General features: G+C 54.1%; 1 protein-coding gene across 3 annotated transcripts; it reads right to left on the bottom strand.

The window, feature by feature from the left end:
• Positions 1–50,706: 50,706 nt before the first annotated feature.
• RYK (receptor like tyrosine kinase) lies at positions 50,707–138,853 on the bottom strand. 3 transcript variants are annotated; one of them, XM_061575182.1, is made up of 16 exons: positions 138,757–138,853; positions 137,809–138,042; positions 103,937–104,058; positions 86,112–86,211; positions 80,458–80,628; positions 80,191–80,229; positions 79,435–79,600; positions 78,728–78,828; positions 76,346–76,471; positions 74,856–74,942; positions 73,812–73,881; positions 61,452–61,584; positions 58,936–59,045; positions 57,979–58,138; positions 54,651–54,787; positions 50,707–51,355 (listed from the first exon to the last, which is right to left on the bottom strand). In XM_061575182.1, the coding sequence occupies exons 2-16, from the start codon at positions 137,918–137,920 to the stop codon at positions 51,244–51,246; spliced, it is 1,746 nt and encodes a 581-aa protein (XP_061431166.1). In that variant the 5' UTR covers positions 137,921–138,042; positions 138,757–138,853; the 3' UTR covers positions 50,707–51,243. The 3 variants fall into 3 exon arrangements, with proteins under 3 accessions (XP_061431166.1, XP_061431168.1, XP_061431167.1); XM_061575184.1 differs by having other exon boundaries at positions 138,777–138,826; XM_061575183.1 differs by lacking the exon at positions 138,757–138,853 and adding an exon at positions 138,416–138,438.
• Between the last annotated feature and the right edge of the window lie 5,326 nt (positions 138,854–144,179).

Here is a 144,179-nt window from a genome sequence, read left to right as displayed (position 1 = left end):
CCGGGCTGCCGTGACCCAGCCACCCCTCCCCTCGGCAGACCCGCCCGCTCCCTGCCCCCCAATCTCCCTCCCTAACGCCCCCCCCCCCCCAATCTCCCACCTCCCCTATCTCCCTGCCACCTCCTTACCTCCATCCCTAACGCCCACTCCCTCCAGCCTTCCTTCCCTCCCTCTCCCCCACCTCCCTCCCACCTCCCTCCCACCTCCCTCCCACCTCCCTCCCCACTCCCTCCCACCTCCCTCCCACCTCCCTCCCACCTCCCTCACACCTCCCTCCCCCACTCCTCCCACCTCCCTCACACCTCCCTCCCACCCTCCCACCTCCCCACTCCCCACCTCCCCACTCCCCACCTCCCTCCCACCTCCCTCCCACCTCCCTCCCACCTCCCTCCCACCTCCCTCACACCTCCCTCCCACCTTCCTTTCTACCTTCCCCCATTTCCTTCTCCCCCCCCCCTCCATCTCCCTACCAATCTCCCACCCCTCCCGCTCACCTCTCACCTCTCACCCTCTCAAACGCCCCCCTCCCCTTTCCCCCCGTCCCCACCCCGCCCCCCCCCCCCCCTGCGCCTCCCCCGCGTCCCCACCCCACCCCCTAACTCCCACTCTACCCCCCCAACTCCCACCCCCCCCAACTCCCACCCCACCCCCCCAACTCCCACCCCCCCCAACTCCCACCCCACCCCCACAACTCCCACCCCCCCAACTCCCACCCCCCCAACTCCCACCCCACCCCACCCCACCCCCCCCCAACTCCCACCCCCCCAACTCCCACCCCCCCAACTCCCACCCCCCCAACTCCCACCCCACCCCCCCCAACTCCCACCCCACCCCACCCCCCTAACTCCCACGCCACCTGTCCCCCGCCCTAATTCCTCACCACCTCCACCCCCCATCTGACCCCCCCCTCAACCCCCACCTTCGACTCTCTCCATTCACTCCCTCCCCGTCGGCAAGTGCAGAAGATCGGAATCATCATCAGCAGTAGCATCATCATCAACATCATCATCAACATCATCATCAGCGGCATCATCAGCAGCATCAGCAGCAGCGGCATCATCAGCAGCAGCATCATCAACATCATCATCAGCATCATCATCAGCAGCATCATCAGCAACATCATCAACATCATCATCAGCATCATCATCAGCGGCATCATCAGCAGCATCATCATCCACACCATCAGCAGCAGCATCATCATCAGCAGCATCAACATCATCAGTAGCAGCATCATCAGCAGCAGCATCATCATCAGTATCATCATCATCAGCAGCAGCATCAGCAGCAGCATTATCAACATCAGCATCATCATCAGCAGCATCATCATGGACATCATCAGCAGCAGCATCGTCAGCAGCATCATCATCATCAGCAGCATCGTCAGCTGTGGATGGAGTTGAACCAGGTGAGATTGTGGTTCGGATCCGTGCAGCTGTTGCCGTGTTCCAGGTGCGACAGGTGAGGTTGGGGTCACGGCGAACCGATGTGTCGGTGTGGGGCGTGTGGACAACACGTGTGTGTGTGTGTACACGTGTGTGTGTGTGTACACGGGTGTGTTTGTGTGTACACGTGTGTGTGTGTGTACACGTGTGTGTGTGTACACGGGTGTGTGTGTGTACACGGGTGTGTGTGTGTACACGGTGTGTCTGTGTGTACACGTGTGTGTGTGTGTACACGTGTGTGTGTGTGTACACGGGTGTAGGTGTGTACACGGGTGTGTGTGTGTACACGGGTGTGTGTGTGTACACGGGTGTGTGTGTGTGTGTACACGTGTGTGTGTGTACACGTGTGTGTGTGTGTACACGGGTGTGTGTGTGTACACGGGTGTGTTTGTGTGTACACGTGTGTGTGTGTACACGGGTGTGTTTGTGTGTACACGTGTGTGTGTGTGTACACGGGTGTGTGTGTGTGTACACGGGTGTGTGTGTGTGTACACGGGTGTGTGTGTGTACACGGGTGTGTTTGTGTGTACACGTGTTTGTGTGTACACGTGTGTGTGTGTACACGGGTGTGTGTGTGTGTGTACACGGGTGTGTGTGTGTACACGGGTGTGTGTGTGTACACGGGTGTGTTTGTGTGTACACGTGTGTGTGTGTGTACACGTGTGTGTACCAAGAGGTAGTCGCTAACAGCACTTGCCCCAAAAGTCTGTTGAGGCTATACGGGGAATCTTTGTTTTTGTAAATGAGTGTGTACATACGGCTCCGGTTTGGCAGCGGGAGGTCTCAGTCCGAATCAGTCGAGTGCATTATCTTTTAATCGGTTGCGTAACGCTGTGTGGAAGCTACCTGGTCTGTCGCTCCGCACGAAGCTTCAGGTCTTCTCAGGCCACAGTCATTCCCTCCCTTCTCTACGCTTGCGAAACGTGGACCCCCCTAAGGGAGCATCTTCGCCGGTTAAACACATTTAGGCTGACCTGCCTACGATCCATCCTGGGTTTAACCAGGCTGGATTGTGTGAGGAGCTCACAAATCCTTGATAAGATCTGAACAAAGTCCCATCGGTGAGCTCCTCCGGCAGGCAAGGCTGCGTTGGCTGGGTCATGTAGCCCACGTGCCCAGCCACTGCATGCCTAAACAGCTTTTGCTCGGCCGGATCGAGGGGGCTAAACGGGCGCGGCACGGGCTAGAGAAGCGATGGAGTGATGTGGTACAGGAGGACGTGGAGCTGAGTGGACTTGCCGATGACTGGTACCAGCGGTGTCAAGATCGGCCTCTGTGGAGGAGGCTCGTGAAGGACGCTGCTGGGCAGTTGGAGGCAGTCGCCCTCCAGCAACAACGGTGGGCGGAGGAGCGACGCTCACAACAACGAGCGGAGCGCCGGGTGACTAAAGCACAGCAATTTGGCACAGTAGGGGGCACAGGTGGTGCATCAGCCAGTCATCTCGGTCGTCTCAGTCAGTCGACCCGTGGCACCTGCTGGGTCTGCCCCGTGACCTCCTGCCAGCGGGGGTTCGACACTTCACGTGGCCTCAAGGTGCACATGGCCTGGCACAAGCGTCGTGGTGACGTCACCGCCACTTAGTGGCGAATGGCGGTTGTTGTTGTGTCTTTGTGTGTTTATATATGAGGGAGCGGTGGTGTAGTGGTTAGCGCTACGCTGCGCTACAAACCCGGCTGGCCGGGTTCGATTCCCGCTCACGGTCAACAGCGGTGACGATTATCTGAACCGGTCCTGGGCCTCCCCTAGGTCGACTCAGCCTCAAAAGAGTACCTGGTGCGGTGTGTAAACATCGCCACTGGGGAGACAAAGGCTATACTGGGGATCTTTGTCGTTGTACATATGAATGTGTATCTGTCTGTGTATATGTGTGTATGTGTAAACACGTGTGTGTCTGTGTAAACATGTGTGTGTCTCTTTATGCGTGTGTGTGTCTGTCTGTGTGCATGTGTGTGTGTCTGTCTGTGTGCATGTGTGTGTGTTTGTGTGTATATATATGTGTGTGTGTGTATGTGTGTGTGTATGTCTGTGTGTGTCTGTCTGTATGTATGTGTGTCTCTTTATGTATGTGTGTGTGTCTGTGTGTGTCTCTCTTTATGTGTGTGTGTCTGTCTGTGTGTGCGTGTCTGTCTGTGTATATATGTGTGTGTGTCTGTCTGTGTCTCTCTCTGTCTGTGTGTATGTATGTGTATATATGTGTGTGTGTCTGTCTGTGTCTCTCTCTGTCTGTGTGTATGTATGTGTATATATGTGTGTGTGTCTGTGTGTGTGTGTCAATGATGCCGGGATGCTAACTGGGCCAATCGATGTTCGTTATGAACATCATTATTAGTATCATTATAATGAAAAATACGCTGATTATAATCATCATCATTATTTTCATCAGAATTATTCTAATTATCAACATTATCATCATTGATAATTGTTTTCTTACCCTTTTATCTGGCAACAAAACTGACAGCTTTTTTTACAAGGAGTCATGTTTGCATAGACCACAATACCTGCGGTCGGAATGCAAACAAAAAACACAACTCTGATAATGAAATGCACTGTCCTTGAAATTGATTGGTCCACACCCGAGACAGCTTTTCTTAGAGCCTAGTCTCACATGGGTTGGACCATCTGGTCAAGGACAGTGCACATTATCAGAGTTATGTTTTTTGTTTGCATTATGACTGCAGGTATTGTGGTCTATGCAAACATGACTCCTTGTAAAAAGGTGTCAGTTTTGTTGCCAGATAGAAGGGTAAAAAAACCAATTATCATCATCATCACCAACATTATTGTCATCAGCGTTATTGTTACGCTCGTAAAATCCAGGAGTCTCAAGACTCGTTTGCTGTGAGGGTCCCGCGGAGCTTGCGAGGCCGCTTCTGCTGGCAGGTGGAGTCGGTGTGGTTATCGATGTCTCAACACCGGCGATGTGGTTATCGATGCCTCAACGCTGGCGATGTGGTTATCGATGTCTCAACGCCGGCGATGTGGTTATCGATGCCTCAACGCCGGCGATGTGGTTATCGATGTCTCAACGCCGGCGATGTGGTTATCGATGTCTCAACGCCGGCGATGTGGTTATCGATGTCTCAACGCCGGCGATGTGGTTATCGATGCCTCAACGCCGGCGATGTGGTTATCGATGTCTCAACGCCGGCGATGTGGTTATCGATGTCTCAACGCCGGCGATGTGGTTATCGATGTCTCAACACCGGCGATGTGGTTATCGATGTCTCAACGCCGGCGATGTGGTTATCGATGTCTCAACGCCGGCGATGTGGTTATCGATGTCTCAACACCGGCGATGTGGTTATCGATGTCTCAACACCGGCGATGTGGTTATCGATGTCTCAACGCCGGCGGTGTGCGGCCCAAAGATGCGCGACACAGACATCGTGCGGTGTCTCGTGCTCGCATCGGGGAGGTCACCGGAGAATTGCAGAGGACACCAGGAGAGAATACAAACTCCACTCACTCACTCACTCACACTACACTCACTCACACTACACTCACTCACACTACACTCACTCACACACACTACACTCACTCACACTACACTCACTCACACACACTACACTCACTCACATACACTCACTCACACACACTACACTCACTCACACTACACTCACTCACTCACACTACACTCACTCACTCACACTACACTCACTCACACACACTACACTCACTCACATACACTCACTCACACACACTACACTCACTCACACTACACTCACTCACACTACACTCACTCACACACACTACACTCACTCACATACACTCACTCACACACACTACACTCACTCACACTACACTCACTCACACTACACTCACTCACACACACTACACTCACACACTCACACACACTCACACACTCACTCACTCACACTCACTCACTCACTCACACTCACTCACTCACACTACACTCACTCACACTCACTCACTCACTCTCACTCACTCATTCACACTCACTCACTCACACTACACTCACATAAACTCACACTCACTCACACCTCACTCACTCACTCACACTACACTCACTCACTCACACCTCACTCACACACTCACTCACTCACACTACACTCACTCACTCACACCTCACTCACACACTCACTCACTCACACTCACTCACTGTGTAGAACAGGGGGAGATCATACAAACTCCACTCACTCACTCACACTCTGCAGAACGGGGGGAGATCATACAAACTCCACTCACTCACACTCTGTAGAACAAGGGGAGATCATACAAACTTCACTCACTCACTCTGTAGAACAGGGGGAGATCATGCAAACTCCACTCACTCACACTCTGTAGAACAGAAGTAGATCACACAAACTCCACTCACTCACTCTGTAGAACAGGGGGAGATCATACAAACTCCACTTACTCACTCACTCTGTAGAACAGGGGGAGATCATACAAACTCCACTCACTCTCACTCTGTAGAACAGGGGGATATCATACAAACTCCACTCACACTCTGTAGAACAGGGGGAGATCATACAAACTCCACTCACTCTGTAGAACAGGGGGAGATCACACAAACTCCACTCACTCTGTAGAACAGGGGGAGATCATGCAAACTCCACTCACTCACACTCTGTAGAACAGAGGTAGATCATGCAAACTCCACTCACTCACTCACTCTGTAGAACAGGGGGAGATCATCTTCTTGGTTCTTTCGGTAAAGTCACGTAGAAGGGAAGTAATAAAATAATAAAAATAAAACATAATAAAATAAAATAATTCTCACGACGTTTCGGCCACAACGCAAGCAGCCGTCCTCAGGTGAAGAATGAGACACTGCCAAGCTAGGAGCTTATATATAAGCTGCGTTGGAGGTGGAAGAAGAGCGCCTTAACAAAAGAATGTGCATATGAAGAGGAATTTAGCATATTCATGGGAAATGCGTAGGAGGTGGGCGGGGGGGTTTCAAAGTCATATTATGCCCATTCATTATGCAGGATCAACAGCACCAAGGGGGGGTGCAGGGATTAGCAGTAACAAAGGAAAGGAATGTTAATGATATGTAGCTGCAGTTACTCAACAACCACGTAGAAAACTAAAGTATAAACTACATAAAAAACTAAAGTATAAATTGCATAGCACCATCAGTATACTTACTATACTCTACAATAAGCTGAGTTACTAACAGCAAGTAATACATTACAATTCTACGTCGTAAAAATTATATAATATGCTTCCATCTAAACTTTATTCTATTGCATCACACGAGCATATACCGTACTATATACTGCCAACATTCTCACTCTGTATAACAGGGGGAGATCATACAAACTCCACTCACTCTGTAGAACAGGGGGAGATCATACAAACTCCACTCACTCTCACTCTGTAGAACAGGGGGAGATCATACAAACTCCACTCACTCTCACTCTGTAGAACAGGGGGAGATCATACAAACTCCACTCACACTCTGTAGAACAGGGGGAGATCATACAAACTCCACTCACTCTGTAGAACAGGGGGAGATCACACAAACTCCACTCTCTCTCTCTCTGTAGACCAGGTAGAGATCATACAAACTCCACTCACTCACTCTGTAGAACAGGGGGAGATCATACAAACTCCACTCACTCACTCTGTAGAACAGGGGGAGATCACACAAACTCCACTCACTCTGTAGAACAGGGGGAGGTCATACAAACTCCACTCACTCACTCTGTAGGACAGGGGGAGATCATGCAAACTCCACTCACTCACTCTGTAGAACAGGGGTAGATCACCCAAACTCCACTCACTCTGTAGACTAGGTAGAGATCACACAAACTCCACTCACTCTGTAGAACAGGGGGAGATCACACAAACTCCACTTACTCTGTAGAACAGGGGGAGATCACACAAACTCCACTCACTCACACACTCTGTAGAACAGGGGGAGATCATACAAACTCCACTCACTCTCATACTGTAGACCAGGTAGAGATCATACAAACTCCACTCACTCACTCACTCTTAAGAACAGCTGCAGAATAAATAAACGGCACTCATTCTGCACGACTACCGGATTATAAGACGCAATCCCAGCGTTTTGCTTCGGACTCGGGAGTGGGGGGGGGGAGGGGCATGTGCGTCTTACAATCCGGACAACGCGGCATTGGGGCTTCAGTGTTAATCCCGTTCAGCACCCCCAAAGGCGTGGACAGCTCTCGCGTAACTTCGGGGTTAAGAGGCGCGAATGTAATAGGAGCTCGCAAACAGACCCGATAAACGAAACAATGTTTTTCCTTGACCAGGCAAGGCGCCCATTAAGCTGCACAGCTGTTTTTCAGCAGCGACCTGAGCCTCACAAACGACAGCCCCACGAAGTCCGCTCAGGGTCGCGTGGACATTTATAGCGGGCAGCCAAACGCCCCTAATACCCCTGATGTCGATTCTAAAGGTGTAGGGGGAACACCTGGTAGACCTGGAAAAAAATACACGTGACCACGGGGATAGAGAGAGAGACGCAAACTTCAAATATACAGCAGCAGCATCGTCAGGGTCGGGATCGACCCCACGACCTCCTGCACACCAGGCGAGGTAGTCAACATCTCACCGTTCTCTCCCTAAGCCTCCCCATAGTCCCCCTAGCCCCCCCCCAGCCCCCAACCCTCCCTAACCTCCCCAGCCCCCCCCCCCTCACCAAGCCCTCCCCAGCCCCCCCCCTAAGCCCCCCGTGGAGCTAATTGGTCATCAGGGATTAGCCTCGCGCGCGCGCGTCACTGGCCGCTGCTCCTGACGGCAACTTGCGGTCGGGTTAGAGGCCGCGTCACCATCGTCACCATCGCCACGGTTACCATCGTTATCATCGTTACCGTCACCACAGTTGCCATCGCTGCAGTTACCATCGTTATCACCGCGTAGTTACCGTCGTTACCATTACCGCGGTTACCATCGTTACCATCACTACAGTTACCAGCGCCACCGTTATCATAGTTACCGTCACCACAGTTACCATCGCTGTAGTTATCATCGTTACCGTAACCACAGTTACTATCGCCGTGGTTACCATCGTTGCCGTCACCATAGTTACCATCACCACAGTGACCGTCATTGCTATTACCACTGTTACCACAATCACTGTTACCAGCATAAAAGTTACCATCATTACCATTACCACAGTAACCATAATCACTGTTGCCATTACCACAGTTAACATCGTTATCATCACCAAAGTAACCACAATCACTGTTACATCATCACCATATTTGCCATCGTTTATATTTGCCACTGTAATTGTGGTTTCAAGTTGTTGTTGTTGTGGTGGTTGCTGTAGTTGTTGTTGGGTTGGCTATTGTTGTTGTGGTGGCTGTTGATGTTGTTGTGGTGGTTGTTGTTATTGTGATGGTGGCTGTTGTTGTGGTGGTTGTTGTTATTGTGGTGCCTGTTGTTGTTGTGGTGGTTGCTATAGTTGTTGTAGTGTTGTTGTTGTGGTGGTGGTGGTGGCTATTGTTGTTGTTGTGGTGGTGGCTATTGTTGTTGTTGTGTTGACTATTGTTGTTGTTGTTGTGGTGGTGGCTGTTGTTGTGGTGGTTGGGGCAAGTAGGGAGCGGTGGTGCAGCAATTAGCGCTACACCGGTGACGATTATCTGAACCGGTCCTGGGCCTCCCCTAGGTCGACTCAGCCTCAAATGAGTACCTGGTGCGGTTTGTAGTAAACATCGCCACTGGGGAGACAAAAGCAACAAAGATAAAGATCCCCCGTGTAGCCTTCACAGACTGTTGGGGCAAGTGCTGTTAGCGAGCACCTATGCAGGCCGGCACGACACACGAGGGGGTGGGTGGCCAGCACCACGCCCGGCCGCCTTTGTCTCCCCGGTGGCGATGTTTACTACACACCGCTACACCAGCTACTCATTTGAGGCTGAGTCGACCCCGAGGGGGCCCAGCGCCGCTTCAAAACCTCGCCACTGATGTGGGCCGTGAACCGGAACGGGACTCGGGTGAACGCCCGTGGGGTGTTGGCGCTGGTGCGCTAACCGCTGCGCCACCGCTCCCCCAACAAGAGCGCCACAGACGCGGGGACAGGCTGCGAGACGGTGGTCGTCGTCGTCGTCGTTATAATTAGCAGCCAGGCGATGGCTGCGCCCCCTGTGGATGTCACCATCCTCCCCTCTCCTCCTCCCTCGAGAGAGAGAGAGGAGAGGGGAGGGAGGAGAGGGAGGAGAGGGGAGGGGAGGGAGGAGAGGGGAGGGGAGGGAGGAGAGGGGAGGGGAGGGAGGAGAGGGGAGGGAGGAGAGGGAGGAGAGGGAGGGGAGGGAGGGGAGGGAGGAGAGGGAGGGGAGGGAGGAGGGAGGGAGGGAGGAGAGGGGAGGGAGGAGGAAAAACACAAAAAGAGAGAGGAGAAGAGAGCTCTCAATTCCGGTTCAGTGATTCTGCACTTGCTCTATTACTATAGTACTACACCGCCTTAAACTTTTACGAACGACTGGGTGATTAAGGTTCGCGATTTGTCGTATTAGGAGGAGAGCGAGGGGAGGAGGGAGGGAGGAGATGGGGGTGTGGAGGAGGGAGAGGGGAGGAGGGAGGGAGGAGACGGGGTGGGGGGTGGAGGAGAGGGAGGGGGGAGGGAGGGAGGGAGGAGACTGGGGGGGGGGGGGGGGAGAGTGGGGGACATGGAGTAGGAAGAGAGGGGGGGTAAGAAGAAGGAGCAGAGCGTAAAATATTTCATTCAAACAGGGTGGTGGGGGGGACACATGCAGCAAATCATTGAAACAAATTAAACCGAAATGATGAACGAAGCCAAGTGCCGACGACACGGGGCATCTGCTCGTTTCCTCTGCATCGTCAACAGCCTGAAGCACAGAGGCAGCAGCGAGGGCATCGCGGCCCCACTCGGCACCACCACCACGCCGCCTCCAAGCCCGTGCCCATCGCAATCAGTTGCGTGCAACTGATTGCGCGTGTGTGTGTGCACCTCGCCACTGATGTTGGCCGTGAGCTCGAACGGAACTCGGGTCGCCGCGAGTCGGTTACTGGCGCAGTACGCTTCTGCAACCGCTTGCGAGCGGTTGCGTGCAACTCGGTTGCAACTCGGTTGCACGCAACTGCATCTCTCACACGCGGACGTTTCTGTAACCGGTTACTAGCGGTTGCATGCAACTCGGTTGCGCGCAACTGTATAGCTCACACGCGGAGGTTTCTGCAACCGGTTGTGAAAGGCAAGTTTGCACCTGAGCCGTCGGCCGTGCAACCCGGTTGCTTGCCACCGAGTCCCTTGACGTCTGTCCAACCGGTTGCGCGTTGCACGGCAACGCGTTGCACGCGATTGGTCGTTGGGGATCTGAATCGATGCGATTGGTCAAGATCCACGTTGCACGGCCACTGGCCGCTGCAGGCGATGGTCGAGATGGGTTGCGTCACCGACCCGGGATATTCTAATGTGGCCACACACACACACGCACACACACACGCACACACAGACACACACACACGCACAACAACAACAACCGCCATTCGCCACTAAGTGGCGGTGACGTCACCACGACGCTTGTGCCAGGCCAAGTGCACCTTGAGGCCACGTGAAGTGTCGAACGCCCGCTGGCAGGTCACGAGGCAGACCCAGCAGGTACCACGGGTCGACTGACCGAGATGACCGAGATGACTGGCTGATGCGCCACCTGTGCCCCCTACTGTACCAACTTGCTGTGCTTTAGCCTCACACAGAGACCCATAGACTCACACAGAGACCCATAGAACGCACACACAAACCCAGACTCATGTAAGAGCCCATAGACTTACACAGAAAGCCATAGACTCATGTAAGATACCAATAGATTCACACAGAAAGCCATAGACTCGTGTAAGAGGCCCATAGACTCATACAGAGCCCACAGACTCATACCTACAATCATCACTCAGGAATGTCTGTCCTTAACGCTCGTGACGTCACTCCACATCGACCAGCCCCCCTCATTAATAATCATGAGCAGGTGACGTCCTCCAAATGGACCCCCCCTCCCCCACCATTCATAACACTGGTCAACACACTTTTTCTGGCATAAGGTATTCCAACTGTTTTAAGGTAATTTTGGGGTGCTGATTCCAAATCTGGCATCAGTTTTTGTCTTTCACATCAGGTTTTTGAGATATGAAATATTGCATTTTCAATAAAAACTGCGGAAGAAAAATATTAAATAAATGTGGATATCTACATAAAATGATGTTATAAACACACTATCCTAAAATTACAGCACCATATTTTAACAATAAAGCAGTCACTGACTCGCAACAACTGCAATCATAAGTGACAGAGTTAATTTCGGGTAAAATCAATGAAAATGGGGTATGCCGATAGCATAAAAATGAGATGTGATAGAGCAAATCTGAGATCAGATTTGGAATCGGCACCCTGAAATTAGTCTAAAACAGCTGCAAAAGTCCAGGCCAGAAAAACATGTTTTTTTTGTGTTGACCAGTGTAATAATTAGCGGGTGACGTCACTCCACATGGGGGGGCCGAGGCGCCTCCTCCCCCCTCCTCGGGGTCAACTCACAGCCCTCACCACAAAGGCAGAACCCTCAGGTCACGTGATCTCCGTGACGCTGTTGAGACATCAATGTAAAAAGGACATCATGATGAACGAGGGGATTATGAGCTTTAAATGAAATAGGTCTGTGTCACCGCGCCCTTACAGATTGCACACTAATGCATGCAATGAATACACCACGTCGCGGGCTGCTTGTCGCTTGCAAGTTTCAGATTTACTGCAATACACCCGTCCTTGGATGGGCAAAAGGCGAATGTAATATATACACAGACTCACACAGAGACCCATAGACTCACACAGACACATAGACTCACACAGAGACCCATAGACTCACACAGACACATAGACTCACACAGACACATAGACTTACACAGCGACCCATAGACTCACACAGACACATAGACTCGCTAAGAGACCCATAAACTCACACAGAGACCATAGACTCACACAGACACACATAGACTCACACAGACACACATAGACTCACACAGAGACCCATAGACTCACACAGAGACCCATAGACTCACACAGAGACCCATAGACTCACACAGAGACCCAGAGACTCACACAGAGACCCATACACTCACACAGAGACCCATAGACTCGCACAGACACATAAACTCGCTAAGAGACCCATAGACTCACGCAGAGACCCATAGACTCACACAGAGACCCATAGACTCACACAGAGACCCATACACTCACACAGAGACCTATAGACTCACACAGAGACCCATAGACTCACACAGAGACCCATAGACTCACACAGAGACCCATAGACTCACACAGAGACCCATACACTCACACAGAGACCTATAGACTCACACAGAGACCCATAGACTCACACAGAGACCCATAGACTCACACAGAGACCCATAGACTCACACAGAGAACCATAGACTCACACAGAGTACCATAGACTCACATAGAGACCCACAGACTCACACAGAGACCCATAGACTCACGTAGACACCCATAGACTCACACAGAGACCCACAGACTCACACAGACTCACATAGACTCACACAGAGACCCACAGACTCACACAGAGACCCATAGACTCACGCAGAGACCCATAGACTCACACAGAGACCCATAGACTCACACAGAGACCCATACACTCACACAGAGACCTATAGACTCACACAGAGACCCATAGACTCACACAGAGACCCATAGACTCACACAGAGACCCATAGACTCACACAGAGAACCATAGACTCACACAGAGTACCGTAGACTCACGCAGACACCCATAGACTCACACAGACACCCATAGACTCACATAGAGACCCACAGACTCACACAGAGACCCATAGACTCACGTAGACACCCATAGACTCACACAGAGACCCACAGACTCACACAGACTCACATAGACTCACACAGAGACCCACAGACTCACACAGAGACCCATAGACTCACGCAGACACCCATAGACTCACACAGACTCACATAGACTCACACAGAGACCCACAGACTCACACAGAGACCCATAGACTCACGCAGACACCCACAGACTCACACACACTCACATAGGGGGGAGGAGAGGGGGAGGAGGGGGTGGATGGAGGGGGGGAGGGGGGAGGAGGTGAGGGGGGAGGAAGGGGAGTAGGTGGAGGAGGAGGAGGTAATCCGAGCTGTGATCTGGGCACGCGGCCGCTAATGGGGGGCCGAGCATCGGCGCTGCTGTTCGCGAGCACGCAATGTATGTGCCGTGTGTGTGTGGAACTTCTTTCGCACCGTACGTAAGCCAACCGTGCTAATCGCTGGTGCAGTGTTGAGTCTATGGGCAGTGTTAGATTTATGGGTAGTGTTGAGTCTATGGGTAATGTTGAGTTAATGGGTAATGTTGAGTCAATGGGTAGTGTTGAGTCTATGGGCGGTGTTGCGTCTATGGGCAGTGTTGAGTCTATGGGCAGTGTTAGTCTATGGGCAGTGTTGAGTCTATGTACAGTGTTGAGTCTATGGGCAGTGTTAGTCTATTGACAGTGTTGAGTCTATGTGCAGTGTTGAGTCTATGGGTAGTGTTGAGTCTATGGGCAGTGTTAATCTATGGGCAGTGTTGAGTCTATGGACAGTGTTGAGTCTATGGGCAGTGTTGAGTCTATGGGCAGTGTTGAGTCTATGGGCAGTGTTAGTCTATGGGCAGTGTTGAGTCTATGGGCAGTATTAGTCTATGGGCAGTGTAGAGTCTATGGGCAGTGTTGAGTCTATGGCAGTGTTGAGTCTATGGGCAGTGTTAGTCTATGGGCAGTGTGAGTCTATGGGCAGTGTTAGTATATGGCACTGTTAGTCTATGGGCAGTGTTAGTATATGGGCAGTGTTAGTCTATGGGCAGTGTTAGTCTATGGGCAGTGTTTAGTCCATGGGCAGTGTTAGTCTATGGACAGTATTAGTCTATGGGCAGTGTTGAGTCTATGGGCAGTGTTTAGTCTATGGGCAGTGTTTAGTCTATCTGCAGTGTTTAGTCTATGGGCAGTGTTGAGTCTATGGGCAGTGTTGAGTCTATGGGCAGTGTTAGTCTATGGGCAGTGTTAGTCTATGGGCAGTGTTGAGTCTATGGGCAGTGTTGAGTCTATGGGCAGTGTTTAGTCTATGGGCAGTGTTTAGTCTATGGGCAGTGTTAGTCTATGGGCAGTGTGAGTCTATGGGCAGTGTTAGTCTATGGGGAGTGTTGAATCTGTGGGCAGTGTTAGTTTATGGGCAGTGTTAGTCCATGGGCAGTGTTAGTCTATGGGCAGTGTGAGTCTATGGGCAGTGTTAGTCTCTATGGGCAGTGTTAGTATATGGGCAGTGTTAGTCTATGGACAGTGTTAGTCTATGGGTAGTGTTGAGTCTATGGGCAGTGTTTAGTCTATGGGTAGTGTTGAGTCTATGGGGAGTGTTGAGTCTATGGGCAGTGTTAGTATATGGGCAGTGTTCTTCTATGGGCAGTGTTATTCTATGGGTAGTGTTGAGTCTATGGGCAGTGTTGAGTCTATGGTGCATTGTTGAGTCTATGGGTAGTGTTAGTCTATGGGAGTGTTGAGTCTATGGGCAGTGTTGAGTCTATGGGCAGTGTTAGACTATGGGCAGTGTTGAGTCTATGGGCAGTGTTGAGTCTATGGGCAGTGTGAGTCTATGGGCAGTGTGAGTCTATGGGCAGTGTTGAGTATATGGGCAGTGTTGAGTCTATGGGCAGTGTTAGTCTATGGGCACTGTTAGTCTATGGGCAGTGTTGAGTCTATGGGCAGTGTTGAGTCTACGGGCCGTGTTAGTCTATGGGTAGTGTTGAGTCTATGGGCAGTGTTGAGTCTGTGGGCAGTGTTAGTCTATGGGCAGTGCTAGTCTATGGGTAGTGTTAGTCTATGGTGCAGTGCTGAGTCTATGGTGCAGTGTTGAGTCTATGGGCAGTGTTGAGTCTATGGGCAGTGTTGAGTCTGTGGGCAGTGTTGAGTCTATGGACAGTGTTGAGTCTGTGGGCAGTGTTAGTCTATGGGCAGTGTTGAGTCTATGGGCAGCGTTGAGTCTATGGGCAGTGTTGAGTCTGTGGGCAGTGTTAGGCTATGGGCAGTGTTAGTCTTTGGGCAGTGTTGAGTCTATGGGCAGTGTTGAGTCTATGGGCAGTGTTGGGTCTATGGGCAGTGTTAGTCTAGTCGTAGTGTTAGTCTATGGTGCAGTGTTGAGTCTATGGGTAGTGTTGAGTCTGTGGGCAGTGTTAGTCTATGGGCAGTGTTGAGTCTACGGGCAGTGTTGAGTCTATGGGTAGTTAGTTTAACACGTAGGCTTTTGCGACCAGTATTATTCATAATAAAGGTTTGTGGGTCAGATCGCGTTATTTATAAATGTGTAGCCAACCCTCCACCACCCGACACGGCCAATCAGTAAAACAAGTGTCACGTTGACAAAAGACAAAATAGTTCACTACTTTAGCCCACCGGTGTGTTGAAGAGTGGATCCACAACATTTACAATATTTGAGTAGTACGACGTTTCGCTGGTAATTACATAAACCAGCATTATCGGGCGATTTGCCAGAATGGTTAAGCCCTCACTGGCTCCCGGTCTTAAATAGAGCAGCAGCAGGGTGACGTCATCATCAGTTAACCCAATCAGGTGCAGAGATTAGAGGCGAGTGGGGGGTATTGTAATGATATCATAGATTAGTAATCAGTTAATTGTTATGATTAGCAATCAGTTGTAGATTAGTAATGTGTATTATCTACTAGCATAAGTACCCGGCGTTGCCCGGGTGAAAAATATATTTCTTAATAACCTTACATATATACACTGATGGGCTGCTACCCCTGCCCCTCCCCCCCCCCCAGCCACGATCTCCTCGGCCGCTGTGCAGTAATATGTACGGCCTATAGTGTGGTGGGGTGTCGAGGCCTAGTACCGTGCAGAGCCTCCGGCCTCGCCTAAATTGCCCACCCGGCTGAGGCTGGGTACCGGGGCCGTTACCCCCCCCCCCCCCCGCGCTACAATAATACTGTCTAATCGCTATAATTTAATTATCTACCGACCCTATAATAGTAATTGCACACATTGGGGTGGCGGGGGAGTGAAGAGGACGTGAAACTTTGATGAATTTACCTCAGAGTGGCGTGGTGGGTGTCGAGGCCTAGTACCGTGCAGAGCCTCCGGCCTCGCCTAAATTGCCCACCCGGCTGAGGCTGGGTACGGGTGCCGTTCCCCCCCCCCCCCCCCCGCGCTACAATAATACTGTCTAATCGCTATATTTTTATAATCTACCGACCCTATAATAGTAATTGCACACATTGTGGTGGAGGGGGGAGTGAAGAGGACGTGAAACTTTGATGAATTTACCTCAGAGTCGCGTGTTAATGCGTGCGCCTATTTTTAACGGGAATTAAAAATGGCGTCCACCCCGCGGCGAATGCGTCGCTACCCGTTGCCAGGGGCAACCGCCGGACCAATCGTGTCTCGCAAATCCCTGACATTTCGTCCAATGAAACTGCGTATGGTCCGATACACAGACACACACACAGACAGACAGATAGACAGACAGATTTGCGATTTTATATATATAGATGGGTAGTGTTAGTCTATGGGGAGTGTTGAGTCTGTGGGCAGTGTTAGTCTATGGGTAGTGTGAGTCTATGGGCAGTGTTGAGTCTATGGGCAGTGTTAGTCTATGGTGCAGTGTTAGTCTATGGGCAGTGTTAGTCTATGGGCAGTGTTGAGTCTATGGGCAGTGTTAGTCTATGGGTAGTGTGAGTCTATGGGCAGTGTTGAGTCTATGGGCAGTGTTAGTCTATGGTGCAGTGTTAGTCTATGGGCAGTGTTAGTCTATGGGCAGTGTTGAGTCTATGGGCAGTGTTAGTCTATGGGCAGTGTTAGTCTATGGGCAGTGTTGAGTCTATGGGCAGTGTTAGTCTATGGGCAGTGTTGAGTATATGGGCAGTGTTAGTCTATGGGCAGTGTTAGTCTATGGGCAGTGTTGAGTCTATGGGCAGTGTCAGTCTACGGGCAGTGTTGAGTCTACGGGCAGTGTTGAGTCTATGTGAATGTTGAGTCTACGGGCAGTGTTGAGTCTATGGGTAGTCAGTTTAACAGGGAGGCTTTAGCGACCAGTATTATTCATAATAAAGGTTTGTGGGTCAGATCGCGTTATTTATAAATGTGTCGCCAACCCTCCACCACCCGACACGGCCAATCAGTAAAACATGTGTCACGTTGACAAAAGACAAAATAGTTCACTACTTTAGCCCACCGGTGTGTGGAAGAGTGGATCCACAACATTTGCAATATTTGAGTAGTACGACGTTTCGCTGGTAATTACATCAACCAGCATCATCGGGCGATTTGCCAGAATGGTTAAGCCCTCACTGGCTCCCGGTCTTAAATAGAGCAGCAGCAGGGTGACGTCATCATCAGTTAACCCAATCAGGTGCAGAGATCAGAGGCGGAGAGGGGGGGTAATGTAATGATATCATAGATTAGTAATCAGTTAATTGTTATGATTAGTAATCAGTTGTAGATTAGTAATGTGTATTATCTATGGAGAGTGTTAGTCTATGGGGAGTGTTGAGTCTATGGGTAGTGTTAGTCTATGGGCAGTGTTGAGTCTATGGGCAGTGTTAGTCTATTGGCAGTGTTGAGTCTATGGGCAGTGTTGAGTCTATGGGCAGTGTTGAGTCTATGGGCAGTGTGGAGTCTATGGGCAGTGTTGAGTCTATGGGCAGTGTTGAGTCTATGGGCAGTGTTGAGTCTATGGGCAGTGTTGAGTCTATGGGCAGTGTTGAGTCTATGGGCCATATGTATGGGCTGCTGTGATCGAGCACCCATTGGGGCTGCTGGCACGCGTGATGCTCGTGGGGGTCGAGGGGGAGGGCGCTGGTGGGGGTGGGGGGGTTGGTAGGTGATGTGACCCCGAGCACAGAGATACAAAGATAAAGATCCCCCGGGTAGCTTACAGTGTCGGGGCAAGTGCTGTTAACACACACGGGAACATGTAAAGACAAAGATCCCCCGTGTAGCCCTGACAGGCTGTTGGGGCAAGTACTGTTAGCGAGGAGCACCTATGAAGAACGGCACGGCACACGAGGGGGTGGGTGGCCAGCACCATGCCTGGCCGCCTTTGTCTCCCCATTTGCTGATGTTTACTACACACCGAACTTGCTTACCCAGATTTAAGGCTGAGTCGACCTAGGGAGGAGGACCGGGAGCGGTTCTCATATTCGCCGCTGTTATTGGTCGTGAGCGGGAATCGAACTCGGGTCTCCATTCACCAGGAAGCCGGCGGTGCCAGGCTAGGTCCACTTTGACGCTGTCCGTTGTCTCTGTTGTATCTGCAGGGTGTGTGTCTGTGTGTTGCAGGGAGACACACAGACACAATGTGTGTGTGTGTGTTGCAGGGAGACACACAGACACAAGTTGTGTGTGTGTGTGTGTTGCAGGGAGACAGACAAAGACAAGGAGACAAAGACAGCCTCAGACGTGGAGTCACAGCGAGCGAGAGTCACTGTCACTGAGACACACAGAGACACACAGACCCACAGAGACCCACAGAGACACACAGAGACACACAGAGACACAGAGACACACTGAGACACACAGAGACACACAGAGACACACAGAGACTCAGAGACACACAGAGACTCACAGAGACACACAGACCCACAGAGACCCACAGAGACACACAGAGATACACTGAGACACAGAGACACACTGAGATACACAGAGACACACAGAGACACACAGAGACACACAGAGACTCAGAGACACACAGAGACTCACAGAGACTCAGAGACACACAGAGACTCACAGAGACACACAGAGATACACTGAGACACAGAGACACACTGAGACACACAGAGACACACAGAGACACACAGAGACTCAGAGACACACAGAGACTCACAGAGACACACAGACCCACAGAGACCCACAGAGACACACAGAGATACACTGAGACACAGAGACACACAGAGACACACAGAGACACACAGAGACTCAGAGACACACAGAGACTCACAGAGACACACAGAGACCCATAGAGACTCATAGAGACACACAGAGGTACACTGAGACACAGAGACACACAGAGACACAGAGACACACAGAGACACACAGACACAGAGACACACTGAGATACACTGAGACACACAGAGACACACACACTGAGACACAGAGAGACACACTGAGACACAGAGACATAGGGACAGAGTGAGACACACACACACTGAGACATTGAGACACTGAGACCCAGAGACAGAGTGAGACACACACACACTGAGACACTGAAACACAGAGAGACACACACACACTGAGACACAGAGACACACACACACTGAGACAGAGAGACACACACACTGAGACACAGAGACACACACACACACTGAAACACTGAGACACAGAGAGACACACTGAGACACACAGACACTGAGACACAGAGACACAGAGAGATACACACACTGAGACACTGAGACACAGAGACACAGAGCGAGACACACACACACTGATACACTGAGACACAGAGAGACACACACACACACTGAGACACTGAGACACAGAGACACACACTGAGACACAGAGAGACACACACACACTGAGACACTGAGACACAGAGACACACACTGAGACACAGAGAGACACACACACACACTGAGACACTGAACACAGAGACACACACTGAGACACAGAGAGACACACACACACACACTGAGACACTGAGACACAGAGACACACACTGAAGACACAGAGAGACACACACACACTGAGACACTGAGACACAGAGACACACACTGAGACACAGAGAGACACACACACACACTGAGACACTGAGACACAGAGACACACACTGAGACACAGAGAGACACACACACACTGAGACACTGAGACACAGAGACACACACTGAGACAGAGAGACACACACACACTGAGACACTGAGACACAGAGACACACACTGAGACACAGAGAGACACACACACACACTGAGACACTGAGACACAGAGACACACACTGAGACACAGAGAGACACACACACACTGAGACACTGAGACACAGAGAGACACACACACACACTGAGACACTGAGACACAGAGACACACACTGAGACACAGAGAGACACACACACTGAGACACTGAGACACAGAGACACACACTGAGACACAGAGAGACACACACACTGAGACACTGAGACACAGAGAGACACACACACTGAGACACAGAGAGACACACACACTGAGACACTGAGACACAGAGACACACACTGAGACACAGAGAGACACACACACTGAGACACTGAGACACAGAGAGACACACACACTGAGACACTGAGACACAGAGACGCAGCCATGCCCCTGGAGCGCCACCCTCTCATCTCCGCTCGCAACCAAGACCCCGGCGATGGCGATGAGGAGGAGAGATTCCTGAAATCGCTCGAGCCCAACACCTCCTCCACCTCCTCCTCCTCCTCGACATTGCTGCCTCACCATTGCCTCTGCCCCGTGGCCAAACGTCTGGGCCAGGAGGTTCCTCGTCCCTCAGCCTCTTGCTCCTCTGGTCGTGGTGATGGTGGCGGTGATGGCGGCGGTGGCGATGGTGGCGGTGGTGGCAGCGATGATGGCGGTGGTGGCGATGATGGCGGTGGTGGCAGCGATGATGGCAGTGGACACCGCACCAAAGCTGACAACGACAAGGATGATGACGACGATGACGGCGACGATCGTGGTGGTGGTGAGCAACAAGAGGAGGAGGAGGAAGAGACAGAACGTGGAGCAGCGTCCGGAGGGCCGGCCACGTGCCAGCACCAGCGCTGCTCTCTGCCCGTGGTGGACGCAGGCCCTGGTGTGCCGGGCCGCCGGGGCCTCGGCGGGGCGAGCGGGGAGGGCCCCAGTGGGGGGCCGTTCGAGTCCAGGGTCGGGCGGCGAGGCGGTGGTGGTGGTGGTGGTGGTGGAGGAGGAGGAGGAGGAGAAGGAGGTGGTGGTGGAGGTGGTGGTGGTGGAGGTGGTGGTGGAGGAGGAGGCGGTGGTGGAGGAGGTGGTGGTGGAGTTGGTAGAGGAGGAGGTGGTGGAGAAGGAGGTGGTGGTGGAGGAGTTGGTGGTGGAGTTGGTAGAGGAGGAGGTGGTGGAGAAGGAGGTGGTGGTGGAGGAGTTGGTGGTGGTAGTGGAGGTGGTAGAAGAGGAGGTGGTGGTGGAGGAGGAGGAGGTAGAGAAGGAGGTGGTGGAGGTGGTGGAGGAGATGGAGGAGGTGGTGGAGGTGGTGGTGGTGGAGGTGGAGGAGGAGGTGTTGCGGGGTGGTTCATGGCCATGTGGACAAGCGTCTTGCGCCTTCTCCACGTTCTGCTCTGGAGACCTCCACCTCTGGATCCTCTGGGCGCTGCTGGTGGTGGCGATGGGCAGAAGCCACCAGCGGTGGTGGCGGTGACACCTGGTGGTGGTGGTGGTGGCCACAGCGCCGCACGGAAGCCCAAGGTGGAGGCCGCGGAGTTGCTGTGGGCTTCCCTCCACCGATCGCTCCACAAGTTCAACGTGGCGGACGCGGCGGTCGTGGTGGCGGTGCGCGCCGCCCTGTTCGACGCCCTCGCCTCGCTGGGAATCTCCAAGCATCTCCTCTTCCCCATCCTCCCCGCCCAGGGAGCGGCCGACAGCGGGGCCAGCTGTGATGGCGAGCGGCACGAGGAGGAGGCGGGCGAGGAGGAGGAGGAGGGCACGGTGCGGGTCTACGCCGAGGACCTCTCCGAGTCCGTGCTGCAGGAGGCCTTCATGCTCTTGTCGTGCGGCGGCCGCAGCTTCTCGCCGCGGGCGGCCCTCAGCATCTCGGGCCCCGAGTCCCTGGCGATGCAGGGCTCCGGCTGCAGCCTGCCAAAGATCACCGTGCGGCGTGCTTCATCATCCTCCTCCTCCTCGTCGTCGTCGCCCGACATCACCCGCCACCACTCCGAGGGCGACTCCACTCCGGCCACCTCGCGGCCTCCCAGCCCCTCCCCGGCCCCCAGGGCCCCCGTGGCCCTCGGGGCCCCCGTGGCCCTCGGGGCCCCCGTGGCCCTGGCGGCCCCCGGGGTCGTGGCCGCGGCCCTGGCGGCTGCTGCCGGGGTGGCGTCCTCCGTGCCCACGGCCCACGGGGCCTCCGCGCTGGGGCCCGGCCTCAGGGCCGTGGCCAACGTGGGGACGGAGCCGGCGGCCGCCGGTGGGGCCGCTGCCGTCGCCCGGAGCGTCCAGGGGCCTGGGGGGCTGGAGGCGTTCGGGCGGCTGTCCGCGATGCTGTGCGACAGCTGCACTCACGCCGTCGGCTCGGCCCTCCTGGAGGCCGGGGGGCTGGTCGCCGCCTTGGGGACGCCGGGCCTGCTGTTTGGGGCCACTGACGAGGCGGCCGCCACCACCGCTGGTCGTGGTGGCGATGACGACGACGATGACGATGGTGGCAGTGGTGGCGGCCTATTCAGTTTGGAAAAGGTCCTCCAGGGAGCAGCTTGTGTTGCCGGTGCGGTGGGCATCGGTGGGACGCATGGGGAGGAGAAAGAGGTGGGCGAGAAGGAGGGGAAGGAACAGGGAGAGGATGAAGATGATGAGGAGGAGGAGGAAGGACACGGGACCAGAAGAGACCTCCTGGACGACCTCCCCGTGGCACTGGCGGTGGACACGTGGAGGCGGAGGGTGGCGTGTGAGCTACTCGCACAGGGGATCGAACTCATGTTCGCCGAGGACGGAGGGGGCCCCGGGTCGCTGGGGCAGCTGCTGGGCACCGTGGGGGAGCGGGCCGCGCGGGCCGCGGAGACAGGCCCCGATTGGCCCACGGGGCAGGAGGTGCCCGGCGTGGCGAGGGAGGTGGTGCGGGTCATCGTGGAGAGCTGGGACGGCGGGGAGCGCGGCTCTGGTGGCATCCAAGAGCCGGAGGAGGAAACTCGTGGCCATCACCGACGACTCCTCCACCTCCGAAAACACCATCACCTCCACCGCTCAATCCACCACCATCACCTCCAGCAGTCAACCCACCCCCACCACCTCCACCGCTCAATCCACCACCACCACCTCCACCGCTCAATCCACCACCACCACCTCCACCGCTCAATCCACCCCCATCGTCTCCGGCTCCATCACAACTCAATGCACCACCATCCCATTCACCACCGCCGCCGCCGCCATCCTCACCCAGGTGGTGAGCCTCCTGCGGGAGGAGCTGGCGGAGTTGAGGGTCCCGGCTGCGGCGATGTGGCCCCCACCCCTGGGGGGCGGGGGGACCCTGGCGGGGGGGGAGGGGGCTGCCAGGGGGGCCACCAGCGGGGGCTTGCGAAGGGGAGGCAGGGAGGGGACGCAGGGAGGGGCCCACTCAGGGTCCCATACCACCACAACCACCACCACCACCACTCACCCAGAGCTCACCACCACCACTCACCCAGAGCTCACCAACACAACCACTCCTCACCCAGAGCTCACCACCACCACCACTCACCCAGAGCTCACCACCACCACTCACCCAGAGCTCACCACCACCACCACTCACCCAGAGCTCACCACCACCACTCACCCAGAGCTCACCACCACCACCACTCACCCAGAGCTCACAACCACCACCACTCACCCAGAGCTCACCACCACCACCACTCACCCAGAGCTCACAACCACCACCACTCACCCAGAGCTCCTCACCACCACCACCACCACTCACCCAGAGCTCACCACCACCACCACTCACCAGAGCTCACCACCACCACTCACCCAGAGCTCACCACCACCACTCACCCAGAGCTCACCACCACCACCACCACTTCTCACCCAGAGCTCACCACCACCACCACTCACCCAGAGCTCACCACCACCACCACCACTTCTCACGCAGAGCTCACCACCACCACCACTCACCCAGAGCTCACCACCACCACCACTCACCCAGAGCTCACCACCACCACTCACCCAGAGCTCACCACCACTCCTAACCCAGAGCTCACCACCACCACCACCACTCCCCACCCAGAGCTCACCACCACCACCACTCACCCAGAGCTCACCACCACCACCACCACTCACCCAGAGCTCACCACCACTCACCCAGAGCTCACCACCACCACCACTTCTCACCCAGAGCTCACCACCACCACCACTCACCCAGAGCTCACCACCACCACCACTCACCCAGAGCTCACCAGCACCACCACTCACCCAGAGCTCACCACCACCACCACCACTCCTCACCCAGAGCTCACCACCACCACCACTCACCCAGAGCTCACCACCACTCCTAACCCAGAGCTCACCACCACCACCACTCCCCACCCAGAGCTCACCACCACCACCACCACTCACCCAGAGCTCACCACCACCACCACTCACCCAGAGCTCCTCACCACCACCACCACCACTCACCCAGAGCTCACCACCACCACCACCACTCACCCAGAGCTCACCACCACCACCACCACTCACCCAGAGCTCACCACCACAACTCACCCAGAGCTCACCACCACCACCACTCATCCAGAGCTCACCACCACCACCACTCCTCACCCAGAGCTCACCACCACTCACCCAGAGCTCACCACCACCACCCCTCACCCAGAGCTCACCACCACCACCACTCACCCAGAGCTCACCACCACCACCACCACCCCTCACCCAGAGCTCACCACCACCACCACCACCACCACTCACCCAGAGCTCCTCACCACCACCACTCACCCAGAGCTCACCACCACCACCACCACCACCACTCACCCAGAGCTCACCACCACCACTCACCCAGAGCTCACCACCACCACCCACTCACCCAGAGCTCACCACCACTCACCCAGAGCTCACCACCACCACTCCTCACCCAGAGCTCACCACCACCACCACTCCTCACCCAGAGCTCACCACCACCACCACTCCTCACCCAGAGCTCACCACCACCACCACTCACCCAGAGCTCACCACCACCACCACCACTCCTCACTCAGAGCTCACCACCACCACTCACCCAGAGCTCACCACCACCACTCCTCACCCAGAGCTCACCACCACCACCACTCCTCACTCAGAGCTCACCACCACCACCATCACTCACCCAGAGCTCACCACCACCACCACCACTCACCCAGAGCTCACCACCACCACCACCACCACTCACCCAGAGCTCACCACCACCACCACTCCTCACCCAGAGCTCACCACCACCACCACCACCAATCACCCAGAGCTCACCACCACCACCACCACTCACCCAGAGCTCACCACCACCACCACTCACCCAGAGATCACCACCACCACCACTCCTCACCCAGAGCTCACCACCACCATCACCACTCCTCACTCAGAGCTCACCACCACCACCACCACTCACCCAGAGCTCACCACCACCACCACTCACCCAGAGATCACCACCACCACCACTCCTCACCCAGAGCTCACCACCACCACCACCACTCCTCACTCAGAGCTCACCACCACCACCACTCACCCAGAGCTCACCACCACCACTCACCCAGAGCTCACCACCACCACCACTCCTCACCCAGAGCTCACCACCACCACCATCCTCTGTGGTAGTGGTGGCGGTGTTGATTGTGGTAGTGGTGGATATGGCATTATTGGCAGTGGTGCCATTGCCAGTGCTGGTGTTGCTGCGAGTGATGGTGTTGGTGGTGCTAGTGGTGGTGCCAGTGGTGGTAGTGGTGGTGGTGCCAGTGGTGGTGCAAGTGTTGGTGGTGGCGGTGTTGGTGGTGGCGCTGTTGGTGGTGTTGGTGGTGTTAGTGGTCGCGCTGTTGGTGGTGTTGGTGGTGTTAGTGGTGGCGCTGTTGGTGGTGGCGGTGTTGGTGGTGTTGGTGGTGGTGTTTCCAGTGGTGGTGGTAGTGGTGGTTTTGGTGGTGGCGGCGGTGCCGGTGGTGTTGCTGCTGGAGATGATGCCAGTGTTGGTGGTGGTGTTGGTGGCGGTGTTGGTGGTGGCGCTGTTGGTGGTGGCAGTGGTGGTTATGGTGGTGTTGGTGGTGGCAGTGGTGGTTATGGTGGTGGTGGTGGCGGTGGTGGTGGCGGTGTTGGTGGTGTTGGTGGTCATGTTTCCGGTGTTGGTGGCAGTGGTGGTTTTGGTGGTTTTGGTGGTGGTGGTGTTGCTGCTGCTGCCGCTGGGGCGGCCCCCGTAGTGGACAAGCCCGGCAGCTGGCGCAGGCAGCGCCCCATCACGCGGTCGGGAGGTTCGCGCCACCGTCACAGGGGCACCGCCAGCGGGCACGGCGGGAGAGGGGGCGACCCCCACAATCCACGGGGGCTCCGGGGGGCACAGGGCAGTGGGACGGCGGTGGGGAGACACGGTGGGGTGGAGGGACAGGGCGCTACTGACAGACGGGTCGGTGCAGACAGACAACAGCATCGTGCAGAGAGACAGACTGGGTCAGACGGACAGAGCGGCATGATTAAGCAGTGTCGTGTAGACACACAGACTGGTACAGACACACAGACTGGTACAGACACACAGACTGACACAGACACACAGACTGTCACAGACACACAGACCGGTACAGACACACAGATCGGCACAGACACACAGACTGACACAGACACACAGACCGGTACGGACACACAGACTGTCACAGACACACAGACTGGTACAGACACACAGACTGGCACAGACACACAGACCGGTACAGACACACAGACTGACACAGACACACAGACTGCCACAGACACACAGACTGGTACAGACACACAGACTGGTACAGACACACAGACTGCCACAGACACACAGACTGGTACAGACACACAGACTGGTACAGACACACAGACCACTACAGACACACAGACCGCCACAGACACACAGACTGGTACAGACACACAGACTGGTACAGACACACAGACTAGTACAGACACACAGACTGTCACAGGCACACAGACTGGTACAGACACACAGACTGGTACAGACACACAGACCACTACAGACACACAGACTGCCACAGACACACAGACTGGTACAGACACACAGACTGGTACAGACACACAGACTGACACAGACACACAGACTGGTATAGACACACAGACCGCCACAGACACACAGACTGGTATAGACACACAAACTGTCACAGACACACAGACTGCCACAGACACACAGACTGTCACAGACACACAAACCGTCACAGACACACAGACTGGTACAGACACACAGACTGGTACAGACACACAGACTGGTACAGACACACAGACTGGTACAGACACACAGACTGTCACAGACACACAAACCGTCACAGACACACAGACTGTCACAGACACAAAGACTGATACAGACACACAGACTGACACAGACACGCAGACTGGTACAGACACACAGACTGGTACAGACACACAGACTGGTACAGACACACAGACCACCACAGACACACAGACCGTCACATACACACAGACTGGTACAGACACACAGACTGACACAGACACACAGACTGTCACAGACACACAGACTGCCACAGACACACAGACTGCCACAGACACACAGACTGCCACAGGCACACAGACTGGTACAGACACACAGACTGGTACAGACACACAGACTGTCACAGACACACAGACTGACACAGACACACAGACTGCCACAGACACACAGACTGCCACAGACACACAGACTGCCACAGACACACAGACTGCCACAGGCACACAGACTGGTACAGACACACAGACTGGTACAGACACACAGACTGACACAGACACACAGACTGACACAGACACACAGACTGCCACAGACACACAGACTGCCACAGACACACAGACTGATACAGACACACAGACTGATACAGACACACAGACTGGTACAGACACACAGACTCGTACAGACACACAGACTGTCACAGACACACAGACTGGCACAGACACACAGACTGGCACAGACACACAGACTGGTATAGACACACAGACTGGTATAGACACACAGACTGCCACAGACACACAGACTGACACAGACACACAGACTGTCACAGACAAACAGACTGCCACAGACACACAGACTGCCACAGACACACAGACTGTCACAGACACACAGACCGCCACAGACGGTGATGCCACCCCATCCCCTGCCCACCAGGGGTCCCGGGCTCCCTGCGCCCCCCACGGCGTGTTCCCCTCATCCCCGCAGATGCCCCCCGCGGGCGGCAGAGCGAGGCCACGTGGCCGCAAGCGCCGCTCCTTCCTCGCCGAGGAAGGGGGCGGCCAGGACCTCGCCGGAGACTTCTACCGATTCATGGCGGCCGGGGTGGAGGGGGGCGGTGGTGGTGGTGGTGGTGGTGGCGCAGGTGCCACCACCGAGTTGCTGGACTTCTACGCGGGGCAGTTCTCGCGTGAGATCGTCCGCCAGGGGCTCAGCCAGGGGACCTCCCAGGCGCCCCTAGACCCACTCATGGAGCAGTTCTGCCAATTTATGTCGTGCAACTTCGGCGCCGGGGTCAGGGAGCAGGTGTTCGGGGAGGTGGTGAGGTACGGGCGCGCAGGGGGAGGCGGTGGTGCCGATGGCGGTGGGGGTGGCGGTGGTGGTGGTGGAGGAGGAGGTGATGGTGGTGGAGCAGGAGGAGGAGGTGGTGGTGGTGGAGGGAGGGGTGATGGGGGGAGCACAGCCAAAGGGGGGAGGCGAGGGAAAGGAAGAGGAGGAAAGACGGGGGCAGCGGGGTTATCATCAGGAGCAGCATCATTATCAGCAGCAGCATCAGCAGGATCATCAGTAGCAGCAGCAGGATCAGCATCATTATCAGCAGCAGCATCAGCAGGATCATCAGCAGCAGGAGCTGGATCAGCAGAAGCAGGATCATCATCAGGTGAAGAATCATCAGCAATATCATCAGTAGCAGCCGCAGGATCAGCATCATCAGCAGCAGCAGGAGCTGGATCAGCAGATGTAGGATCATCATCAGGTGAAGAATCATCAGCAGGATTATCAGAAAATGTATCAGTAGCAAGAACACTTTCATCAGCATCATCATCAGCAGCAGACCCAGCATCAGCTGCACCAGTAACAACTCACATGAGTCTCGAGTCCAAGGAAGCAGAACTGGTCCGGGAGTCCAACTCAACCCTTAGCACCGACCCCGCTCATCCCACCTCCACCACCTCCAGCCCTGCTAGCAGCCAGTAGCGATGCACGCCGCTGTATGTGCGTCTGTGCATGTCCCCGTGTCTGTGTGCACGTGTTAGTGGGGAGCGGTGGCGCAACGGTTCGCACACTGCGCGACGAACTTGATGACCCGAGTTCGATTACCGCTCTCGACCAATATTGTGGCGTCTGTTTGGAACCAGTCCTGGGCCTCCCCTAGGTTGATGCAGCCTCAAATGAGTACCTGGTGTGGTGCGTAAAACATCCGCTGTGCCGACCAACATAAGTACACGCTAACAGCACTTGACCCACCGGTCCGTATTGGGTATATGGGGAACTTTTGTCTTTGTGTGTATGTGTCCTGTATTCTTTACAATGGTGTATCGTATTGATGATGATCATAATATAAACAGTACAGTACTACTCTGCGTGCAGCAGACATACAACAGGAACCGGTCTATAAAGATGTCTGCGGTCAAAGTAAAAAATGAATGTAGAATAACGCGTGTCCGACACGGTTACTGTGTGTGTGTGTGTTCGTGTGTGTGTGTTCGTGTGTGTGTGTGTTCGTGTGTTCGTGTGTTTGTGTGTGTGTTCGTGTGTGTGTGTGTTCGTGTGTGTGTGTTCGTGTGTGTGTGTTCGTGTGTGTTCGTGTGTTCGTGTGTGTTCGTGTGTGTGTTCGTGTGTGTGTGTGTTCGTGTGTGTGTTCGTGTGTGTGTGTGTTGGTGTGTGTGAGCACTTGCCCCACTTATGGGGAGCGATGGTGTAGCGCTGCACTACCAACCTGACGACCCGAGTTCGATTCCCGCTCACGGCCAACACCAGTGGTCCTGGGCCTCCCCTAGGTCGACTCAGCCTCAAATGAGGACCCGGTGTGGTGTGTAGTAAACATCGGCAATGGAGAGACTGATACTAAAAAACTAAACTATTTTATGTTAGGTAAGGGGCCGTCCATAAATGACGTCACGCACCTAGGGTGGGGGGGGGGGTGTCAGACATTTGTGACGAGGGGGGGGGGGTGAGAAATGTGACGTCACATCAAAATGCGCAACTTTAAATAAATACAGACAACACGTTCTACTTAATAAAATAGACTTTTTAATAAATGTTTTCTCCTACAACATCAGAGTGCAGCGCCGCATTAAATACGCATTACAATGACAATAGTTTAAAGCGATTTGAAGCATGTTTTATTTTTTTTTGGGGGGGGGGGCAGAGCTTTGTGACGTCATATTTGAGGGGGGGGGGGGTCTGACTTTTTGTGACGCCGTGTGACGAGAGGGGGGGGGGGCGGTCAAAAATCGTCCAAAATCGCGTGACGTCATTTATGGACGGCCCCTTGGCGGATGATCACGGGGACGAGGCAAGGCAGCGGTGCTTCAGGCCAGCAATGGAGGCAGACATCGGGGGGTGAAGGTCCATTGTTGTTGTGGGCGGTGCGTTGTGGCAAAGACCCCCAGATGCCGCAGCACGTGCACCACTGGAGATCATCACGACGAGGGCTCAAGCGGAAGGAGTCTGCGTGGACTTTGAGTGTGCGGAAGGCCGGAGAGTTGACGTATCGGTGGTGATCACTGGTGGAGCCAGTGGGGGGTGGGGGGGTGGCACGTGCCCCCCCCCCCCCAATGATCCGATCGAAATCCCTCATTTCGATAGGATCATTGGGGTTTATTCGTAATACATCGGCATTTTGTGACCTCCACTGCCACTGTGTAGCATGTTAGTACGCGCCAGGGACTCTATGAGATGATAGGACCTCTTACTTGATACAGCAATCGTGCCGTGAAGGTTCCACCTGAAGGCGGAAGCTTGTGTTGCCTCCGAAACGTCGTGATTTTTATTTTACTTTTATTAATTTAAATTTTTTACCTACGTGACTTTACCGAAAAAACCTAAGAATATGATAGGACAATAGTCTGAGTCCATAATTGGCAATAAGTAACGGCAAGGCAGTTATAAGTGACTCAGAATTGTGCGCAGTTGCGTCTACAGTCCACGACTTCCCTGAAGGCATTCACCTTCAGCGAGCGCGATGCCGATCACACGACGCGGTTCGAATTCGACCCTCGATCGATGGCTGCGCCATCGCCGCACACGCGTCGAACAAAAAGCAAGGGACAAGTCCTTCCTACTGGTAGGAAACCACCTGGTTCCACCAGCCCACAGGGGATTATTGTGTCCGTCCGTCCGTTGTGCATGCAAAAATGGGAGGGGTGGGGCTGGGTGGAGAGGGGAGGGTAGGGAGGGTGGGGAGGGTGGGGAGGGGCTGGGTGGGGAGGGTTGAGTGGGGAGGGGCTGGGTGGGGAGGGAGGGGCTGGGTGGGGAGGGTGGGAGGGGCTGGGTGGGGAGGGTGGGGAGGGGCTGGGTGGGGAGGGTGGGGCTGGGTGGGGGTGGGGCTAAGTGGGGAGGGGCTGGTCACCCCGATGGGATCGGTCATTCTGTTCACGGGAGCAGTGATTTGTGTTTGGTTCAAGGTTCTGTGGCTCCAGGAGATGCGAGTGTTGGGAACTCAAGTTTCTCCGGATAATTCTAAACAAAATGAGATTCATCTTCTTGGTTCTTTCGGTAAAGTCACGTAGAAGAGAAATAATAAAATCATAAAAATAAAACATTCTAAAATAATTCTCACGTTTCGGCCACAACGCAAGCAGCCATCCTCAGGTGAAGACCAGGTCTGTCAGGGGAGACAGCGTCTGAATGTCTTCACCTGAGGACGGCTGCTTGCATTGTGGCCGAAACGTCGTGAGAATTATTTTATTATGTTTTATTTTAATTGTATTATTTCCCTTCTACGTGACTTTACCGAAAGAACCAAGAAGATGAATCCCTGCAGTCACGAAAGCTTTAAATCGAAATGAGACTCGTGTTGCATGGCCCACCCCTGGCAGGGACTTGGGTACTGGCGGCAATGTAGCTCGATCGACACAAGTTTTGTGGACTGATGGAAAGAATCATGTGCAAGGGGGTTCATACAGGACAAGGGCAGGACGGGAAGTGCGCCCAATAACCCGACTAATAGAGACTCTGCTACAAAGACCTGTTCTATGTGTGGTGGTCATGATTGACACACACGCGCCACAACCAGGGGGAGGGGTAGAACCGGTCCGAACCGGTCGGGCCAACGGCGGTTGGAACCCCTCTGAGGGGAGGGGGCTGGCAGGAGCTACGATCCCCCAGAGCCCCGCCCCCCAGGGAGAGAGAGTATATATGGCGGGTCCCTGAGAGCGCGAGTCAGTCCGTCTCAAGCCGAAGTCAGAAGCCGCTTGGAGATCAAGAAGACCCTGGACCCCAAGCCGCCGACGTCCTTCTAAGGGCCGGGGCTCAGTGCGGTGCCAGTGGTCGTGGGGCTAGGACCCTGAGGTTCCCTCGGCCTGATGTCCTTGTGAGGACCAGGTCCGGACGGGCCAGTGGTCAGGGACCCACCGGGTCAGCGGTGGGTCAGCCTCCCCTAGGTCTAGCCAGCCGGAGGGCTAGAGTAGACAGAGTTGTAGGTACGATAGCCCGGAGGCTGTACCTCCCCAGGTTGTGGGTGAAAGGGCCCATTACCCCTTTGTGTTAGGGATTAGTGTAAACTGTTTGGTGAAATAAAGCGTGTTGCCTCTAAGAAGACTCCGTCTCCCTCCAAGAACATTACATATGTAACATAGATTTGTGGCGTAGAAAATCGCAATCGATGCTAAATATGGGCAGCTATTATCAGATTTGTTGAGAATTTCATGATTTTTTGTTGTACTTACTATTCACATTTTTCTATTCATCTGTTCTTGCCCTATCACCTGTTCACGGGGGTAGGTTATCTGATCCTTATGACGGTAGCCCGGGTACCAAATAATACAAAATGGCCAAGGCAATTAAATATTCTATTTCTGGGACACTTTTTTCCAGGGGTGAACTTAACTCCGCGACTGGGGTACCAATCAATCCGAAATGTCGAAACTCAGCGAGGACGATTGCGCTGAAACCCTGAACGCTCGCGGTACGCACCGTGGTGGTGCATCGTAGTGCACAGCTCGTCGAGATGAGTCGATTGCCGCATCGCCGACCATCAACACAGACTAAAAATGACTTTATCACGGACATTATGGAACCCCGGGGTACCGCCATGAGGTTGATTTGGTGAACCAAAAAGCGTGGGGAGGCTCACGCAGAAAAGTGACCGAGTTCAGTACTGTGTTTAAGGCACCACAATCAACTGAAGAGACACCGGGGACTGATCACCCTCGATGAGCTCCGTACTCGTAAAGCGAGTAGCTAGTAAGCTGCGATAAGGAGGCCAGTCCTACAAGTAAACTTGGGTCCAGATGCTGGGTCGTCTCGTTTTGGTGTTGTACCAGCGAGGTCTAGTGACCTCTGTCGTGAGAGATGCTTACGGGGTTCTAATGATTGTTTTTACTAAGTAGGAGTGCTGTGAGGTTCAGGGTTGGTGAGTGTAGCCAATATGGCGTAATGTAATTAATCGCACTATAATGAGTTATCAATCTGTAGTGTGGTGTTTGTTCCCACGGACTTCATCTTTTTCTCTCTCCTGTGTCACTTTATTCGCAGCATCCCACACGGGTGCTCCTCACGTTCAACACCACGCACTCCTGTCGCGAACTCTTGAACTCTTCCTCTCTTCCTCTGCTAGCCTGCTCCTTCGAGCTTACTTTCTCTCGCTCCGCTAGCCTGTTACTCCCCACTCTGCTAACCTGTCACGGACTCTCTCTCTCTCTGTATACTCCGCTAGCTTCTCACCCCGCTAACCTATCACACTCAGACTAAAGATTCTGCGAGCCTCTCCACCGCTAACCTGTCCTCACCCGCACCTCCAACCTCGCCCGTGCCCCCAGCGGGGGATCAGCCAACACCGCTGGGGAGGACGAGGTGTGGGGGGCGACGTCCCGGACTTGTTGTGAATTCTTTTCACTTCCTCATTTCCAACGAACCCAACACGTTGCTTCACACGTTCCACTTTTACCCCCCTCCTCATGAAGTGTCCCATTAAGCTGGCGTCCTTCCAGCATCTCTCGCCCGTGCTCTCCCCCTTATCGCCTCTATCTCTCGCCTCCGTGGCGCCTGTCCCGCGTTTGCATTGGCCGCCAGCCAATCACTGCCTCTTTCCCTAATTGCTGGCCTCTCTGTCTGCTGTCTCCCAGGCCACACGCTCGCACCTGCTCATCCTGACCTGACCTCACTGTTTGCAACCCCCGCACATGAATGCAACTGCTGTTTGCAAACCCTGCGCGCGTTACGTCACTACAAATGGAGTTAATGATGACCATGTATTGGACCCATACACTCACAGGACTACATAGTACAGCATGCTCACCAGTGGAGAAATCAATTCACGGTACAGGGCATCTATTCAGATTCGGATGCTGTCCAGGTAACACACAGATTTACAGCTCCGCTAAAACCGCTTTGGAAAACTGTTTAATAATTACCGTTATTGTTATTCTAATATAAATTAACAGATTAAGTAATGTTAATTAGCTACCGATTGTTTATTACGTCAAAATGTAGCTTTATATAACTGTTTAATAATTACTGTCATTCTAATATGAATTAACTGATAGGTATTAAGTAATGTTAACTAGCTGCTGATTAATGATAGTAAATACATTGAAGATTAACCTTCTGATAACACTATGTAACACAATGTTTATTCCTGGGTAGTGTTATTTCGTAATTGCTTATGCCTAAAAAGTATAGAAAACGGCGATTATTCCCCACAAACTTTGCTTTTGTGACCAGGACAGTGATATTTAGAAAATTACCTATTTTCAATGAGAAAACGGGCGAATCTGTGTATTATCATTCACATGAAGTCAGAAAATAACAACATATGAATCAAAATTTACATATTTATACTAAAGTAATACAAAAATGACTACAAAAGATTTATAAGTGAGTAGTGTTTCGAGCAGGGGCGGTTTCTTCATTAGGGCGATTGGGCGACGCACCACCAATGTCATTGAACCACAGAGTCACTCTAGCCGTCAATGTCAGCCTCTGGATATAGTCCAATCAGCGTCATGTCACGTTCTGTGGAGTACCGCCTCTTTTGGGGCGATTTCACTCCGGCTGAGAATCGCCCCGAGTGGCCCCATAGACTTACATTCAAAGATGTTTTTTTTCGAACGGGGGCGCTCCAATGCATTCTCTATGGCCTCCGGGAGGGCAAGCCCTAACGTGCTTACGTCATCATACGTGCTAACGTCATCATACGTAAGCACGTTTCATCCAACAATTTAATTTATCGCCACCTAGTGGAATCTTCTTCTTGGTTCTTTCGGTAAAGTCACGTAGAAGGGAAGTAATAAAATAATAAAAATAAAACATAATAAAATTATTCTCACGACGTTTCGGCCACAACGCAAGTTATTCTCACGACGTTTCGGCCACAACGTTCCACTCACTGGCATGGTGCAGTGTGCAGAGTAATGTATGGTGTCGTAATTGTATAGTAAATATATAGCAGTGTGATACACATTAGGGTGGGTAGAATAATACATAGTGTTATATTAAAATGGATAACTGCAGCAGCAGCAGCAACTGCAGCAGCAACTGCAGCTCCCTTTGATGCTGTTAATCCTGCATATGCAGTACTAATCACATTCCTGCATTTCCCATAAATATGCTAAATTCCTCTTGATATGCAAATTCCTTTGTCAAGGCGCCCAGCTTATATATATGCTCCAAGCTCGTGTGCTGTTTCATTCAGACTCTGTCGCCTCGACGGACCTGGTTTTCACCTGAGGACGGCTGCTTGCGTTGTGGCCGAAACGTCGTGAGAATAATTTTATTATGTTTTATTTTTATTATTTTATTACTTCCCTTCTACGTGACTTTACCGAAAGAACCAAGAAGATGAATCCCTGCAGTCACGAAAGTTTTAAATCAAAATCTAGTGGAATCTTTAATAAAATAAACTTGAGTGGTTTGTTTTAATAGTGAGTATAGAAACAAACAAGATGTATTGTAAGAGTCACTTTATTTTTCATTAATATTAAAGAAGTGAAGTTGCCTTTACATGCTTAAGCTGTTAATTTATCCATTGCATGGGTGGACCATTTCCTTATCAATCATCCAGACATTTGCCCCCCCTGAGAGATTTTGCAGGAGCCGCCACTGGTTTCGAGATTTATGATTATACTGTAATTCACTTTCACGAATCAGCCCCCAAATGTAGTCTCCCATCAGGTTCTCGTTATACTGTCCTTGGTAGCGGTGTTCAAAGTCCAGTATATCCTGGTGGAAGCGCTCGCCTTGCTCCTCCGACTACGCTCCCATGTTCTCCTTGAAATTATCAAAATGAGCATCAAGGATATGGACTTTGAGGGACATCCTACAGCCCATTGTGCAGTAGTTCTTCACCAGTCTCAACCAGCTCCACATAGTTCGACCTTGTGGTTGCCCAGGAAGCCACGAACCACTGCGACAAAGCTGTCCCAAGCCGCGTTCTCCTTACTAGTGAGCTTCTTGGGGAATTCATTGCACTCCAAGATCTTCTTTATCTGTGGTGCGACGAAGACACCGGCTTTGACCTTTGCCTCAGACAGCTTAGGGAAGAAGGCTTGAAGGTACTTGAAGGCTGCCGACGCCTTATCTACAGCTCTGACAAATTGTTTCATGAGGCCCAATTTGATGTGCAGTGGTGGCATCAGCACCTTCCGGGGGTCCACCAGTGGCTCCCACTTGACGTTGTTTCCTCCCCACAGAGAACTCGGTCCGCTGTGGCCAGTCCCGCCTGTGGTAGTGCGCCTTGGTGTCCCTGCTGTCCCAAAAGCAAAGATAGCAGGGAAACTTGGTAAAACCGCTTTGGAGACCCATCAGGAATGCCACCATTTTGAAGTCTCCGATGACCTCCCAGCCGTACTCATCATACTTCAAGGCGTCCAGCAAGGTCTTGATGCTGTTGTAATCCTCTTTGATGTGCACCGAGTGAGCCAGGGGAAGAGACGGGTACTTGTTACCATTATGGAGCAGCACGGCTTTGAGGCTCCTGGATGAGCTGTCAATGAAGAGGCGTCACTCATTCTGGTTACAGGCGATTCTGATTGCCTCGAACAGACTGGTCACATTGTGGCAGAAGCAGAGACCATCCTGACGGGTGAAGAAGCTGCAAAAAGGTTGGTGATGCTTCCTCTGATCTGCGACTTGCACACTTTCATCCACCAAGTTCCACTGCTTGAGCCTAGACGTTAAAAGCTCGGCATTGGACTTGGTGAGCCCAAGATCTCTGATCAAGTCGTTGAGGTCTTGTTGGTTGGGGTAATATGGGTTTCTCTCCTCAGCTTCACCTCTGAAATTGTCATCTGGATCTACGACGTCTTTCTCGCTCTCTGACTTGCTGCTCTCTTTTAAAGACGGCTGCTCTCTCTCCGGAGGAGTGGGTACGGGGAGCTCATGGCAGTGTGGCACTGGGGCGATGGATGAAGGAAGGTCTGGATACGTGATAGCAGGTGCATTCTTGCCAGTCCAACGTTTGGAAGGGTCCACCATGCAGAAGTAGCAGTTGCTTGAGTGGTCAGTGGGTTCCCGCCAAATTATTGGGATCGCAAACTTCATGGCTCTCTTTTCCTCTCTGTATCCTACAAAAATATTGATTTCACCCATGACTAATGTGTAAGAAATTCTCGCAACATTTTTCACGTGATATATTTTTTCAATAACATTGAAAATTGTAAAACAATTGAAAAAATTCACGAATTTTATAACGTAAATTTCCGAGCAACAATTGTCCATCTTACCTTCCAGAGTTTTTTTGCATTGCTCGTAGGTGAAATGAGGTGCCCAGGGTTTGTCTTGATCCCTCGGCAGGCATGCTGAAATATGCCTTGTAGGCCTCACACATCTTAGCAGATGCTTCCACAGAGTACTTTTTCACTCTTGTCTTGATAAATTGGCCGCAGACATAGCAAAATGCGTCTGCCGGATGCTTGCAGCCTCTTGATGCCATCTCAAAAACATGCAGATATGTATCCACATAGGCAGCTGGAACTAAACTGAACTGGTGGGCTTAAGGCCCCTGTATTTATACTACTATTTATATTACTGGAAAGTTCTAAAATGTTTCAGAAGTTACTCCAAGTTTACTCAGCACTGAATCTATTTGGAATTTTCTGGAAAATAGGTCAATTTCTAAATATCACTGTCCTGGTCACAAAAGCAAAGTTTGTGGGGAATAACAGCCATTTTCTGTACTTTTGAGGCATAAGCAATTAGGAAATAACACTTACTACCCAGGAACAAAAAATGAATAAAAACATTGTTTGTGTAATTAAAGACAGTTGATAATTGGTTGTTTACCCTTCTATCTGGCAACAAAACTGACACCTTTTAACAAGGAGTCATGTTTGCATAGACCGCAATACCTGCAGTCATAATACAAACAAAAGAAATAACTCTGATAATGTGCACTGTCCTTGAAGTTGATTGGTCCACACCCGAGACAGCTTTCCTTAGAGCCTAGTCTCACATGGGTTGGACCAGATGACGCCAAAAGGCGTCATCTGGTGAGACTAGGCTCTAAGGAAAGCTGTCTCGGGTGTGGACCAATCAACTTCAAGGACAGTGCACATTATCAGAGTTATGTCTTTTGTTTGTATTATGACTGCAGGTATTGCGGTCTATGCAAACATGACTCCTTGTAAAAAGGTGTCAGTTTTGTTGCCAGATAGAAGGGTAAACAACCAATTATCATATTTTTACTGGCAAATGAGGTTCCCATAGTGTAGATAATTAAAGACAATTTTAATAATGTAACAAATAATGATTCGGGCATGGGTGTAGAATATGAACACTTGCACTGAATCCCAACCGGCAGCAATGGAGCAGTGAGGTCGTGTGTGACCGTGGTGTCGATTGCTGTGCATCTGTAATAAGAGCCTATGTCGGATTCACGTGGTGATCGGCTTTGCCGGTCCCGCTTTACAGCCAATGGGGGGAGAGCCTGGGAGCATGGCCTCGGCGTGATCACGGGATGTCAGCAAGGTGATTGGTTTCGCGGGTCTTGGCCTCAGCCAATGGGAAGACAAGTCAGGGGTGTGGTCCCGGGAGATGATGGGGGATCTGGAACATTCGGCGCAGGCTATTGAGGATTGGCTGGAGTGTACCACGTGACCCAGGCATTAAATAAGGGGAGAGAGGAGAGACACGGGGTCAGACACGGAACGAAGAGAGAGAGAGGGGCCACGCGCGAGTGGGGCTCCGGGTGCCACGTGGCGGTGTGTCTCTGCTGGCTGTCTGCCCGCTTCCCGTTGCCTGCCAGTAACAGGGAGTGTTTGTGAACTGCAAGAAGTGAAATAAAAGGACCGATTCCACAAGCTGTCTCCAGCATGTTATTACATTGGTGTCAGAAGTTCTTCTGGGACCGTTTGGACGATCTTCAAGATGTCCAAGCACCTCAGAAAGAAGAACCCACCTGACCCTCCATCGGAGGAAGTTGTGGAGACGGACGACGACGATCTGCTAGGAGCTACGGCTCCTCTGCCTCAGACGGCCGCTCTCCTCGACGCCGCTCATTGCCCACAGGAGGAAGAGGCAACCACCTCAAGGGCAGACGAAGGCGGCTGATGGCGGAGCAGATCGAGTCGCTCCGCGCGATTCTGCTCAATCTGGTGACGGCGGTCGCGTCCTCTACTGGGCCTGGGTCGGCCGCCTGCGGTTCAGCTCGATGCCGAGGACCAGGATCTTCGGCGGGAAACGACGTCCGCCATTGCTCCTGCCACGCGGGGGGAGGCCTCCATCTTGGGCGGGGCGGCGGCGACGGAGCCTTTCGACGCCATCTTGCGCGAGGCTGCCACCACGCGGCCGCCGGACGCCATTTTGTCGGAGACGCGCAGAACGCGGGAAGCGCAAGTGGAGACGCTCGCGGCGTCTGCCTGCCACTGCGGACATCGGCTTCCACAAATTAAAGAATTTATCGCTGGGGGTGATTTGAGTGCTTTTACGTGGCGCTTTGAGTCGGCCTTCAGATCCGTGCGATGGACGGAGGCGGAGGCGCTGGAAGCGCTGCCCACGCTGCTGGACGATGTTTCCCTGGCGGTCTTCCGATCCATCACGGCGTCCAAGAAGAAGACGCTTCGTGATGCTTTCGCAGAAATGGCGGAGTTTTACGACCCGCCGACGGCAGCCACGAGAAAAGTTATGTCACGTCGTCGAGGATTGAGGAGGCGCCTTTGGCTTACCGGAGGGTGCTGGTGGCGTTGGCCATGGCCGCTTACCCCGACGCGACGGCCGATCACCTCGATCCTCTCATCCTTTCCCGTATGCTGGAGCTGTCCCAGGAACTCGACATCTCGCTGCCGGTGTGCGGCCACGAACCGCTTACATCGCGATGGGTGGCGCGCTGCTTGGACGCTAAATTTAACATCAAGCGCTGGGATCAGATGGCGGCATGGACGGAGAGATGGGACGACGAGGGGTCGTAGAGTGACCGCCTGAGAGCAGTCTGGTTCGAGTAACGCTCAGTCTTGCAACTCGGCTTGCGACACGGTGTTGCGACGGGGCTCGCAAGAGAGCTGGGGCAGATCGTGCCTCGAGGAGAGATGGGACGACGAGGGGTCGTAGAGTGACCGCCTGAGAGCAGTCTGTTCAAGTCGTGCTCAGTCTCGCGACTCGGCTTGCGACGCGGCGTTGCGACGGGGCTCGCAAGGGAGCTGGGGCGCGTCGTGCCTCGAGAAGTGATGGAACGAGGAGGGGTCGTTCGAGTCGCAAAAGTCTGAGTTCAACCTGGGTCGAGGCTGGGTTTCAGCCGTGCTCCGGCTGGCGGAGCGTCGTGAGGGAGCAAACACCGATGCCGATAGCAGGTGTCGCTTCTCGCAGAACGAAGTTAAGTGCGAGTGAAGCTGGCAGCTGCACGAACAAAGGAAAGCGCGGAGAAGAGAGAGTGACGAGTGACGACAAGCAATCAACCTGTAAAAGGGCGGAAATCGCCAAGCGTCGACCAAGCGAGCATCGAAAAGGACGAGCAGCAGCGGATGAGCAACAAAGGCCATCGTTCATTGCCAGAGCGCTCCAAGCCGGTGAGCGCGCACAGCCGCGTTGTCCAGCGCTCGAGCCAACACCGCCTGAAGGGCGAGTGTCCGTGTGAAGTTGGCAGCGATCAAGGAGAGCGCGACAGCAGCAGCACGACCCGGGCGTCACCGAGCGTCGTGCCAACTCGTCGTCCAGCAGTGGAGAGAGAGAGAGCGCCCAAGCAGAGACACGTCCGAGCGAGGGAGCAGCAGGGGCTCGCTGCGGCCACGCCAAGCGAGAGGAACCTCTGGCCGCTGTTTGTATATTCCCTCCCACACCCCACAAGCTAACGACACAACTCCCGGCTCTAAGGAAAATTTAATTAATTTTACAAGGGACAACGCACACACAACACGCACACGAATAAGACTTTCAAAAAAAGTTATCTTTGCGTTTCAAAAAGGGTTGCCATTTCAAGGTGGTGCATTCAATATCAACTGATCGTGCAAAGCAGTTGCTGCCGTCGAGTTACATGAATAAGAAAGGTTTTAGTCATTTATTTTCGTTAATTGCATAATCTTGCCCATGGATTTATTGATGTATGCTTTCGCCTTTGCATACTAGAGAGTCATGTGTTTGTTTAGAATTAAAATTGCTTAACACCAACTGTTCGAGTGCTTCTTTCCAAGTCCATGCAAAACTGTCTTATTCCTAAGAACTGTATCCTGTGATGAGATATGAAGTTGGAGACCTAATATAACATAACACACACTAAGATAACCAGTACATGTTTAATCAATGATAATCGTGTTATTCCGATTGATACAACTCTGGATAAACGAAAAAGCCTAATTATCATAACTGCTCACATTAACATAATCGCAAGCATCTGCATAAATTACTACGATTATCTCCGTGATTATCATAATTTATGCATATAATTACACACACTATCATAATTTATGCGATTTGCGCATTTTTCGGAAAATTATTAAAATTTATTATTTTTTATCAAAATTTCATAATCCAACATATACAACACCGCCACGCGATTGTTCACAGGAACGGTGGATCGCGGACTTGTGTGGGGAAAATTAATCTTTATCAAACGCGCAGAGGACTGCTTTGCATTCGTTGTTATTACAGTACGCTGACGTTTTCAGTAAAAATGAGTTGGATCTCGGCCGTACGTCGCTTTTGTCGCACCATATTGACACCGGTGCGACACCTCCGATTTGTATGCATCCGCATCGCATGAGCCCTGCAGAAAGGGAACACGTGCGCGGCGCGGTAGACGAGATGTTGGCGGTGGATATTATTTCGCCGTCCAACAGTCCGTGGGGCGCGCCGGTGGTACTGGTTAAGATAAAGGATGGTGGGACGAGATTTTGCGTAGATTTCCGCCGGTTGAATAAGATATCCGTGGCGGACGCATACCCTTTACCACGAATGGATGACTCATTGGACGCTTTGTCAGGGGCAAAATTCTTCTCCACCCTCGATGTGTCATCCGGCTTTTGGCAGCTCCCCCTCGATGACGCGTCGAAACCCAAGACGGCATTCCATACGCCACAAGGCCTCTTTGAGTTTAACCGCTTACCCATGGGCTTAAATGCGGCTCCGGCGACGTTCCAACGCCTGATAGAACTAGTACTGGCGGGACTACAGTGGGAAACATGCCTCATATTTAGACGATATTATCGTTTTTAGCCGCACGTTCGAGGAACACCTCCAACGCCTGGAGACTGTCTTTCAGAGGATGCGGTCGGCTGACCTAAAGTTTAAACCAAAGAAATGCCACCTTTTGCAACACTCCGTCCGTTACTTGGGTCATATCGTCAGTTCGGACGGCGTGTCCACTGACCCTCAGAAAACGCGATGTGTCCGAGAGTGGCCTACACCCACTTCAGTGGGCGACGTTCGGCGCTTTATTGGGTTTGCGTCCTATCGCCGATGTGTTAAGAACTTTGCCACACTGGCTAAACCACTGCATATTCTGACGGGCAAAAATCAAAGGTTTAAATGGGGTCCGGAGGAGGAACGCTCTTTTCACTCGCTCCGGGATCACCTCGCCACGGCGCCTACGCTCGACTACCCAGACTTTTCCCAGCTGTTCATCCTTGACACGGATGCTAGCGATATCGGCATCGGGGCCGTTTTATCGCAACGTAAAGACGGAGTTGAAAGAGTGGTTGCATACGGCAGCAGGATTCTGTCCCCGGCAGAAACACGATATTGCGTGACAAGGCGGGAACTTTTGGCGATCGTGCATCTTGTTCGCCTGTACCGGCCGTACCTATATGGAAGGAAATTCCTCGTTCGCACTGATCACGCGGCTTTGCAATACTCGTTGAAATTGGACCAACCATCAGGCCAATTGGCTCGGTGGTTGGAATCGTTGCAGGAATTTTCCTTCGATATCACGTACCGCAAGGGTGCTCGCCACGCCAACGCGGACGCGCTCTCCAGGTTACCACCCATTCCCCCGTGCACTTGTCTGACGGGTAGGCACCGCTGCGGGGCGCCACTTACCTCGCCCTGTCCGGTTATGGGGGCGATGTCAAACGAGGACGGCCAGGATGTGCCAGTGGATACTGATGATACCCTGCGGCTGCCACACTCGGTTTGGCTACGCGAGCAGGAGGCCGATGCCTCTCTGGCTCCGCTGCGGAAATTGATCGGGAAACCGAGAGCTCAATTGGCGGGATGGAAGTGGCGGATGTTCCGGGGCCAGGCGGGACTATTAATGTGTACCGATGGATTGTCTGACCGACCACGCCTGGTCGTGCCTACATCCCTTCGCCATGACCTGCTTAGCGCTCTGCACGCTGACAAACTAATGCACCTCGGCGTGCAGAAGACTGGCCGCAATGCAGGATTTCTTTTGGCCCGGCATGATGGCAGATGTCAACGACTTTGTCCGGTCATGCCATGATTGTGCGAAGAGGAAACCGCCTTGGAAACATTATGTGCCGCCATTACGTTCCATTGAGGTATCCCGTATAAACGAATTAGTTGCTCTGGACATCCTCTCGGGCCGTTCCCTCCATCGGCTAGGGGCAACAAATACCTTCTTGTCGGAGTAGAATATTTTTCTCGATGGCCTATGGCCTGGCCTCTGCCTGACCAGACGGCCACGTCCATCACCGATGCTTTCGTGAATGGTTATGTCATGGATAAAGGAGCACCCGAGAGGCTGCTCACAGATCAGGGACGTAACTTCTCCTCCAAATTGCTCAAGGATGTTTGCGATGCGCTGGGCACAAAGAAAATCCGCACTTCCCCTTACCATCCGCAAACGGACGGCATTGTGGAACGATTTAACCGCACCCTTTCGGCTATGCTTTGTCACACGGTGAGTGAAAAGCAGACCGATTGGGACTTGCACATACCGGGCGTCTTAGCGGCATACCGCATGGTTCCGCATGCGTCCACGGGATATTCGCCATTTTTTTTATGTATGGTCGTGAGAACGTACCAGCCATTGATGTACAACTGGGCACGCCGAGGAAACAGCCATCCCTTTCCTTGCCTGATCACGTACGGGACTCGCTTGAACGGGTTACAGAGGCGCGAGAGGCCGCCAGATGTGCGACGGCCCGTACGCAGGAAAGGAATGAGAGGTGTGCGCGTCGATCGCGTACCCACATGCCCTGGTCGGTGGGCGATCTGGCATGGCTCCACTGCCCTCAGGTGCCGGTGGACACATCCCCTAAATTGCACAGGCCTTGGCGGGGGCCTGTGACGTTGGTGGACATTCGGAACCCACAGAGTGTTCGCGTCCAGTACGGAAAACGTCGGTGGTACGTCCATTCGTCGCGACTCAAACCCTACGTTGACCCGCGTGCCGACACCTCATCTCCACTTGTTGACCTGCCGGGGTCTGCTGTGCCGAATATGCAGCTTGCCTCGCCCGTTGATCCCCAGCGGGACTGTGTTGTGCCACCCGCAGATGAACAGGTTTTGAGGGCTGATGAGACCCCCGCCGTCCCTCCTCCAACGGGACCTGACCTGGACACGACCGAAATCGGAAATCCTCCTTCTTCTTCATGCCAACCACCTCCTGTTGATCCGGCGGCAAGGCGACCGTGGGCAGGAAGCGGAGAGGGTCCCGCATCGCGTACGCGGTCGAAATCTCTTCCGTTTCGATAGCATTGATTGCCTTGCAGTCTCTTCCGTTGTTACCGCGCTGCAGGGACACCCTAATGTATGTCCGTTTATTCATGGGTGAATTATATCTTTGTTCGGCGCATAGACGCCCATTTCGCCCCTTCATGGTTAATGCGTCTTTGACGCCCTAATAAGCAATTTTATGGAATCGGCTTGTCACCCTTTTCCCTGGCAAATGAGGTTCCCATAGTGTAGATAATTAAAGACAATTTTAATAATGTAACAAATAATGATTCGGGCATGGGTGTAGAATATGAACACTTGCACTGAATCCCAACCGGCAGCAATGGAGCAGTGAGGTCGTGTGTGACCGTGGTGTCGATTGCTGTGCATCTGTAATAAGAGCCTATGTCGGATTCACGTGGTGATCGGCTTTGCCGGTCCCGCTTTACAGCTAATGGGGGGAGAGCCTGGGAGCATGGCCTCATCGTGATCACGGGATGTCAGCAAGGTGATTGGTTTCGCGGGTCTTAGCCTCAGCCAATGGGAAGACAAGTCAGGGGTGTGGTCCCGGGAGTTGATGGGGGATCTGGAACATTCGGCGCAGGCTATTGAGGATTGGCTGGAGTGTACCACGTGACCCAGGCATTAAATAAGGGGAGAGAGGAGAGACAAGGGGTCAGACACGGAACGAAGAGAGAGAGGGGCCACGCGCGAGTGGGGCTCCGGGTGCCACGTGGCGGTGTGTCTCTGCTGGCTGTCTACCCGCTTCCCGTTGCCTGCCAGTAACGGGGAGTGTTTGTGAACTGTAAGAAGTGAAATAAAAGGACCGATTCCACAAGCCGTCTCCAGCGTGTTATTACACATCTGGTCATAATGACCGGTGCACAAATGCTCATCAGAAGACCACTGGGAAATAACACAGCCCTCTGGGAAATAACACAGCCCTCTGGGAAATAACACAGCCCTCTGGGAAATAACACAGCCCTCTGGGAAACAACACAGCCCTCTGGGAAACAACACAGCCCTCTGGGAAATAACACAGCCCTCTGGGAAATAACACAGCCCTCTGGTGTACTTGGGTCGTGGGGTCACTCGATCCTCAAGAGGGAAGGACACAAAGCAGGGAATCCACTCATCGCCTCCGACTCGTCTGCCGTTGCTGTCGTTACTTACCGGCCTGTCCCCCCCCTCGTTACGGTCACCGGGAGGAGAGCAATGGGGTGGAGCGGTTTACATCTGCGTCAGCCACACGATAGGAAAAGCGTTCCGCCTGCACGCGACACTGCAGATGCTGCTCTGCGTCTACGGAATGAATAAAGCGCCGAGATGACGACGAGGAGGAAGAAGAGGAAGAGATCGAAGGTTTGTCGTCGTGTTTTTTTTATTTTGCATCTCATTTTTTTTTTGTACAAACGACGCCGAGGTAAAAGCTCTGCGTACGCGCGCGCGAGACGGGCACATGGAGACACGTAGAGAGTCAGAGAGAGACACAGAGAGAGAGACACAGAGATAGACACAGAGAGAGAGAGACACAGAGATAGACAGAGAGAGAGACACGTAGAGGGTCAGAGAGAGACACAGAGAGAGAGACGCAGAGAGAGAGAGAGACACGTAGGGAGTCAGAGAGAGAGACACACAGAGAGAGAGACACAGAGAGAGACAGAGGGAGACACAGAGAGGGAGATAGACACAGAGACAGAGACACAGGGAGAGAGACGCACAGAGAGACCAAGAGACAGCATCTAACAAAAAGCAGCCGATCAGGGATGGGAGAAACTTTAAAAAAAATTGAGTTGGAGATTTCCGTCCCGTTAACGCAAAAAAAAAAAAACAGGAATATCATCATCGTCGTGCTGGTCGTGGTGACCGTGGTAATATTAATAATAATAACATAGTACACAACAACATAGTACACAATAACATAGTACACGTACAAATCGTGACGGACGGAGCGACCCATATTCACAGTTACCGTCCCAGCGACCACGGGGCTGAGACTAAACACGCGAGCGAGAGAGAGAGCCACTGGCGGCATGCTGCCTTCCTCCAGCGCTCGCCCCCCACGCTCGCCCACCACGCACACTCACCTCGTACTCACCACGCACTCACCACGCGCTCACCACGCACGCTCACCTCGCACGCTCACCTCGCACGCTCACCTCGCACTCTCACCTCGCACGCTCACCACGCACGCTCACCTCGCACTCACCACGCACGCTCACCTCGTACGTCCCCCACGCGCTCACCACGCACGCTCACCTCGCACGCTCACCTCGCACTCACCACGCACGCTCACCTCGTACGCTCACCACGCTCGCTCACCTCGTACGCTCACCACACACTCACCACGCACGCTCACCTCGTACGCTCACCACGCACTCACCTCGCACTCACCACGCACTCACCACGCACTCTCACCTCGCACGCTCACCTCGCACTCACCACGCACTCACCAGCCCTCACTCCGCACCCCCCACGCTCACTCATCTTGTACGCTCACCTTGTACTCACCACGCACTCACCACGCACTCACCACACACTCACCAGCCCTCACTCCGCACTCGCCACCACGCTCGCTCACCACACACGCTCACCTCGTACTCACCACGCATTCATCAGCCCTCACTCGCTACCAAGCACCCCCCCCACGCTCGCTCACCACGCGCTCACCATGCACCCCCCACGCGCTCACCACGCGCTCACCAGCACTTACCAGCACTCACCCCACGCTCACCATGCCCTGACTCCACTCACCAGCCCTTGCTCCACAATCACCCCGCACTCACCAGCACTCACTCCACACTAACAAGAACTAGCCCCACTCACCACATGCTCACCAGTGCTCACCCCACCCTCACCAGTGCTCACCCCACCCTCACCAGCACTGGCTCCACACTCACCCCACAACATTCGCCCCACACTCAAGCGAAACCCCAAGCTCATGCCAACTTCACCACCCTAACCACCCTCACCTGACGCCGATCCAGCACTCTCCGCACTCACCCAAAACTCACCAAACAGACCCACACTGATCACACACACCCACCCCACCCCTTTCACACTCGCACCATGCTCACCCACTACTGAACTCACTCACCCAGCACTCACCCCACACTCAAGTAACATGACCACCACAGCCCTCACCCTCAAATCACTCATCCATCACAAGTTAACTCACCACTAAAACTCACCCAGCAAACTCACCAACCCCACACCGTACACTCACCCCAAACACAGTACACTCATCCCAAACACAGTACACTCATCCCAAACACAGTACACTCACCCCAAACACAGTACACTCACACCACCCTACATCTCACATTCTCACCGCTCACACCTGCACCCTCGCCCCCACGCAATCAAACGTCACACACTCACCCCACACACTCACCCCACACACTCACCCCACACACTCACCCCCCCACCCAACAACACCCACCCCCCCCCCATCAATGCTCCCCCCACCCCACGCTCCCCTGCCGAGCCAGCCCCAGGCACGTGACCTTGACCTTAACCGTGACCCCGGCGACTCTCTGCGTATCACACGCCCGTCACCTAATTGACACCGGACCCAGCCACCCTCTCCACCCTCTCCACCCGCGACCTCCCGCGACCTCCCGTGACCTTCCGCGGCCAGGGCCGCTCGCGATTCGCGTGGCCCAGAGGACGCCACGGACAGGCCGGAGCGCGACCTCTGCCCCCCTTCCCCCCCCTACCCCCCCCCCCCCCCACCAAACTTGGCACGCACCTACCACAACCCTCGGCCGAACGCAGGGGGTGACACAAAAACACGGGACCATTATTATTGAGTTTTGTTTTTCTCTCGTGTGGATCAAGGCGCAGTACCCTTGTGTACTCCAGTGGCAGGCGCCTTAACGCCCGCGGACGGTGACACGCGGACTCGAGTTAACTCGTAATTATAATTAATACAATATTATTACATTATTATTATTATACACACGCACGCACGCGGTTACAACATCGATCGTCGGCTCGTAAATAGTCGGCGGCCGCGGCCACCGCCGCCCGCCGCCGCCGCCGCCGCCGCCGCTGCGGCTGCTGCTGCTGCCACTGCGGCTGCTGCTGTGTCCACGTCTCTCCGAAATTCAAGGCGCCGTCGGTGAAGGCCGCTCAAACCCTGACGAGACCCCCACGCCCCCCCATACCCCTCCCCCGCACCCCCCCCACGCCCCCCCCCGCCCCCCCCGGTACCCCCCCCCCCCGGTACCCCCTCCAGCCAGCACGCGACGTGACGTGAGGGCACAACGCGACACGCAACCCAGCGAACGGAGCCACGCACCCCCCACCTCTACCACCCACACCTGTACCCCCCCAGCCCCCACCTCTACCCCCCCAACCTCTACCCCCCCAACCTCTACCCCCCCCCCCCCCCGCCATGGCACCGTAGCGTTTCCCCAGAGCGGTCGATTATGAACATTATTTATTTATGAATATTTTATATATAAACTTGTAAATTTTTGCCGGCCTCGGCATCCGCAAGTGACCTCCGAGCCCCCCGTGACCTCCGAGCCCCCCGTGACCTCCGAGCCCCCCGTGACCTCCGAGCCCCACGTGACCTCCGATCCCCCGTGACCTCGGTGCGCGGTCGCCGCCCCCCCCCCCACGATGCTACACAAAAGTCTCTCACGAAGAACTGAAGTTAAGAGAGAGACAAATATATGTGTGTGTGTGTGTATATGTGTCTGTGTATATGTGTGTATGTGTGATGCAGTAAAAACAACAACAACGACGAAGCAGACGGAGCGGAAGGAGCGAGCGCAGAGAGATGAGGGGCGCGACGGCGAGAGGGAGGCCGGCCCCGGTGTCTACCCAGTGTCCACCCAGCGTCCACCCAGTGTCCAGTGTCCACCCAGTGTCCACCCGGCGCCATGACACCGCACCGCCACTGTCACCGCCTACCCGGCATCCACCTCCAGCCCCGCAACCGCACCCCCTAAGCCCGCGTCACCACGTGGCCCGCCTCACCCGCTGACTGGCATCACCCCCTACTCGTCGCCCCCTGACCCTTCACCTGACTCGTCGCCCCCTGACGTGCACCGCCCCCTGACCCTTCACCTCTGACTCGTCGCCCCCTGACATGCATCGCCCCCTGACCCTTCACCTCTGACTCGTCGCCCCCTGACCCTTCACCTCTGACTCGTCGCCCCCTGACATGCACCACCCCCTGAACCTTCACCTCTGACTCGTCGCCCCCTGACCCTCCACCCACATCTGACCCCCATGACCCACACCGCCCCCTGCGTCCACTCCAGGGTCGCCCCTTGCCCCGCTCACGGCTCCCGGGATGAGAAAAGTCAACGACGCGGCGAGACACCAGATGGAACCCAGGTGGGGGGAGTTCAAGGAGAACAGGGTGAGCTCACACGGGAGTGGTGAGTAGTGAGTGGCGAGTGGCGAGCGGCGAGCTCACACGGTGGTGAGTGGTGAGTGGTGAGCGATGAGCTCACACGGTGGTGAGTGGTGAGCGGTGAGCGGTGAGCTCACACGGTGGTGAGTGGTGAGTGGTGAGCGGCGAGCTGACACTCAAGCGGTGGGCGACGAGTGGAGAGGTCGCACAGGGGCGGCGAGCAGAGGCCATGGGCTGCGAGGAGCGAGTTCAAATGCACGTGGTGAGCGGTGAGCGGTGAGTTCACACGTGGGTGGTGAGCGGTGGGTGGTGAGTGGTGAGCGGTGAGGTCACACGTGGGTGGTGAGTGGTGGGTGGTGAGTGGTGAGCGGTGAGGTCACACGTGGGTGATGAGTGGTGAGCGGTGAGCTCAGACGTAGGCGGTGAGTGCCGCGTGGAACTCGGTGAGGCACTGCACCAGCTGCGTGAACTTTGGCCTCTCCTCTGGGTCCAGCGCCCAGCAGCACGCCATGACTGCAAACCTGCACGTCACCACCACCACCACACCGTCACCACCACCATCACCACACCACCACCGTCACCACACCGTCACCACCACCATCACCACACCACCACCGTCACCACCACCATCACCACACCGTCACCACCACCACCACACCGTCATCACCACCACCACACCGTCACCGTCACACCGTCACCACCACACCGTCACCACCACCACACCGTCACCATCACCACCACCACCACACCGTCACCGTCACCATCACCACCACACCGTCACCACCACACCGTCACCACCATCACCATCACCACACCGTCACCACCACCACCACCACACCGTCACCACCACCACACCACCACCACACCGTCACCACACTGTCACCACCACCACCACCACGTCACCACCACCACCACGTCACCGTCACCACACCGTCACCACCACCACCATGTCACCACCACCACACCGTCACCGTCACCACACCGTCACCACACCGTCACCGTCACCACCACCACCACTACACCACCACCACCACACCGTTACCACCACCACCACACCGTCACCACCACCACCACACCGTCACCATCACACCATCACCACCACCACACCGTCACCATCACACCATCACCACACCACCACCACCACCACCACACCATCACCGTCACACGGTCACCATCACCACCACCACACCGTCACCATCATCACCACACCACCACCACACCATCACCACACCATCACCGTCACCACACCGTCACCATCACCACCACCACACCGTCACCACCACCACACCGTCACCGTCACCACCACCACACCGTCACCGTCACCACCACGACCACACCGTCACCACCACCACACCGTCACCACACCGTCACCACCACCACCACACCATCACCGTCACCACACCGTCACCACACCGTCACCACCACCACAAGGTCACCACCACCACACCGTCACCACCACCACACCGTCACCGTCACACCGTCACCACCACACCGTCACCACCACCACACCGTCACCACGTCACCACCACCACACCATCACCACCACCACACCGTCATCGTCACACCGTCACCACCACCACCACGTCATCACCACCACCACCACCACACCGTCACCACCACACCGTCACCACCACCACCACACCGTCACCACCACCACACCATCACCATCAGTGTGGTATTACAGTGTTGTGCAGTAGTGCGGTGTGGTGAGTGCAGTGTGGTGAGTGTGGTGTAGTGCGGTCAGTGCGGTAGTGCATCGAGTGTGGTGCAGTAGTGCAGTGTGGTGCGGTGCGTTTGGTTCAGTACATTCTGCGCAGTGTGGCGGTGTGGTGCGGTGCGGCAAGTGTGGTGAGTGAGTGTGGTGAGTGTGGTGAGTGTGGTGAGTGAGTGTGGTGAGTGTGGTGAGTGTGGTGAGTGTGGCGGTGTGGTGCGGTGCGGCAAGTGTGGTGAGTGAGTGTGGTGAGTGTGGTGAGTGTGGTGAGTGTGGTGAGTGCGGCAAGTGTGGTGAGTTTGGTGAGTGAGTGTGGTGAGTGTGGTGTGGTGAGTGTGGTGAGTGGTGAGTGAGTGTGGTGAGTGAGTGTGGTGAGTGTGGTGAGTGTGGCGGTGTGGTGCGGTGCGGCAAGTGTGGTGAGTGAGTGTGGTGAGTGAGTGTGGTGAGTGTGGTGAGTGTGGTGAGTGCGGCAAGTGTGGTGAGTGAGTGTGGTGAGTGTGGTGAGTGTGGCGGTGTGGTGCGGTGCGGCAAGTGTGGTGAGTGAGTGTGGTGAGTGTGGTGTGGTGAGTGTGGTGAGTGTGGTGAGTGTGGCGGTGCGGTGAGTGGTGTGGTGAGTGTGGTGAGTGAGTGTGGTGAGTGTGGTGAGTGTGGTGACTGAGTGTGGTGAGTGTGGTGGTGAGTGTGGTGAGTGTGGTGGTGAGTGTGGTGAGTGTGGTGAGGTGAGTGTGGTGAGTGTGGTGAGGTGAGTGTGGTGAGTGAGTGTGGTGAGTGTGGTGTGGTGAGTGTGGTGAGTGTGGTGAGTGAGTGTGGTGAGTGTGGTGTGGTGAGTGTGGTGAGTGTGGTGAGTGCGGCAAGTGTGGTGAGTGAGTGTGGTGAGTGAGGTGTGGTGAGTGTGGTGAGTGTGGTGAGTGTGGCGGTGCGGTGAGTGTGGTGTGGTGAGTGAGTGTGGTGAGTGTGGTGAGTGTGGTGACTGAGTGTGGTGAGTGTGGTGGTGAGTGTGGTGAGTGTGGTGGTGAGTGTGGTGAGTGTGGTGAGGTGAGTGTGGTGAGTGTGGTGAGGTGAGTGTGGTGAGTGAGTGTGGTGAGTGTGGTGAGTGTGGTGTGGTGAGTGCGGTGAGTGTGGTGGTGTGGTGCGGTGCGGCAAGTGTGGTGAGTGTGGTGAGTGAGTGTGGTGAGTGTGGTGTGGTGAGTGTGGTGAGTGCGGCAAGTGTGGTGAGTGAGTGTGGTGAGTGTGGTGTGGTGAGTGTGGTGAGTGTGGTGAGTGTGGCGGTGCGGTGAGTGTGGTGTGGTGAGTGTGGTGAGTGAGTGTGGTGAGTGTGGTGAGTGTGGTGAGTGAGTGTGGTGACTGAGTGTGGTGAGTGTGGTGGTGAGTGTGGTGGTGAGTGTGGTGGTGAGTGTGGTGAGTGTGGTGAGTGTGGTGAGGTGAGTGTGGTGAGTGTGGTGAGGTGAGTGTGGTGAGTGAGTGTGGTGAGTGTGGTGTGGTGAGTGTGGTGAGTGTGGTGAGTGTGGTGTGGTGAGTGCGGTGAGTGCGGTGAGTGTGGTGAGTGAGTGTGGTGAGTGTGGTGAGTGTGGTGAGTGTGGTGTGGTGAGTGTGGTGTGGTGAGTGGGGTGAGTGTGGTGAGTGTGGTGAGTGAGTGTGGTGAGTGTGGTGAGTGAGTGTGGTGAGTGAGTGTGGTGAGTGTGGTGAGTGTGGTGAGTGAGTGTGGTGAGTGTGGTGAGTGTGGTAAGTGTGGCGAGTGTGGTGAGTGAGTGTGGTGAGTGTGGTGTGGTGAGTGTGGTGAGTGTGGTGAGTGTGGTGAGTGTGGTGCGGTGAGTGTGGTGAGTGTGGTGAGTGCGGTGAGTGTGGTGTGGTGAGTGTGGTGAGTGTGGTGAGTGAGTGTTGTGAGTGTTGTGAGTGTGGTGAGTGAGTGTGGTGAGTGTGGTGAGCGAGTGTGGTGAGTGTGGTGAGTGTGGTGTGGTGAGTGTGGTGAGTGTGGTGAGTGTGGTGTGGTGAGTGTGGTGAGTGCGGTGAGTGTGGTGAGTGTGGTGTGGTGAGTGTGGTGAGTGTGGTGTGGTGAGTGTGGTGAGTGTGGTGTGGTGAGTGTGGTGAGTGTGGTGAGTACGTACAGCTCGTCAGGGCAGTTGCAGGGTTGGGGGATTCGGAATCCGTCCTTGAGGTAAGCCGCCATCTCGAAGGGGTCGATTTCAGCGTACGGGGTCTGTCCCAGCGTCATCAACTCCCACAGCGTCACCCCAAACGCCCACTGCACACACACACAGATAGGAACACACACACAGAGTGACTAGGGGTCGGCACGGTTTGGCTCAAACCACCAAACCGCGGTTTGAACCAAACCACCAAACCGCGGTTTGAACCGAACCAAATCGGTTTGGTTTGGCTCTGTTTGAACTGGTTCGGTTTGGTTTGGGGCTACGAAAACCGACTCGGTTTGGCTCGGACAGGGTGGAACCGGCTCAAACTAGTTTGGTTGGTTGTGAAGGCCGAGTATAGCAATATCAAGGACATGATGACGGACATTCTCAACCAGCGCTACCCAGCGTTGACGACGGACGCGGCGCCGAAGGCGGCGCCGCGTGGCGGCATTAACATCCTCTTTGACATGGTCTACGCGCCCAACGCTCACGACGGCGCCGCCTCCGAGGTCGACCGCTTCCTGCTTGAGCCGACTCAGGACCTGAGCATGGACGTCGTCGAGTGGTGGAAGCTGTACGGCGGCAAGTACCCGCGCATACGACGCGTGGCCCTCGACTATTTGCCTATCCCGGCGTCGTCCGTGCCCTCCGAGAGAGCAAACTCGGCCGCCAAGCGCTCCTTTCTCGACCGACCAAACCTGCACAAGTGCACGTTCAAGGCCGAGATGTGTGTGCGCTCGTGGGCGCGGATGTTGCCTAGTGTTGGGGTTTCCCTGCCATTGAACTACCACACTGCGTTCAAGGACATTGGGCGTGCCAAGCTTGAGGAGATGGCTGTGGACGACATCGTCGTCCAGTACTTGCTAGTGAATCTCAATATGAAGAAAGCCTGCGTAGACATTAGCGATTAATACACTTGATATTTGTATTGAATGCGAATATTGTTTGCCGCGCATCTTTTCGGTTCAAGCCAACTCAAGAGGTTTGGTTTAGCTTAGTTTGGTTTGGTTTTGGTTTGGTTTGGTTCAGTCGTCGCTGGTTTGGTTTGGTTTGGTTTTCTCAATTTGAAACCAGTTTGAGTCGGTTCAAACCGTGCCGACCCCTAAGAGTGACACACACAGTAACACACACACACACAGTAACACACACACACAGAGTGACACACACAGTAACACACACACATAGAGTGACACACACAGAGTAACACACACACAGTAACACACACACACAGAGTAACACACACAGTAACACACACACAGAGTAACACACACAGTAACACACACACAGAGTGACACACACAGTAACACACACACAGTAACACACACACACAGAGTAACACACACACACAGCGTACGGGGTCTGGCCCAGCGTCATCAACTCCCACAGCGTCACCCCAAACGCCCACTGCACACACACACACACAGTTACACACACACAGAGTGACACACACACACAGAGTAACACACACACACAGTAACACACACACAGTAACACACACACACACAGAGTAACACACACAGAGTGACACACACACATAGTAACACACACACACAGAGTGACACACACAGTAACACACACACACAGAGTGACACACACAGTAACACACACACACAGAGTGACACACACAGTAACACACACACACAGAGTGACACACACAGTAACACACACACACAGAGTAACACACACAGTAACACACACACAGAGTGACACACACAGTAACACACACACACAGTAACACACACACAGATAGGGGGTCTGGCCCAGCGTCATCAACTCCCACAGCGTCACCCCAAACGCCCACTGCACACACACACACACAGTTACACACACACACAGAGTGACACACACACAGAGTGACATACACAGAGTGACACACACAGTAACACACACACAGTAACACACACACATAGTAACACACACACACATAGTAACACACACATAGTAACACACACATACATAGTAACACACACATAGTAACACACACACAGTAACACACACACACAGATAGGGCGTCTGGCCCAGCGTCATCAACTCCCACAGCGTCACCCCAAACGCCCACTGCACACACACACACAGTAACACACACACAGAGTGACACACACACACACAGATAGGAACACACACACAGAGTGACACAACAACAACAACCGCCATTCGCCACTAAGTGGCGGTGACGTCACCGGAGCGACAGACCAGGTAGCTTCCACACAGCAGAGTTACACAACCAATGAAAAGACATTGCCGCTCGACTGATTCAGAGTGAGACCTCTGCTGCGTCACCACAGAGGGAGCGTCATGGGTTGTACCACGTCGCTGGCGGGAGGGGGAGGGGTGGTGGGGGGCGTCACGGGTCATACCACGTCGCTGGGGGGGGGGGGGGGGATGGTGGGGGGCGTCACGGGTCATACCACGTCGCTGGGGGGGGAGGAATGGTGGGGGGCGTCACGGGTCGTACCACGTCGCTGTGGGGGGGGAGGGATGGTGGGGGGCGTCACGGGTCGTACCACGTCGCTGTGGGGGGGGGAGGGATGGTGGGGGGCGTCACGGGTCGTACCACGTCGCTGTGGGGGGGGGGGGAGGGGTGGTGGGGGGCGTCACGGGTCGTACCACGTCGCTGGGGGGGGGGGAGGGATGGTGGGGGGCGTCACGGGTCGTACCACGTCGCTGGGGGGGGAGGGGTGGTGGGGGGCGTCACGGGTCGTACCACGTCGCTGTGGGGGGGGGAGGGATGGTGGGGGGCGTCACGGGTCGTACCACGTCGCTGTGGGGGGGGGGGGAGGGGTGGTGGGGGGCGTCACGGGTCGTACCACGTCGCTGGGGGGGGATGAATGGTGGGGGGCGTCACGGGTCGTACCACGTCGCTGTGGGGGGGGAGGGATGGTGGGGGGCGTCACGGGTCATACCACGTCGCTGGGGGGGGAGGAATGGTGGGGGGCGTCACGGGTCGTACCACGTCGCTGTGGGGGGGGAGGGATGGTGGGGGGCGTCACGGGTCGTACCACGTCGCTGTGGGGGGGGGAGGGATGGTGGGGGGCGTCACGGGTCGTACCACGTCGCTGTGGGGGGGGGGGGAGGGGTGGTGGGGGGCGTCACGGGTCGTACCACGTCGCTGGGGGGGGGGAGGGATGGTGGGGGGCGTCACGGGTCGTACCACGTCGCTGGGGGGGGAGGGGTGGTGGGGGGCGTCACGGGTCGTACCACGTCGCTGTGGGGGGGGGAGGGATGGTAGGGGGCGTCACGGGTCGTACCACGTCGCTGTGGGGGGGGGGGGAGGGGTGGTGGGGGGCGTCACGGGTCGTACCACGTCGCTGGCGGGGGAGAAGTCGTGGTGGAGGAGGCCTTCGAGGGCCATCCAGCGCACAGGCCGGTTCACGTTGTCCCCCAGGCAGTGGTAGTCCATGGGGAAGAGGTCGCGAGCCAGCGCCGTGTCCGTGATCTTCACGTGCAGGCCCTCGTCAATGCTGCACACGCACACAAAGACACCCCGTGTAGCCTCAACAGACTGTTGGGGCAAGTGTTGTTCGGCGAGTAGCACTGATCAAGGCCGGCGCTGCGGCGCACGAGGGGGTGGATGGTCAGCACCACGCCCGGCCGCCTTTGTCTCTCCCAGTGGCGATTTTTACTACACACCGCACTGGGTACTTATTTGAGGCCGAGTCGACCTAGGGGAGGCCCAGGACCGGTTTAGAAAATCGTCACCGGTGTTGGTGGCCGTGAGCGGGAATCGAACTCGGGTCGCCGCGTTCGTAGCGCAGCGCGCTAACCGCTTTGCCACCGCTCCCCACACACATACAAAAGACGAAACAACGATCCCTCGTGTAGCCTTAACAGACTGTAGGGGCAAGTGCTGTTAGCGAGCACCTATGAAGGCCGGAATGGTACATGAACGAGGGGGTGGGTGGCCAGCACCACGCCCGACCGCCTTTGTCTCCCCAGTGGCGATGTTTACACATCGCACCAGGTACTCATTTAAGGCTGAGTCGACCTAGGGGAGGCCCAGGACTGGTTCAGATAATCGTCACTAGTGTTAGCCGTGAGCGGGAATCGAACCCGGGTCGCCAGGTTCATAGCGCAGCGTAGCGCTAACCGCTACACTACCGCTCCCCACACACACACGCACACACGCACGCACACACGCACACACGCACGCACACACACACGCACACACACGCACACACACGCACACGCACGCACGCCACACAAGCTGGTGTGACACGGTGGGGGTCACGCGTGTGACGAGCGGGGGGCGTGAGCTTACACGCAGTTCCTGGCGGCGAGGTCTCGGTGCACCACCTCCCGCTTGGTGAGGTAGCTCATGCCGCACGCGATCTGGATGGCGATGTTCACCAGGTCTTGCTGTGACAGGCTCTGCGATCAACACAAAGACAAAGATCCCCCATGTAGCCTCAACACACCGTTTGAGGCAAGTGCAGTCCGTTTCAAGTTTTAAGTTTCATTTATTAGGTATAGCCCTGTGAGCCATTCGGCTCTTGAATCGGGTGCAACCGCAACAAACAAAAAACAAAAACATGAAAAAGAAAACATCTTAAAGTGAATATGTGACTGAGTGCAAACAGAAAATCCAAGAAAAGACAGCAAAATATTGCAGAAAAAGCACCGTACACCAACGCTGTGTGCAGAAATCCCAGTGGGATGCAAGTCAAACAACAACAACCACAAGACAACTTAGATTAAGGCCATCAGTCTAACTCTGTACTACAACAAACAAACATGGTCAAACCGTGAGCACCGATTAAGGCCGGCACGGCACACGAGGGGGCGGGTGGCCAGCACCACGCCCGGCCGCCTTTGTCTCCCCAGTGGCGACGTCTACACATCACACCAGGTACTCATTTGAGGTTGTGTGGACCTAGGGGATGCCCATGACCGGTTCAGATAACCTGGTATGAAACTTAGGTTGCCGGGTTCATAGAGCATCGCGCTAACCGCTGCACCACCACTCTCCATTCTGTGCTGAATTAAACAATTAAATTCTCACGACGTTTCGACTGCAACACAAGCAATCATCATCGGGTGGGAAAACCACGGCAAGAAATAAAAAAAACGCCACAAATTTTCTTGCTGTGGTTTTCACACCCGATGATGATTGCGTGTGTTGCAATCGAAACGTCGTGAGAATTGTATTGTAAATGTTTTATTATTTTATTATTTCCCTTCTACATGACTTTACCGAAAGGACCAAGAATATCATATTAAACTAAAAAAAATAATGTAAATTAAATTATTAATTTAAACTATTTAACTAAACTATCTGAGAATTTTATAGTTAAATTTTTTATTATTTTATTATTTCCCTTCTACGTGACTTTACCGAAAGGACCAAGAATTTAGCTTCGGATTGGCCACGTTTTGTTCACGCAACAAACCCCTTTCCTAATTAGCTGTGTCGGTGGTGGTGGTGGCGGCGGCAGCGCATTTAACGACACATTTAGATTTATTGGTTCTTTCGTTGAAGTCACGTAGAAGGGAAATAATAAAATAATAAAACATTATAAAGTTCTCACGAATTTCCCACAGCTCTGTTTCTTCACCCGAGAACGGCTGCTTGCGTCGTGGCCGAAACGTCGTCAGAACTTTATTATTTTTTTAATATTTCCCTTCCACGTGACTTTACAGAACGAACCAAGAATATGAATCCCTGCCGTCACAAACGCTTTAAATCGACACATTTAGATTGACGCGCTCCAACCACAAAAACTGCGGTGCTGGTGGTGGCGGTGCTGGTGGTGGCGGTGCTGGTGGTGGCGGTGCTGGTGGTGGCGGTTGTGGTGGCGGTGCTGGTGGTGGCGGTGCTGGTGGTGGCGGTGCTGGTGGTGGCGGTGCTGGTGGTGGTGGTGCTGGTGGTGGCGGTGCTGGTGGTGGTGGTGATGATGGTGGTGCTGGTGGTGGCGGTGCTGGTAGCTGTGGTGGCGGTGTTGGTGGTGGCGGTGCTGGTGGTGGCGGTGGTGGTGGTGGCGGCGCTGGTGGTGGCGGTGGTGGTGGTGGCGGTGGTGGCGGTGCTGGTGGTGGCGGTGCTGGTGGTGGCGGTGGTGGTGGTGGCGGCGGTGCTGGTGGTGGCGGCGCTGGTGGTGGCGGTGCTGGTGGTGCTGGTGGTGGCGGTGTTGGCGTTGCTACTGGTGTGGTCGTGGTAGTGCCCAGGTGAGTACACCTGCTGGGGTTTAGCAGCCCTTGTGGTGGTGGTGGCGGTGTTGTTGTTGTTGCTGTCATTTGTGGTGTTGTTGTAATTGGTGGTGTTGGTGGTGTTGTTGTTGGCAGTGTTGTTAGTGGTGCTGTTGGCAGTGTTGTTGTCGTTGTTGGTGGTGTTGTTGTTATTGTTGTTGTTATTGTTGTTGACATTAGTGGTGTTGTTGCTGGTGGTGGTGGTGTTGTTGTTGGCCGTGTTGTTTTTGTTGTTAGCAGTGTTGTTGTCGTTGCTATTGTTTTTGTTGTTGTTGCCATTAGTGGTGTTGTTGCTGGTGGTGGTGTTTTTGTTGTTGCCGTGTTGTTTTTGTTGGCAGCCTTGTTGTAGGCGGTGTTGTTATTGTTGTTGTTGATGTTATTTTTGTTGTTGATGCCTGTGTTGTTGTTGATTCCTGTGTTGTTGTTGTTGGTGTTGTTGTTGATGCCAGTGTTGTTGTTGATGGTGTTGTTGTTGTTGATGCCTGTGTTGTTGCTGCTAGTGTTGTTCTTGATGTTATTGTTCTTGATGGTGTTGTTGTTGTTGATGCCCGTGTTGTTGTTGTTGTTGTTGCCAGTGTTGTTGTTGTTGCACACCTGTGGGTTGTTGGCCTCGGCCAGCTTGCACTGGCGCAGGAAGAGCTTCAGGTTCCCCCAGCTCATGAGCGGCAGCAGCACGAGCGGCCGCTCGCCCTCGTCCACGCACACCGCACAGATGGGCAGCAGGTTCCTCGTCACGCACACACACACACACAGTCATCATCACACACACACACAGTCATCATCACACACACACACACAGTCATCATCACACATACACACACAGTCATCATCACACACACACACAGTCATCATCACACACACACACAGTCATCATCACACACGCACACAGAGTCATCATCACACACATACACACAGTCATCATCACACACGCACACCGCACAGATGGGCAGCAGGTTCTTCGTCACGCACACACACACACACAGTCATCATCACACACACACAGTCATCATCACACACACACACAGTCATCATCACACACACACACAGTCATCATCACACACGCACACCGCACAGATGGGCAGCAGGTTCTTCGTCACGCACACACACACATACAGTCACCATCATCATCATCACACACGCACACAGTCACCATCACACACACACACAGTCATCATCACACACACACACAGTCATCATCACGCACACACACACAGTCATCATCACACACACACACAGTCATCATCATCACACACACACACACAGTCATCATCATCACACACACACACACACAGTTACCATCACACACACACAGTCATCATCACACACGCACACCGCACAGATGGGCAGCAGGTTCCTCGTCACGCACACACACACACAGTCATCATCATCACACACACAGTCATCATCACACACACACACAGTCATCATCATCACACACACACACACAGTCATCATCATCACACACACACAGTCATCATCACACACACACAGTCATCATCACACACGCACACCGCACAGATGGGCAGCAGGTTCCTCGTCACGCACACACACACACAGTCATCATCATCACACACACAGTCATCATCATCACACACACACACACAGTCATCATCACACACACACACAGTCATCATCTCACACACACACAGTCATCATCTCACACACGCACACAGTCATCAGCACACACACACACAGTCATCATCACACACGCACACAGTCATCATCACACACACACACAGTCATCATCACACACGCACACAGTCATCATCACACACGCACACAGTCATCATCACACACGCACACAGTCATCATCACACACACACACACAGTCATCATCACACACACACACAGTCATCATCACACACGCACACAGTCATCATCACACACGCACACAGTCATCATCACACACACACACAGTCATCATCACACACACACACAGTCATCATCACACACGCACACAGTCATCATCACACACACACACAGTCATCATCTCACACACGCACAGTCATCATCTCACACACACAGTCATCATCACACACGCACACAGTCATCATCACACACACACACAGTCATCATCTCACACACACACAGTCATCATCACACACGCACACAGTCATCATCACACACACACACAGTCATCATCACACACACACACACAGTCATCATCACACACGCACACAGTCATCATCACACACGCACACAGTCATCATCACACACGCACACAGCCATCATCACACACGCACACAGTCATCATCACACACGCACACAGTCATCATCACACACACACACAGTCATCATCACACACACACACAGTCATCATCACACACGCACACAGTCATCATCACACATGCACACAGTCATCATCACACACACACAGTCATCATCACACACGCACACAGTCATCATCACACACGCACACAGTCATCATCTCACACACACACAGTCATCATCACACACACACACAGTCATCATCACACACACACACAGTCATCATCACACACACACACAGTCATCATCTCACACGCACACAGTCATCATCACACACACACACAGTCATCATCTCACACGCACACAGTCATCATCACACACGCACACAGTCATCATCTCACACACACACACAGTCATCATCACACACGCACACAGTCATCATCACACACACACACAGTCATCATCACACACGCACACAGTCATCATCACACACACACACAGTCATCATCTCACACACACACCAGTCATCATCACACACACACACAGTCATCATCACACACACACACAGTCATCATCTCACACGCACACAGTCATCATCACACACAGCACACAGTCATCATCTCACACACACACACAGTCATCATCACACACGCACACAGTCATCATCTACACACACACACACAGTCATCATCACACGCAAACACAGTCATCATCACACACGCACACAGTCATCATCCACACACACACACAGTCATCATCACACACACACAGTCATCATCACACACACACACAGTCATCATCACACACACACACAGTCATCATCACACACACACACAGTCATCATCTCACACACACACAAGTCATCATCACACACACACACAGTCATCATCACACACACACACAGTCATCATCACACACACACACAGTCATCATCACACACACACACAGTCATCATCACACACACACACAGTCTCATCACACACACACACAGTCATCATCACACACACACAGTCATCATCACACACACACACAGTCATCATCACACACACACACAGTCATCATCACACACACACACAGTCATCATCACACACACACACAGTCATCATCACACACACACACAGTCATCATCACACACACACACAGTCATCATCACACACACACACAGTCATCATCACACACACACACAGTCATCATCACACACACACACAGTCATCATCACACACACACACAGTCATCATCACACACCACACACAGTCATCATCACACACACACACAGTCATCATCACACACACACACAGTCATCATCACACACACACACAGTCATCATCACACACACACACAGTCATCATCACACACACACACAGTCATCATCTCACACACACACAGTCATCATCACACACACACAATCATCACACACACACACAGTCATCATCACACACACACACAGTCATCATCACACACACACACAGTCATCATCACACACACACACAGTCATCATCACACACGCACACAGTTATCATCTCACACGCACACAGTCATCATCACACACACACACAGTCATCATCTCACACGCACACAGTCATCATCACACACACACACAGTCATCATCACACACACACACAGTCATCATCACACACGCACACAGTCATCATCACACACGCACACAGTCATCATCACACACACACACAGTCATCATCACACACACACAGTCATCATCACACACACACACAGTCATCATCTCACACACACACAGTCATCATCACACACACACACAGTCATCATCACACGCACACAGTCATCATCTCACACACACACAGTCATCATCTCACACACACACACAGTCATCATCACACCACACAGTCATCATCTCACACACACACAGTCATCATCATCACACACACACAGTCATCATCACACACACACACCGTCATCACAATCATCACACACACACACAGTCATCATCACACACACACACAGTCATCATCTCACACACGCACAGTCATCATCACACACACACACAGTCATCATCACACACACACACAGTCATCATCACACACACACACAGTCATCATCACACACACACAGTCATCATCACACACACACACAGTAATCATCTCACACACACACAGTCATCATCACACACACACACAGTCATCATCACACACACACAGTCATCATCACACACACACACAGTCATCATCACACACACACACAGTCATCATCACACACACACACAGTCATCATCTCACACACACACACAGTCATCATCACCACACGCACAGTCATCATCACACACACACACAGTCATCATCACACACACACACAGTCATCATCACACACACACACAGTCATCATCACACACGACACACAGTCATCATCACACACACACACAGTCATCATCACACACACACACAGTCATCATCACACACACACACAGTCATCATCACCACACACACAGTCATCATCACACACGCACACAGTCATCATCACACACACACACAGTCATCATCACACACACACACAGTCATCATCTCACACACGCACAGTCATCATCACACACCACACAGTCTCATCACACCACACACAGTCATCATCACACACACACACAGTCATCATCACACACACACCAGTCATCATCACACACCACACAGTCATCATCACACACACACAGTCATCATCACACACACACACAGTCATCATCACACACACACACAGTCATCATCTACACACACAGCACAGCATCATCTCATCACACACACCACAGTCATCATCTCACACACACAGTCATCATCACACACACACAGTCATCATCACACCACACACAGTTCATCATCACACACACACACAGTCATCATCACACACACACACAGTCATCATCACACACACACACATCATCATCACACACACACACAGTCATCATCACACACACACACGTCATCATCACACACACAGTCATCATCAACATCACAGCACAGTCATCAGCACACACACACAGTCATCATCACACACACACACAGTCTCATCTCACACACACACAGTCATCATCACACACACACAGTCATCATCACCACACACACAGTCATCATCTCACACACACACAGTCATCATCACACACACACAGTCATATCACACACACACACAGTCCTCATCACACACACACAGCAGTGCATCATCACACACGAACACAGGCATATCACACACACACACAGTCATCATCATCGAACACAGCAACACAGTCATCATCATCAACACACACACACACAGTCATCATCATCACCATCACACACACATTCATCAATCATCACCACATCACAACACAGGTCATCATCATCCATCACACACCACAGTCATCAGCAAACACACAACACACAGTCATCATCATCACAGCAACACAGTCATCATGCACAACAACAGCACACAGTCATCATCACACACAGCACAAAGTCATCATCACACACACACACAGTCATCACTCACACACACACCAGTCATCATCACACACGACACACAGTCATCATCCACACTCACACAGTCATCATCTACACACACAACACAGGGCTCATCATCACACACACCACAGTCTCATCATCACACAGCACACAGTCCATCATCTCACAAACACAACACCAGTCATCATCATCACAACAGCACACAGTCATCATCCTCACACAGGGCACACACAGTCATCATCATCACACACACACACAGTCATCATCATCACACACACACCAGTCATCAGCATCACACACACACAGTCATCATCACACACACACACAGTCATCATCACACACACACAGTCATCATCACACACACGCACACAGTCATCATCACACACACACACAGTCATCATCACACACACACACAGTCATCATCACACACACACACAGTCATCATCACACACACACACAGTCATCATCACACACACACACAGTCATCATCACACACACACACAGTCATCATCACACCACACACAGTCATCATCACACACACACACAGTCATCATCACACACACACACAGTCATCATCTCACACACACACAGTCATCATCTCACACACACACAGTCATCATCTCACACACGCACAGTCATCATCACACACACGCACAGTCATCATCACACACACACACAGTCATCATCACACACACACACAGTCATCATCACACACACACACAGTCATCATCACACACACACAGTCATCATCACACACACACACAGTCATCATCACACACACACACAGTCATCATCACACACACACACAGTCATCATCACACACACACACAGTCATCATCACACACACACACAGTCATCATCACACACACACACAGTCATCATCTCACACACGCACAGTCATCATCTCACACACACACAGTCATCATCACACACGCACACAGTCATCATCACACACACACACAGTCATCATCACACACACACACAGTCATCATCACACACACACACAGTCATCATCACACACCACACAGTCATCATCACACACACACACAGTCATCATCACACACACACACAGTCATCATCTCACAACACGCACAGTCATCATCTCACACACACACAGTCATCATCACACACACAGTCATCATCACACACACACACAGTCATCATCTCACACACACACAGTCATCATCACACACACACACAGTCATCATCACACACACACACAGTCATCACACACACACACAGTCATCATCACACACACACACAGTCATCATCATCACACACGCACACAGTCATCATCACACACACACACAGTCATCATCTCACACACACACAGTCTCATCACACACACACAAAGTCATCTCACACACACACAGTCATCAGTCACACCATCACACAGTCATCATCACACAAACACACAGTCATCATCCACACACACACAGTCATCATCCACACCAACACAGTCATCATCACAACACACCAGTCATACACACACACACACAGTCATCATCACACACACACACAGTCATCATCACACACCACACAGTCATCTCACACACACACACAGTCATCATCTCACACACACACAGTCATCATCATCACAACACACAGACACACAGTCATCATCAGTCACCATCACACACACCAGTCATCATCACACAACACACACAGTCATCATCATCACACAACACAGTCATCATCACACCACACACAGTCCATCATACACACACACACACGTCCATCACCATCACACACACACACAGTCATCATCACACACACACAGTCATCATCACACACACACACAGTCATCATCACACACACACAGTCATCATCACACACAACACAGTCATCATCTCACACAGCTACACAGTCATCATCACCATCACACACACAGTCCATCATCTCACACACGCACACAGTCATCATCACCACACACACACAGTCATCATCACACACACACAGTCATCTCACACACACACCACAGTCATCATCACACACACACAGTCATCATCATCACACACACAGTCATCATCACACACGCACACAGTCATCATCATCACACACAGTCATCATCACAAGCACACAGTCATCATCACACACACGCACAGTCATCATCACACACACACAGTCATCATCACACACACACAGTCATCATCACACACACAGTCATAACACACACAGTCATCATCACACACGCACACAGTCATCATCACACACACACACAGTCATCATCTCACACACACACAGTCATCATCACACACACACACAGTCATCATCACACACGCACACAGTCATCATCACACACACACACAGTCATCATCACACAGCACAGTCATCATCACACACACACAGTCATCATCACACACACACACACAGTCATCATCACACACGCACACAGTCATCATCACACACACACGCACAGTCATCATCACACACACACAGTCATCATCACACACGCACAGTCATCATCACACACACACAGTCATCATCACACACACACACACAGTCATCATCACACACGCACACAGTCATCATCACACACACACACAGTCATCATCTCACACACACACAGTCATCATCACACACGCACAGTCATCATCACACACACACAGTCATCATCACACACACACACAGTCATCATCACACGCACACAGTCATCATCACACACGCACACAGTCATCATCACACACACAGTCATCATCTCACACACACACAGTCATCATCACACACGCACACAGTCATCATCACACACGCACACAGTCATCATCACACACGCACACAGTCATCATCACACACGCACACAGTCATCATCACACACGCACACAGTCATCATCACACACACACACAGTCATCATCTCACAACACACACAGTCATCATCTCACACACACACAGTCATCATCACAACACACACACAGTCATCATCACACACGCACACAGTCATCATCACACACACACACAGTCATCATCACACACACACACAGTCATCATCACACACACACACAGTCATCATCACACACGCACACAGTCATCATCACACACACACACAGTCATCATCACACACACACACAGTCATCATCACACACACACAGTCATCATCACACACACACACAGTCATCATCACACACACACACAGTCATCATCACACACACACACAGTCATCATCACACACGCACACAGTCATCATCTCACACACACAGTCATCATCACACACACACACCGCACAGATGGGCAGCAGGTTCCTCGTCACGCACACACACACACACAGTAATCATCACACACACACACAGTCATCATCATCACACACACAGTCAGCATCACACACACACACACAATCATCATCACACACACACACACACACACAGTCATCATCACACACACACACATACAGTTACCATCATCACCATCATCATCACCATCACACACACACAGTTACCATCATCACACACACACAGTCATCATCACACACACACACAGTTACCATCACCATCACACACGCACACCGCACAGATGGGCAGCAGGTTCCTCGTCACGCACACACACACAGTCATCATCACACACACAGTTACCATCATCATCACACACACACAATTACCATCATCATCATCACCATCACACCATCATCATTACACACACACCATTATCATCACCATCATCATCATCACATACGCACACCGCAAAGATCGGCAGCAGGTTCCTCATGACGCACAAACACACATACAGTTACCATCATCACACACACAGTTACCATCACCATCACACACACAGTTACCATCACCATCACACACACACACAGTTACCGTCATCATCACCATCACACACACAGTCATCACCATCACACACACACACCATCATCATCATCACCATCACATACACACAGTCATCACCATCACACACACACCATCATCATCATCACCATCACACACACACAGTCATCACCATCACACACACACCATCATCATCATCACCATCACACACACACAGTCATCACCATCACACACACACACATCATCATCACCACACACACACCATCATCATCATCACACACACAGTCATCACCATCACACACACACACACCATCATCATCGTCACCATCACACACACACAGTCATCACCATCACACACACACCATCATCATCATCACCATCACACACACATCATCATCATCACCATCACACACACACAGTCATCACCATCACACACACACCATCATCATCATCACCATCACACACACACAGTCATCACCATCACACACACACCATCATCATCATCACACACACAGTTACCATCACCATCACACACACACAGTTACCATCACCATCACACACACACACAGTTACTGTCATCATCACCATCACACACACAGTCATCACCATCACACACACACACCATCATCATCATCACCATCACACACACACAGTCATCACCATCACACACAAACCATCATCATCATCATCACCATCACACACACACAGTCATCACCATCACACACACACCATCATCATCACCATCACACACACACAGTCATCACCATCACACACACACCATCATCATCATCACCATCACACACACACAGTCATCACCATCACACACACACACATCATCATCACCATCACACACACACAGTCATCACCATCACACACACACCATCATCATCATCACACACACAGTCATCACCATCACACACACACACACACCATCATCATCGTCACCATCACACACACACAGTCATCACCATCACACACACACCATCATCATCATCACCATCACACACACACAGTCATCACCATCACACACACACCATCATCATCATCACCATCACACACACACAGTCATCACCATCACACACACACCATCATCATCATCACCATCACACACACACAGTCATCACCATCACACACACACCATCATCATCATCACCATCACACACACACAGTCATCACCATCACACACACACCATCATCATCATCACACACACAGTTACCATCACCATCACACACACACACAGTTACCGTCATCATCACCATCACACACACAGTCATCACCATCACACACACACACCATCATCATCATCACCATCACACACACACAGTCATCACCATCACACACACCATCATCATCATCACCATCACACACACACAGTCATCACCATCACACACACACACACACAGTCGTCACCATCACACACACCATCATCATCATCATCACCATCACACACACACAGTCATCACCATCACACACACACAGTCATCACCATCACACACACACCATCATCATCACACACACAGTTACCATCACCATCACACACACACACAGTTACCGTCATCATCACCATCACACACACAGTCATCACCATCACACACACACACCATCATCATCATCACCATCACACACACACAGTCATCACCATCACACACACACCATCATCATCATCACCATCACACACACACAGTCATCACCATCACACACACACCATCATCATCACCATCACGCACACACACAGTCATCACCATCATCACCATCATCACACCAGCATCATCACCATCACACACACACAGTTACCATCATCACACACACACACCATCACCATCACACACGCATACCGCATAGATCGGCAGCAGGTTCCTCGTCACGCACACGCACACACATACAGTTAACATCATCATCACCACCATCACACACACACCATCATCATCATTATCATCATCACACACACACACATACAGTTACCATCATCATCACCACCATCACACACACACCATCATCATCATCATCACCATCACACACACAGTCGTCATCATCATCACCATTACACACACCATCACCATCATCACCATCACACACACAGTTACCATCATCATCATCACCATCACACACCATCATCATCATCACACACAGTCATCATCACCATCACACACACAGTCATCATCATCACACACACACACACACCATCATCATCACCATCACACACACACTCCACCACCACCATCATCACCAACATTATCTTCATCACCAACATCATCATCATCATCACCACCGTCATCATCACCACCATCATCACCACCACCATCATCAATACTATCACCGTCATCACCATGACTGTCATCATCACCATCACTATCGTCATCATCATCATCATTACCGTCATCATCATCACTGTCACCGTCATAATCATCACCATCATCATTACCGCCATCATCATCAAAACTATCACCGTCATCATTACTGTCATCACCATAATAACACACACGCAGTCACAATCATCATCACCATCCCACACACACACACAGTCATCACCATCATCACACACACGCAGTCACAATCATCATCACCATCCCACACACACACTGTCATCACCATCATCACTGTCATCATCATCATCACCATTACCGTCATCATCATCATCACCATCTACGTCATCATCATCATTACTGTCATCATCATCATCATTACCGTCATCATCATCATCACCATCTACGTCATCATCATCATCATTACCGTCATCATCATCATCACCATCTACGTCATCATCATCATTACCGTCATCATCATCATCATCACCATCTACGTCATCATCATCATTACCGTCATCATGATCATCACCATCTCCGTCATCATCACCATTACCGTCATCATCACCACTATCATCATCACCACTATCGTCACCGCCATCATCATCATCACCACCATCATTACCGTCACCATCATCATCATTACCGCCATCATTGTTATCATCATCGTCACCACCGTCATCACCATCTCCACCATCAAAGACAAAGACCCCCCATATAGCCTTAACAGACTGTTGGGGCAAGTGCTGGTAGCGAGTAGCACCTATGAAGGCCGGAACAGCACACAAGGGGGTGGCAAGCACCACACCCGGCCGCCTTTGTGTCCCCAGTGTTGATGTTCACACACCGCACCAGCTACTCATTTGAGGCTGAGTCGTCCTAGGGGAGACCCAAGACCGCTTCCGATAATCGTCACCGGTGTTCGCCATGATCGGGAATCGAACTCGGGTTCGTAGCGCGGCGCGCTAACGACGACAATGCTGGTGAGATGATGATGGTGGTGGTATAGTGTTGTGTGCATGCACGTCTGTACGTCTGTACGTCTGCACGTCTGCACGTCTCTACGTCTGCACGTCTGCACGTCTGCACGTCTGCACGTCTGCACGTCTGCACGTCTGCACGTCTGCACGTCTGTACGTCTGTACGTCTGCACATCTGCATGCGTGTGTTGAACTTCTTCCGCACCACCGTACGTAGCCGACGGCGCTAACCCGAGCTCGCCGCGTCTCACCGGTGGTGCAGCCCGCGCAGCTTGCAGCTCTCCGTGAGCATGAGGACGACCTGGACCTCGGAGGCGTGCTCTGTGGGGGTCATAGGGTCAGACAGGGGGTCACAGGGTCAGACACACACCGCGTGTTTGCTGAGGAGATGGAGCGATGGCGAGATGGAGCGATGGTGAGATGGAGCGATGGTGAGATGTTAACTCCCTCGCCTGGTGTACAGGAGGTCGTGGCTGCGATACCAACCCTGAGTCTGCATGTCCCCTCTCTCTCTCTCTCTCTCTTCCCCCGTGGCTGCGTGGATGTTGCTCCGGGTCCTCCAGTTTTTCCCTCCACATTTAGAATCGTCATCAAGCGCTCAGAGCATTTGGCTACTGATATAAATGTGCGCACGACGATGAGCCACTTTGCCGAGCTATCATTTGCGATGGCCAAGATCCCGGCTGGGTACGGGTAGCCGGGTATCGGGTAGGGTACGGGTATCGGGTACCCGGTTGCGACCTCTGCCTTGGCCTGCAGGCGGGCGTCAACTCTACTGCCGGTAGGGGGCGATAATTTGCCACTGCGTGTGCGTGAGTGTACGGGGAGCGGTAGGGTAGCGGTTAGCGCGTCGCTGCGTGATGAACCATCGACCGCGGTTGTCTACGCACCGTTGTCGACCTCGGTTGTCTATGCACCGTTGTCGACCTCGGTTGTCTACGTACCGTTGTCGACCACGGTCGACTACGCACCGTTGACGACCGCGGTCGTCTACGCACCGTTGTCGACCGCGGTTGTCTACGCACCGTTGTCGACCGCGGTTGACTACGCACCGTTGTCGACCGCGGTTGTCTACGCACCGTTGTCGACCGCGGTTGTCTACGCACCGTTGTCGACCTCGGTTGACTACGCACTGTTGTCGACCGCGGTTGTCTACGCACCGTTGTCGACCTTGGTTGACTACGCACCGTTGTCGACCACGGTTGTCTACGCACCGTTGTCGACCGCGGTTGTCTACGCACCGTTGTCGACCGCGGTTGTCTACGCACCGTTGTCGACCGCGGTTGACTACGTACCGTTGACGGTTTTGACGAACACCTCCTTCTCCACCTTGGGGTCCTTCTCATCGAGCAGCACGCCGTGGTAGATCCTGCCAAATGTTCCTGTCGCCACACCCACACAGAGGCCCAACAGCGCAGCCTTCACACACGGTAGGGGCAAGTGCTGTCAGCGCGTGGCGGGTTCATAGCGCCGGCCCTCAAACAAGCAACTGCGAGTGTGCGCGCGAGTGGGGAGCGGTGGTGCAGCGGTTAGCGCTACGCTGCGCTACGAACCCGGTGACCCGAGTTCGATTCCCGCTCACGGCCACCAACACCGGTGACGATTATCTGAATCTGGTCCTGGGTCTCTCCTAGGTCGACTTAGCCTCAAATGAGTACCTGGTGCAATGTGTGAGCATCGCCACCTTCATAGGTGCTCGCTAACAGCACTTGCCCCAGTCTGTTAAGGCTAGATGGGAGATGTTTGTCTTTTTTGGTGTCTGTGTGTGCGTGTATATCTGTGTGTGTGTCTGCGTGTGCGTCTGTGTATATCTGTGTGTGTCTACATGTCTGCGTGTGTGTGTGTGCATGTGCATGTGTGCGTGTGCATGTGTGCGTCTGTGTATATCTGTGTGCGTCTGTGTATATCTGTGTGCATGTCTGCGTGTGCGTGTGCATGTGTGCGTCTGTGCGTGTGTGTATGTGTGTGTCTGTGCGTCTGTGTATATCTGTGTGTGTGTCTGCGTGTCTGTGTGTGTGCATGTGTGCGTCTGTGTATATCTGTGTGTGTGTCTGCGTGTCTGTGTGTGCATGTGTGCATCTGTGTATATCTGTGTGTGTGTCTGCGTGTCTGTGTGTGCATGTGTGCGTCTGTGTATATCTGTGTGCATGTGCGCGTCTGTGTATATCTGTATATATCTCTGTGTGTGTGTCTGTGTGTCTGCGTGTCTGCGTGTGTGTGTGCGTGTCTGCGTATGTGCGCGTGTCTGCGTGTCTGTGTGTGTGTGCGTGTCTGTGTGTGTACGTGTCTGCGTGTGTGTGTGTTTGCGTGTGTGTGTCTGCGTGTGTGTGTGCGTGTGTGTGTGTATGTGCGTGTGTGTGTCTGCGTGTGTGTGCGTATGTGTGCGCGTGCGAGTGTGTATGTGTCTGTGTATGTGTGTGTGCGTGTGTGTCTGTGTATATATGTGTGCGTGTGTGCGTGTGTGTGTCTGCGTGTGTGTGTTTCTGCGTGTGTGTGTCTGCGTGTGTGTGTGTGTCTACGTGTCTGTGTGTACGTGTGTGTATATCTGTGTGCGTTTGTATATCTGTGTATATCTCTGTCTGTGTGTGTATATCTGTGTGTGTGTGCGTGTCTGCATGTGTGTGTGTCTGCGTGTGTGTCTGCGTGTGCCTGTGTCTGCGTGTCTGCGTGTGTGTGTGTGTATGTGCGTGTCTGTGTGTGTATATCTGTGTATATCTCTGCGTGTCTGCGTGTGTGTATGTGTCTGCGTGTGCGTGTGTGTGTGCATGTGTGCGTGCGTGCGTACCTTCCTGCAGCACCTGCTTGAGCGTGACCCTCTCGCGCGCCACGGCGATGTCACGCACGCGACTCTTCGCCTCTGGCAGGTTCAGTGGCTTCAGGTCGTTCTTCTCAATCTTCAGGCTCGGGTAGTCTACTCCCAGTCGCGGGGGGGGGGGGGGGCAGGGGGGGGCAGGAGGGCAGGCCGAGGGGGCAGGGACGTCGATCAGAGGGGCAGGGACGTCACGGGGGCCGGTGCAGCGATCGTTCCGATCGGCAAGCGATGGGCGTAGCAGGCACGGCATGACAACGCTCGCTCAGCCTCGAGCTCCAGGGTGAGAGCTCCGGGCCCAGTGGGCGGGGGGGCCGGGGGGTCAGGGACAGGGTCCACGACCCTCGCTTGGCGCTGCCCCACGGAGGTGCACTCTTAAAACTTGTGTGCAACATTTCTAGTAAACGTCGCCACTGGGGAGACAAAGGCGGCCGGGCGTGGTGCTGGCCACCCACCCCCTCGTGTGCCGTGCCGGCATTCGAAGGTGCTGCTACTCGCTAACAGCACTTGCCCCAGCAGTCTGTTGCAGGCTACAAACTCTTAAAGTATTTTATTATTTATTTTAGCAGGCGTGAGGATCCTAGTGAGCTGCTGCTAAGCGACCCGGTCGTCACGAATGACGTCTCAACCAAGTGGTTCATCATCGTCATCGTCACCACCACCATCACCATCAACGTCATCATCATCGTCATCATCAACGTCATCATCACCACCACCCATAAAAATCATCATCAACGTCATCGTCATCATCAACGTCATCATCAACGTCATCATCATCGTCATCGTCACCACCACCATCAACGTCATCATCATCGTCATCACCACCACCATCAACGTCATCATCAACGTCATCATCAACGTCATCATCATCGTCATCATCACCACCACCATCAACGTCATCATCAACGTCATCATCACCACCACCCATCAACGTCATCATCAACGTCATCATCAACGTCATCATCATCGTCATCGTCACCACCACCATCAACGTCATCATCATCATCACCACCACCGTCAACGTCATCATCATCGTCATCACCACCACCATCAACGTCATCATCAACGTCATCATCACCACCACCATCAACGTCATCATCATCGTCATCATCACCACCACCACCCATCAACGTCATCATCACCGTCATCATCAACGTCATCATAATCGTCATCATCAACGTCATCATCATCGTCGTCGTCATCATCATCGTCATCATCGTCGTCATCGTCGTCGTCATCGTCGTCTTCGTCATCGTCGTCATCGTCGTCTTCGTCATCGTCGTCTTCGTCATCGTCGTCGTCGTCGTTATCGTCGTCGTCGTCATCGTCGTCATCGTCGTCTCGTCGTCGTCGTCTTCGTCGTCATCGTCGTCATCGTCGTCATCGTCGTCTTCGTCATCGTCGTCATCGTCGTCATCGTCATCGTCGTCGTCGTCATCGTCGTCATCGTCATCGTCGTCATCGTCATCGTCGTGTGCAAAACGTCTAGTAGCAGACAAACACGCTGAACGTGTGTTTACCGCACCTCGGATGAGCACGGATGGCTTCGTACGGTGAGAACATGCGACACGAGGGGCGACGTGGGGGGTGACGTGGGGGGTGACATGGGGGGTGTCGTGGGGGGTGACGTGGGGGGTGACGTGGGGAGTGACGTGGGGGGTGTCGTGGGGGGGGTGACGTGGGGGGTGACGTGGGGGTGACGTGGGGGGTGACGTGGGGGGTGACGTGGGGGGTGACGTGGGGGGTGACGTGGGGGGGGACGTGGGGGGTGACGTGGGGGGTGTCGTGGGGGGGGGTGACGTGGGGGTGACGTGGGGGGTGACGTGGGGGGTGACGTGGGGGGTGACGTGGGGGGTGACGTGGGGGGTGACGTGGGGGGTGACGTGGGGGGTGACGTGGGGGGTGACGTGGGGGGTGTCGTGGGGGGGGTGACGTGGGGGGTGACGTGGGGGGTGACGTGGGGGGTGACGTGGGGGGTGACGTCGTGACGTGTGGGGTGACGTGGGGTGTGACGTGGGGGGTGACGTGGGGGGTGACGGGGGGGGTGACGTGGGGTGTGACGTGGGGGGTGACGTCGTGACGTGGGGGTGACGTGGGGTGTGACGTGGGGGGTGACGTGGGGGGTGACGTGGGGTGTGACGTGGGGGGGTGACGTCGTGACGTGGGGGGTGACGTGGGGGGTGACGTGGGGGGTGACGTGGGGGGTGACGTCGTGACGTGGGGGTGACGTGGGGGGTGACGTGGGGGGTGACGTGGGGTGTGACGTGGGGGGTGACGTCGTGACGTGGGGTGTGACGTGGGGTGTGACGTGGGGTGTGATGTGGGGTGTGACGTGGGGTGTGACGTGGGGTGACGTACTGGTGATGGGAGCGGCGTTGTTGGGGGTGTCCGCGCGCAGGCACTGCGTCGTCTGTGTGGACGGCTGGGACAGCCCCTGGGTGCTCTCACTGTCAAACAGGCTGCACGCGGGACACACGGCACACACACGTAACGCGTTTAGTATAAACACACGGCACACACACACACGTTTAGTATAAACATACACACACACACACGTTTAGCATAAACACACGGTACACACACACAGTACACACACACTGTATAAACACGCGGTACACACACACGGTACACACACACTGTATAAACACACGGTAAACACACACACATAACGGGTTTAGTATAAACACACGGTACACACACACAGTACACACACACTGTATAAACACACGGTACACACACACACATAACACGTTTAGTATAAACACACGGTAACACACACACGCGGCACACACACACGGCACACACAAACTCCACACACGTAGCACACACACACTCCACACACACACACACACGGTCCACACACACACGGTCCACACACGCGGCACACACACTCACACACTCCACACACACACCCACACACACGCACTCCACACACACGGCACACACACTCCACACACATACACACACGGCCACACACTCCACACACACACTCCGCACACACACACACTCCACACACACGTGCACACACGTGCGAGTGGTGGTGGTGGTGGTGGCTCAGGCGTCACCTGTCCTCCTCCACCTTCTTCATGCTGTGGATGTGCAGCAGCGCCAGCACGAGCGCCACCAGGAAGATGACGGCGCAGCAGACGCCCACGCTGATGTAGAAGACGCGCGTCGACGTCGTCGCCGCCGCCGCCGCCGCCACCGCCACCGTCGCGCCGCCGTGCCCGTCTGGCGGCGGCGCCGACGCAGCAACAACAACAACCACAGCAACATCAACAACAACAGGCGGCGGGGGCATTACCGAAATAATCGCAATAACAACAAAAACAACCACAACAAAAACAACCACAACAACAAGCGGTAGGACATCACCACAACCTCAGCAACAATCGCAACAACAACCACCACAACAACAACAAGCGGCGGTGTGTGTTTGGGTGCGTGTGTGGGTGTGCATGTGTGTGCGAGTGTATGCGTGCGCGTGTGCATGTGCGTGTGTGTGCGTGCGTGCGGGGAGCAGTGGTGCAGTGGTTAGCGCTGCGCTATGAACCCGGAGAACCGAGTCCGATTCCCGCACACAGCCAACACCCAGTGACGATTATCTGAACCGGTCCTGGGCTTCACCTAGGTCGACTCAGCATCAAATGAGTACCTGGTGTGGTGTGTAACCATCGCCACTGGGGAAAACAAAGGCGGTCGGACGTGGTGCTGGCCACCCACCCCCTCGTGTAGGTGCTCGCTAACAGCACTTGCCCTGACAGTCTGCTAAGGCTATACGGGGGATCTTTGCCTTTGTGTGCGTGCGCGTGGCTTCTCACCGGTGGATGGACCGAGCGGTCCTTCATCCAGATCGGCTTCTGCAGAGCACACAGAGACACAGAGAGAGGGGCGCAAGCGTGTACAGGAGGTGACGCGGACAGACGGTTAGCTGAACAGGCGGTTATGGGTAAAGGCGGTTAACTGGACAGGCGGTTATGCGGACAGGCGGGGGGGTAGGAGACGAGACGGGACACGCGTGTGCGTGTGCATGTGTGTGCGTGTACATGTGTGTGCGCGTGTCTGCGTGCGCGCGTGTGTGTGCGTACGTCGGGAGCAGGATTTCCGCCGCTTGAAGTTGAGGGTGGTGACGTTTTTCCCGGCCGCGGTGGAGGTGGCGGTGGAGGTGGTGGAGGTGGAGGTGGCGGTGAGGTTCAGCTGCATGAGCAGAGCCACTTCGCTCTCAACGCGGCCCGTGCAGGGCAGGTTCACGCGGAACACTGGGACACACGGCGGACACGCGGTGAGACACGGGGACACGGTGAGACACGGGGACACGGTGAGACACGGTGAGACACGGGGACACGGGGGACACGCGGTGAGACACGGGGAGACACGGTGAGACACGGTGAGACACGGTGAGACACGGGGACACGGTGAGACACGGTGAGACACGGGGACACGGTGAGACACGGTGAGACACGGTGAGACACGGGGACACGGTGAGACACGGTGAGACACACGGTGAGACACGGTGAGACACGGGGACAAGGTGAGACATGGTGAGACATGGTGAGACACGGGGACACGGTGAGACACGGTGAGACACGGGGAGACACGGTGAGACACGGTGAGACACGGTGAGACACGGGGACACGGTGAGACACGGTGAGACACACGGTGAGACACGGTGAGACACGGTGAGACACGGGGACACGGTGAGACATGGTGAGACATGGTGAGACACGGGGACACGGTGAGACACGGTGAGACACGGGGAGACACGGTGAGACACGGTGAGACACGGGGACACGGTGAGACACGGTGAGACACACGGTGAGACACGGTGAGACACGGGGACACGGTGAGACACGGTGAGACACGGTGAGACACGGGGACACGGTGAGACACGGTGAGACACGGGGAGACACGGTGAGGCACGGGGAGACACGGGGAGACACGGGGAGACACGGTGAGACACAGTGAGACGCGGAGAGACACGGTGAGACACGGTGAGACACGGTGAGACACGGAGAGACACGGAGAGACACGGAGAGACACAGTGAGACACAGTGAGACACAGAGAGACACGGTGAGACACAGAGAGACACGGTGAGACACGGTGAGACACGGTGAGACACGGTGAGACACGGTGAGACATGGTGAGACACGGTGAGACACAGAGAGACACACAGTGAGACACGGAGAGACACAGTGAGACACGGTGAGACACAGTGAGACACAGAGAGACACGGTGAGACACAGAGAGACACGGTGAGACACAGAGAGACACGGTGAGACACAGTGAGACACAGTGAGACACGGTGAGACACGGTGAGACACAGTGAGACACAGAGAGACACGGTGAGACACAGTGAGACACAGAAAGACACGGTGAGACACAGAGAGACACGGTGAGACACAGTGAGACACAGTGAGACGCGGTGAGACGCGGTGAGACACAGTGAGACACAGAGAGACACGGTGAGACACAGTGAGACACAGAGAGACACGGTGAGACACAGTGAGACACAGTGAGACGCGGTGAGACACGGAGAGACACGGTGAGACACGGTGAGACACGGTGAGACACGGTGAGACACAGTGAGACACAGAGAGACACGGTGAGACACAGTGAGACACAGAGAGACACGGTGAGACACGGTGAGACACGGTGAGACATGGTGAGACACGGTGAGACACGGAGAGACACGGTGAGACACGGTGAGACACAGTGAGACACAGTGAGACACAGAGAGACACGGTGAGACACAGTGAGACACGGTGAGACACACAGTGAGACACGGTGAGACACGGTGAGACACGGTGAGACACAGTGAGACAGTGAGACGCGGTGAGACGCGGTGAGACACAGTGAGACACAGAGAGACACGGTGAGACACAGTGAGACACAGAGAGACAGGGTGAGACACAGAGAGACACGGTGAGACACAGTGAGACACAGTGAGACGCGGTGAGACACGGAGAGACACGGTGAGACACGGTGAGACACAGAGAGACACGGTGAGACACGGTGAGACACGGTGAGACACAGTGAGACACAGTGAGACACGGTGAGACACGGGGAGACACGGTGAGACACGGTGAGACACGGGGACACGGTGAGACACGGTGAGACACACGGTGAGACACGGTGAGACACGGGGACACGGTGAGACACGGTGAGACATGGTGAGACACGGGGACACGGTGAGACACGGTGAGACACGGGGAGACACGGTGAGGCACGGGGAGACACGGGGAGACACGGGGAGACACGGTGAGACACAGTGAGACGCGGAGAGACACGGTGAGACACGGTGAGACACGGAGAGACATGGAGAGACACGGAGAGACACAGTGAGACACAGTGAGACACAGAGAGACACACAGTGAGACACGGAGAGACACAGTGAGACACGGTGAGACACAGTGAGACACAGAGAGACACGGTGAGACACAGAAAGACACGGTGAGACACAGAGAGACACGGTGAGACACAGTGAGACACAGTGAGACGCGGTGAGACGCGGTGAGACACAGTGAGACACAGAGAGACACGGTGAGACACAGTGAGACACAGAGAGACACGGTGAGACACAGTGAGACACAGTGAGACGCGGTGAGACACGGAGAGACACGGTGAGACACGGTGAGACACAGTGAGACACGGTGAGACACGGTGAGACACAGTGAGACACGGTGAGACACGGTGAGACACGGTGAGACACGGTGAGACACAGAGAGACACGGTGAGACACGGTGAGACACAGAGAGACACGGTGAGACACGGTGAGACACGGTGAGACACGGTGAGACACGGTGAGACACGGTGAGACACGGTGAGACACGGTGAGACACGGAGAGACACGGTGAGACACGGTGAGACACAGTGAGACACGGTGAGACACGGTGAGACACGGTGAGACACGGTGAGACACGGTGAGACACGGAGAGACACGGTGAGACACAGTGAGACACGGAGAGACACGGTGAGACACAGTGAGATACGGTGAGACACGGAGAGACACGGTGAGACACAGTGAGACACAGTGAGACACAGAGAGACACGGTGAGACACAGTGAGATACGGTGAGACACGGTGAGACACAGTGAGACACGGTGAGACACGGTGAGACACGGAGAGACACGGTGAGACACGGTGAGACACAGTGAGACACAGTGAGACACAGAGAGACACGGTGAGACACGGTGAGACATAGTGAGACACGGTGAGACACACAGTGAGACACGGTGAGACACGGTGAGACACAGTGAGACACGGTGAGACACAGTGAGACACAGTGAGACGCGGTGAGACACGGTGAGACACGGTGAGACACGGTGAGACACAGTGAGACACAGTGAGACACAGTGAGACGCGGTGAGACACGGTTAGACACAATGAGACGCGGTGAGACACGGTGAGACACAGAGAGACACGGTGAGACACAGTGAGACACGGTGAGACACAGTGAGACGCGGGGAGACACGGTGAGACACGGGGACACGGTGAGACGCGGTGAGACACAGTGAGACATGGTGAGACACGGAGAGACACGGTGAGACACGGTGAGACACAGTGAGACACAGTGAGACACAGAGAGACACGGTGAGACACGGTGAGACACAGTGAGACACGGTGAGACACACAGTGAGACACGGTGAGACACGGTGAGACACAGTGAGACACAGTGAGACACGGTGAGACACAGTGAGACACAGTGAGACGCGGTGAGACACGGTGAGACACAGTGAGACACAGAGAGACACGGTGAGACACAGTGAGACACAGTGAGACACAGTGAGACGCGGTGAGACACGGTGAGACACAATGAGATGCGGTGAGACACGGTGAGACACAGAGAGACACGGTGAGACACAGTGAGACACGGTGAGACACGGGGACGCGGGGACACACGGTGAGACGCGGGGAGACACGGTGAGACACGGGGACACGGTGAGACGCGGTGAGACACGGTGAGACACGGTGAGACACACGGTGAGACGCGGTGAGACGCGGTGAGACGCGGTGAGACGCGGTGAGACGCGGTGAGACGCGGGGACACACGGTGAGACACGGTGAGACACGGGGACACGGTGAGACGCGGTGAGACACGGGGACACGGGGACACGGTGAGACGCGGGGAGACACAGGGACGCGGTGAGACGCGGTGAGATGCGGTGAGACACGGTGACACACAGTGACACACAGTGAGACACGGGGAGACACAGAGAGACACGGGGAGACACAGAGAGACAGGGGGAGACAGGGTGAGACACGGTGAGACACGGGGAGACACAGTGAGACACGGTGAGACACGGTGAGACACGCAGAGACACGCAGAGACACGGTGAGACACAGTGAGACACAGAGAGACACAATGAGACACAGAGAGACACAATGAGACACGGTGAGACACAGAGAGACACAGAGAGACACAATGAGACACGGTGAGACACAGAGAGACACGGGGAGACACAGTGAGACACAGTGAGACACGGTGAGACACAGTGAGACACAGAGAGACACGGGGAGACACAGTGAGACACAGTGAGACACGGGGAGACAGGGTGAGACACGGTGAGACACGGTGAGACACAGTGAGACACGGTGAGACGCGGTGAGACACAGTGAGACGCGGAGAGACACGGTGAGACACGGTGAGACACGGTGAGACACGGTGAGACACAGGGAGACACGGTGAGACACGGTGAGACGCGGAGAGACACGGTGAGACACGGTGAGACACGGAGAGACGCGGAGAGACACGGTGAGACACGGTGAGACACGGAAAGACACGGTGAGACACGGAGAGACACGGTGAGACACAGAGAGACATGGTGAGACACGGTGAGACACAGAGAGACACAGTGAGACACAGAGAGACACAGTGAGACACGGTGAGACACAGAGAGACACAGTGAGACACAGAGAGACACAGTGAGACACAGAGACACGGTGAGACACAGAGAGACACAGTGAGACACGGTGAGACACGGTGAGACACAGTGAGACACAGTGAGACACAGTGAGACACGGTGAGACACGGTGAGACACAGAGAGACACGGTGAGACACGGTGAGACACGGTGAGACACGGTGAGACACAGTGAGACACAGTGAGACACAGTGAGACGCGGTGAGACACAGTGAGACGCGGTGAGACACAGTGAGACACGGTGAGACACAGTGAGACACGGAGAGACACGGTGAGACACAGTGAGACACAGTGAGACGCGGTGAGACGGTGAGACACAGTGAGACACAGTGAGACACAGTGAGACACAGTGAGACACGGTGAGACGCGGTGAGACGCGGTGAGACACAGTGAGACACGGTGAGACGCGGTGAGACGCGGTGAGACACAGTGAGACGGTGAGACACAGTGAGACACAGAGAGACACGGTGAGACGCGGTGAGACACAGTGAGACGGTGAGACACAGTGAGACACAGTGAGACACGGTGAGACACGGTGAGACACAGTGAGACACAGAGAGACACGGGGAGACACGGTGAGACACGGAGAGACGCAGTGAGACACAGAGAGACACAGTGAGACGCGGTGAGACACGGTGAGACACGGGGACACGGTGAGACACGGGGAGACACGGTGAGACGCGGTGAGACACAGTGAGACACGGAGAGACACGGTGAGACACAGTGAGACACAGTGAGACACAGTGAGACACAGAGAGACACAGTGAGACGCGGTGAGACACAGAGAGACACGGGGACACGCTGTATATGTGCGCCCCGTACCGGAGGGGAGTCGGGGCACCGCTCCGTTCCACGTGACGTTCACCGTGGGGGGGTCCATGGCGATCGGATCGTCCACCTGGAACCCCAACCGGTACTCCACCTGCAGACACCAACACAAATACCATCAACAACATCAACACCATCACCAGCACCATCACCACCACCACCATCAATACCATCACCATCAATACCATCACCACCATCACCACCACCACCATCAATACCATCACCATCAATACCATCACCACCATCACCACCACCACCATCAATACCATCACCATCAATACCACCACCACCATCACCACCACCACCATCAATACCATCACCATCAATACCATCACCACCACCACCACCACCACCATCAGTACCACCATCAATACCATCACCATCACCACCACCACCACAATCACCACCTCCATCACCACCACCATCAATATCATCACCACCACATTCACCATCAATACCATCACCACCACCATCAATACCATCACCACCATCAATACCATCACCACCATCAATACCATCACCACCACCATCAATACCATCAACAACATCATCATCATCAATAACATCAGTATTATCACCATCATCAATACCATCATCAACATCATGAGCACAATCAACTAGACAAGTACAACCAAAGTGTTGGCGTCGCCACCAGTGCAGGTGCCGGTGTTGGTGTTGATCACCGTGACGGTGCATGTGACGGTGCATGTGACGGTGCAAGTGACGGTGCAAGTGACGGTGCGTGTGACGGTGCGTGTGACGGTGCAAGTGACGGTGCATGTGACGGTGTATGTGACGGTGTATGTGACGGTGCAAGTGACGGTGCAAGTGACGGTGCAAGTGACGGTGCAAGTGACGGTGCGTGTGACGGTGCGTGTGACGGTGCGTGTGACGGTGCAAGTGACGGTGCATGTGACGGTGTATGTGACGGTGTATGTGACGGTGCAAGTGACGGTGCAAGTGACGGTGCAAGTGACGGTGCAAGTGACGGTGCGTGTGACGGTGCGTGTGACGGTGCGTGTGACGGTGCGTGTGACGGTGCGTGTGACGGTGCAAGTGACGGTGCAAGTGACGGTGCAAGTGACGGTGCATGTGACGGTGCATGTGACGGTGCAAGTGACGGTGCAAGTGACGGTGCAAGTGACGGTGCAAGTGACGGTGCAAGTGACGGTGCATGTGACGGTGCATGTGACGGTGCAAGTGACGGTGCAAGTGACGGTGCAAGTGACGGTGCAAGTGACGGTGCAAGTGACGGTGCGTGTGACGGTGCGTGTGACGGTGCGTGTGACGGTGCAAGTGACGGTGCAAGTGACAGTGCAAGTGACGGTGCAAGTGACGGTGCAAGTGACGGTGCGTGTGACGGTGCAAGTGACGGTGCAAGTGACGGTGCAAGTGACGGTGCGTGTGACGGTGCGTGTGACGGTGCATGTGACGGTGCAAGTGACGGTGCAAGTGACGGTGCAAGTGACGGTGCAGTGACGGTGCATGTGACGGTGCATGTGACGGTGCAAGTGACGGTGCAAGTGACGGTGCAAGTGACGGTGCATGTGACGGTGCATGTGACGGTGCATGTGACGGTGCAAGTGACGGTGCAAGTGACGGTGCAAGTGACGGTGCATGTGACGGTGCAAGTGACGGTGCAAGTACGGTGCAAGTGACGGTGAAGTGACGGTGCAAGGGACGGTGCAAGTGACGGTGCAAGTGACGGTGCGTGTGACGGTGCGTGTGACGGTGCAAGTGACGGTGCATGTGACGGTGCAAGTGACGGTGCAAGTGACGGTGCAAGTGACGGGCATGTGACGGTGCGTGTGACGGTGCAAGTGACGGTGCAAGTGACGGTGCAAGTGACGGTGCAAGTGACGGTGCGTGTGACGGTGCGTGTGACGGTGCGTGTGACGGTGCGTGTGACGGTGCAAGTGACGGTGCGTGTGACGGTGCAAGTGACGGTGCAAGTGACGGTGCGTGTGACGGTGCATGTGACGGTGCAAGTGACGGTGCGTGTGACGGTGCGTGTGACGGTGCAAGTGACGGTGCAAAGTGACGGTGCAAGTGACGTGCGTGTGACGGTGCAAGTGACGGTGCATTGACGGTGCAAAGTGACGGTGCAAGTGACGGTGCAAGTGACGGTGCAAGTGACGGTGCAAGTGACGGTGCAAGTGACGGTGCATGTGACGGTGCGTGTGACGGTGCATGTGACGGTGCAAGTGACGATGCGTGTGACGGTGCGTGTGACGGTGCGTGTGACGGTGCAAGTGACGGTGCGTGTGACGGTGCGTGTGACGGTGCAAGTGACGGTGCGTGTGACGGTGCGTGTGACGGTGCATATGACGGTGCGTGTGACGGTGCGTGTGACGGTGCAAGTGACGGTGCAAGTGACGGTGCGTGTGACGGTGCGTGTGACGGTGCAAGTGACGGTGCGTGTGACGGTGCATGTGACGGTGCGTGTGACGGTGCAAGTGACGGTGCGTGTGACGGTGCGTGTGACGGTGCAAGTGACGGTGCAAGTGACGGTGCGTGTGACGGTGCATGTGACGGTGCAAGTGACGGTGCGTGTGACGGTGCGTGTGACGGTGCAAGTGACGGTGCAAGTGACGGTGCGTGTGACGGTGCAAGTGACGGTGCAAGTGACGGTGCGTGTGACGGTGCAAGTGACGGTGCAAGTGACGGTGCAAGTGACGGTGCGTGTGACGGTGCGTGTGACGGTGCGTGTGACGGTGCAAGTGACGGTGCATGTGACGGTGCGTGTGACGGTGCGTGTGACGGTGCATGTGACGGTGCATGTGACGGTGCATGTGACGGTGCATGTGACGGTGCAAGTGACGGTGCAAGTGACGGTGCAAGTGACGGTGCGTGTGACGGTGCGTGTGACGGTGCGTGTGACGGTGCATGTGACGGTGCAAGTGACGGTGCAAGTGACGGTGCAAGTGACGGTGCATGTGACGGTGCGTGTGACGGTGCATGTGACGGTGCAAGTGACGGTGCAAGTGACGGTGCAAGTGACGGTGCGTGTGACGGTGCGTGTGACGGTGCGTGTGACGGTGCAAGTGACGGTGCGTGTGACGGTGCAAGTGACGGTGCAAGTGACGGTGCAATGACGTGGCAAGTGACGGTGCGTGTGACGGTGCGTGTGACGGGCGGTGCGTGCAAGTGACGGTGCAAGTGACGGTGCGTGTGACGGTGCGTGTGACGGTGCGTGTGACGGTGCGTGTGACGGTGCAAGTGACGGTGCAAGTGACGGTGCGTGTGACGGTGCGTGTGACGGTGCGTGTGACGGTGCGTGTGACGGTGCGTGTGACGGTGCAAGTGACGGTGCAAGTGACGGTGCAAGTGACGGTGCAAGTGACGGTGCAAGTGACGGTGCAAGTGACGGTGCAAGTGACGGTGCATGTGACGGTGCAAGTGACGGTGCAAGTGACGGTGCATGTGACGGTGCATGTGACGGTGCAAGTGACGGTGCAAGTGACGGTGCAAGTGACGGTGCAAGTGACCGTGCAAGTGACGGTGCATGTGACGGTGCATGTGACGGTGCATGTGACGTTGCAAGTGACGGTGCAAGTGACGGTGCAAGTGACGGTGCATGTGACGGTGCAAGTGACGGTGCAAGTGACGGTGCAAGTGACGGTGCAAGTGACGGTGCGTGTGACGGTGCGTGTGACGGTGCGTGTGACGGTGCTAGTGACGGTGCATGTGACGGTGCAAGTGACGGTGCAAGTGACGGTGCAAGTGACGGTGCATGTGACGGTGCGTGTGACGGTGCATGTGACGGTGCAAGTGACGGTGCAAGTGACGGTGCAAGTGACGGTGCGTGTGACGGTGCGTGTGACGGTGCGTGTGACGGTGCAAGTGACGGTGCGTGTGACGGTGCAAGTGACGGTGCAAGTGACGGTGCGTGTGACGGTGCATGTGACGGTGCAAGTGACGGTGCGTGTGACGGTGCGTGTGACAGTGCAAGTGACGGTGCAAGTGACGGTGCAAGTGACGGTGCAAGTGACGGTGCATGTGACGGTGCATGTGACGGTGCAAGTGACGGTGCAAGTGACGGTGCAAGTGACGGTGCATGTGACGGTGCATGTGACGGTGCATGTGACGGTGCAAGTGACGGTGCAAGTGACGGTGCAAGTGACGGTGCATGTGACGGTGCAAGTGACGGTGCAAGTGACGGTGCAAGTGACGGTGCAAGTGACGGTGCAAGTGACGGTGCAAGTGACGGTGCGTGTGACGGTGCGTGTGACGGTGCAAGTGACGGTGCATGTGACGGTGCAAGTGACGGTGCAAGTGACGGTGCAAGTGACGGTGCATGTGACGGTGCGTGTGACGGTGCATGTGACGGTGCAAGTGACGGTGCAAGTGACGGTGCAAGTGACGGTGCGTGTGACGGTGCGTGTGACGGTGCGTGTGACGGTGCGTGTGACGGTGCAAGTGACGGTGCGTGTGACGGTGCAAGTGACGGTGCGTGTGACGGTGCATGTGACGGTGCAAGTGACGGTGCGTGTGACGGTGCGTGTGACGGTGCAAGTGACGGTGCAAGTGACGGTGCAAGTGACGGTGCGTGTGACGTGCAAGTGACGGTGCATGTGACGGTGCAAGTGACGGTGCAAGTGACGGTGCAAGTGGACGGTGCAATGTGACGGTGCAAGTGACGGTGCAAGTGACGGTGCAGTGACGGTTGCATGTGACGGTGCGTGTTACGGTGCATGTGACGTTGCAAGTGACGATGCGTGTGACGGTGCGTGTGACGGTGCGTGTGACGGTGCAAGTGACGGTGCGTGTGACGGTGCGTGTGACGGTGCAAGTGACGGTGCGTGTGACGGTGCGTGTGACGGTGCATATGACGGTGCGTGTGACGGTGCGTGTGACGGTGCAAGTGACGGTGCAAGTGACGGTGCGTGTGACGGTGCGTGTGACGGTGCAAGTGACGGTGCGTGTGACGGTGCATGTGACGGTGCATGTGACGGTGCGTGTGACGGTGCAAGTGACGGTGCGTGTGACGGTGCGTGTGACGGTGCAAGTGACGGTGCAAGTGACGGTGCGTGTGACTGTGCATGTGACGGTGCAAGTGACGGTGCGTGTGACGGTGCGTGTGACGGTGCAGTGACGGTGCAAGTGACGGCGTGTGACGGTGCAAGTGACGGTGCAAGTGACGGTGCGTGACGGTGCAAGGACGGTGCAAGTGACGGTGCGTGTGACGGTGCGGTGACGGTGCGTGTGACGGTGCAAGTGACGGTGCATGTGACGGTGCGTGTGACGGTGCGTGTGACGGTGCATGTGACGGTGCATGTGACGGTGCATGTGACGGTGCATGTGACGGTGCAAGTGACGGTGCAAGTGACGGTGCAAGTGACGGTGCGTGTGACGGTGCGTGTGACGGTGCGTGTGACGGTGCATGTGACGGTGCAAGTGACGGTGCAAGTGACGGTGCAAGTGACGGTGCATGTGACGGTGCGTGTGACGGTGCATGTGACGGTGCAAGTGACGGTGCAAGTGACGGTGCAAGTGACGGTGCGTGTGACGGTGCGTGTGACGGTGCGTGTGACGGTGCAAGTGACGGTGCGTGTGACGGTGCAAGTGACGGTGCAAGTGACGGTGCAAGTGACGGTGCAAGTGACGGTGCGTGTGACGGTGCGTGTGACGGTGCGTGTGACGGGCAAGTGACGGTGCAAGTGACGGTGCAAGTGACGGTGCGTGTGACGGTGCGTGTGACGGTGCGTGTGACGGTGCGTGTGACGGTGCAAGTGACGGTGCAAGTGACGGTGCGTGTGACGGTGCGTGTGACGGTGCGTGTGACGGTGCATGTGACGGTGCGTGTGACGGTGCAAGTGACGGTGCAAGTGACGGTGCAAGTGACGGTGCAAGTGACGGTGCAAGTGACGGTGCAAGTGACGGTGCAAGTGACGGTGCATGTGACGGTGCAAGTGACGGTGCAAGTGACGGTGCATGTGACGGTGCATGTGACGGTGCAAGTGACGGTGCAAGTGACGGTGCAAGTGACGGTGCAAGTGACCGTGCAAGTGACGGTGCATGTGACGGTGCATGTGACGGTGCATGTGACGTTGCAAGTGACGGTGCAAGTGACGGTGCAAGTGACGGTGCATGTGACGGTGCAAGTGACGGTGCAAGTGACGGTGCAAGTGACGGTGCAAGTGACGGTGCGTGTGACGGTGCGTGTGACGGTGCGTGTGGACGGTGCTAGTGACGGTGCATGTGACGGTGCAAGTGACGGTGCAAGTGACGGTGCAAGTGACGGTGCCATGTGACGGTGCGTGTGACGGTGCATGTGACGGTGCAAGTGACGGTGCAAGTGACGGTGCAAGTGACGGTGCGTGTGACGGTGCGTGTGACGGTGCGTGTGACGGTGCAAGTGACGGTGCGTGTGACGGTGCAAGTGACGGTGCAAGTGACGGTGCGTGTGACGGTGCATGTGACGGTGCAAGTGACGGTGCGTGTGACGGTGCGTGTGACAGTGCAAGTGACGGTGCAAGTGACGGTGCAAGTGACGGTGCGTGTGACGGTGCAAGTGACGGTGCATGTGACGGTGCAAGTGACGGTGCAAGTGACGGTGCAAGTGACGGTGCATGTGACGGTGCAAGTGACGGTGCAAGTGACGGTGCAAGTGACGGTGCATGTGACGGTGCAAGTGACGATGCGTGTGACGGTGCGTGTGACGGTGCGTGTGACGGTGCAAGTGACGGTGCGTGTGACGGTGCGTGTGACGGTGCAAGTGACGGTGCGTGTGACGGTGCGTGTGACGGTGCATGTGACGGTGCGTGTGACGGTGCGTGTGACGGTGCAAGTGACGGTGCAAGTGACGGTGCGTTTGACGGTGCGTGTGACGGTGCGTGTGACGGTGCGTGTGACGGTGCAAGTGACGGTGCATGTGACGGTGCGTGTGACGGTGCTTGTGACGGTGCGTGTGACGGTGCGTGTGACGGTGCAAGTGACGGTGCAAGTGACGGTGCGTGTGACGGTGCATGTGACGGTGCGTGTGACGGTGCAAGTGACGGTGCAAGTGACGTGCCAAGTGACGGTGCAAGTGACGGTGCAAGTGACGGTGCGTGTGACGGTGCGTGTGACGGTGCGTGTGACGGTGCGTGTGACGGTGCAAGTGACGGTGCAAGTGACGGTGCAAGTGACGGTGCATGTGACGGTGCATGTGACGGTGCAAGAGACGGTGCAAGTGACGGTGCAAGTGACGGTGCAAGTGACGGTGCAAGTGACGGTGCATGTGACGGTGCATGTGACGGTGCATGTGACGGTGCAAGTGACGGTGCAAGTGACGGTGCAAGTGACGGTGCATGTGACGGTGCAAGTGACGGTGCAAGTGACGATGCAAGTGACGGTGCAAGTGACGGTGCAAGTGACGGTGCAAGTGACGGTGCGTGTGACGGTGCGTGTGACGGTGCAAGTGACGGTGCATGTGACGGTGCAAGTGACGGTGCAAGTGACGGTGCAAGTGACGGTGCATGTGACGGTGCGTGTGACGGTGCATGTGACGGTGCAAGTGACGGTGCAAGTGACGGTGCAAGTGACGGTGCGTGTGACGGTGCGTGTGACGGTGCGTGTGACGGTGCAAGTGACGGTGCGTGTGACGGTGCAAGTGACGGTGCAAGTGACGGTGCGTGTGACGGTGCATGTGACGGTGCAAGTGACGGTGCGTGTGACGGTGCGTGTGACAGTGCAAGTGACGGTGCAAGTGACGGTGCAAGTGACGGTGCGTGTGACGGTGCAAGTGACGGTGCATGTGACGGTGCAAGTGACGGTGCAAGTGACGGTGCAAGTGACGGTGCATGTGACGGTGCAAGTGACGGTGCAAGTGACGGTGCAAGTGACGGTGCATGTGACGGTGCGTGTGACGGTGCATGTGACGGTGCAAGTGACGATGCGTGTGACGGTGCGTGTGACGGTGCGTGTGACGGTGCAAGTGACGGTGCGTGTGACGGTGCGTGTGACGGTGCAAGTGACGGTGCGTGTGACGGTGCGTGTGACGGTGCATGTGACGGTGCGTGTGACGGTGCGTGTGACGGTGCGTGTGACGGTGCAAGTGACGGTGCAAGTGACGGTGCGTGTGACGGTGCGTGTGACGGTGCGTGTGACGGTGCAAGTGACGGTGCATGTGACGGTGCGTGTGACGGTGCATGTGACGGTGCAAGTGACGTGCAAGTGACGGTGCAAGTGATGACGGTGCAAGTGACGGTGCAAGTGTGACGGTGCAAGTGACGGTGCAAGTGACGGTGCAAGTGACTGTGCTGTGACGGTGCAAGTGACGGTGCAAGTGACGGTGCAATTGACGGTGCAAGTGACGGTGCGTGTGACGGTGCAAGTGACGGTGCGTGTGACGGTGCGTTGACGGTGCATGTGACGGTGCAAGTGACGGTGGCGTGTGACGGTGCGTGTGACGGTGCATGTGACGGTGCAAGTGACGGTGCGTGTGACGGTGAGTGTGACGTGCGTGTGACGGTGCGTGTGACGGTGCATGTGACGGTGCGTGTGACGGTGCGTGTGACGGTGCATGTGACGGTGCGGTGACGGTGCGTGTGACGGTGCGTGTGACGGTGCGTGTGACGGTGCGTGTGACGGTGCAAGTGACGGTGCAAGTGACGGTGCGTGTGGACGGTGCAAGTGACGGTGCGTGTGACGGTGCGTGGTGACGGTGCGTGTGACGGTGCATGTGACGGGGCAAGTGACGGTGCAAGTGACGGTGCAAGTGACGGTGCGTGTGACGGTGCAAGTGACGGTGCATGTGACGGTGCAAGTGACGGTGCAAGTGACGGTGCAAGTGACGGTGCATGTGACGGTGCGTGTGACGGTGCATGTGACGGTGCAAGTGACGGTGCAAGTGACGGTGCAAGTGACGGTGCGTGTGACGGTGCGTGTGACGGTGCGTGTGACGGTGCGTGTGACGGTGCAAGTGACGGTGCGTGTGACGGTGCAAGTGACGGTGCAAGTGACGGTGCGTGTGACGGTGCATGTGACGGTGCAAGTGACGGTGCGTGTGACGGTGCGTGTGACAGTGCAAGTGACGGTGCAAGTGACGGTGCAAGTGACGGTGCGTGTGACGGTGCATGTGACGGTGCATGTGACGGTGCAAGTGACGGTGCAAGTGACGGTGCAAGTGACGGTGCATGTGACGGTGCAAGTGACGGTGCAAGTGACGGTGCAAGTGACGGTGCATGTGACGGTGCATGTGACGGTGCATGTGACGGTGCGTGTGACGGTGCATGTGACGGTGCAAGTGACGATGCGTGTGACGGTGCGTGTGACGGTGCGTGTGACGGTGCAAGTGACGGTGCGTGTGACGGTGCGTGTGACGGTGCAAGTGACGGTGCGTGTGACGGTGCGTGTGACGGTGCATGTGACGGTGCGTGTGACGGTGCGTGTGACGGTGCAAGTGACGGTGCAAGTGACGGTGCGTGTGACGGTGCGTGTGACGGTGCGTGTGACGGTGCAAGTGACGGTGCATGTGACGGTGCGTGTGACGGTGCATGTGACGGTGCAAGTGACGGTGCAAGTGACGGTGCGTGTGACGGTGCGTGTGACGGTGCAAGTGACGGTGCAAGTGACGGTGCAAGTGACGGTGCGTGTGACGGTGCAAGTGACGGTGCAAGTGACGGTGCAAGTGACGGTGCAAGTGACGGTGCGTGTGACGGTGCAAGTGACGGTGCGTGTGACGGTGCGTGTGACGGTGCATGTGACGGTGCAAGTGACGGTGCGTGTGACGGTGCGTGTGACGGTGCATGTGACGGTGCAAGTGACGGTGCGTGTGACGGTGCGTGTGACGGTGCGTGTGATGGTGCGTGTGACGGTGCATGTGACGGTGCATGTGACGGTGCAAGTGACGGTGCATGTGACGGTGCGTGTGACGGTGCATGTGACGGTGCAAGTGACGGTGCGTGTGACGGTGCGTGTGACGGTGCGTGTGACGGTGCGTGTGACGGTGCATGTGACGGTGCATGTGACGGTGCAAAGTGACGGTGCAAGTGACGGTGCAAGTGACGGTGCAAGTGACGGTGCGTGTGACGTGGCAATGAACGGGCCAAGGGCGGGTGCGTGTGACGGTGCGTGTGACGTGCGTGTGACGGTGCATGTGACGGTGCAAGTGACGGTGCAAGTGACGGTGCAAGTGACGGTGCGTGTGACGGTGCAAGTGACGGTGCAAGTGACGGTGCGTGTGACGGTGCGTGTGACGGTGCAAGTGACGGTGCATGTGACGGTGCGTGTGACGGTTGCGTGTGACGGTGCATGTGACGGTGCAAGGTGACGGTGCAAGTGACGGTGCGTGTGACGGTGCGTGTGACGGTGCAAGTGACGGTGCAAGTGACGGTGCATGTGACGGTGCATGTGACGGTGCAAGTGACGGTGCAAGTGATGGTGCATGTGACGGTGCAAGTGACGGTGCGTGTGACGGTGCAAGTGACGGTGCAAGTGACGGTGCAAGAGTGACGGTGCAAGTGACGGTTGCCAAGTGACGGTGCAAGTGACGGTGCGTGTGACGGTGCAAGTGAACGGTGCAAGTGCGTGCAAGTGACGTGCTAGTGACGGTGCGTGTGACGGTGCTAGTGACGGTGCAAGTGACGGTGCAAGTGACGGTGCAAGTGACGGTGCAAGTGACGGTGCGTGTGACGGTGCGTGTGACGGTACGTGTGACGGTGCAAGTGACGGTGCATGTGACGGTGCAAGTGACGGTGCAAGTGACGGTGCAAGTGACGGTGCATGTGACGGTGCAAGTGACGGTGCGTGTGACGGTGCAAGTGACGGTGCAAGTGACGGTGCAAGTGACGGTGCATGTGACGGTGCGTGTGACGGTGCGTGTGACGGTGCGTGTGACGGTGCAAGTGACGGTGCAAGTGACGGTGCATGTGACGGTGCAAGTGACGGTGCATGTGACGGTGCAAGTGACGGTGCGTGTGACGGTGCAAGTGACGGTGCAAGTGACGGTGCAAGTGACGGTGCGTGTGACGTGCGTGTGACGGTGCTGTGACGGTGCGTGTGACGGTGCGTGTGACGGTGCGTGTGACGGTGCAAGTGACGGTGCAAGTGACGGTGCATGTGACGGTGCAAGTGACGGTGCGTGTACGTGCAAGTGACGGTGCAATGACGGTGCGTGTGACTGCAGTGACGGTGCAAGTGACGGTGCAAGTGACGGTGCGTGTGACGGTGCAAGTGACGGTGCAAGTGACGGTGCGTGTGACGGTGCGTGTGACGGTGCGTGTGACGGTGCGTGTGACGGTGCGTGTGACGGTGCGTGTGACGGTGCAAGTGACGGTGCGTGTGACGGTGCGTGCTGTGACGGTGCGTGTGACGGTGCGTGTGACGGTGCGTGTGACCGGTGCGTGTGTGACGGTGCGTGTGACGGTGCGTGTGACGGTGCGTGTGACGGTGCGTGTGACGGTGCGTGTGACGGTGCAAGTGACGGTGCAAGTGACGGTGCAAGTGACGGTGCGTGTGACGGTGCATGTGACGGTGCAAGTGACGGTGCATGTGACGGTGCATGTGACGGTGCAAGTGACGGTGCGTGTGACGGTGCATGTGACGATGCAAGTGACGGTGCATGTGACGGTGCATGTGACGGTGCAAGTGACGGTGCGTGTGACGGTGCATGTGACGGTGCAAGTGACGGTGCAAGTGACGGTGCAAGTGACGGTGCATGTGACGGTGCATGTGACGGTGCAAGTGACGGTGCGTGTGACGGTGCGTGTGACGGTGCGTGTGACGGTGCAAGTGACGGTGCAAGTGACGGTGCAAGTGACGGTGCAAGTGACGGTGCAAGTGACGGTGCAAGTGACGGTGCAAGTGACGGTGCGTGTGACGGTGCAAGTGACGGTGCAAGTGACGGTGCAAGTGACGGTGCAAGTGACGGTGCTAGTGACGGTGCGTGTGACGGTGCTAGTGACGGTGCAAGTGACGGTGCAAGTGACGGTGCAAGTGACGGTGCAAGTGACGGTGCAAGTGACGGTGCAAGTGACGGTGCAAGTGACGGTGCAAGTGACGGTGCAAGTGACGGTGCGTGTGACGGTGCAAGTGACGGTGCATGTGACGGTGCAAGTGACGGTGCAAGTGACGGTGCAAGTGACGGTGCATGTGACGGTGCAAGTGACGGTGCGTGTGACGGTGCAAGTGACGGTGCAAGTGACGGTGCAAGTGACGGTGCATGTGACGGTGCAAGTGACGGTGCATGTGACGGTGCAAGTGACGGTGCAAGTGACGGTGCAAGTGACGGTGCATGTGACGGTGCAAGTGACGGTGCATGTGACGGTGCGTGTGACGGTGCGTGTGACGGTGCGTGTGACGGTGCAAGTGACGGTGCAAGTGACGGTGCGTGTGACGGTGCGTGTGACGGTGCGTGTGACGGTGCGTGTGACGGTGCGTGTGACGGTGCGTGTGACGGTGCGAGTGACGGTGCATGTGACGGTGCATGTGACGGTGCAAGTGACGGTGCGTGTGACGGTGCGTGTGACGGTGCAAGTGACGGTGCGTGTGACGGTGCGTGTGACGGTGCAAGTGACGGTGCAAGTGACGGTGCGTGTGACGGTGCGTGTGACGGTGCGTGTGACGGTGCGTGTGACGGTGCAAGTGACGGTGCGTGTGACGGTGCAAGTGACGGTGCGTGTGACGGTGCGTGTGACGGTGCATGTGACGGTGCGTGTGACGGTGCATGTGACGGTGCATGTGACGGTGCGTGTGACGGTGCGTGTGACGGTGCGTGTGACGGTGCGTGTGACGGTGCAAGTGACGGTGCGTGTGACGGTGCGTGTGACGGTGCGTGTGACGGTGCATGTGACGGTGCAAGTGACGGTTCAAGTGACGGTGCAAGTGACGGTGCGTGTGACGGTGCATGTGACGGTGCAAGTGACGGTGCATGTGACGGTGCATGTGACGGTGCAAGTGACGGTGCGTGTGACGATGCCGTTGCGGTGCAAGTGACGGTGCATGTGACGGTGCATGTGACGGTGCAAGTGACGGTGCGTGTGACGGTGCATGTGACGGTGCATGTGACGGTGCAAGTGACGGTGCATGTGACGGTGCAAGTGACGGTGCGTGTGACGGTGCATGTGACGGTGCAAGTGACGGTGCGTGTGACGGTGCAAGTGACGGTGCATGTGACGGTGCATGTGATGGTGCAAGTGACGGTGCGTGTGACGGTGCGTGTGACGGTGCATGTGACGGTGCGTGTGACGGTGCGTGTGACGGTGCAAGTGACGGTGCGTGTGACGGTGCAAGTGACGGTGCATGTGACGGTGCGTGTGACGGTGCGTGTGACGGTGCAAGTGACGGTGCGTGTGACGGTGCAAGTGACGGTGCGTGTGACGGTGCAAGTGACGGTGCGTGTGACGGTGCAAGTGACGGTGCATGTGACGGTGCGTGTGACGGTGCGTGTGACGGTGCGTGTGACGGTGCGTGTGACGGTGCGTGTGGACGGTGCGTGTGACGGTGCGTGTGACGGTGCCAAGTGACGGTGCAAGTGACGGTCAAGTGACGGGGCGTGTGACGGTGCAAGTGACGGTGCATGTGACGGTGCGTGTGACGGTGCGTGTGACGTGCATGTGACGGTGCGTTGTGACGGTGGCTGTGACGGTGCGTGTGACGGTGCAAGTGACGGTGCGTGTGACGGTGCGTGTGACGGTGGTGTGACGGTGCGTGTGACGGTGCAAGTGACGGTGCAAGTGACGGTGCAAGTGACGGTGCAAGTGACGGTGCGTGTGACGTGGGCAAGTGACGGTGCAAGTGACGGTGCGTGTGACGGTGCATGTGACGGTGCAAGTGACGGTGGCGTGTGACGGTGCGTGTGACGTGCAAGTGACGGTGCGTGTGACGGTGCAAGTGACGGTGCAAGTGACGGTGCAAGTGACGGTGCAAGTGACGGTGCGTGTGACGGTGCAAGTGACGGTGCGTGTGACGGTGCATGTGACGGTGCATGTGACGGTGCGTGTGACGGTGCGTGTGACGGTGGCAAGTGACGGTGCAAGTGACGGTGCGTGTGACGGTGCATGTGACGGTGCAAGTGACGGTGCAAGTGACGGTGTGTGTGACGGTGTGCGTGACGGTGCAAGTGACGGTGCGTGTGACGGTGCGTGTGACGGTGCGTGTGACGGTGCGTGTGACGGTGCAAGTGACGGTGCAAGTGACGGTGCAAGTGACGGTGCGTGTGACGGTGCGTGTGACGGTGCATGTGACGGTGCAAGTGACGGTGCAAGTGACGGTGTGTGTGACGGTGTGCGTGACGGTGCAAGTGACGGTGCGTGTGACGGTGCGTGTGACGGTGCGTGTGACGGTGCGTGTGACGGTGCAAGTGACGGTGCAAGTGACGGTGCAAGTGACGGTGCGTGTGACGGTGCGTGTGACGGTGCGTGTGACGGTGCGTGTGACGATGCAAGTGACGGTGCGTGTGACGGTGCGTGTGACGGTGCAAGTGACGGTGCAAGTGACGGTGCATGTGACGGTGCATGTGACGGTGCGTGTGACGGTGCGTGTGACGGTGCAAGTGACGGTGCAAGTGACGGTGCAAGTGACGGTGCATGTGACGGTGCATGTGACGGTGCAAGTGACGGTGCGTGTGACGGTGCAAGTGACGGTGCAAGTGACGGTGCAAGTGACGGTGCGTGTGACGGTGCGTGTGACGGTGCAAGTGACGGTGCAAGTGACGGTGCAAGTGACGGTGCAAGTGACGGTGCGTGTGACGGTGCAAGTGACGGTGCAAGTGACGGTGCGTGTGACGGTGCGTGTGACGGTGCGTGTGACGGTGCGTGTGACGGTGCGTGTGACGGTGCGTGTGACGGTGGGACGGTGCAAGTGACGGTGCAAGTGACGGTGCGTGTGACGGTGCGTGTGACGGTGCGTGTGACGGTGCAAGTGACGGTGCAAGTGACGGTGCGTGTGACGGTGCAAGTGACGGTGCAAGTGACGGTGCATGTGACGGTGCGTGTGACGGTGCGTGTGACGGTGCAAGTGACGGTGCAAGTGACGGTACGTGTGACGGTGCGTGTGACGGTGCGTGTGACGGTGCATGTGACGGTGCGTGTGACGGTGCAAGTGACGGTGCGTGTGACGGTGCAAGTGACGGTGCAAGTGACGGTGCAAGTGACGGTGCGTGTGACGGTGCGTGTGACGGTGCGTGTGACGGTGCGTGTGACGGTGCGTGTGACGGTGCGTGTGACGGTGCAAGTGACGGTGCAAGTGACGGTGCAAGTGACGGTGCAAGTGACGGTGCGTGTGACGGTGCAAGTGACGGTGCAAGTGACGGTGCGTGTGACGGTGCATGTGACGGTGCAAGTGACGGTGCGTGTGACGGTGCGTGTGACGGTGCAAGTGACGGTGCGTGTGACGGTGCAAGTGACGGTGCAAGTGACGGTGCAAGTGACGGTGCAAGTGACGGTGCGTGTGACGGTGCAAGTGACGGTGCGTGTGACGGTGCATGTGACGGTGCATGTGACGGTGCGTGTGACGGTGCGTGTGACGGTGCAAGTGACGGTGCAAGTGACGGTGCGTGTGACGGTGCATGTGACGGTGCAAGTGACGGTGCAAGTGACGGTGTGTGTGACGGTGTGCGTGACGGTGCAAGTGACGGTGCGTGTGACGGTGCGTGTGACGGTGCGTGTGACGGTGCGTGTGACGGTGCAAGTGACGGTGCAAGTGACGGTGCAAGTGACGGTGCGTGTGACGGTGCGTGTGACGGTGCGTGTGACGGTGCGTGTGACGGTGCAAGTGACGGTGCAAGTGACGGTGCAAGTGACGGTGCATGTGACGGTGCATGTGACGGTGCAAGTGACGGTGCGTGTGACGGTGCAAGTGACGGTGCAAGTGACGGTGCAAGTGACGGTGCAAGTGACGGTGCAAGTGACGGTGCGTGTGACGGTGCAAGTGACGGTGCAAGTGACGGTGCGTGTGACGGTGCGTGTGACGGTGCGTGTGACGGTGCGTGTGACGGTGCGTGTGACGGTGCGTGTGACGGTGCGTGTGACGGTGCGTGTGACGGTGCAAGTGACGGTGCAAGTGACGGTGCGTGTGACGGTGCGTGTGACGGTGCGTGTGACGGTGCGTGTGACGGTGCAAGTGACGGTGCAAGTGACGGTGCGTGTGACGGTGCAAGTGACGGTGCAAGTGACGGTGCATGTGACGGTGCGTGTGACGGTGCGTGTGACGGTGCAAGTGACGGTGCAAGTGACGGTGCATGTGACGGTGCAAGTGACGGTGCGTGTGACGGTGCAAGTGACGGTGCAAGTGACGGTGCAAGTGACGGTGCAAGTGACGGTGCAAGTGACGGTGCGTGTGACGGTGCAAGTGACGGTGCAAGTGACGTGCGTGTGACGGTGCGTGTGACGGTGCGTGTGACGGTGCGTGTGACGGTGCGTGTGACGGTGCGTGTGACGGTGCGTGTGACGGTGCGTGTGACGGTGCAAGTGACGGTGCGTGTGACGGTGCGTGTGACGGTGCGTGTGACGGTGCAAGTGACGGTGCAAGTGACGGTGCGTGTGACGGTGCAAGTGACGGTGCAAGTGACGGTGCATGTGACGGTGCGTGTGACGGTGCGTGTGACGGTGCAAGTGACGGTGCAAGTGACGGTACGTGTGACGGTGCGTGTGACGGTGCGTGTGACGGTGCGTGTGACGGTGCGTGTGACGGTGCAAGTGACGGTGCGTGTGACGGTGCAAGTGACGGTGCAAGTGACGGTGCAAGTGACGGTGCGTGTGACGGTGCGTGTGACGGTGCAAGTGACGGTGCAAGTGACGGTGCGTGTGACGGTGCGTGTGACGGTGCGTGTGACGGTGCGTGTGACGGTGCGTGTGACGGTGCGTGTGACGGTGCAAGTGACGGTGCAAGTGACGGTGCAAGTGACGGTGCAAGTGACGGTGCGTGTGACGGTGCAAGTGACGGTGCGTGTGACGGTGCAAGTGACGGTGCAAGTGACGGTGCATGTGACGGTGCGTGTGACGGTGCGTGTGACGGTGCAAGTGACGGTGCAAGTGACGGTGCAAGTGACGGTGCAAGTGACGGTGCGTGTGACGGTGCGTGTGACGGTGCAAGTGACGGTGCAAGTGACGGTGCAAGTGACGGTGCAAGTGACGGTGCGTGTGACGGTGCAAGTGACGGTGCAAGTGACGGTGCGTGTGACGGTGCGTGTGACGGTGCAAGTGACGGTGCGTGTGACGGTGCAAGTGACGGTGCAAGTGACGGTGCATGTGACGGTGCAAGTGACGGTGCAAGTGACGGTGCAAGTGACGGTGCAAGTGACGGTGCGTGTGACGGTGCGTGTGACGGTGCAAGTGACGGTGCGTGTGACGGTGCAAGTGACGGTGCAAGTGACGGTGCAAGTGACGGTGCAAGTGACGGTGCAAGTGACGGTGCATGTGACGGTGCGTGTGACGGTGCAAGTGACGGTGCAAGTGACGGTGCGTGTGACGGTGCAAGTGACGGTGCAAGTGACGGTGCAAGTGACGGTGCAAGTGACGGTGCAAGTGACGGTGCAAGTGACGGTGCAAGTGACGGTGCAAGTGACGGTGCAAGTGACGGTGCGTGTGACGGTGCAAGTGACGGTGCAAGTGACGGTGCAAGTGACGGTGCAAGTGACGATGCAAGTGACGGTGCGTGTGACGGTGCAAGTGACGGTGCAAGTGACGGTGCATGTGACGGTGCATGTGACGGTGCAAGTGACGGTGCAAGTGACGGTGCGTGTGACGGTGCAAGTGACGGTGCGTGTGACGGTGCAAGTGACGGTGCAAGTGACGGTGCAAGTGACGGTGCAAGTGACGGTGCATGTGACGGTGCAAGTGACGGTGCAAGTGACGGTGCAAGTGACGGTGCATGTGACGGTGCAGCGTGCCGCTCACCGGCGTGGAGGCGTGCCACGTGAAGTGCAGGCTGCCCATGTCCCCCGGCACGGGCAGCACGAAGGAGAACGCGTTCTGGCAGACGACGCCATCGCGCACGTAGTACAGCTGCGCCTTCAGCCCTGCGCGCGCGACACACACGGCGGGCAAAGGTGCCCCGCGTAGCCTCGTCAACACACGGGGAGAGGGGCGCGTACCGGGGGGGGCCGGCACTGCACACGAGGGGGGGGGGGGGGGGGGGGGGGGGCGGCCGCAGAGTCGGCGGGGTCTGTAGCGCTGTGTCAATCGCTGCGCCGCCGTTCACCCACGCAGTGCAAGGCCCCGGAACGACGCGGCCATAACAAATGAGAGCTCCGTCACGCGGCGGCATCGTCATCATCATCGTCGTCGTCGTCGTCATTGCCGCGTGGATATTTATAGCAGCCGAACACTCGAAACGCGCGACGTCGATTCGAAATGTGGAGGGGAAAAAGCGGAGGATCCGGAGAAAAATCCACACGACCACAGGGGGAGAGAGAGACACGCAAACTGCTGATAAACAACGGGCGTTAGGGTCGGGATCGAACCCACGACCTCCTGAACATGTTATGTTCTTTTGTTTGTATTATGACTGCAGGTATTGCGGTCTATGCAAACATGACTCCTTGTAAAAAGGTGTCAGTTTTGTTGCCAGATAGAAGGGTAAAGAACCAATTATCATATTTTTGCTGGCAAATGAGGTTCCCATAGTGTAGATGCTTACCCCGAGCTCTCATACTCTGATGGTGCATTGTCCTTGAGTTGTGCGCCTTTTGGCGTCATCTGGTCCAACCCATATGAGACTAGGCTCTAAGGAAAGCTGTCTCGGGTGTGGACCAATCAACTTCAAGGACAGTGCACATTATCAGAGTTATGTTCTTTTGTTTGTATTATGACTGCAGGTATTGCGGTCTATGCAAACATGACTCCTTGTAAAAAGGTGTCAGTTTTGTTGCCAGATAGAAGGGTAAAGAACCAATTATCACCAGGCGAGGTAGTTAACATCTCATAGCCACCGTGATGATGATGAGAGAGAGACACGCAGACTCCAAATATACAGCAGGAGTCAGGGTCAGGATCGAACCCACAACCTCCTGCATACCAGGCGATAGTAGTTAACATCTCATAGCCACCGTGATGATGAGAGAGACACGCAAACTCCAAATATACAGCAGCAGGGGTCAGGGTCGGGATCGAACCCACAATCTCCTGCATACCAGGCGAGGTAGTTAATATTTACCTAGCTTCCATGATGATGATGATGAGAGACACACAAACTCCAAATATACAACGGGCGTCAGGGTCGAGTTCAAGTCCACAACCTCCTGCACACCAGGCGAGGTAGTTAACATTTACCTAGCTTCCATGATGATGATGATGAGAGATACGCAAACTCCAAATATACAACGGGCGTTATGGTCGGGATCGAACCAACGATCTCCTGCACACCAGGCGAGGTAGTCAACATCTCCTGGCCACGGCGGCACGCACTGCCGGGCCAATCTCGAGTTGTAAAACGCAGAGGAGTCAAGAGACACGGCGAGGCTTTTCGGGCTAAACAATCAGAGCCATCAGAATGATAATATTGACAACAGAAAAGTGCAATACGTCTCGGATTCTAACAAGGCAACCCCCAGTGGTGGCAGCTGTCCCTGTGCGGCAGGACTCTGTAACCTTGGCCTGCAGGCGGGCGTCAAGTATGATGCCAGTAGGGGGCAATGATTTGCCACTGTGTGTGAGTGTGTTTGCGGGAAGCACAGTAGGGGGCAAAGGTGGTGCATCAGCCAGTCATCTCGGTCGTCTCAGTCAGTCGACCCGTGGCACCTGCTGGGTCTGCCCCGTGACCTCCTGCCAGCGGGCGTTCGACACTTCACGTGGCCTCAAGGTGCACTTGGCCTGGCACAAGCGTCGTGGTGACGTCACCGCCACTTAGTGGCGAATGGCGGTTGTTGTTGTTGTTGCGGGAAGTGGTCGTGTAGCGGTGAGCGCGCTGCCCCGTGAACCCGGCTACCCGAGTTCGATTCCCGCTCACGGCCACGAACACCACTGACAATTATCTGAACCGGTCCTGGGCCTCTCCCGAGGTCGACAAATGGGTGGCTGGTGCGGTGTGTAAACATCGCCACTGGGGAGACAAAGGCGGCCGGGCACCCACCCCCTCGTGTGCCGGCCTGCATAGGTGCTACTCGCTAACAGCACTTGCCCCAACAGTATTTTCAGGCTATACGGGGGATATTTGTCTTTGTGTAATCACAAGCGAGTAATTTGCGGGTAACCTTTTTCCGAGTTTGGCAAATGTGGACCCTGACACTGGCACACGATGGCTTGCGGTTCAATACAACACACTGTGGTCATGACTAGGGCGGCCTTTCAGAGCCAAACCACAAAGATCCCCGATATAGCCACAACAGACTGGGGGAACAGTGCTGTTAGCGAGTATCAGCGTCTATGAATAACCAGAACACTGCCCCTAACTAAACTCACTTGTCACACCCACTCACACACTAGTTCACTCACCCACTAACTCACTCCCCTACCCACCCACTCACACACTAGTTCACTCACCCACTAACTCACTCCCCTACCCACCCACTCACCCACTCGTTCACTCACCCACTCATTCACGCACTAACTCACTACCCTACCCACCCACTCACCCGCTTGTTCACTCACCCACTTACTAACTCACTCCCCTACCCACCCACTCACCCACTCGTTCACTCACCCACTAACTCACTCCCTTACCCACCCACTCACCCACTCGTTCACTCACCCACTAACTCACTCCCCTACCCACCCACTCACACACTCGTTAACTCACCCACTCATTCACCCACTAACTCACTCCCCTACCCACCCACTCACCCACTCATTCACTCACCCACTAACTCACTCCCTTACCCACCCACTCACCCACTCGTTCACTCACCCACTAACTCACTCCCCTACCTACCCACTTACTAACTCACTCCCCTACCCACCCACTCACACACTCACTCACCCACTAACCCACTCCCCTACCCACCCACTCACACACTCGTTCAACTCACCCACTCACCACTAGCGAGGTCGACATCGCTTCTCTCCGTGTCTCAGCTGTGGAATTCCCTCCTCCACCACCTCCACCACATCAAACCGCGTCTCTCCCTCTCCCCCCACCAAGCTCTGAACCCAGAACAATGACCTCGGCTCAACTCGACGGAACGTGGTCAGCCTCAATATCATCACCAACTCGACCGTGGGTCTGCGTCTCCTGCCAACCAGTGACGCGGGGGGGGGGGGTAAGGATGGGGGGGGGGGGTGTGGGAGGGTGGGGAGGGTGGGGGGCGCCTTGGCCGTGAGGACTCACAGATGGAATAACGCAGCTGCACACGTACCGTGGACTTCTTTTGCACCGTACGATATTGAGCAAGTGGGTGGGTGAGTGGGTGGGTGAGAGAATGGGCGGGTGAGAGAATGGGCGAGCGAGTGGGTGAACTTTTTTGTTGTGACCTGCATTGTGGTGAGCGAGTAGGTGAGTGTGTTTGTGAATGAGTGAGTTGTGAATGAGTGAGTGAGTTGTTGTGACCTGCATTGTGGTGAGTGAGTGGGTGAGTGTGTTTGTGAATGAGTGAGTTGTGAATGAGTGAGTTGTGAATGAGTGAGTTGTGAATGAGTGAGTGAGTTGTTGTGACCTGCATTGTGGTGAGTGAGTGGGTGAGTGTGTTTGTGAATGAGTGAGCTGTGAATGAGTGAGTTGTTGTGACCTGCATTGTGATGAGTGAGTGTATTTGTGAATGAGTGAGTTTGTGAATGAGTTGTGAATGAGTGAGTTGTTGTGACCTGCATTGTGGTGAGTGGGTGAGTGTATTTGTGAATGAGTGTGTGAATGAGTGAGTTGTGAATGAGTGAGTTGTTTGTGACCTGCATTGTGGTGAGTGTGTGAATGAGCGAGTTTGTGGGTGAGTGAGTTTGTGAATGAGTGAGTTTGTGAATGAGTGAGTTGTGACCTGCATTGTGGTGAGTGTGTGAATGAGTGAGTGTGTTGGTGAATGAGTGATTTGTGAATGAGTGAGTTGTTTGTGACCTGCATTGTGGTGAGTGTGTGAATGAGTGAGTGTGTTGGTGAATGAGTGATTTGTGAATGAGTGAGTTGTTGTGACCTGCATTGTGGTGAGTGAGGGGGTGAGTGAGTTGTGAATGAGTGAGTTGTTTGTGACCTGCAGTGTGATGATGGATGAGACGAAACGGTCAGCGTTTGCTGCAGACCGACTCTTCACAGGGAGCTTTGCACTTATAAATCATCGACATTGAAAACTCACTTCCTTAGAAACTGCTTTTTAGTGTTTTGTTTGTTATCCTTCCCCCGCAATTCCGATTAGCGCAGTCGGCTATGTACAGTGGTACGAAGGATGTTCAACACACATACACCACCACTACACCACCACTACACCACCACTGCATCCACCACTACACCACCACTACACCACCATCTCTCCACACCACTACAACCACCACTACAACCACCACTACACCACCACTACACCACCACTACACCACCACGATACCACCACTGCATCCACCACATCTACACCACCACCACACCACCACCACTACACCACCTCTACACCACCACTACACCACCACTACAACCACCACTGCATCCACCACTACACCACCACTACACCACCACCACACCACCACTACACCACCACCACACCACCACCACACCACCACTACACCACCACTACACCACCACTACACCACCACTACACCACCACTACACCACCACTGCATCCACCACTGCATCCACCACTACACCACCACTACCCCACCACCACCTCACCACTACACCACCACCACTACACCACCACACCACCACACCACCACGATACCACCACTGCATCCACCATCTCACCACAGCAACAACAACCGCCATTCGCCACTAAGTGGCGGTGACGTCACCACGACGCTTGTGCCAGGCCAAGTGCACTTTGAGGCCACGTGAAGTGTCGAACGCCCGCTGGCAGGTCACGGGGCAGACCCAGGTGCCACGGGTCGACTGACCGAGATGACCGAGATGACTGGCTGATGCACCACCTATGCCCCCTACTGTACCAACTTGCTGTGCTTTAGCCACCCGGCGCTCCGCTCGTTGTTGTGAGCGTCGCTCACCACCACCACCACCGAATCCAACCGTGCTAATCGAATCTCCGGGAGTCAGCGTTCGAGCAGGAGACGACACGGAGACCCCCCCCCACTCCACACACCCCCCCAATGTCCCTTCTCCACCCCCAATGTCCGCCTTAATTAGTCGCTGCAGGGATAATTACCGCCCGACCCCCTCGACGCCCCCCCCCACCCACTCACCCCTCCCTCCATATGTAGAATCAACGTCACGCGTTTTAGAGCATTTGGCTTGCTGCTGCTGCTGCTGTACAATTCCACACGACGGCAGTGATGGCGATGACGGTGATGGGGCCATCACCACACCATCACCAGACCATCACCACACCATCACCAGACCATCACCAGACCATCACCATCGCGGTTAGCGCCACCAAGCGCAAAGCGCCTCCCCGTGTCACTCCGACGCTGCTACACTCCCAAGTCTACTGCCGCCGCACGTGGATCTCCTCTCACACAGCCGCACGTGGCGGCTAACGGCGCTCAGCGGAGGTGCGGGCTGGGAAGGACCACAAACTGAGGCTCTCGCCGCTTGAAATCGGGGCGGCGGTCGGAGTCGCTTGATATAATTCAGTTCGCTTTGAAACCCCATCTCGTTCAAGTGGCCTTGCGCCCTCCCCCCCCCCCTCTGCAGTTCGACCCGGTTGCCACCTGGGTTGTGTTTTCTCTTCCTGATTCTCATGCGTCGCGCATTGGGGTCCTGGGATGGAATGCCGCGTGAAACATTTGAATTATTACGAACGAAACATACACAAGGCGTTTCTGAAGAAATGCGTTTTGAATCTTGGTTGAGAAGAGTTCCCCAGTGGCTTGCGAAATAAGCTGTGGATTGGTCCACAGCAGACACCGATTGTTGAGTCTCATGCATCATCACACTGCAGGTCACAACAACACACTCACTCACTCACCCGCTCACCTCACTCACTCGCTCACCTCACTCACCCGCTCACCCGCTCCCTCACTCACACACCCGCTCATTCACTCACTCGCTCACTCAGCCACTCATTCACTCATTCACTCACTCAGCCACTCACTCACTCGGTCACTCACCCACTTACACTCTCATTCACTCGCTCGCTCACCCATTCACCACACTTTAAATCACAAAAGACGCTCATCTACTCACTCGCTCACTTACTCACCACAATGCAGATCACAACAACACACTCATCCACTCACCCGCTCACTCACTCACCCACCCACTCACTCACCCACCCACTCACTCACCTCACCACAATGCAGGTCACAACACACATCCACTCACCCGTTTAGTCACTCACTCTCCCGCTCACTCACCTCACCACAATGCAGGTGACAACACACATCCACTTACCTGCTCAGTCACTCACTCACTCGCTCACTCAGCCACTCATACTCTCATTCACTCACTCGCTCACCCATTCACCCATTCACCACACTTTAGATCACAAAAAAACGCTCATCCACTCACTCGCTCATTCAGACACTCACCTACCCGTCCACTCACCCATTCTCTCACCCATTGTCTCTCCCACTTACTCACCCACCGGCTCACCCACATACTCACCCATTCTCTCACTCACCCACCCACAAGTCCACCACACTGCAGGTCACACCGCTTGCTTCTCCCTCTGCGTCTTCACCCGCACGGCTCCACTCTGGAATTCCCTCCCTCCCACGATCACCGCCACCACCGTGATCGTCATCTCTCCCCCCACCGCCCCACACCCAAGAATATTGTCAACATGGAGGATGCGTAGAGTATCCCCTTGGTAGTCGCGAGGTGAGTGTTCCGGAGGTGCTCGTCAATAGCACTTTGGTTTAATAAATGTCATTAAATCATTACGTAAATAATATATCTCGTCACTGTATCTCTCATCGCTTTATCTCTCATCGCTTCATCTCTCATCGCTTCATCTCTCATCACTTTATCTCTCATCACTTTATCTCTCACCACTTTATCTCTCGTCACTTTATCTCTCGTCACTTTATCTCTCGTCACTTCATCTCTCGTCACTTTATCTCTCTTCACTTTATCTCTCATCACTTTATCTCTCTTCACTTTATCTCTCATCACTGTATCTCTCACCGCTTTATCTCTCGTCACTTTATCTCTCGTCACTTTATCTCTCGTCACTTTATCTCTCATCACTTTATCTCTCACCACTTTATCTCTCGTCACTTTGTCTCTCATCACTTCATCTCTCACCACTTTATCTCTCACCACTTTATCTCTCACCACTTTATCTCTCATCACTTTATCTCTCATCACTTTATCTCTCGTCACTTTATCTCTCACCACTTCATCTCTCACCACTTTATCTCTCATCACTTTATCTCTCGTCACTGTATCTCTCACCGCATTATCTCTCATCACTTTATCTCTCATCACTTTGTATCTCACTACTTCATCTCTCTCTCTCGACGCAGAAGTCGCGTGGAGAGTTCCAGATGCGATTCACGGACAGCCAAAATTGCGGCTCCGTCAAGGTCGTGAAATGAGGAGGAGGAGGGAATGCCGCTGCAGATTCGGACCGCAGGGACCCAGGGACTCGAAGCACCCCAGCCGTACACTCCGTACAGCCTCGCAGGCTGCAGGGGCAAGTGCTGTCAGCGAGCACCTATTAAGGGCCGGGGTGCATCGGTCGTGCAGTCGTCAGCGCGACCACCCACGGGTTCGCTCAAATCCAGCAGTGGATTTACAAAAGGCTGTAAACGTATCACAAGGTGCGTATCAGTGATATCACTAACTTATTAAAGGTGTGCCTCTGTGTGTGTGTACGTGTGTGTATGTGTGTGTGGTGTGTGTAGTGTGTGGTGTGTGTGTGTGGTGTGTGTGTGGTGTGTGTGTTATGTGTGTGATGTGTGTGTATGGTGTGAGTGTGTGGTGTGTGTGGTGTGTGTGTGGTGTGTGTGTGGTGTGTGTTTGTGTGGTGTGTGTGGTGTGTGTGTGGTATGTGTGTATATGTGTGTGTGGTGTGTGTGAGTGTGTGGGGAGTGGTGGTGTAGTGGTTAGTGCTACGCTGCGCTATGAACTCGGCGACCCGGGTTCGATTCCCGCTCACGGCCAATACCAGTAACGATTATCTGAACCGGGCCTCCCCTAGGTCGACTCAGCCTCAAATGAGTACCTGGTGCAGTGTGTAAACATCGCCATCCGGGAGACAAAGGCGGCCGGGCGTGGTGTTGGCCACCCACCCCCTCGTGTGCCGTGCCGGCCTTCATAGGTGCTCGCTAACAGCACTTGCCCCTACAGTCTAAGGCTATACGGGGGATCTTTGTCTTTGTGTGTACGTGTGAGTGTCGGTTCACTGATACTAATTACAAAGACAAAGATGCCCCCTGTAGCCTTCAAGAGACTGTTGGGGCAAGTGCTGTTAGCGAGTAGCGCCTATGAAAGCTACCGGCACTGTGGCACACGAGGAGGTGAGTGGCCAGCACCACGCCCGGCCGCCTTTGTCTCCCCAGTGGCGATGTTCACTACACACCGCACCAGGTACGTATCGACCTAGGTGAGGCCCACGACCGTTTCAGATATTCGTCACTGGTGGTGGACATGAGTGGGAATCGAACTCGGGTCGCCAGGTTCGTAGTGGAGCGCGCAAACCACAACGCTACTGCTCCCCACCCCACACACACCTACTCACCACACACACACACACACCTACTCACCACACACACACACCACACACCTACTCACCACACACACCACACACCTACTCACCACACACACACAGACACCTACTCACCACACACACACACCACACACCTACTCACCACACACACACAGACACCTATTCACCACACACACACAGACACCTACTCGCCACACACACACACAGACACCTACTCACCACACACACACACCACACACCTACTCACCACACACACACTCCACACACCTACTCACCACACACACACACCACACACCTACTCACCACACACACACACCACACACCTACTCACCACATACACACACCACACACCTACTCACCACGTACACACACCACACACCTACTCACCACACACACACCAGACACACACACACCAGACACACACACACCAGACACACACACACCTACTCACCACACACACACAGACACCTACTCACCACACACACACAGACACCTACTCACCACACACACCACACACCTACTCACCACACACACCACACACCTACTCACCACACACACACAGACACCAACTCACCACACACACACACACCACACACCTACTCCCCACACACACACAGACACCTACTCACCACACACACACACCACACACCTACTCACCACACACACAGACACCTACTCACCACACACACACACACACCACACACCTACTCACCACACACACACACCACACACCTACTCACCACACACACAGACACCTACTCACCACACACACACACCACACACCTACTCACCACACACACACACCACACACCTACTCACCACACACACACACAGACACCTACTCACCACACACACACACAGACACCTACTCACCACACACACACACAGACACCTACTCACCACACACACACACACCACACACCTACTCACCACACACACACACCACACACCTACTCACCACACACACACAGACACTTACTCACCACACACACACAGACACCTACTCACAAACACACCACACACCTACTGACACACACACAGACACGTCCACCCATACACGCTCACACGTTCACCCACACACCTACTGAGCCACACACACCCCTCACCCACACACCACACACCTACTGACACACACACACCACACACCTACTCACCAACACACCACACACTCCACACCACACACCCACACACCCACCCTCGCCCAGACACCAAAGATCCCCCGTGTAGCCTTAACAGACTGTTGGGGCAAGTGCTGTTAGCGAGCACCTATGAAGGCCAGCACAGCACGCGAGGGGGTGGGTGGCAAGCACCACGCCCGACCGCCTTTGTCTCCCTAGTGGTGATGTTTACACACCCCACCAGGTACTCATTTGAGGCTGAGTCGACCTACCCAGACACCACACATCTACTGACCCACATACACACACCTACTGACACACACACACACCATACACGTTCACCCACACACACTCACCCACACACCTACTCACCAACAAACCACACACACCCCTCACCCACACACACCCCACCCACTCCCCTCACCCACTCCCCTCTCCCACACACACAGACACACACCATACACGCACACCCCTCACCCACAAACCTACTGACCCACACACACCCCTCACCCACACACCACACACACCCCTCACCCACACACACCCCTCACCCACACACCCTGCTCACCCCTCACCCACTCACATACCAGTGGAGGGTCACCCTCTCCCACCGCCTCTAATCTGATGCGACGTGGGCTGCAGGAAAGGATGGCTACCCCCTTCCTCCTCCTCCTCCTCCTCCTCCACCCCCTCCTCCTACCACCCCCCCCTACCCCTCTCCTCCTACCACCCCCTTCTTATCACCCCCTTACCTAAACCCCCCCTACCCCCTGCTCCTACCCCCCCCTCCTACCACCCCCCTGCTCCTACCACCCCCCTCATACCACCCCCCTCCTCCTCCCACCCCCTCCTCCTAACCCCCCCCCGCCTACCCCCCCCCTCCTATCCCCCTGCTCCTCCTACCCCCTACCTAACCCCCCCCCTACCACCCTGCTCCTACCACCCCCTTCCTACCCCTCTCTTACTCCCTACCTTGAACCCCCCCTAACCCCCTCCTTCTACCACCCCCCTCCTATCCCCCTGCTCCTCCCACCCCCTACCTAAACCCCCCCCCACCCCCTGCTCCTACCACCCCCCTCCTACCCCCCTCCTCCACTGACCCCCTCCTCCTACCACCCCCCTCCTATCCCCCTGCTCCTCCTACCCCCTACCTAAACCCCCTTCCTACCCCCCTCCTCCACTGACCCCCTTCCTGCTCCCAACTCCCTCCCCGCCCTCCCTCCTTCTCGTCCAGGTGACCGCGCTGAGATCGCAAACTCGCTGCACTTGAGAACTCAATCACAACTCAGTCCATGCAAGTCTATGGGTCTCTGTGTGAGTTTATGGGTCTCTGTGTGTCAGTCTATGGGTCTATAGGTGAGTCTATGGGTGTATATTTGAGTGTAGGGGTCTATATGTGAGTCTATGGGTCTCTATGCGGGTCTATGGGTCTCTATGCGGGTCTATGGCTCTCCATGTGAGTATGGGTGTATATGTGAGTCTATGGGTCTCTATGCGAGTCTATGGGTCTCTATGCGAGTCTATGGATGTATATGTGAGTGTAGGGGTCTATATGTGAGTGTAGGGTCTCTATGCGGGTCTATGGGTCTCTATGTGAGTCTATGGGTGTATATGTGAGTGTATGGGTCTCTATGTGAGTCTATGGGTCTCTATGCGAGTCTATGGGTCTCTATGTGAGTCTATGGGTGTATATGTGAGTGTATGGGTCTCTATGTGAGTCTATGGGTCTCTATGCGAGTCTATGGGTCTCTATGCGAGTCTATGGGTCTCTATGCGAGTCTATGGGTCTCTATGTGAGTGTAGGGGTCTATATGTGAGTGTAGGGTCTCTATGCGGGTCTATGGGTCTCTATGTGAGTCTATGGGTGTATATGTGAGTGTATGGGTCTCTATGTGAGTCTATGGGTCTCTATGCGAGTCGATGGGTCTCTATGTGAGTCTATGGGTGTATATGTGAGTGTATGGGTCTCTATGTGAGTCTATGGGTCTCTATGCGAGTCTATGGGTGTATATGTGAGTGTAGGGGTCTCTATGCGTGCGTCTGTGGGTCTCAGTGCGAGCCAAAGGGTCCAAAGGTCTCTGTGCAGATCTATAAAGGTCTCTGCGAGTCCACGTCTCTGTGTAAGTCGATGAGTCTCTGTGCAAGTCTATGGGTCTCTATATAAATCACGGGTTACCAGACTGAGACCTGTAACTGTTTAATCACCGCGCTACGGCCCATTGAGCTTTGTAGCTCCATTTCAGAAGTGCCCTGGCCACAAACGATAGCTCAACGAAGTGACTTGTCACGTGGACATTTTTAGTAGCAGACAAACACTCCGAGAGCGTGACGACGATTCTAAATGTGGAGGGGAAAAACAGGAGGACCCGGAGAAAAATCCATGCGTCAACGGGGAGAGGGAGACACGCAAACTCCAAATTATACAGCAGCAGGCGTCAGGGTCGGGATCGAAGGCACGACCTCCTGTATACCAGGCGAGGTAGTCAACATCTCCTAGCCACCGTGATGATGATGATGAGAGAGAGAGACACGCAAACTCCAAATTATACAGCAGCAGGCGTCAGGGTCGGGATCAAACCCACGACCCCCTGTATACCAGTTGAGGTAGTCAACATCTCCGAGCCACCGTGATTATGATGAGAGGGAGACACACAGACTCCAAATATACAGCAGGCATCAGGGTTTGGATCGAACCCACGACCTCCTGCACACCAGGCGAGGTAGTTAACATCTCCGAGCCACCGTGATGATGATGAGAGGGAGACACACAGACTCCAAATATACAGCAGGCATCAGGGTTTGGATCGAACCCACGACCTCCTGCACACCAGGCGAGGTAGTTAACATCTCCGAGCCACCGTGATGATGATGAGAGGGAGACACACAGACTCCAAATATACAGCAGGCATCAGGGTTTGGATCGAACCCACGACCTCCTGCACACCAGGCGAGGTAGTCAACATCTCCTAGCCACGGTGATGATGATGATGAGAGAGAGAGACACGCAAACAACAAATTATACAGCAGCAGGCGTCAGGGTTTGGATCAAACCCTCGACCTCCTGCACACCAGGTGAGGTAGTCAACATTTCCTAGCCACCGCGGTGCCCAGGATCTCAGCGGTGTCCGACACGGCCATCAGGAACCCCACAAGGCACCCACCTACTAACTCGTCACTTCCACCCCACTACCTCCCACAACCCCGTCGGCTCTGTGTTGGCTCTGTGCTGGCTCTGTGTGTTGACGTTGATGCTTGCAGGGGGGGCAGAGAGCACGCGTCCCGTACGCATACAACGCACGCAACACACCACACACACAACACAACACACACAACACACACACAGCACAACACGCACACAACATATACAACATATACACAACACACAACACACGCACACACAACACACACAACACACACAAACACGCACACAACGTATACAACACACACACAACACACGCACACACAACACACACAACACACACACAACATATACAACACACACACAACACACAACACACACAACACACACACACACACAACACACACAAACAACACGCACACAACGTATACAACACACGCACACACAACACACAACATATACAACACACACAACACACACACAACACACACAACATATACAACACACACAGAACACACACACACATCACACACGCACATCACACCACACAACACGCACATCACATAAATCACACACAACACACACACACATCACACACATCACACACACGCACATCACACACATCACATAAATCACACACAACACACACGCACATCACACACAACAACAACCACCGCCATTCGCAACTAAGTGGCTGTGACGTCACCACGGCGTCTGTGCCAGGCCAGGTGCACCACACACACTATACTCACACCACACACTCTACACAACACACACACTATACTCACACTACACACACCACAACACACCACACACCACTCACACTACACACACTCTACACACATCACAACACATACCACATCACAACACACACACTACACACATCACAACACACACCACAACACAATACTCACACTACACACACTCTACACCCATCACAACACACACACACACACTACTCACACTACACACATCACAACACACTACACAACACACTGCACACACCACACACTACACACTACATACACCACAAACTACTCACACTACACACTACACACACCACAAACTACTCACACCACAAACTACTCACACCACAAACTACTCACACCACACACCACTCACACCACACACGCAGATGGGAAATCGCGAACACAAGCAGCAGCTCAAGCATCACCCGCAACTTCTGATCTGAGCTGTGGCCAAGAATCAAGCTGACGTCACGACCCGGCGCAAGGCCCAGTGGGACAAGCACGGCTCCACCGCTCCCCAGACCCGCACGCACGCACACACGCACACACACGCACGCACACACACACACATACACACGCATGCACACACACACGCGTACACACACACGCACGCACACACACACGCGTACACACACACGCACGCACACACGCGTACACACACACACGTACACACACACACGTGCGCCCACACACACACACGTACACACACACATGCACGCACGCACACACACACATACACACATGCCTCAGTGTGCAGGCCATCGGAGTGGTTCAAATTACCTGCAAACGGCAATGCAGTAAAGAGAAAGTGTAATACCATCCCCACAAGCACCACCACCACCTTCCACGCCACTCACACCACCACCTCGTGTCACACAACCACCACCTCGTGTCACACACCACCACCACCACTTAATGTCACACACCACCACCACCACTTAATTTCACACACCACCACCACCACCCCGCCGTGCCTGACACCCCCTCGCCGTGCCCAGGGGAGTGCGTGCGTGGCTTAGGGGTGGAGGTGCCCGTGCGTTTGTGGAGGCCGCTGTGAGCGAGCCGTCAGCGCTGCGGACAGCTGCCGTGGCTGCGGCCGGGGCAGCAGCCACTGCAGGGCACGCGAAAACAAACAAAGGCAGAGATCAATTATAGAAGCAGAGAAAACACGGAAGGGGAGACGAATTATTTTCACACATTCATCAGCGACAGTGTGTGCACTGCACACACGCACTTACACTACACACACTATACACTACACACGCACACTACACACACTTACACCACACACACTACACACGCACACTACATACACTTACACCACACACACTATACACCACACACTACACACACTTACACCACACACGCACACTACACACACTACACACACTTACACCACACACGCACACTACACACACTATACACCACACACTACACATGCACACTACACACACTTACACCACACACTTACACCGCACACACACTCTTACACCACACACTACACATACACACTACACATACACACTACACACGCACTTACACTACACACACTTACACCACACACTACACACGCACACTAGACACACTTACACCACACACGCACACTATACACTGCACACACCCACACCACACAACCACACACCACCCCACACACCATGCACACTACACAAACACATCTACACTATACACACACACACTACACACGCACACTACACACCACACACACTTACACCACACACTACACACGCACACTACACACACACGTTTACACTATACACACACACACTACACACCACACACACACACACTACATACACACACACTACACACACACACACTTACACACACACACTTACACTACACAAACACACACTAGACAAACACACACACTAACACTACATACACACACACTTACACTACACAAACACACACTACACACACACACTAAACACACACACTTACACTACATACACACACACTACACACACACACACTTACACTACATACACACACACTACACACACACACACTTACACTACACAAACACACACTACACACACACACTTACACTACATACACACACACTACACACACACACTTACACTACATACACACACACTACACACACACACACTTACACTACATACACACACACTACACACACACACACTTACACTACACACACACACTTACACTACACAAACACACACACTACACACACACACTTACACTACACAAACACACTACACACACACACTTACACTACACAAACACACTACACACACACACTTACACTACACAAATACACACTACACACACACTTACACTACACACACACACTACACACACACTTACACTACACACACACACTACACACACACTTACACTACACACACACTTAGACAAACACACACACTAACACTACATACACACACAGTTACACTACACACACACACTACACACACACACTATACACCACACACACGCACACTAACACTACATACACACACACTTACACTACACAAACACACACTACACACACACACTTACACTACACAAACACACACTACACACACACACTACACACCACACACACTAACACTACATACACACACACTACACAAACACGCACTCACACTATACACACAACTATACAACAACCGCCATTCGTCACTAAGTGGCGGTGACGTCACCACGACGCTTGTGCCAGGCCATGTGCACGTTGAGGCCACGTGAAATGTCGAATGCCCCCTGGCAGGAGGTCACGGGGCAGACCCAGGGGCCATTGGCTCACCGACTGAGACGACTGTCAGATGCACCACCTGTGCCTCCGACTGTGCCAATTTGCTGTGTTTTAGCCACCCGGCACTCCGCTCGTTGTTGTGAGCATCGCTCCTCTGCCCTCCGTTGTTGTTGGAGGGCGACTGCCTCCACCGCTGGTTACCAGTCATCCACTCAGCCCCACGTCCTCCTGTCCCGCATCATTCCATCTCCTCTCTAGCCCGTGCCGTGCCCGTTTAGCCCCTCTCTTATCCAGCCGAACAAAAGCTGCTTGGGCATGCGGTGGCTGGGCATGCGGGCTACATGACCCAGCCAACGCAGCCTTGCCTGCCGGAGGAGCTCACCGACGATGGGACTTTGTCCAGATCTTTCAAGGGTTTTTTGCAAACTCCTCACACAATCCAGCCTGGCTAAACCCATGATGGATCGTAGGCAGGCCAGCCTAAATGTTTCTAACCGACAAAGATGCTCCATTAGGGGGGTCAACGTTTCGCAAGCGTAGAGAAGGGAGGGAATGACCGTGGCCGAGAAGACCCGAAGCTTCGTGCGGAGAAACAGACCAGGTAGCTTCCACACAGCGTTACGCAACAGATGAAAATACGTCACTCGACTGATTCGAAAGAAATAAGTTCTACATACATGCATCGCACGGTTGGCTACGCACGGTGTGAAAGAAATTCAACAAACGTACAAACATATACGCTTCAAAAGCCTGTTCGTCTGCACGTGGTATGGAATCTACATGTGATAGGTGGTGGGGCAGCAGAGGGGGGTGCACTTCTGACACTCATCACACACACAAAGTGCTTGCCACAAATGAACGGCAACACGAAACCAAAACGATTTTTATTTTATTTTACCGGCTGCGAGGCCCATTGAGCTACGGAGTCGCTATTTTTCAGAGGCACCCTGGCTACCACAAACGATAGCTTACTCTTAGGTTTTTTCGGTAAAGTCACGTCGGAAAAAATACAATTTTAAGTTATTAACTTTTAATTTTATTAACTTTATATTTTATTTTTTACCTACGTGACTTTACCGAAAAACCCTTAGAGTACGAATCCTTGCAGTCACGATAGCTTCACATCTAGAAACGAAAGCTTCTCAACGAAGTTGGCTTATCATCATCACGTGGACATTTAGAGCAGCCAAACACTCGATGAAAGTGCGACGCGGATTCGAAATGCGGAGGGGAAAACCGGAGGATCCCGAGAAAAATCCACGCAAACCACGGGCAGAGAGAGACACGCAAACTCCAGATATAGGAGGTGTCAGGGTCGGGATCGAACCCACGACCTCCTGTACACCTGGCGAGGTAGTCAACATCTCCTAGCCACCGTGATGATGATGAGAGAGAGAGAAACGCAAACTCCAGATATAGGAGGCGTCAGGGTCGGGATCGAACCAACGACCTCCTGCACACCAGGCGAGGTAGTTAACATCTCCAAGCCACCGTGATGATGATGAGAGAGAGCCACGGTCGTCTACGCAAGGTGGCGCGAAAGAAGTTCAACGTACAGACGTACAGACACGCCCATTGTGAACCGTGAGCCACTCTGCACTGACTACGGTGGGGAAGCAGCGGCAGCCCCCCCCCACCGAATCCACCCAACCATCCCCCCTACCCTGCCCCCCCCCCCTACCCTGCCCCCCCCCCCGGTTCCCCCCCCCCTACCCCGGCTCCCCCCGGCGTGAGCGAGTGGCGCGCCACCGTCACATTCCTTAAGCGAGCGAAGATGATGAAGATGAAGATGATGACCACTCCTCCTCCTCCACGGCCTTTACAAGCGGGAATTCCAGACTGAGGGCAAACCGGCGGTGTCCACCACCACCACCACTTCATCGCCGCCACCACCACCACCGCCACACAGTCAACAACCCCACCGCCACCACAACGTCGCCACCAACACCAACACCACCACCGCCACTTTATCACCGGCACCACCACTGTCAACAACTCCACCACTACCACAAACATTGCCAACTACTCCACTACCTCACCACCGCCACCACCACCACCACGCACAGTGAAGGACTCCACCACTATCGCTGACAACACCGCTTCCTCCTCACCACGCACGGTCAACAACTCCACCACAACTGCCACCATCAACCAGAACTACTTCCAACAGCGTCACACCGCTACCGGCAAGTGTCTGCGTGTGTCTGCGTGTGTCTGCGTGTGTCGGTGTGTCTGCGTGTCTGCGTGTCGGTGTGTCGGTGTGTCGGTGTGTCTGAGTGTCTGAGTGTCTGTGTGTCTGTGTGTCGGTGTGTCGGTGTGTCTGTGTGTCGGTGTGTCGGTGTGTGTGTGTCGGTGTGTCGGTGTGCAGCCTCGCGGAGCGGTGGGACAGCTATTAGCGCACCACGGCTATCATCGGTGGTGAACGCCCTTCAACAATCTGCTTGAACCGGCACAGTGAAGTATGATCAAACAACCCCCAATGACCGACACTAAAAACTAAACTTTTTTTTTTTTAACAGCTAAGGCCCCACTGGGCTGTGTAGCTCTTTTTCAGAAGCGATCCGGCCGTCACAGATGACGGCTCAACCAAGTGGCTTATCATCATCATCATCATCGTGAAAAGTTTTAGCAGTAGCCAATTACTCTAAACGCGCGGTGATGTTGATTATAAAATGTGGAGGGAAAAAACGGAGGACCCGGAGAAAAATCCACGCGACCACGGGGAGAGAGAGAGACACGCAGACTCCGAATATACAGCAGCAGGCGTCAGGGTCGGGATCGAACCCACGACCTCCTGTATACCAGGCGAGGTAGTTAACATTTATCCACCTTGATGATGATGATGAGAGAGAGAGACACGCAAACTCCAAATATACAGCAGGCGTCAGGGTCAGGATCGAACCCACGACCTCCTGTAGACCAGGCGAGGTGGTTAACATCTCCTAGCCACCGTGATGATGATGATGATGAGTGAGAGAGACACGCAGACTCCAAATATACAGCAGCAGGCGTCAGGGTCGGGATCGAACCCACGACTTCCTGTAGACCAGGCGAGGTGGTTAACATCTCCTAGCCACCGTGATGATGATGATGATGAGTGAGAGAGACACGCAGACTCCAAATATACAGCAGCAGGCGTCAGGGTCGGGATCGAACCCACGACCTCCTGCACACCAGGCGAGGTAGTCAACATCTCATAGCCACCGTGACGACATGGAGTGGGGGAGGCCTTCATCCAGCAGTAGATTCACAAAGGGCTGTTGCATTGCACTTCAAAGACTTTCTCGGTAGGCTGAGACACGCCCCACCCTTGAGAGAGACTGGATTCAGCTCAACCTGGTCACAGTGAACCTATGAGTCTGTGGATCCCTGTGTGAGTGTGGGTCCATGTGAGAGTCTGTAGCTCAGAATCACAACATTGATTAAGGCTGCAGGAGGAATCCGAAGGGCTTTCAAGCTCTTTGATCACAGATGTCCAGGAGGCGCACGGGATCAGGACGTCACAACAACAAAGAGGACAAAACCGCGGTAGGAGTGCAACAAAAATGATCCACGCCAATAAAACTAAACCACGATTTGCATGCTCTGTGGTTCTTTCGGTAAAGTCAGCACGTAGTTATAAAATAAAACAAATCGCGACGTTTCGATCGCAACACAAGCGGTCGTCATCAAGCTCCTGATGTTGCGATCGAAAGAACCACAGAGTATGAATTCCTGCAGTCACGAAAGTTTTAAGTCAAAATGTAACTGACAATTTAGTTTTTTATTATTTTCAAAAATATATTTTTTATTTAAAAAAGAATTTATTATTTTTATAAATTTTTACTTTACTTACATTTTTCTACCCACGTGACTTTACCGAAAGAACCACCGAGTATGGATTCCTGCAGTCACGAAAGCTTCAAATCAACATTATTATTTTTTTTATCTTACCAGGCAAAGCCCCTCAACTATTCAGCTTCTTTTTCAGAAGCAACCTGGCCCAAAGCGTGGCCCCCCCCACCTCCCACCACCGCCGCGTGGAAATTCACGGAAGGCCCAAAGCAACCCACCAGGCAACGCACGAGACCCGCGCTTCACGCGAAACCGCAAACTGCTTCCCATCTGACGTTTCCACCAGGCGGATTGGAAGCGAGGCTTTTGAGGGGCCCCGCTGCGGCCGCTGGCTCGGCGCGCGTCCCCCAACGCCGCTCCGAGCCACGGTGGGGGCAGAGGTCGCAAACGGGTTTTGATTCCTTACCCGTACCGGGCCGCACCAGGGTCGCAAACGGGTACCCGTACCCGGCCGTACCCGTACCCTACCCGGCTGGGTACGGGTATCTGATTGCGACCTCTGGGATGAAGCCATGTTGCAGGCGCGGGTGGGTTGATTCTAGGAACTTGAATTGTGAGAAGAGACAAGACGTTGGGAAATGAGTGACAAACGGTGACTCACCAGTGACTCACGGCCTACCCGTACCCGGCCGCACCAGGGTCGCAAACGGCTACCCGGGTATCGGATACCCGGTTGCGACCTCTGCCGTGGGGGCTGGCCAACCCTCCCCGGGGAATCTCTCTCTCTCAGTGTGTCGGTGGCGGTGACGGTGGCCAAGCCGAGACAAGCGTGGTGGAGGAGGAGGAGGGCTGGAGAGCGACGACTTTTTTCACTCACAAAGCAGCGCTCCCCCACACCGCCGCCGCCACCCTCCCCCCCTCCCATGCACCCCAGGGGCGTCCGCACAGCCCGGCAGCGGTGGGGGAGGGAAAGGGACGCGGCGAGACAGCGACAGCCCACGGGCGCAGACACGGCGCACGAGGCGCACGAGACGCACACGAGGAGGAGGCTGCTCGTGCGGCTAGCGCCACGCCCGGCCGCCTTTGTCTCCCCGCACTAACACGCAGCGCTCCAGGTCAACGCAACTCGGCACGGAGCGCAAAACCCGCTCCCGCCACCGCTGTCCTACACAGCAAACGAAGATGAAGATCGCCCCCCCCCTCCCCCCCCCCCCCCGTATAAATAGTCGGGACTGTGGCACACGAGGTGAGCGGGTGGCAAGCATCACGCCCGGCCGCCTTTGTCTCCCCGGCGGCGATGTTTACTGCACACCGCACCGGGTGCTCGTTTGAGGCCGAGTCGACCTAGGGGAGCACCGGGACCGGTTCAGATAATCGTCACCGGTGTTTGTGTCCGTGGGCAGGAATCGAACTCGGGTCGCCGGGTAGCGCTAACCACTGCACCACGGCTCCCCAGAAAGTCAAAGCTCCCCCGTGTAGCCTGAACAGGCTGTTGGGGCAAGTGCTGTTAGCGAGTAGCACCTCAGGTCGGCACGGCACACGAGGTGGTGGGTAGCCAACACCACGCCCGGCCGCCTTTGTCTCCCCGGTGGCGATGATTACACACCGCACCAGGTACTCGTTTGAGGCCGAGTCAACCTAGGGGAGGCCCAGGAACGGCTCGGATAATATAATCATCGAGACCAACACGCACAGAAAAAAACCCCGTATGTCCACATTGAACAAATTATTTGGTCATATCAGCAGGAGCTGGCAAGAGCAACCAACGCACACCGCTCAACGCCTCCTCAATCTCACCTCCTCTGCCCTCTTAGTTGCACTCACGGAAGAAGGGCCCATTGCCCAGAATGCCGTCCGTTACGGCACGCGCGTGTGTGTGCGTGTGTCCTGTATTTTTAGAGTAGAACCCAGAGGTCGCAAACGGGTTTTGATTCCTTACCTGTACCCGTACCCGGCCGCACCAGGGTCGCAAACGGGTACCCGTACCCGGCTGTACCCGTACCCTACCCGTACCCGGCCGGGTACGGGTAGGGTACGGGTACCTGATTGCGACCTCTGGGATGAAGCCATGTTGCAGGCGCGGGTGGGTTGATTCTAGGAACTTGAATTGTGAGAAGAGACAAGACGTTGGGAAATGAGTGACAAACGGTTACTCAACAGTGACTCACGGCCTACCCGTACCCGGCCGCACCAGGGTCGCAAACGGCTACCCGGTTACCCGTACCCGGCCGGGTACGGGTAGCCGGGTATCGGGTAGGGTACGGGTATCGGGTAGGGTACGGGTATCGGGTACCCGGTTGCGACCTCTGGCAGAACCTCATCCTCCTCCTCTTAACGACGGTGATTGGTTCCACGAGACCGCTTGTTGAGAGATTTGGTCGCCAAGCGAGTGTCGGTAATACTTCGTTCCGAGGCTGAATTCGTTCCGACAGCATCGAAAGTTCACCCCCTTTTCATTACACGCTTTTATTTAACTCACTCTGTCTGTTGTCGTTGTCGTATCCTCAAATCTTGTAACGCAATTTTAACCCACTTCCCAATGTGGTATCGACTGCAAACTTGGTACACTTATGTCATACTGATGACAATATTATATTGTATCATAAAAAAATACAAATACATTTTTTTAAAGCATTCTTTTGTCTATCTTATGTGTCGGCTTGGGTCTAATTGTGCATGCTCAACTGACGTTGGCTGTAAATCACCACGGCCCCTTACGTTGTGGCAAGCTTCAGGGCCACTTCCTGGAGTCGTGGAGTTCTGCCATTACTAGTACGGTACATTTAATTAAAGCATGTTTTTTTAAAAGTATTTTTAAATATTACTTATTCCCCCAAAAAGCGTATTTTATAATATTTAAACAATAGATATTAATACAGGAAGATACTAACATCATTATGAACACGTAACATTGGCCGCGTACGTACATACGTAGCCAAGCGCGCTAATTGGCGGTGCAGGAGACGGGGGGGAAGCACAACAACAACAGCACGAAACACAAGACGCAGTTATAAAAAGATTAGTTTGTCAACCTCGACAACGACTTAAAAGCGCCTAGCTCCAGACGCTACCGATAATATCGGAAGAGAAGAGCGTTCCAGACGGCCGCAGAAGCGCCAGCGCGGCGATGCGGTGACCTCCGGTGATGCGGTGACCTCCGTTTTCGTTTGACGGCCGGGCCAGAAGCCACCACCGCTGCCGCCGCTGCGACAACGACCGGAGTGATGACATCGGCGGCGCGGTTCCATCACGGCGAACGCCGGGCGCGTCCTCACCGGCGACGAGACCCCGAACGAGACCGGTGACCCCCGAACGAGACCGGTGACCCCGCCGGGAAGCGCACCAAACGCTGCCCCCAGCCGCTCCGCAGAGCGACGCGCGGACGACGAGACGGGTCGCAAGCTCAACCCGCAGCCTCTACAAACGTCTCTCCCACGGGCCCCCCCACCACCCACCCCCCCCACCACCCACCCCCCCACCACCCACCCCCCCCTCCACCCCCCCCCCACGGGCCCCCCCCCACCCACACCCCACCCCCCACACGCTTCACTGTTTTTTAACCACCCGGCCGCATCCCCCGGGTGTGTTCACTCGGCGGGGGGAGAGATCCGTGGCTCGAGGAGATGCGGGTGAACTTGATTCCCCGATGATAATGGGAGGCACACAAAACGGATGAAAGGCAGAGAGGCGGGTCAATGGGGTGGCACTGCTCCCCCCACCACTCCACCATCACCGCTCCCCCCCCCCACCACCGCTCCACCCACAACCACCACCGCTCCCCCCACCACCACCGCTCCACCCACAACCACCACCACTCCACCACCACCGCTCCCCCCACCACCGCTCCACCACCACCACCGCTCAACCACCGCCGCTCCACCCACCACCGCCGCTCCCCCCACCACCACCGCTCCCCCCACCACCACCGCTCCACCACCACCGCTCCCCCCACCACCACCACTCCGCCACCACCGCTCCGCCACCACCGCTCCCCACCACGTAAGGCAGCGACGGCAGCTCCCATCGGTTGGCAAGCTCAATCGCTCGCTCGCTCACTCACTCGCCGAATCCCCCGGCCGCTCGCTCACTCACTCACTCGTCGCTAATCGGCACCATCGACAGTCTCGGATCGCCATCTCTTCCTGCCCCCCCCCTGCCCCCCCCCCCCCCCCCCCCCCGTGTGTAATTGCACCAAGCCCCAGCGTCGCCTCGCCCGCTCTAAACGCTTCAATCCGCCGCCCACGCCGCCCACACCGGGGCTCCAGCCCGCACCGGGGCTCCAGCCCGCACCGGGGCTCCAGCCCGCACCGGGGCTCCAGCCCGCACCGGGGCTCCAGCCCGCACCGGGGCTCCAGCCCGCACCGGGGCTCCAGCCCGCACCGGGGCTCCAGCCCGCCACGGGGCTCCAGCCCGCACCGGGGCTCCAGCCCGCACCGGGGCTCCAGCCCGCACCGGGGCTCCAGCCCGCACCGGGGCTCAGCCGCACCGGGGCTCCAGCCCGCACCGGGGCTCCAGCCCGCACCGGGGCTCCAGCCCGCACCGGGGCTCCAGCCCGCACCGGGGCTCCAGCCCGCACCGGGGCTCCAGCCCGCACCGGGGCTCCAGCCCGCACCGGGGCTCCAGCCCGCACCGGGGCTCCAGCCCGCACCGGGGCTCCAGCCCGCACCGGGGCTCCAGCCCGCACCGGGGCTCCAGCCCGCACCGGGGCTCCAGCCCGCACCGGGGCTCCAGCCCGCACCGGGGCTCCAGCCCGCACCGGGGCTGCTGCCCGCACCGGGGCTGCTGCCCGCACCGGGGCTGCTGCCCGCACCGGGGCTGCAGCCCGCACCGGGGCTCCAGCCCGCACCGGGGCTGCAGCCCGCACCGGGGCTCCAGCCCGCACCGGGGCTGCTGCCCGCACCGGGGCTCCAGCCCGCACCGGGGCTCCAGCCCGCACCGGGGCTCCAGCCCGCACCGGGGCTGCTACCCGCACCGGGGCTGCTGCCCGCACCGGGGCTCCAGCCCGCACCGGGGCTCCAGCCCGGCACACTCGCTCTCTGGCGGCACGACCGGCGCGGCGGGTTTCAAAACGAACGTCTCCCGCCACTCCCGCGCCCGATTTCACCGCCACGCCAGTTCGGCGTGTGTTGGTATCGGCGTGTGTTGGTATCGGCGTGTGTTGGTATCGGCGCGTGTTGTTATCGGCGCGTGTTGGTATCGGCGCCCCAGAAACTCCGACAAGGCCGGGCGATCGGCCTGCGGCGGTATCGGTCGGGGAGGGGGGCGATGGCGCTGCTGCGTGCGATCCCGTTTGAGTAACTTGCGCCTGGTTTGTTTCAAATGCGTGACGTTTGGAGGGCGATGCTGGCACACGACGGCACGCAATGCAGCCGCGGTGGCTAGGCAGCTGTTAACTACCTCGCCTGGTGTGCAGGAGGTCGTGGGTTCGATCCTGTCCCTGACGCCTGCTGCTGAAATTTTGGAGTCTGCGTGTCGCTCATCATCATCACGGTGGCTAGGAGATGTTAACTACCTCGCCTGGTGTGCAGGAGGTCGTGGGTTCGATCCCGACCCTGACGCCTGCTGCTGAAAATTTGGAGTTTGCGTGTCTCTCTCATCATCACGGTGGCTAGGAGATGTTGACTACCTCGCCTGGTATGAAGGATCGCGTGGGTTCGATCCTGACCCTGACGCCTGCTGCTGTATATTTGGAGTTTGCGTCTCTCTCTCTCTCTCCCCCCGTGGCGGTGTGGATTTTTCTCCGGGTCCTCCGGTTTTTCCCCGCCACAATTAGAATGTCCACACGACGGCGAAGATGATGATGCTGATGATGATGCTGATGATGATGCTGCTGATGATGATGCTGATGATGAGCCACCGCTGAGGTTGAGCTATCATTTGCGATGGCCTGGTCGCTTCAGAAAAAGAGCTACACAGCTCAGTGGGACATTCCGTGGTAAAATTAAAATAAAATAGTTGAGCAGTTTAGTTCAAGACGGCCACTGCATTGCACGGCACTTTTAGACGCGCTTCTGCGGCCGTCTGGAACACTCTTCCTTCCGATATAAGAAAGCAACTGGAGCTACACAGTTTTAATCACCATCTCGGTTGACAAACTCACTTCTTTCAAATGGGTCTTTGTGCTTAGTGTTGTTGTCTGTCCCCCCGCACCTCCATATCAGCAACGTTGGCTACGTACGGTGCGAAAGAAGTTCAACGTACATACAACACCATCGCTGTACCACCACCACCGCTACACCACCAACACCATAATCTCACCACACCACCAAAAACACAGATCCCCCGTATAGTATTAACATACTGCTGCGGGACCTTACCTGGTCAAATAAAAACAGCACAGGTAGTCCCCGAGGTACGATGGGGTCCGACTTACGATATTTCGATCTTACGATGGCGATAGCGTTACGATAAAATTGCCATCGACAACCAAACATCGTTCAAGTATGCAGACGACGGACAGAATCTTGGTGAGTACAGCACAATATGATACGTTACGATACGTTCAATGCACGTGTGTGATACGTAGCTTTAGCGATTTCATTTTAAGGTTACCACGATACGATACGTTCAATGCATGTTAAAAGTTTTTACAGCAGATAGGATTGTTTCCTGAAAAAGCTTTCTATGAAATTGCAGCTCATATAGGTAGGCGAAGAATTTACCTCGTTTTTTAACATTACATTTTACTGTGCAATACAGTATAGTAATTAATAAATACATACAGTATATAGTCTATACAATACAGTACTGTAAATTGCTCTGTTTTGCTAAATTATCACCATTCTTTAAGACTCCTGGGTAGGCTAGGCCATCTTCGACTTACGGCATTTTCGACTTACGATGGGGTCGTCGTAACGCATCTCCATCGTAAGTAGAGGACTGCCTGCATTTTTAACTTTATACTTTACAATGGCCCACTGCTCTTATTGGAAAACCAGGACATGGCCTGCCGGGTTTAAACCAGTGCAACAAATGGCGAGCACGTGCCACTACCCGTGAGCCACGAGGAAGTAACATCAAGTGACAAAGATCTCCCGTGTAGCCTAAACAGACTGTTGGGGCAAGTGCTGTTAGCAAGCACTGTACTTAGCCAACCCTGCGATGTATGTTGAACTTATTCATATTCTTAGGTTTTTTCGGTAAAGTCACGTAGATAAAAACATAAAAAAGTACAATTAAAATCACGGCGTTTCGGAGGCAACACAAGCTTCCGTCTTCAGGTGGTACCGTCACAGCCACGACAGCTGTATCAAGTAAATGAGAGATTGCAGGAGCTACCACTCCGTTTATATAATGGTTGGAGAGGGGGGGGGACGGCAAGTACAGCACACTTTTTATTCATATGGTAAGGTGAGGCTTAAGACTTGAACTTATTCCACATCGTACGTAGCCAACCGCATGTTGAACTTCTTTCACACCCTACGTATCCAACCGTGCTAATCGCCGGTGAGGGAGGGCAATGAAAATGAACGCTCCGATTTCACACCAGAAATGCTTACCGGGTTTCGCCGAGTGACCAACTTTCCACATTTTGTGCAGTCAACCGGTACGAATGAACGAACGAGAGGGAGAAGTGGTGAAGGGGCACAGTGGCACTGCTCACCGCGCCACTAACTTCAGCGTCGTTCAATTCCCGGCCGTGGTTAACGCAGTTGAGCAGTCAGTTCATTTATCGATTTATCGACATTTGCGCACCGTATTTGATCTGTCCTGTGACAACGGCTGTTCTCTCGCTCCCATTCCCATCTGCGGCAGTTCTGAACTTTATTTAGTTACAACACGTAGGCTTTCGGTGACCGATTTCATCCGGGTGGTGGCGGGTTTAATGACATTTATATTGACGCGATCTAAACCCCAAACAACCTCGTGGATTTATTTAGTTTTTTCATCTTGTCGATGCGACCCGGATCACTGCTTGCTCTCACGTCGTTCCGCCAAGTCAGCCCGCCACACTTTGCGGACTCAGTTCATTTATCAGTTTCAGTTTCATATATTAGGTAGAGCCCTGTGAGCCATGCGGCTCTTGAATCGGGTGCAACCGCAAGAAACCAAACCGTGAACAAGAAACATCTTAAAGTGACTACGCGCGCAAACACAAAAATCCAGAAAAAGCACCGTATATCAACGCTGTGTGCAGAAAACCCAGAGGGATGCAAGTCAAACAATAACAACCACAAGACAATTTAGATTAAAGTTATCAGGCTAACTCTACTACAACAAATATGGCTGAACCAAAACGTTTACGAAATCACCAAAATAAAGCTAGAAAAGCAATGTAACAACAGTGATCACAGGAACTGTGATTCAAATTTAACAATAAACGATCTACACATAACATGTACGACCAAACTTTGCAGCCATAGCTGGCAGCATGAATCACTCCATAACAGCAGGAGCATTAGTAGGAGTATCAAAAAAAATGTCAATGCACCTTTAAAGATCTGACTCAAAAGCGTTTACACGCAGGATGACGGTAGCTGGTAGCTGGTGCGAGTTGTGATTTACAGCATCAACTTAAAGTGCCTTGCAGACACAATCATAGTTTTGCGGATTGCTCCACGCACTTTCATACCACCGGCACGTAACCAACCACGCCAATTGGAGGTTGTGTGGGGGAGGTAAGGGCGACAACGTTAAACACAACAACAAGCAGTTCTAAAGACACGAGTTTGCCAATCTTAGATGATGATGATGATGATTTAAAAGTGCATCGCAGCTCCCAGTGGGCCCCCCGCATACCGGAAAAGCATTCCAGACGGCCACGGAAGCGCATTCCGACAGCGCCGTGCGACGCGGTGATCACCGTCTTTGATCGATGTTTATACAACACGTGGCCCATCGTCAATCCCCTGTTGGACAGAGTTAAGTGGAATCTCACCCGATTAGAAAGGTGATCCGCCTAATTGCAATTAAGTCTGTGGGTCCCGTGGGAGTCTAGAAGTGTCACTGCGGGTGTCTGGGGTATATGTGAAAGTTTAGGGTCTCTGTGTGAGTCTATTAAAACGTATATAACTATAAACTCTTTTATTTTAGCAGGTAAGGCCCACTGAGCCGTACAGCTCTTTTACACGCTTTATTTCACTCACTCTGTCTGTTGTTGTTGTCGTATCCTCAAATCTTGCAACTCAATTTTAACCCACTTCCCAATGTGGTATCGACTGCAAACTTGGTATACTTATGTCATATTGATGACGATACTATATTCTATCATTAAAAATAAAAAAAACATGTTTAAACCATATTTTTTAAATGTTATGTTTCGCCTTGGGTCTAATTGTCCACGCTCAACTGACGTTGGCTGTAAATCACCACGGCCCCTTACGTTGTGGCAAGCCTCGGGGCCACTTCCTGGAGTCGTGGAGTTCTGCCATTACTCGTACGGTACATTTCATTAAAGCGTGTTTAAAAAAATGTATTTTTAAATATTACTTATTTCAGAGGCGATCTAGCCATCATAAATTATAGCTCAAAAAGGGGCTTATTTTGTTAAAGAAGCACTGCAAATGAACGGTTACAATGATGAAATGAACGGTTACATTGACGCACAAATGAACAGGGCATTGAATGCCCAAACCCAATCAAATGAACGAGCGTTGAAATTGTCCAAGTAATTAAAACGATCAAAATACCGTACACATTGCGGGAGTCACTGATAAACTAGCCAGATGTTTGGAAAAACAAAATATCCGAGTCAGATTTGGCACAGTACATAAAATACGAAAATTAATATCTGGTACAAAAGATGTGTTACCGAAGCTATCAACAGAAGGTGTGTCCAGGATTCACTGCACGTGCGGTAAATGTGATGTTGGGCCAACATGACGAATGATCAGCACGAGACTAAAAGAACATCAGAGAAATATTAAATTCTCCCAAATACAACTGTCAGCAGTAGCAGAACACGCGTGCCAACAAGGACACTCAATTGATTTGGATAATGTTGAAGTTCTGGGCAAAACTAGCTACTACTGGCCAAGACTAATTAGAGCATTTATCGAAAATGAAATAAATAAAAATAATTTAACCGTTCGGATAGCTACCGCTTTAGTGCTGCGTGGAAGCGAATCATCAAATAAAACATTATTTAAATGCATCCCGAGAAATGCCAACATACTTCAATAGGGATTACCGTTGGTACGGCTATTTTAATAAACACAATAGACAGGAAGGACAAGTTCTAAGGGCTCGCATCATGCACATGCATAATGCGCAAGAGCGCAGAAGCGTGGTCACCACATCTACGCCTCTAGATGAGGAACGAAACAGGTGATGACTTCTCCACAAATCTGGCTGTCGCCTGATGAAGCTGGTTGTAATTACTGGCGAAACGTCGTTACTCAGATTGTAAATGTTGTGGCTTGGCTCTTCAACACACCGGGGTGCTGTACTAGTATACTACACTATACACTTCACTACACACTACACTACTACACACTACACTACTACACACTACACTACTATACACTACACACTACTATACACTACACACTACACTACTATACACTACACACTACTATACACTACACACTACACTACACACTACACTACACACTACTATACACTACTATACACTATACACCAGAGGTGGGACAAAGTCATTGTTATGCAAGTCCAAGTCGAGTCTGAAGTCATCAAATTCATGACTCGAGTCTGACTCGAGTCCAAGTCACATGACTCGAGTCCACACCTCAGCTATACACTACACACTACACTACTATACACTACACACTAGTGCTGTACTAGTGACGAATTGGCACGTTCTGTTTACATTACAACCCTTACTAGTTGGCTCTGTCGGGTGGTGGCGGGTTTAACGACACATTTACATATTTGTGCGATCTAACCCACAAAAACCTCTATTATGAAAGGGGCTTATCCTGGACATTTATAACAGCCGAATACTCTAAACGTGTGATGTTGATTCTAAATGTCGAGGGAAACACCGAAGGACCTGGAGAAAATTCCATGTGACTACGGAGAGAGAGAGACGCAAACTCCAAATATACAGCAGGCGTCAGGGTCGGGATCGAACCCACGACCTCCTGTACACCAGGCGAGGTAGTCAACATCTCCCAGCCACCGTGATGATGATGAGAGAAAGCGACACACAAACTCCAAATGTCCAGCAGGCGTCAGGGTCGGGATCGAAACCACAAGCTCCTGCATACCAGGCAAGGTAATAAACATCCCCTATGGGTACCTTTGCAAGCCTGTGTCTCACCGAGTGTATGGGGTATTTGAGCAAATCTGCGGGTCCCTGTGTGAGTCCATTGGAACCTGTGCTAGCTGATACCTCTCCGAGTGCAGGGGGTGTTTGTGCGGTGGTGTAACGGTTCGCGCTACGCTGCGCCACGAACCCAGCAACCAGAGTTCGATACCTGCTCACGGCCACCACCAACACCAGCGACGATTATCTGAACCGGTCCTGGGGCTCCCCTAGGTCGACTGGGCCTCAAATGAGTACCTGGTGCGGTGTGTAGTAAACATCGCCACTGGGGAGACAAAGGCGGCCGGGCGTGGTGCTGGCCACCCACCCCCTCGTGTGCCGTGCCGACCTTCATAGGTGCTCGCTAACAGCACTTGCCCCTACAGTCTTTTCAGGCTATACTGGCTATCTTTGCCTTTTGGGTGAATGTGCAAGTCGAGGATCGATGCGCACGTATTTGCGTTTATCTGTGTGACTTAACGTCTCTGTACAAGTTCTATGGGTCTCTCCGCAAGTTCTATGGTTCTCTGTGCAAGTTCTATGAGTGGTAAGTTCTATGCTATGGGTCTCTGTGTGAGTCTATGGGTCTCTGTGTGAGTCTATGGGTCTCTGTGTGAGTCTATGGGCCTTTGTGTGAGTCTACGGGCCTCTATGTGAGTCTAAGGGTCTCTATGTGAGCCTATGGGTCTCTGTGTGAGTCTACGGGCCTCTATGTGAGTCTATGGGTCTCTATGTGAGTATATGGGCCTCTATGTGAATCTATGGGTCTCTATGTGAGTCTATGGGTATCTATGCGAGCCTATGGGTCTTTATGCGAGTCTATGGATCTGAATATGAGCCTATGGGTCTTTATGCGAGCCTATGGGTCTGAATATGAGTCTACGGGCCTCTATGTGACTCTATGGGTGTCTATGTGAGTCTATGGGTCTCCATGTGATTCTATGGGTCTCTATGTAAGTCTAGGACGTCAATGTTGCGTTGTGTGGGGCAATCCAAGTATTGGCCGTTTTTACCCGCACTTATTTAAACGCAAGGTCAAGTCTCGTATAGTCTATTTTTAGTCTCAGCGAGGCCTCCCACTCGCCCTTGAAGAGCTAATAAATGATATTGAAGGCAGACACGTCTCCATGGCTCATATACACACAAGGCAAAGAGAGATCCACCAATACCACCACCACTACTACGACCACGATCACCACCATCGTCAGCATCCCCAGCATACCCAGCATCACATCGTCACCATCAAGACAAAGATCCCCCGTGTAGCCTTAACAGACTGTTCGGGCAGGTGATGTGAGCGAGTAGCAGCTATGAAGGCCGGCACGGCACACGAGGGGGTGGGTGGCCAGCACCACGCCCGGCCGCCTTTGTCTCCCTAGTGACGATGTTCACTACACACCGCACCAGGTACTCATTTGAGGCTGAATACACACACACGAATGCACACACACATACACAAATACATAGACAGGTACACACACAGGGATAAACACACGAATGCACACACAGGTACACACATACACAAATACACACACAGGTACACACACAGGTACACACACACACGAATGCACACACAGGTACACACACACACAGCTACACACAAGTAAACACATAAACGCGAACACACGCACAGGTACACACACACATACACACGAATGCACACACACTTACACACACAAACAGCTACACACACAAGTAAACACAAACGCGAACACACGCACAGGTACACACACGAATACAGATACACACAAGTACACATACACGAACTGCACGTATAGAGACACGTACACGCACACTGTCTACACATGTGTACGTGCACACGTGAATACAAAGACAAATGCCCCCCGTGTAGCCTTAGCAGACTGTAGGGGCAAGTGCTGTTAGCGAGTAGCAGCCCCTATGAAGGCCGGCACGGCACACGAGGGCGACGTTTGCTACACACCGCACCAGGTACTCATTTGAGGCTGAGTCGACCTAGGGGAGGCCCAGTCGTACACACCGCCACGCACGGCGCGCTCACAGAGGCAAGCCGAACAATCCACATCAACAACAACGACTACATTTAAACCCCATATACCAAACACAACCATAGACACGTAATCGCGTAGACGTACACACACACACACGCGCACACAGAGAGAGACCCCGGCTCGGCGTGCCGGCCCCTACCGGCCGAGGCGCGCCCTGCCCGGCACGAGGCGCTATCCGAGCGCCGTGGTCTCGATAGCGGCCTACGTCGCGGCGCGAATAGCGGGGACCGATGCGGGCCTGGTGAAGACGACGACGATGATGGAGATGATGAGGTGGATGATGAGGTGGATGATGAGGTGGATGCGGCGACTCACCCAGCAGCTTCTTCACCTCGTCTTCGCTCATGAAGATGTTGACGGAGCTCTCGACGGCGAGCACCGCGAGGAGAAGCGAGACGGCCGGGAGGAGGTGGACATGGGTGACCATGGTAGCACGATGACCTCCTCCTCCCCCCTCCTCCTCCTCGTCGTCGTCCTCGTCGTCTTCTCCACCTCGTTCCTCTTTCAATCTTCGCCCCAACACCACCAACAACTCCACCACCAACAACTCTACCACCGACACCAACACAACCAACACCACCAACAACTCCAACTCCACCACGGGTCTCTCTGTGCCCCACGCCGCTCTCTTCACTTCGTCTCACTCCTCACCTCCTCCTCCTCACCACCACCACCTCCTCCTCCTCACCACGTCTCCTCACTCCTCACCACCACCTCACTCCTCACCACCTCACTCACCTCACCACCTCCTCACCACCTCCTCACCACGTCTCCTCACTCCTCACCACCACCTCACTCCTCACCACCTCACCACGTCTCCTCACTCCTCACCACCTCACCACCTCACCACCTCACTCACCTCACTCACCTCACACCTCACCACCTCCTCACCTCACCACACCTCCTCACCACACCTCCTCACCACGTCTCCGCACTCCTCACCACCTCACTCACCTCACCACCACCACCACCACGTCACCACCACCACCACCTCACCACCTCCTCACCACCTCCTCACCACGTCTCCGCACTCCTCACCACCACGTCTCCTCACTCCTCACCACCACCACCACCTCCTCCTCACCACCTCCTCACCACGTCTCCGCACTCCTCACCACCTCACTCACCTCACTCACCTCACCACCACCACCACCACCACGTCACCACCACCACCACCTCACCACCTCCTCACCACCTCCTCACCACGTCTCCGCACTCCTCACCACCACGTCTCCTCACTCCTCACCACCACCACCTCCTCACCACGTCTCCGCACTCCTCACCACGACCTCGTCGCTCTGCGGCCTCGCTGCGTCTGCACGAGTTTTGTTGTTTCAAGTCTCCCAGGAGGAGGAGGGGGGAGGGGGGAGGGAACCGGATCCTCGTGGATCCGGGTCCTCGTGTCGAGCTGACGATTATCGCGATACTACGATATATATCGGCGCATCACGATATATATCGTACGATACATCTGCGATATGTCGATACTACGATATATCGTGCGACATGACGATACTACGATATATCGTGCGACATGACGATACTACGATATATCGTGCGACATGACGATACCACGATATATCGTGCGATGTGACGATACTACGATATATCGTGCGATGTGACGATACTACGATATATCGTGCAATGTGACGATACTACGATATATCGTGCGATGTGACGATACTACGATATATCGTGCAACGTGACGATATTACGATATATCGTGTGATGTGACGATACTACGATATATCGTGCGATGTGACGATGCTACGATATATCGTGCGATGTGACAATACTACGATATATCGTGCGATGTGACGATACTACGATATATCGTGCAACGTGACGATATTACGATATATCGTGTGATGTGACGATACTACGATATATCGTGCGATGTGACGATACTACGATATATCGTGCGATGTGACGATACTACGATATATCGTGCGATGTGACGATACTACGATATATCGTGCGATGTGACGATACTACGATATATCGTGCGATGTGACGATACTACGATATAGCGTGTGACGTGACGATACTACGATATATCGTGTGATGTGACGATACTACGATATATCGTGTGACATGACGATACTACGATATATCGTGTGATGTGACGATACTACGATATATCGTGCGATGTGACGATACTACGATATATCGTGCGATGTGACGATACTACGATATATCGTGTGAATACATCGAGACGACCAAAAGAGGTTCGTACAGTGGCCGTGGCTAAAGTTTTTAGCGTCAAAGTTTAAAAAAAAAAGTTGCCACCATAACGTGGAGGGCTGCGTCTTGTAACAGTTTAGGGCCGTCCATAAATGACGTCACGCACCCAGGGGGGTCAGACATTTGTGACGATGTGTGACGAGAATGTGACATCCCATAAAAATGCGCAACTTTAAATATAAACATAGACAACACGTTCTACTTAATTAAATAGACTTTTTAATACATTTTTCTCCTACAACATCAGAGTGCAGCAGCGCCACATTAAATATGCACTACAATGACAATAGTTTCGATTTAAAGCTTTCGTGACTGCAGGGATTCATCTTCTTGGTTCTTTCGGTAGTCACGTAGAATGGAAATAATAAAATAATAAAAATAAAACATAACAAATAATTCTCACGACGTTTCGGCCACAACGCAAGCAGCCGTCCTCAGGTGAAAACCAGGTTGCGTTGTGGCCGAAACGTCGTGAGAATAATTTTATTATGTTTTATTTTTATTATTTTATTACTTCCCTTCTACGTGACTTTACCGAAAGAACCAAGAAAATGACAATAGTTTAAAGCGATTTGAATCGTGTTTTATATTTTGGGGGGGGGGAGGGGCAGAGCTTTGTGACGTCATATTTGAGGGGGGTTTGACTTTTTGTGACGCCGTGTGACGATGGGGGGGGGGGGGGGGTCAAAAATCGTCCAAAATCGAAGCATGCTTTATTTTCAAAATGTAAATATGTTTTTTTTTGGGGGGGGGGGGGCAGAGCTTTGTGACGTCAGTGCCTTACCAACGACGGAACATCAGGATTCAGGCCCTGTAGGAGCAGGTCTTCAATGATTGCAATAGCATCAGGGCCGGCTACCTTGGTGAAGAGGGAGACTACATCGAAACCGACAAGCAAATCCCCCGGGGGCGGTGAGGACATGCCCTTGACTAGTGCAACCAAGTGGGCGAGTTGATGGTGGAGACGATAGGACGGAGTGGAGTTCCCTCTTTATGGATTTTTGAAAGGCCGTCAAATCTGGGTGGCCTAGCCGAAGGTTTTAGAGAGAAAGAGCTTCTTCTTGGTTCATATTCTTAGGTTTTTTCGGTAAAGTCACGTAGTTAAAAAAACATTAAAATTAATAAAAGTAAAATAAAATAAAAATCACGACGTTTCGGAGGCAACACAAGCTTCCGTCTTCAGGTGGAACCGTCACAGCCACGACAGCCGTATCAAGTGAAATGAGAGATTGCAGGAGCTACCACTCCGTTTCTATAATGGTTGGAGAGGGGGGAAGGGCCAAGTACGGCACACTTTTTATTAATATGGTAAGGTGAGGCTTAAGAGGGTGAGCCTTTGTTATGGAGAGGTACGGTTTGTGACTCAACCTGTGACAAGGAGAAAACAACTGAACATGGTAAACCTGTAATAGTTGTCTGTCAAATAAGATTGGCCAAATAAGTGCAGTTAAATCTTTTTTGCATGGTTGATCACATCTTTCCAATGATTACTCAGTTTGTAACCATCATCACGGTTGAAATTATGTCTGTGTTTGTATATTTGTATGGCTTCGTGTACAAACCTTTGATGGTAGCCAGGAGGTTTGCAGAGAACCTTGGTCTCGGAAAAGACAATTTCATGAGAGCCCACCGAGTTGTAGCAATGGTTCTTTCGGTAAAGTCACGTAGAATGGAAATAATAAAATAATAAAAATAAAACATAATACAATTATATTATTTTTTACCGAAAGAACCAAGAAGATGAATCCCTGCAGTCAGGAAATCTTTAAATCGAAATAGAGAGAGAGCTGTTTGGTGGGTTCGATTATGGAAGTCGAATGAGTGATGATTGTGTTGGTTTTAGTAGCCAGGCTATTGGTAGGGTCTATAACACATTCCTGCAGAGGGAGCTGGTAGGAACGTCGGATTGCTCGGTCAATGGCCAGGGTCAACGGCGGCGTGGTGTATTCCGACTGTGAGGGCGGGCACAAGCCGGCGTGAGTAGGTGAAACGTTGAGTTTTATAAGGGCACCACGGGGTGACCAGCCCCTCCCCACCCAGACCCACCCCTCCCACCCCCCACCCAGCCCCTCCCCACCCAGCCCCTCCCTGCACGACGGACACAATAATCCCCTGTGGGCTGGTGTAACCAGTATAACCTCTTGTTACAGCAGCCCTTTTGCCCACTTCAGCAATTGTTTCTTGCTGTGCTTGTCCCACCTGATGACGGACGCTTGTGTTGCGCCCGAAACGTCGTGATTTCATTTATTTTATACCGGACACAAGCTAACCCCTTCGGTCTATGCCGGAATCAAAATTCAGTCTAATGGTCGAGGAAACCGAGAATCTGTTGGTTATTCAGGAACGGAACTACATAGCAATCAGATCTGGAAAGCACTCGTCATCAACAGCCTTCAGCCATGGATTTGATTTCGAAAAGTTGCTTACTCTCGAGGAGTTTGACGTCATTACAGGGAGTGGTATTGATCGATTGGTCAAACCAATTTTAGTGTCGACAGTTGATGTTGGCCCGGACGAGAACCCGAGATACCACAAAGTGATGAAGGTTGCAGCCCACCGCTTTCTTCAGCGCGATTTCGACGCTTTATTTCTCGCTACCAACGCTCCAGGAAGAATAGGGTCGAGAACAAGTATAACCCGTAAAAACAAAGTTTTTCACTATAAATCCTTTATATGCGTCGGCAGCTAGAGTCCTCTCGTCCTCTGGCTTGAGATGCCTGCCACCTATGGGTCAAATGATTGCATGCCAGCATTAAGCAATTGGTAATTAAATATAATAGTTTTGTCCTAAAAAGTGTAACATTTTTGAAAAAAAATTTCACGAACATTAATTGTCACGCACAACGAGTCTGTGTGGAAAATGTTAGCTCGATTGTATCACGGGAAGTGGGTTAAAAAACGACCGAAAGATTTGCACGGTCGTAAGCAAGCAAATGAACTTAATATAAAGGATTTAAAAATGGCGCCACTCAGTAAGGAACTTACTGGATTGATATTACCACGTGACCACTACGGCAGTCATTTGAACGAAAGAGGCATTACCATCGACGCTGATTTAGAGAATAATTTAAAGTTTGCAGGAAACACTCTCGCCGAAATTTGGTCACATTTGATCGTCGATAATTGTCTGACAGGATTGATATTATAATTGTTTTTTTACTATCTGGCAACAAAACTGACACCTTTTTTACAAGGAGTCATGTTTGCATAAACCACAATACCTGCAGTCATAATGCAAACAAAAAACATAACTCTGATAATGTATGCACTGTTCTTGAAGTTGATTGGTCCACACCCGAGACAGCTTTCTTTAGAGCCTAGTCTCACATGGGTTGGACCAGATGACGCCAAAAGGCGCACAACTCAAATACAATGCACCATCAGAGTATGAGAGCTCGGGGTAAGCATTTACACCATTGGAACCTCATTTGCCAGTAATTGATATTACCACGTGACCACTACGGTAGCCATTTGAACGAAAGAGGCATTACCATCGACGATGATTTAGAGAAGAAGAATTTTAAGTTTGCAGGAAACACTAGCCGAAATTTGGTCACAGTTGATTGTCAATAATTTTCCGACAGAGTCTGAGCTTCAGGAACAAAACCTCTTGTCCAGAGATCAGAAATGATACGGCGCCCACGTACGAACAAGCCAATACTTGACACATATTGTAAAATGCACCGACAACAAATGCTGTTTGCAACCAAGAAGCTCCTATTATTACACGCTTTTATTTAACTCACTCTGTCTGTTGTTGTTGCTGTCGTTGTTGTTGTTGTCGTATCCTCAAATATTGCAACTAAATTTTAACCCACTTCCCAATGTGGTATCGACTGCAAACTTGGTACACTTATGTCATACTGATGACAATACTATATTCTATCATAAAAAAATAAAAATAAAAAATTTAAACATTCTTTTTTATACGTTATGTTTCGGCTTGGGTCTAATTGTCCACGCTCAACTGACGTTGGCTGTACATCACCACGGCCCCTTACGTTGTGGCAAACTTCGGGGCCACTTCCTGTAGTCGTGGAGTTCTGCCATTACTCGTACGGTACATTTAATTAAAGCGTGTTTTTAAAAAGTCTTTTTAAATATTACTTATTTTAGTCTGGTAACAGACATATGTTTTCCTCCTCCTTTACCAGTCGTTCAAACAAGCGGAGGTCTTAAAATTCCAGAACGGACAACAGACGAAGCATCTCATAAATTCCCATCTCTGTTTGCAGCACCACAAAGTTTGAAAGTGGATAGGATTCATCTTCTTGGTTCTTTCGGTAAAGTCACGTAGAAGGGAAATAATAAAATTATAAAAATAAAACATAATAAAATAATTCTCACGAGGTTTCGGCCACAACGCAAGCAGCCGTCCTCAGGTGAAGAACAGGTCTGTCGGAAAGACAGCGTCTGAATGGGCACCACCAAGCTTGGCAGCG

Source organism: Lethenteron reissneri, chromosome 57, assembly GCF_015708825.2.
Source record: "Lethenteron reissneri isolate LAM-NWPU_2019-01 chromosome 57, ASM1570882v1, whole genome shotgun sequence".
Classification (NCBI taxonomy): Eukaryota; Metazoa; Chordata; class Hyperoartia; order Petromyzontiformes; family Petromyzontidae; genus Lethenteron; species Lethenteron reissneri.
This window is presented reverse-complemented; position numbering and strand designations above follow the sequence as displayed.

Bases quoted from the DNA above. Each gene is read 5' to 3' on its own strand.
- RYK (XM_061575182.1), bottom strand. From the start codon at position 137,920: ATGGTCACCCATGTCCACCTCCTCCCGGCCGTCTCGCTTCTCCTCGCG. The intron at 76,472-78,727 runs GTACGTCACCCC...GACTGGGAGTAG, and splicing joins CAACGCCGCTCCCATCACCA to ACTACCCGAGCCTGAAGATT. The intron at 61,585-73,811 runs GTGAGACGCGGC...GTGCGTGACGAG, and splicing joins CTGCGCGGGCTGCACCACCG to GAACCTGCTGCCCATCTGTG.